At 39.2% G+C, this 108,857-nt stretch overlaps 10 protein-coding genes across 20 annotated transcripts; 5 read left to right on the top strand and 5 right to left on the bottom strand.

Moving 5' to 3' along the window:
* Positions 1 to 903: 903 nt before the first annotated feature.
* Positions 904 to 20,598, top strand: LOC137607997 (protein FAM222A-like). Of its 8 annotated transcripts, none has more exons than XM_068333941.1 (3): positions 904 to 1,193; positions 8,883 to 9,048; positions 18,032 to 20,598. In XM_068333941.1, exons 2-3 carry the CDS (start codon positions 8,919 to 8,921, stop codon positions 19,405 to 19,407), a joined length of 1,506 nt encoding a protein of 501 aa, XP_068190042.1. In that variant the 5' UTR covers positions 904 to 1,193; positions 8,883 to 8,918; the 3' UTR covers positions 19,408 to 20,598. The 8 variants fall into 8 exon arrangements, 7 of the variants coding, with proteins under 7 accessions (XP_068190042.1, XP_068190038.1, XP_068190039.1 ...); XM_068333937.1 differs by having other exon boundaries at positions 8,880 to 9,048; XM_068333938.1 differs by lacking the exon at positions 904 to 1,193 and adding an exon at positions 1,255 to 2,418 and having other exon boundaries at positions 8,880 to 9,048.
* A 1,285-nt stretch (positions 20,599 to 21,883) lies between these two features.
* On the bottom strand, positions 21,884 to 25,122 carry LOC137608659 (glycolipid transfer protein-like). Its single transcript, XM_068335181.1, has 5 exons — positions 24,739 to 25,122; positions 24,261 to 24,319; positions 23,926 to 24,059; positions 23,691 to 23,841; positions 21,884 to 22,849 (listed from the first exon to the last, which is right to left on the bottom strand). The coding sequence occupies exons 1-5, from the start codon at positions 24,839 to 24,841 to the stop codon at positions 22,667 to 22,669; spliced, it is 630 nt and encodes a 209-aa protein (XP_068191282.1). The 5' UTR covers positions 24,842 to 25,122; the 3' UTR covers positions 21,884 to 22,666.
* Positions 25,123 to 26,059: 937 nt separating this feature from the next.
* git2b (G protein-coupled receptor kinase interacting ArfGAP 2b) lies at positions 26,060 to 41,281 on the bottom strand. 3 transcript variants are annotated; one of them, XM_068334526.1, is made up of 20 exons: positions 41,083 to 41,281; positions 40,412 to 40,545; positions 39,347 to 39,459; positions 38,554 to 38,659; positions 35,726 to 35,812; positions 35,502 to 35,632; positions 34,326 to 34,420; positions 34,193 to 34,238; positions 33,865 to 33,916; positions 33,687 to 33,759; positions 33,418 to 33,515; positions 33,203 to 33,314; positions 32,109 to 32,260; positions 31,857 to 32,009; positions 30,100 to 30,309; positions 29,863 to 29,952; positions 29,206 to 29,285; positions 28,413 to 28,559; positions 27,831 to 27,894; positions 26,060 to 27,587 (listed from the first exon to the last, which is right to left on the bottom strand). In XM_068334526.1, the coding sequence occupies exons 1-20, from the start codon at positions 41,132 to 41,134 to the stop codon at positions 27,381 to 27,383; spliced, it is 2,202 nt and encodes a 733-aa protein (XP_068190627.1). In that variant the 5' UTR covers positions 41,135 to 41,281; the 3' UTR covers positions 26,060 to 27,380. The 3 variants fall into 3 exon arrangements, with proteins under 3 accessions (XP_068190627.1, XP_068190628.1, XP_068190629.1); XM_068334527.1 differs by having other exon boundaries at positions 33,865 to 33,913; XM_068334528.1 differs by lacking the exon at positions 29,863 to 29,952.
* A 2,763-nt stretch (positions 41,282 to 44,044) lies between these two features.
* On the top strand, positions 44,045 to 57,494 carry sgsm1b (small G protein signaling modulator 1b). The gene is made up of 24 exons (XM_068334525.1): positions 44,045 to 44,165; positions 44,267 to 44,310; positions 46,593 to 46,668; positions 48,038 to 48,200; positions 48,408 to 48,560; positions 48,798 to 48,865; positions 48,970 to 49,112; positions 49,205 to 49,336; positions 49,464 to 49,588; positions 49,668 to 49,735; positions 49,817 to 50,230; positions 50,611 to 50,737; positions 50,817 to 50,881; positions 50,953 to 51,098; positions 51,180 to 51,308; positions 51,375 to 51,548; positions 51,690 to 51,758; positions 52,539 to 53,720; positions 53,796 to 53,920; positions 53,995 to 54,077; positions 54,174 to 54,283; positions 54,372 to 54,468; positions 54,571 to 54,738; positions 54,969 to 57,494. The coding sequence occupies exons 1-24, from the start codon at positions 44,159 to 44,161 to the stop codon at positions 55,055 to 55,057; spliced, it is 3,957 nt and encodes a 1,318-aa protein (XP_068190626.1). The 5' UTR covers positions 44,045 to 44,158; the 3' UTR covers positions 55,058 to 57,494.
* A 514-nt stretch (positions 57,495 to 58,008) lies between these two features.
* srsf9 (serine and arginine rich splicing factor 9) lies at positions 58,009 to 64,541 on the bottom strand. The gene is made up of 5 exons (XM_068334533.1): positions 64,316 to 64,541; positions 63,032 to 63,330; positions 62,659 to 62,846; positions 59,322 to 59,494; positions 58,009 to 59,213 (listed from the first exon to the last, which is right to left on the bottom strand). Exons 2-5 carry the CDS (start codon positions 63,187 to 63,189, stop codon positions 58,995 to 58,997), a joined length of 738 nt encoding a protein of 245 aa, XP_068190634.1. The 5' UTR covers positions 63,190 to 63,330; positions 64,316 to 64,541; the 3' UTR covers positions 58,009 to 58,994.
* A 649-nt stretch (positions 64,542 to 65,190) lies between these two features.
* Positions 65,191 to 73,461, top strand: prodha (proline dehydrogenase (oxidase) 1a). Its single transcript, XM_068334529.1, has 14 exons — positions 65,191 to 65,583; positions 65,671 to 65,879; positions 67,177 to 67,211; positions 67,314 to 67,463; positions 67,582 to 67,646; positions 68,684 to 68,800; positions 68,890 to 68,969; positions 69,380 to 69,461; positions 70,025 to 70,117; positions 70,272 to 70,418; positions 70,532 to 70,707; positions 70,813 to 70,911; positions 71,170 to 71,258; positions 72,137 to 73,461. The coding sequence occupies exons 1-14, from the start codon at positions 65,263 to 65,265 to the stop codon at positions 72,325 to 72,327; spliced, it is 1,854 nt and encodes a 617-aa protein (XP_068190630.1). The 5' UTR covers positions 65,191 to 65,262; the 3' UTR covers positions 72,328 to 73,461.
* Positions 73,462 to 75,000: 1,539 nt separating this feature from the next.
* gal3st1b (galactose-3-O-sulfotransferase 1b) lies at positions 75,001 to 77,445 on the top strand. 2 transcript variants are annotated; one of them, XM_068334532.1, is made up of 3 exons: positions 75,001 to 75,031; positions 75,699 to 75,841; positions 75,918 to 77,445. In XM_068334532.1, the coding sequence occupies exons 2-3, from the start codon at positions 75,717 to 75,719 to the stop codon at positions 77,074 to 77,076; spliced, it is 1,284 nt and encodes a 427-aa protein (XP_068190633.1). In that variant the 5' UTR covers positions 75,001 to 75,031; positions 75,699 to 75,716; the 3' UTR covers positions 77,077 to 77,445. The 2 variants fall into 2 exon arrangements, with proteins under 2 accessions (XP_068190633.1, XP_068190632.1); XM_068334531.1 differs by lacking the exon at positions 75,001 to 75,031 and having other exon boundaries at positions 75,578 to 75,841.
* A 1,133-nt stretch (positions 77,446 to 78,578) lies between these two features.
* Positions 78,579 to 79,261, bottom strand: uqcr10 (ubiquinol-cytochrome c reductase, complex III subunit X). Its single transcript, XM_068334534.1, has 2 exons — positions 79,107 to 79,261; positions 78,579 to 78,910 (listed from the first exon to the last, which is right to left on the bottom strand). Exons 1-2 carry the CDS (start codon positions 79,245 to 79,247, stop codon positions 78,857 to 78,859), a joined length of 195 nt encoding a protein of 64 aa, XP_068190635.1. The 5' UTR covers positions 79,248 to 79,261; the 3' UTR covers positions 78,579 to 78,856.
* A 35-nt stretch (positions 79,262 to 79,296) lies between these two features.
* Positions 79,297 to 82,287, top strand: zmat5 (zinc finger, matrin-type 5). The gene is made up of 6 exons (XM_068335044.1): positions 79,297 to 79,371; positions 80,206 to 80,379; positions 80,594 to 80,656; positions 80,752 to 80,832; positions 80,930 to 81,038; positions 81,146 to 82,287. Exons 2-6 carry the CDS (start codon positions 80,253 to 80,255, stop codon positions 81,291 to 81,293), a joined length of 528 nt encoding a protein of 175 aa, XP_068191145.1. The 5' UTR covers positions 79,297 to 79,371; positions 80,206 to 80,252; the 3' UTR covers positions 81,294 to 82,287.
* A 4,709-nt stretch (positions 82,288 to 86,996) lies between these two features.
* cabp7b (calcium binding protein 7b) lies at positions 86,997 to 102,678 on the bottom strand. Its single transcript, XM_068335365.1, has 5 exons — positions 102,570 to 102,678; positions 88,004 to 88,147; positions 87,810 to 87,922; positions 87,223 to 87,370; positions 86,997 to 87,124 (listed from the first exon to the last, which is right to left on the bottom strand). The coding sequence occupies exons 1-5, from the start codon at positions 102,676 to 102,678 to the stop codon at positions 86,997 to 86,999; spliced, it is 642 nt and encodes a 213-aa protein (XP_068191466.1).
* Positions 102,679 to 108,857: the final 6,179 nt, after the last annotated feature.

Genomic DNA, 108,857 nt, shown 5'->3' with positions numbered 1-108,857 from the left:
TTTACCAGCATTTATCTGAAATACAAGTTGAAGTCCGCTTTTTGTATTTCCTTAGTTCTACTTAACATTTAAACTTTTGTACTATGTTCAGTGCAGAAATTTTACTACAATATGACCTTTATTTAAAGAGTAGCTGATTTTGTGTGTAAAATATTTAGTTTTACACACAAAATAAGACAAACTTGTCAAACACGATGAAATCCACAGATTGCACCCACTGATCATCTATTTTCTATACTGGGAGTTTCAGCCTTGAGGTGAGGTATGTCCCAGAAAGATTGCCGGTTCATCAAAGAGTAACATAAAGAGACAAACAGGCAGTCATGCTCACATTCACAGTTTCAAACAATTTATATGTCCCATATTACATGTCTCCAGGTTGAGAGAAAGCCAGAGCACCAATTCCCCTCACTACAGTTTAAATGACATTAAAATCTAATTTTAAAAAAAAGGTTCAACTTAACATATAACTTTGGATGAGTGTATAACAAATAGGTTCACTCATCCTCATTGTGCTTTGGATTTTTTTTTAATGGCAACCCTTTATTTGGATCAAGATATAAAGATATATTTTTCACTTCTGATCCAGCTGAAAACTTAAATCAAGCTGATTGGTTGAGAGATGCAAACATCTGCATTAATAATATCCCTCATCTAAATCAAAACAAACCACAAAACTGCATTTGTGTGCTTTTTTAGGTTGAAATTTCACGAGCTGTTCTCCTTTAATTTTTCTCCGCGAAGTAGCAACGTGCTTACTTATATGGGTTTGGCGTCACGGAAGCGACCGCCTCCTCCGTCCTCTGATTGGTCGAGCCGTGGGAATATTCAAATCCTATCCTGATTGACTGGCCAGGAGCCGGTTTCCACAGCGCAGGGGACTCATTTCCATTCCGACATCACTCTCCATGAGACACACTCACACACACTCACACAGCTTGTTCGGCTGCTGGGATGAGATGCGAGCGGCTGCTCGGAAAAAAACAATCATTGAAATTATCTTCCGCACAAGTGTTGAATATGTCGAGGAGTTAATGGAGCCACCTTCGTGAAATGGATTTATCTCCGGAGGAACATCGCTTAATCAGTGGCCAGATTGCTTTTTGCAGCGAAATACGCCTTCCGAGCAGAGAAACAACCAATCAGCCGTGGCGAACCAAAGATAAACAAGCCTTATGATAAGACCAAACTCTGTAAGACATTTATTATGCTTCTTCTGTCCATCCTGATGTTTATGGGACACTGCGTGGAATGTTTCTCAGTTAGAGGAAATGTTTGATTTGCTCTGCTGCTGCATCAACTAAATTGATTTCTGTTAACGATGAAACTAATATAAAGAGAAAAATATCTTTTCAGGTTGTGTAGTATTTAATACAGTCCTTCCATTGCTAACGTGCATTTGTATTGTACCATTCCATCTATTAAAGATGAGGTTTATACTCAGTAGAATATTTAATTTCAAGCCAGATTTTTCCCTAAAAGGCATAAGAAATGGGCGAAATTACTTATCATAATATATGTTGAGGACTAGACACATTTGTTAAAGAAACATGAGTAATTTTTAAAAAAAATTTCCTCCACTCAAAACAGTTCTGGTCTCATAATCTTCCTCCTCAGAAGGCATCTTTGTTTGATGGCTTTGCTCGCAGTGAAAGGCGCTTCATATGTCAGCATCTCAGTGGATGCAGGAAGTGCTTTGAAGTATATTATCGGTCATTCAGTGCAGAAGGTTTCCATTTCTATTGTCTAGAAGCCGGAGGTGGGATCATCGCACCTCACTGCACCGTTGGCAGCTGAGGTTGAAGGTTAGCCGCAGCAGAGGGGCCTATAGATTATTGGCCAGGTGTGAAATTCTACCCTGCATGCTTTCCTGCGTGTGCCAGATCCTTTATTACTCAGAGAGATGGGATGCCAGTGCTTCCCACCAGAGGCAGGGAAGAAAAAAAGCCAGCAATTTAGTGTTTTATTGTCCTTGTCTTCCTTTTTTTTCCTAGATGTTCTCAGACCAAATGAAAAAGAATATGCCAACCTCATTGCTTTATTTTTATTCTGAAGCATGCGACTTTTATGATTAAGCTTATCTTTTCTTCTTATGATTTCTTGTGAACATAAATCATGACATTGTGGATTAGATTTACTACTGTTCCATAAAAATAGTGACTCATTCTCTTTTCATCATGGATTATACTGGTTTGCTTCATTTCCTCTAGAGTTTGGATTGTGTTGCTCCTTGAATGTTTGTTGGGTGTTTCTCTTGACATAAACCTAAACACTGCCACATTGTTCAGTTGTAGATCACTAAATGTTGCCATTCTTCTCATATCATTTTTTCTTATTTGTTTGAATTGTGCTTTGCCTGCATGAGCCTGACGTTAGAGCCTTGTGAATGGCGTCATATTATGAGCAGTCAACATGCAGGTAGGTATCCCATGGGGGGGTTTCCTTCTTGATCTCACATCACAACCCAGCAGTAATTCCAACTCTGTGAAGAAAAGGGATTTGTCATTTGGCTGCCTGCTCCCCTTTGCTTTCTCATGAGGGAAGCTGAGCTCTGATTTATTGTGACGTTTCCCCAGGCTCGCTCAATCTCCATGCCTACCGAATTACTGAATAGAGGAAACAGCTCACCACAAGAATGACCTTTTCTTGGATGACTGTTACCCAGGCCAGTGCAAGGACTGATTAAGGTCACGTCTTTTTCTGCCGTGTCATCTGTAGCTTAACATTCAAGGCTAGTTAAGTGTGAGCTTTATGGTTAAGGGAATAAGTGATACTCTGATAGGAGATACCTTCAAAAACATGTTTGCTACCAGTTTATCTGGAATAATATTATTCGGTTTGTTGCAGAACAGTTTCTCTCATCCATCTATTGGAATCAGCATTTTATCCGCTGAGAGATGTCATGTGTAATTACAGGCAGCCTGCTATCTCATGAAATCTGTCTAATTGGTCTTTTCTAATAGAATGAAAGCGTGTGTTGGGGGTGTTGTGAGATGAGGGGTTAGGGGTGGAAGGTTAAGGACTGGACCTCCAGGGTCATTCAGGGAGAGCGACTGACTGCCAGGTTTATATAGAGCTCTTTTAATCTTTATTTTGTTTAAGTGATGGTCTCAGTCATTACTTCAAAATAATGATCAAAACAGCCAAATTGCAACCGATGCATAGTCAATTTCCCCGAATAAAAAGGCAGAGAGAGAGAGGATGACATCCTGAGTTGGTCCAGTGATCAAAAGGCTTTTTTTTTTTTTCCTGGAACATTTTGATGTTTCATGGTAGAGAGCATATCATTAGGTTATCTTCCACATTAGAGCCACACGGGCAGCATTTTCTCTGCACTTTCTAATGAGTTTTATGTTTGTTTGAAGACTTTAATGGCATGAAGGAATCGGTGACCCTGAGCAGTGGAGCAGTGGAACAGTAAACAGCCAGAGGGCATGGCTTGTGGTAACAGGGGGTTGGGAGGAACACTTGTGTAACATAAAGTCATTTTGTTTAAGAATCTTTCAAAAGAAATCAGGTTTTTTTTTTAAATTTTTAAAAGCACGTTTATTCACAAAAAACAAATTACAACAGAAGCCAGTAAGACAGGGGATTTTAAAATCATCCTGCCCATCGCCTGACCTCGCTTACTGATGTCAACAAACACTGTAGCTCACTCTTTGAAGTCAAGGTTTTGTAAAGGTTGGGACAGCATACCCATAGCTATTTGACAGCACGTTTCAGTGTGCATACAGAGATAAGGATAGGATAAAGTTCTGTTTACCATCTAACGATAACTTGGCATTGGACAGATATAAACTCTGTGCGGTGTGTTTCTTTTACCTTGGCACCATCTGTGGACTCGGGCAGATTTGAATCAGTCCAAGACTTTCTACTCCCTCTCAAGGCTGTTCTCCCTGATAAGGCTTAATTGTGCAGTTTTGGATTAGGAGCAAAAATGGGCTTTCATAATCTGTAGACACATAAAACATTTTTTTTACCAAAACAAAAAAGACCTTGTTTAGACAGTGGATTATAAATCCTTGTCTCATGTGTTCCTAATTCCTCTGATAAATCAAATTTTGATCTCGGATGGGTAGCATGTTGGAGCACTGGTCAGCGTCACAGCGAAGGACTTCTGGATCTGTCAGTGCAGGTTTCCTCCCACAAAAGTGGATGAATTAGTGTGGTGGTTTTTCTCTCTTTATGTCTGTGATTAGCCATCAACCTGACCAAGGTAAAACTAACCTCTTGCCCAACATCAACTGTTATACAATTGACTTGTATTCTTGAGCATTTTCAGTAGTTTATATTAAGCGTCTTTTGTAATGACTTCATGGAATCTTTCATGAGAAAATAAATGTTTTTCTTCGACAGCCCACATTTCCCGCAGCATGATTTACACCTCACTGAATGCTTGAGACATCTGTCTGAATATTCCCCAACTATCCCATTTACATACATTTAGTGCTTGCCAATGAATTCTATAGGAAATGTTCGTTAAAATTGTTGTAATACTTTTTATGGGAGCTAATCTTAATGGAAATGAGGCTCATTGTTATCAGCTTCAGGCCTCGAGTGTTCCGGCAGAGTGGCCCCGGGTTGTTTGGATATCCTGTATGTGAACCTTTGTGTCCTCTTCTTCCTTTTCTACAGAAAAGTAGATGAGAGAAATCTGGGTCTCTCTTGTGTGCTGCTCTGATACCAATTATGCAAACTATTATAGAATTTAACCAGGCCAGCTCTTATCGGCTAATCCAGAAGTAATAGATTCTATTAAAAATGTATGAGGGGGTTGGGAGGATCGGTGTGTGTGTTTGTGTGTGTGTGTGTGTGTGTGTGTGTGTGTGTGTGTGTGTGTGTATGCATGTGCGTGAATCCAGCAGCTGCAGCAGCATTGCTGTCTAATTCTGTCAGACTACTTGTCTGGTCTCCATTACTTAGACAGGTTCCTGCAGTGCCTGCCTTGAAGACGGTATCATAGCCATATGTAATATACAATTAATTACACACTAAGTGGATTGTTATGCATGGACCATGTCACGTTAATTCAAAGAGAGACTCTGTTCTCCTCTGTAATGACCGATTGCTCTTTATTAATCATGTATTTATTCCTAACTCAACCTTCCTCTCTCTTTTTGCTTTTGTGCTCCTTTTGCTCGTTCTGCAGTTTTTGGAGTAGAAGGAAGAAAAGTATTAGCATAGCACTCACATGCTAATCTATTCAGAGAGTGAAAAGGGTGCTCGTCTTAAAACCTTTTTTTATTATGATCTAATTATTAACTGAGGATTCTAAGAACTGCTAACAGGAACAGGGATGGCTCGAGTAGGAAGGGGTGTGTGTGTGTGTGTGTGTGTCGGTGTCGATGTGTGCATATGTGTTCCCAGCATATTTCATGTTTGTCAAGAGGGAGGCTCTTTTCAATTTGCTTCTATCTTCACTGCACTCCTTGATGCTACACAAAGTCATAAAAGTCTCCAGAAGGTCAGACAGATGCTGCTGTCTGAGTCCCTTTATAATTTAAAGGTGTTTTCCTGTGTTGATGGATCGTCTTGTGCCGACACTTTAATACAGCAAACAGTTAAAAGGCAAGGCGTGACACCTTTTAGTTGTTTTTTTTCTTCTTTTGTTCTGACACAGTTTTGTGTTTCCTGGTTAATCATGCATAGCCAGCTTTATTATCTCAAGCTATCTGTTTTACTGCCATTCAGCAGCCATTACAAAGTCTCTCTGTCTTTTTCCTTAGGGCTCATCTGCTGACCTTATCTTCTCAGAAGGTTCCCCATCCTCATTGAAGCTCAAACAACACGATAGAAAATGAAGCATTGTAAGCCTTGTCAATGATGAGGGGAGAGGCTTGAAAAATAGATCTATTGGCCAAGACATTCTTATCAGAAAACCATGGGGGACAGTTTGATGGACTGCAATGCACAAGGTCTTTATCTCTGGCAGGCCCTCAGAGGTCCACATCTTGCTGCTTATCTGCTACATGGATGTGACCTGACTGTGCCAAAGATTAGACATCCTCACAGCTCAAACTTTGTGCTTTTATTCTTTTATTAAGGATGTTAAAGTTCTTCAAAAAGTGACCTGAAATGGCATTGGATATGGTAAATTGTAGGCTTTGGATAACCCCTCTGACTGTGATATCAGTAGAAAGATTTTGGGCCTTTTATGTGAAGATTAAGTTGAACAATGCCTCTTTCTCACTGATAATTAATGCCAATGTTATACTCAATGCCTGCATTGTTTCATGCAAATTATAAGAAAAACTTTTTTGTGGAACAAAATGTTTTATTGAGGGCATGAAAATGAACAGTGGTTGAAAACCTGATTGTATTTTGCATTCTGAGATCCCTTTAATCTCTTATCTCTGTTCCCTTATTCTTTTAGGGTAATTCCACTCAAGAGCGAGAAGGCAATTTTAAAGCTCACATTTTCATAAAATCACTTTAAATTTAAAATTTTAGTAAGCAGGATGAAAGGAACCGTGATTACGTGTGCTTTATGCATCATTTCTAGTTCTCCTTTATGCTTTCAGCAAATTATTTTTTTTCTTGAAGTCAGTGCTGGCCTCTCTTTGAATTATAATGCCTTCCTTGATGTATTTTATCCCATCTGAAAATCATAGTAGCAATGGAAGGTATTCAAATTCATGTCTCATTTTCTGCTTGTGGGATATCCCTGAAGATATCTTTTCTCCTTTGTGTTGCCTCTGTTTTCAGCACCTCCCCCCTGACAAATGAGCAGTAATGGGAAGGGTTGTTGTGAAATTGCCATTATTTTCAAAATGGAATCTGACTTCACCAGGTTTTATAGCTCTTCATATGTGTGTGTTCAGATGAGACAGTATGTACTGAGCAGTTTCTAGTGGGCTTGTCACTGAGGGACAAATGTTGAGTGGAGGAGGTGCACATGAAAGAGTCAGCAAATCATATTTTTGGGAAACGTGAGTAAAATAAAAGTGACTCTCTCCTGTCCTTTTTGAGGGTAATGTAATCGTGTTTCTGCAGCTCATCACTGAATTTTCTTGACTCAAAGTATAAAGCAAAAAAACCACAGAACCTTAATGCCTCAAAAGGAAAGGTCAAGTTGATTTTATTCGCACAGCATCGTATCGTAATTAAAGTTATCTCATGGCGCATTCCAAAAGATCTCACCGGCTCCATACATTTATATATACTGCACACACTTTGACATTCTCCCATGAGCTAACACCCTGCTGACCAAGGTGTGGAAAATACAATTCACAGGAATGTACAAGACAAAAAAGCAGAAACTTGGGGATGAACTCAAGTTAGTAACATGAATTAATAAATGGAGAATTTATAGGCAAGGAGATGGTAAGGACAAAGAAGCTCACCATAGTATGAAAAGTCAAAGCCTGTAGCGACACATCCAGGGGTGAGTGTAAGACAGCATTAATTACAAGCTTTTTTAAAAAGGAAAGTGTCAGGGATACTGTACTTTTTAATGTTTAAACTGTCAAAAAAGGTTGAAACAGTTTAATTGTAATGAAAGCTCATTTTATTTTGCAATCACAGGATCGATTTTTTTCTTTAGCATCAATTGTCCTTAACTGGCCTGTTTCCAAGCTTTTGCATCCTTTTACAGTAGCCCCAGATTTATGTTATTTAGCTTTGAAGTGCTGCCTTTCAGATTTGACTATTTTTGGTAATCAAAGAAAAAGTCAGATTTGATTAGCACTTAAATGTGCTCTCAGTGCCTGGCTTCATCTTCATTCTGATTGCTTCAATCAGCACAGCTCAGGACAAACACCTTCTCTCTCTTTTATTTTATTTTTTTTTTCCAGACGTAGCCTTTCAAATCCTCTGACAATACTTAACTCTGCAAATCGCACAGACTATTTTTAGGGAGGTGATTGCTTTTGGCTTTCTCTTCCGATCAATACAGACAAATTTCTAAAAGAATGAACGCGGCGCTTTAAGAATGCTACAAATTGAAACACATCACCTTAGGATACTCTCAAATGATCTCTGCGGTTGCAGCCGACAAGTAGGAAAGAGCCATCATAACAAACAGAGCGGGCGAAGACAGAATCGTCATTTAGTGATATTACTTTTTGAATATGAAGCATCAGCAGTTCAGAGCGGGCCTCCTGAATTTTTAAAACAGTTAAAGGACCCATATGGTTAGAGTTTTAGATGTAAGCTATTGAAGTGTTATGAAAAATATACTTTAGAAAGAGGAGAGATTCCTGTGGGGTTTTAATATTCCCAACCAGCAACATTTCCACTTCACAAATCCAACTGATGTTCCATTAAAATGTTGAAATGCTTTATATGTGATATGCGATTTTGTAAAAAATTAATCTTTGGATCCACTTTCTTTTCAGTGATTCTTGCCATTATGCGACCTGATTTGATAATTTGCAAAATGTTGACTCACAACACATGCTGCACAGGAGAAGGATGGATCGATAGGAACTTCCAAAATCAAGTCCCACACACCGTCTAAGTCCCAGAATCCCAATTATTTCTAACATTGTGGTACAAGACTTTCATCAAGCAAAAACTTTGGTTGACGAAGTTCTAATTCTGAAAGGTTTTATAAAACAGAAAAGAATGGGACAAATGCTTCTTTTGTAAGTTCCTAAAGATCTGAAATAGAAATTTTGTGAAGAGATTAATTTGCTGTTGTGGTTAATTGAGTTGAAAAGTTGTTGCTACAACATAATTTTTGCTTAATCTGGTTTGATGAAGGGATATTGATGATTGATTCATATGATGGTTGTCTTGCTGTTTTGATTTAATGCCTGGAAGAGGAATGAAATTTTGATCGATACTAACTTTAGTTTGTGCTGTAGTATGTTCCTTTGCTAATGCTGAACATGCTGAACAAAAGCAACTTTAAAAGCAACTTTTCCTCTTTTTTCCAGCAGGTGTAACCAGGCTGTGTGCAGCCCTTGTGAACTATCATGCTAGCCTGTATCCAGAGGCAGCAAAATCTCTCCTCACGGTGTCTGGCCTGCACGCCCAAAAGCCTTGATGTTCCCCCGCCACCATTACTGCTGTCAGTTCCACCGCTGCAGCCATGTACTCACAAAGGTCAGTTTATGCAACCCAGGTGGACGTTTTTGGAAGACAGACAAGTCTTCTATAGATAGTTTGAGATGACAAACACCAGTTGTGATTGGTGTGACCTTGCCACCAAGTGCACATAAAGATCATGTATGGATTTTAGTAGGATTCAGCCGAGATTTCAGCTGAACTAAAATAATAGGCCTCCTGGTGATGACGATGATAATGATGATGATGATGATGATACTAATCAGACTGCTCCTGCAATAAAGCTTTGGGCAGGTCCAAGTAGACACTTAACTTACAGACTTAATCAACTTGCTCATACAGGGTTACCAACAGTGTTTGCATTTTATGAAGAACACGTTTCCATGTCAAGCTGTTTGACCTTCATATTGACTGATCGTGCTGCATTCACTGGAAGGTGGAGTGGGTGGGTTTGGGGCTAACGTGGACTGACGTGCATGATTAGATTTTATCCAATTAATTGATGGAACGGAAGATGTTTGCAGATTTAGCTCTCTGTCTGATGCTGCTTTCTTTGACGCAGGTTACATTGCATCCATTTTACTTGCAGTGGTCTCAAATGCATGGTCCTTTTTTTCCCTGAACAGTCTAGATTCACATAATGAGATCATAGGACCAAAAATGAAGTTATTCTGCTGCGGTTTCCTTTTCATCATTGCTTTAGAAATTTGGTTTGGTCTGGTTTGAAGCTGTATTGAAGCGCTACAGCTTCTTACAGTTGAATGATTCGGATTGATGTGTGTGACAGTCTTATGAATGCACTTAACTCCAAAACCATTAAACATATTAAATTATTTGGTTCTTTGAAGATGTGTCAGCTTTCTTTTTTGAAAATGCGGTGCCCTGTGTTGTCTTTATAATGTTTTGTGCCTGTGCTGTCATTCATTTATTTAATGTTTTTTTTTTTTTAGGATCCAGAGAAATTTAACTGCATTCTAGGAGAGGAACAAATCATTGACAATGAAATGAAACTGTATGGCTGTTGTTGGAGATATCATTGTGGAACTCTGGATTGTTTTAGGAAAGACTTGGTTTTTTGTAAATCAGTCATTACTTAATTTGGTTCAGAAATATATACATGCATTCCTACAAGGTACATAGGAGACGGGCAAGTTGAAAACAGTTTCCCAAAACATTGCCTAAGTTCTAAATTTAAAAATGACCTTTTTTGCAGTCTGTCAGTAGTAGACATTCATCAGGTAAATGGTTTGTGACGATGAGAAATCATCCAAAATAGGATGTGGCTGTATGTCTGCCCATCATCAAGACCTAGATTTGCAAAAACCGTGAAGCAGCAATCAGAACTATAACACAAAAATATACAGTAACATAAAAATTGCACCACATGTTTGGGTAAATTCTCTTCAAATAGGAATCATGACAAGAAACAGGCTGACCTGCATTCACAGACAGGTTACAAGGTTTTAGAAGCTGAGTTGATATGACATATAGAATGTGTCTGCTTAAGGAGGGGGTGGTGAGAGGATTAGCTGATGGCCCATGTTTCCAGTTGATTTGTATGAGTCTCTCATTAAGGATACCTTTGTTCACTGATCATCAAACGTACCCCAACCGAGGTGTGATCACTTATAGTACGCATTACATGGAAGTAGAAATCTAACAGGGACAGAGAATTATACTCACACGCTTTGGTGATGGAGTATCGAAACACCTGCATACACCCAGGTGTTCTCACCTATTATGGGTAATTAGACCTCAGGATAATGTTGGGTGGGGCTGTGCTTGTTGTTTTCTGAGATCACAAAACTCCATAAACTTAAAGGAACCATAAACATGATCAGGTGTATAAGCCTAAGTCGGCTGTGTATTGTCTATAAATATCCACATTATCCCGTGTTGAGGTGTAATCAGCCAAAATAAGTAATAAGATTGTGATGGACTGTATGTAATGGATTCAAAAGCATGTAGTGTTTTGTATTATCATCCCCCTCATATTTAATATGGGGAGAAGATAACTGATCAGACTTGAATTTTGAAATGCTGAATACTATATTTTAAGCACCTTTTTCCACATATAGTCCATCATTCCATTATTTGCTATTCAACATTAATTACAAATCAGTGGTGCACTTGTCTGCTAAACACTGGAAGACAAGGACACAGTTCGCCTTGAGGCAGGACCAGGGGTGCGTTTCTCATCCTGTTTACCTGCAGGGCCTTTTCCTCCTCTTTAAATTTTATGTACTGAGACTGAGCGTAGCGCAGCACCCTCCAGTTCTAGTCTGACATTTCGAGTAAAACCACAGGGAATAGGCTGCTGATGGGAGCTCAGTCTGTGTGGCCTGGGCTTCTTCATTAAACGACTCGTTGTTGGATTGAGTTAAATAGGGGCCGCCTTTGCTCGCTGCCATGCTTTTGAAAGTCATTTCCATTTTTAGCTATCATTAAATGGAAGGCACAGGATATGAGAGCTCTCATCCACACAAAACCCATGTGAAAGATTGAGTGTTAGGAATTATGTGATGGGAGTGAATGAGAGCTGTTCTCTCTTTTTTTTTCTTTTTTTTTCTTTTGCTATCTCAGCTTGAAGGCAGGGGCTGGAAATGCTTTTTCCCACGCTGCAGGCCTGTGCTCTGGTCGGCTTTGAGAGGGGAAACTTTGCCCAAGCTGGGCCAAGTGGTATAGAAACAAATAAAGAGTGACACTGGTGCAAAGGAGTATTCACCAGAGCCTCTTCAAGCACACATAACTAAGTGTTCAACCCTGAGGTTACTCTGTTCTGTGAGCACCCTTCATGCAGAGATTACTGACGCGGAAAGAGAGAGGGTTGTGAAAATGGGGTGAATGAATGTCTGTATTTTTATTTATTTTATTTTTTTGTGTGTGTTTACTGAAGAAGGCAGTGGATAAAGAGTTGAGTGTGAGTGAGATTTAAGATCATATGTTCTGGAATCAGCTGGCCCCGTGTTGACATTTTCCACCTCAAAAATTGATTCAAAAATCCTAATAAGAAAAAAGATCATTCAAAAATAAACCCTGGGAATTAGGAATTAACTCAGGATTTTCTTTTTTTTTTTAGCTTCTTTCAGCCATTGTTTTGATTTTTACATCCACCATATGGTCCATGTAACCAATTTCATTAACTCAGTTTAACCACAGCGGGCAGTCGTTTTGAGCACAAGCTCTTGTCAAGCCCCATATCTTACCTGCTCAGTATATATACTGTTTGTATATACAGTATATATATATATATATATATATAATTTAGTGCACCTTGAGTGGTGTTCTTAAAAGAATTTAGCGCTGTGACTCAAATTTGCTTTAAAAAATGACATTTTTACGTATTTTACGGGTCACAGCTGAACATAATTCACTAACATTGATATCAATGATGCCGAGTCAATAAACAATCTAATTTTATTTTCAAAGTTTGTCTTAATTAAGAGGGAGAACTTTGCTTGGTGTTGTTGCTCTGCCTAATTAGAGACTAAGAGCAGATAGTCGATCCGTGAAGCTAGTTTCAAAGAGAGATATAAAAGACAAAGACAATTAATTACATGGGTCTAATGACTGGGTTTATTGGGCCAACTGGGTGCCCAGATGAGATCGTCATGGTAACACAAGCATAGCTTTTAAATGCTTTGTGGTATGTGCTGAGCTCAGTCTGTAGTCATTGAAAAAATCTGGATTATTGTTTGGTAAACATGTATTTATGCCTGTTGGGAGCATTGTTCTATCATTAACTCAGTTTGTGGTGTCAGGTTCCTCCTGTGGATTTGACTGAAGTCATGTCCCACAAGTCTTTAGAAGGAATGGGTATTGTTGGGGTTTTGTTTTTTTGTTGTTGTTGTTGTTTGATACTGGTGCCAATACTGCTTGATTACAGTGATACTTATTGATATAGATACTTCCCTTAATTGTTTCGATTGAAAAGCAACATGAAAAGATGCAATTGGTTAGTGGATTTAAGGGTTGTGTCCCTCTACCTGTAAATTGAGTTTAAACCTAATACCTTTCAGAGCCATACACAGCTTGGCTAAGTCAGCTGCATTTGGTTTGTCGTGAGAGGAATTCTGCTGACGATTCAAAAAACAGAATGTGAAAATGATAATTTTTCCAAACAATGCCTCCATATTAAAAATGGCTTCTTTTATAAACATCACAAAGCCAAATAAGTCTCCTATATAAAATAGCAGGGTAACTAGCAGTTGATGTTAACGCTGAGCAAGCCGATGATTGATTTTTATAGACACACTCAAAATATGATAGCTTGTGTGTGTGTGTGTGTGTTTGTTACCTTAACTTGAGTTTGACCATGCCGAGACAGACTCATTTTAGTTTGGCAAGTCACATCTCTTTGTTATATAAAGTGCTGCCACAAAGACATCAAACTGTGTTCGCCATGACTCTATTTATTAGTTGCTGCCCTTCCAATCTCTCATTGAATCCATCTAGCACTATTCATTTGAAATTGCCCCTTATATTAGAGTGAATTAACAGACGTGAATACCGATAATGGCACCTTTTGTCCAGGAGCTCGTTGATATTTCAGTTTAGAACAGGAGCTGCTTTATTACCAGTTCCCAGCAGCCATCCTTACTCTTTAGCATGCCGTTAAAAGGCCTGTGGGGCTATTGAAAGGAAGTTCTGCCAACATGTATGGATAAAAACAACACATAACACATGAATTATTAGTTTTGTGTTGTGAATCATATGTGGTGGTCCTGTGGTTATGTGATGTAGGAAGGCTGTGGTTCTGGAAAAGCAATGAGATTTTCCAATTGCTGTTGTCAACCCTTCCTCTGAGGCTTGTTTTGCCCATAAATTAGTGATTAACTCAAACAGCTTCAAAACAAGAGGTCTCTGCTCTAATCTGAGGGGAAATGGCTTCAGTGTGACCACGGGGAAAAGATTAGCCAGTTTAAAGTGGCAGAAAGCTTGGAGTGGGAATGCATGGGGGTGGAATCGAGGTTATCAAAGATCAAATATATACAATCGTGTTATAACTAACCCCCTGAACTTACTAACCTCTAGATTTCCTTCAGGCTAAATAAACTGTTTTTTAAGTCACAAAGACACATGCTCACAAACACATAATAAATTAGGTGTAGTGGTGATTGAGAGTTTATAATTGGCCCCAACCCCCAACTGTTTTTCTCCATGCATGTCCCCTGCATGGAAGGAGGAAATAAGGATTAGGTGTTTCCTGTGAAAGTGTACCAGTTTAACTCAGCATGTTTCCACAACAGTTGAGCAAATCAGCATGATGCCACAACAGTTAAGCAGCACGTTTAATATCTGGAGCCCTTTCCGACCGAGAAAACATTCAAGCCTGACTCTCGAGGCCATTTAATCCATCAATCCATGCTTATAGATGCATCACGCATTAGTGCCGTTACGCTCATTTTTAAGGGAGATAAAAAACACAATAAATTTTTTAGTCCAATGCATACAGTTCCAGTAATTCCCAGCTGAAAGAAGGATGGGGCATATTAAGGGCTAGAGAATACAAAATTTGCAAGCACTTTCTGATACCATCAGCCAAGGTTGCTTGCAAAAAAAAAAAAGTGGCCGGTTTTATTTTCTTTCTTTGCTGTGCCTGTGCTCTGCGAGCCGGGGCGCAAAGCAGCATGCAGTCTGCAGGTTCAGGGTGATTAAGTGCTTAAGGTCAGACTGCTAATTATCTCTCTGCCATTCCTTACCTGACAGCACGCAGCTGCCATTTCCCCGTTGTCATGTGAACAACCTCATATTTGTGTTCAAGTTTTTATCTTTATTTTGCACTAATGAGGGTTTTTTTTATGTGACTGCCTGCAGTGTTGTTGTTTTTTCAATGAAAGAAGGAAAACTATTAAGAAATGTACAGTAATAGATAATCGAAAGCTTGTCTTTTTGTTCCTTTAGGTAAGATGACTTTTAGTAGCACATGTGCTCCCTGTGTACATAATAGAGTTAAAAGCATTAAGGTTCATGAGCTGTGAACAGTTCAGTCCAGCAGTGGGTAAAAATGGACAAACATAAAGACTCGAGTGAAATAAAAAAAAAAGGATTGCAGGATTATTTCCTCTTTTTCTTTTCTCTTATTAAATGTGTTGTTACTGCTCAAATGTATCTCATGACCTTGAGGGTATTCTTTTTCTTTCACGCAGACCATTTCTTCTGGCCGATGTGCTGATGATGTACCAGAACTTAGCCTGCATTAATGCAAAACTACGGGAAGAACAACATGAACAACCTGATAAACTAAACTCATTAAAGGCTGATTAGGAAGGAAACATGCACTTCTTCAGCTAAAACTATGAAGCTTTTTTGTGGCTCAGACATTTTAATCTGCTGTAGGTGAAAATACAGATGACTCAAACATTTCTGTGCCGTTCAAATGCTTGTTTTAAAAAGGACCTAATACTTGACTGAATAGCATTATTTTTGCAAAGCAATGAAGGTTAGGGAACAAATGGTGACTTTATTTTCTCGTTTCATCCTTTTTATTTTCTGGGTGAAGACCAAAATGTTTTGAAATGCACTAGCTAATTAAAATAGCAGATTGCACGCTAAAGTCCCTCACATAAACCTCTTTATTCACCTGTCGGGAACCAGTGAAGCGATACTTTATGCACAGTCTTAGTTATCACTTTCACTAGTATGCAGTAGCTCATACTGTATGTTGAGAGTCTGCACAAAACAGCACTGCGCTCTTACTGTTTTGGCACCTCGGCTCTCATAGAGTGCCTGATTTTAATTAATAACCCACACCTTCTATTTTGTTTTGTTTGACTTGGGTGTGTTTGCAGGAAGGTCCAGGATAATGAGCAAATATTGTGAAGAATGACTTCCAGATAACACTTAATCTTACCGCTACCGCTTGCTTAGGGAAAGCTACTGTTGAATGGTAAACATGAAGCGTTTCTCTGGTTGCAATTTAGAACAGTTTAGTGCTTGTCACAGTGTTTTAGTTCCATGCCATCCAGCATTGGAACTTATGCCACAATCAGCTATAAATGATATTTTTAAAGCACGTGTCACACAGTTAGTAGTCCTCAGATGATAGATCTGTGAATACTGAGCAGGGAAGGCCTGTTTGCTAAGGAGGTGTCCACAGTGCAATATTACGGCAGCCACAGTGGGAAGTGCAGCTGTGTTTTGTCTCCATGGCTCTGACAGGGCTGTAATCTCTGGACTAACAATATCAGACACCGTGTTGAGACGTGTCAGCATTCAAAGTGTTTGAAGTGATTGTGGAGCAGCGAGCCAACTGAAGCATGCTTGCTTTGACTCTGACATTCTGCTGAATAACAACTGAAATGCTAATCACACTCAATTATCTATCTTTGATAGATAATTGAGCTAAATTGTACATTTTTATTCTAAGGCAAAAAATAGGCAACTGCTGTGCCGATCCTGTTGTGTGTGTGTGTTGTCATGAGGGTTTAGGACATTTTAAACCATTTCTTCTCATCCTCTAAGCCCCCATCAGGTGGATATAAACCTCTTCTACTGATCATTTATGATCATGAATATTCAGCTTTCAGCCAAAGGCCAGAAATTTTTATTACAGATGCTTTTTTTTTTCTGCTCCTGTTACTCCGTTCTCTTTGAGCAGGCTTATGGGAAACCAGAAAGAGAGAGCTCACATTTTTATCTTGCATACTGTACCATTAAAACACCTCAGCGTCCCAGATGTTATGGTTTTCTATAGCAGTGCTACGCCGTGATACATAATAAGCAGTGTTTTGCTTTGTTGTATTTCTCTGTAGAATTCATTCATGCTTCAGGCACCATGGTGTGCCATTCCCTGTGCTCCGCTGGGAGATTGCTGGATGGATTGAACACTCCACCTTACCTCTTTCCTACATTTTAAACACCCAATTTATTTCTTTCATGAGATGGATCTTGTAGATTGAATCATTTTCACAGTCGGGAGGCTGACTGTAGACCCGAAATGAAATGAACTCCAAAATCAATTTCAAATGGGAACAACAAGTGAGCTCTCCCTGCATAGCTGGAATTGGTTTTGTTATTGAAAATGAAATGAAGTGTTTTGTTTGTATTTTTTGTCCTTCTTTTTATTGCAGATTATAGGCTTGTTCGTGTGCCTGCCATGATTTTCATCGACTTAAATTCTAATCTAGGTTAATTTCAGAGCCTTTTCTTTTTATGTCAGGAATTCCATAAAAGTGTCACTCTGAAAGGTGGTGGTAATTTCAACTAGATGATTTATTGTTTTTAAATGGGGCGCCTTTCCCACCTATCCTTTTGTTGCTGGGATTTAAGCAGCCATGAAATTGCCTGAATAATAGTGTTTAAATCCAATCTTAGTTTGTCCTGTCAGCTTCCCCACACACAATTCAATCAGCAGCGCTTTTGTGGTTGTTCTTTCCCAATCTGCATCCACTTTTCCGTGACAGTTTAAGGTCCAAGCTTTTACTGTAGAATCAATTCAGGTCTATAAAAGCATAAAATTGAACAAAATCTCTTTCATGGGAAGTGGCAATACTCAAATTACAAGATTTTTGAGAAATATCACAAAAAAAAATTAGGCATAGATCATCTACAAATGGTGAGAATTTGGACAAACTGTATTCACCTGTATTATTTTAATGATTTTAAACTACACTCGTGCTAATCACTTTGTTTTGAGTCTTTTATCACTGTAAGAGTCAGATTGTATTTGACTGCTCCAGTTGCCGTTTAGCTCCTCGATGTCATCCAGTGAATCTCTCTTAAGCCATTTAAATAAAATTAGGTCTTCTTCCTTCAGCTGATGCCACAGTCTGCCTTTTGATTTCCCAGTATAAGCTAATTTTGGGATGAACTGAAGTCCAAATTAATTTCATTAAACATTGCTCAAATAGTGCTGGAGGTGTTTCCCTCCTAAAAATTTGATTATACGACATTTGATGTCTTCCATTGTGGGTTTTTAGATCTGGAAGGGAGGGAAAAAAACAACAGTAAACAGGAGATACAGGGTTAATCTGAGGTGCTTGTAGACTAATGGTTGGTTTTCTGCCTGCTTCCTTCTCAGGCGAGCCATCCTCCATGAGTTCTCGGTACCCTTCACCTGCAGAATTGGATGCTTTTGCCCAGAAGACTGCCAATAATCCACTGTCCATCAAAATCTTTCCGACTGATGTCCGGGTGCCGCAGCACAAACAGCTCAACAAAACCGTCAATGGTTTAGACACCACTGGCCAGCGGTACAGCCCCTATTCACACCCATACTTAGGAGGCTACCAGGGCTTGTTGGCCATCGTCAAAGCCTCTGTGGTGGTCAAAGGTGTGGTGAAAAATTCTGATGGCAGGAGGACTAAACACACAAATAGTCAGACTTCTGTGGCACCGTATAATAACCCTCTGAATAATGGCTACGCAGTCAGACACAGACATAAGGCCTATCATATAAGCTCATGTAAGCTCCCTGATGTTCCCATTGAGACACTTTGTTCTAGCACAGGGATGGCCTCTGGAGATCAGAGCCAGGCCCCCCAGTCTGAGCTGGCTGATGTTCAAAGCCTGATGAGGCAGATGAGCAGAGTTCCCCACAGCCAAGCCCTGCAGCTGGGGGGGGAGGCTCGCACCAGCCCCTCTTTGCAGGCTGTGGCTGCAGTGGCACATTCAGACTCGGATTTTGTCCTGGGAGTGCCGCCCCAGAGCAGTCTGGCATTCACGGGGGCGATGATACCTAAACAGAGTGCAGAGATAGCCAAAGCCGGCTATCTGGAGAAAGGAGACTATAGCGTATGGCAGCAGAAACATCAAATCCAGCAGCAGCAGCAGCCCTATCAGCAGGGATCAGTGAGGATGTACAGCGTGAGCAACGGCGCTCAGAGGCACAGAGACGCAGAAGCTTGCCAGCCCCCTGAAACCTGCCTCCCTTTGAGGTGTTCCACACAGCTGCCATACAGGCCGCATCCTGCCAGCGTGGGTGCAGGGCAGGAGCAAACCAGAATCTCTTCTCTGAGTCACGTCACCATGCAGGGGGAGTTTTCTGTCGGACAGAACTTTGTCCCTTTCTGGGAAGGCCCTGATAGCGACTGTTATACCTCTCAGGTGCTGGCAACGGGTACATGCGCAGCCAGGCTTCGAGACCTGGGCATCTCCCATCCCCATCTCCACCCGAACGGCCACCAACATCCCCACCCACAGCGACACCAGCCACAGCTCCACCCTCCCCAGGCCTACAACACAGACCACAACCTCTGCTGTGGGCTGTCTAGTTCTAGTCTTTGCCACGCTGCAGTGCTAAGCAGCAGCCTGCAGTCTCTGGAGTGCCTCATCAGTGAGATCCACCCTCCCTGCATCAAAGAGTGCATGCTGGGCCGTGGGTACGAAGCCATGGGGATGCCTCAGCTACTGGAGCACCACCAGCAAAGCCACATCCAACTCCCCGTCCACAGATAAGACGCAGCTCCACCACCAAGACCAGACACAGGGGAAGAACCTTGTCTAGACGTTTGAAGTATGTCAGTTCAGACATCTATGAGAATGAGACACGCGTCCTTAGTTTGTGCATGTACTGTATTTATAGAAGGCTTTGTGTTGTAAGCCTGAAAAGATAACTGATAATCACAACTTATACACATACAGGTTTATCTTTGGACTTTTCATGTTTTATTTTTATATGTTTAAGTGGTCATCAAATACGCCTGCTGTTCCTCATTGATACTGATGCTGAGTACCTAATCAAACTGTAACATTTGAACTGTATATTTGCAGGTATTTCCTCTGTAGGCCTTTGAACTGAAAGAATCATCATTGCCCTTCTAGGAACATTCACTGAATCTGAGAAGGATTGCGGGTATCCATTGTGGTGATAATACTGTATATTTTTTACATGATGGACTCTCATTTCAGAGGGAACATTTCCTGATTATGAACTAATTCATTGTCTGCTGCTTTGTTGTGGATTTTGTCAATGCCACACTTGACATATGTCTCATCCCACCTTGTGCTTTATGATGCAGGTTTTCTGGCCACTGTTTGGGGAAACACTTTGCATACACATTTGCATATATATTGTTGTGTAGACATTCAACTTAGGTAATTGAACATGTTAATTAATTATAATGTTTTAATGCTCAGCACAATGTATTAGGACTGTTCCATATCCAAATCGACACTGTGGCAATTCAGGCCAAGCGAATCGTACCCTTTGGTTGCATTTTCGATAACATCTTTAAAGTTTGAAAGGATGGGTGACTATTTTTCTGTACCGAAATTGATTGGGTTTTTTTTGTTCTCTTCCTTTGGTTGGTTTTTACACAAAACCTGGGTATAATGGCGTGCCACCTGAATCATTTACAATATCTTCATTGTAGGGCTATATTATCGTTGATAGTGTGAGATGTATGACTGAGTAGTTCCTTGTTTGTCTGGTTTGGTTCTGTAATACTATTTATTTTTGAAAGCCTGTTGAGTTATATATGGCATACTGTCTCTATAATTATAAAGTGCAATTATTATATATGAATATGTGAGCGCTCTACATAAAGTATGTTGCTGAAATAATTACATTTTGCAATGTATGACCCTTATTCCTCACCCTTTTTTGCCTCTTCTTAATAAGGATTGTCAAGTAAATTAAATTTTCTAAACCCTGAAAGTACTTTGTGTTATTATGTATCATCATTTGTTATCTGCCAGACGTGCAACTTAGGAGATGGTTTTATTGTATTCATGAAAGATAAACCAGTTATGGAAAGATGAGACATTGTTCTGGTTTATCCACCAGGCTGCTACTTTCTTCAGTCATTGATCTATTTCTGAATATGACATGATCTATGTCAAACCTTAGATGAACATATTGGACTGATTTCTCTTTAAATGATGCAAGCTGATATATTAAATTTTCTTACTGTAGGTAGATGGTCAACACTTGAGGCAGAAGCCACTGAACACTTGAAAATACATGCATGTGAATAATTATATACAGGTTTTACTCCATGCAACATTTATGCATGAAAACACATGCTCCCAGATATAAGCACAGGAATATTATGTTTCCCATTATGTAGAAATGGCCTTGTCTTTACCCAGCTATTAAATTGCTAATCTTTGATGGAGTGCCTGCCTGCACCTCTCATTTTGCATCATTCGTCCGCCTAAATTGGATGCTACAGCAGTAATGTGGTTTAGGTCACCATAAACATAAAAAGCACATCCATTCTAAATAGTCCATTACAAAAACAAAAAAAACCCTAGATGTCATGAATAATGGCATTAGTTGCACTGCAGGGAATAAAACTGCAATATTCAATTGATTACCTCATAGCAGATCACAAATATTTCAGAGTTAAAGGTCAGTGGCTTTGTCATTGAAGCACTGTTGTAAATGATTTCCTGTCTTCAGCCATTGTGTCCTGCCTTCGCTTGGAGCTTTCCACCCTATCTATCAGCGAGGACAGGCCAGGCTGCTCTGCTGATAAACCAACAGGATTAGAGGCATGCTCTCCTTGCTCTCACTCACAGACGATTAGGTAAGGCAGGCTCCTCTGAGAGAGGAACCAGAGCCACTCCGGCCTCTGGGACTCACTTCAGATAAGACTGGACAGAAGACAAGCTGGGCTGATCTGCAGGATTACGAGAAATAAAAATTTGCCGTAGAAAAAAATAAATGTTCAAAACCAATCACCGGTACATAACTTACTCTACAATTTCTTAAAACATTCTCGCCAAAGAGATGAACATGTTAGTTCTTCAGAGGAGCTTTTCAAGGCGCATCAGCCTATTACAGAATTTTAAATTTAAATCAAAACAGGTTTTTCAAGTGATAGAAATTCTCATGCTGAAATGTAATTTTAACTCGGTTCTTACAACAGTAATGAAAACAGAACAAATATCGCCATCTAGAGTATAATTTATGAAACGCATATTTATTCGTAGAAGGCATTTTTAATTTATTCATAAAATATACATTATAATCTTGATAAGAATTTGTCAGATCCAGTGTCAAACAGCTTATGTAGAAGTTTAAATACAGAAATCTGATAGGTTATTGATAAAGGTGTGCAGCCCTCTTAAATAAAATAATCACATTTTAATCTTATTGATGAATATTAAAAAAAAGTCAAGAATTCATAAGGATATGACATCATTGGGAAAAAACTCGGTGACAGAAAAAACACAAACACACCACACAGGTAAAGCCCTCAAAAAAAATTTTCTAAACATCTAGCTCTGCAAACTTCTGTAGGTAATGTAGAATTACAAATATATTGAAGTGTATTTCTAAAATATTTAAAGGCCCGATGTGTAGTCCACTCATGTACTGTTTTGAAGGAGCAGCTAAAAAAAAAAATCACATGTCAATGCCATAAATATAGCAGCAACACCACCCAAAAGCACTTCTGTAGAAATGTGACAGCTGCACTGCTCCTACAGATACTTGAAATCAGAAATAAAAAAAATACAAATATACATTGATGGTTGAAATTTAAGGCATTTCAAAACACGCTATATAATGCTAACTGATCAAATTAAAGCCATACATGCCACACATCAACAAAAAACATCAGTTCAATGTAATCAAAGTAATAAATAGGACACTAAAATTTAACAACTAAAATAAAACTATTAAAAATTGTTAAAAACTGGACTAGTCTGACACTTGCAATGTATGTCAGACACTCCTGTACATCTAATCCCGACATGTCCTGGGATGTCAAACAGTGTAGTCCAGCTCTGCATTCAGATCGGTGTACATCTCATAGATGGCATCTACAGTGGGCGTGTAATTCACCAGGAACTGACGTATATTTGCCATACAGTCCTCCTCTGGCACCTCTTGCCCTTTAGACAAAGCCTTCAGGAAGTTCGACCTGTAGGGAGCTGCCAGTAAAGCTGCCTGTCATCAACAAAAAAAGAGGAAAATAAGACACAATCATGAGGTGGAAATGGGCTAACTGAAGCAATATTGAATCCAAAATAATTTAGGTCACAATGTTATAGAGAAAAAATATAGAATGTGGGCATAAGGATAACAGTAGCATTCAGTAGATATTGTGCTCCCAGCCTCAGGTTCATCTGAATCGACAGTGTGTCCTCCACAGATTTTAAGGTTGAGTTGAGCCTCTGAACAGATGAGGCTCATAAAAATTACCTCAATATAGCAATCCAATGCATTATTGAACAAATTCATATATATAATATTCAATTTTGAAGTTTTTATCTAAACATTAACTAATAAAATCAGCAGATATTTTCATTTTTTCCATGCTAAAATTATAAACATGGAACGAAAAATTGTGGGTTTATGCTCATTTTACTGAGAAGATTTTCAAAGTATTTTTCCAGCTCCTCTCATCTTTAATGATGCAAAAGTGAAAGTTCAACCACTGAGTAATTTGTTTGATGATAAGAGGGGGGGGGGGAATGAATTCCGGCTTTAAAAAATGCAGAACATTTTAAGACATATGAAACCTTCAAGTTTTTATCTAACAAAAGGCATGACTTCAGCATATTTTAGTCAAGTTCCCTGACAATATATCAGTTTTTCAGCTATGCTCTAGACAAAAATGTTTGCATGGACATACATACATGACATATACCTACATGCTGGAAGGAATATAGGTTGAATTGTTATGCAATAGAATAGGATACCTATTCTAATCTATTGACAGATCAGGTTTTATGTTACTTCTGTGATATTACAGCAAAGAAATTATGACAAGGGGCCTCTAACTCACGTTGAAAACGGTTCGAACCATCAAACCATGGTATTTCTTCAGTGCTTGTTCATAGGCTTTAATGACATTAACCCGAATATGGTTGGGGTTGTTCTCATCCCTGTCTCCATCTGCTAAACTCTGCAGGAGGACCTGTATGAAACGGAGACCTCTGCAGGAGAGGCCCAGAATAAAATGAATGAGCCTGTGGGTTTCAGTTCAGCAGCTGAAAGTTCAACAATCAGGGAGTGTTTACCTCTTAAGCCACATCAGAGCTAATGTCGCTCCAACTTTAGGCCATTCCGCTGCATTGGATTCTCGCTCTGCCACAACAATGTCCTGGAGGGTGACATACTTCATAGGATCCTTCAAGTAGACCGCTTTAATTTTCTGAAAGAAGTCACATTCAGGTTCAATTTGCTGATAGACATGGCACCACTGAGTTCAAATTCAAGTTTAGATTCCTGAATGAGATTTAAAAAAAAAAAAAAAAAAAACTTTAGTAGAAGCTAAAACACACACACACACACACACACACACACACACACACACACACACACACACACACACACACACAGATGTGGATCTTACCGTTATATTTCCATTAATATCTGATTTGATGATGGAAAATATTTTTGATCCCATGCAGTCTGAAAGAGAAACAGACATTTGAGAGCAAACCAATAAAATATGAATGAACGGAACGCACATGTGTCCGGCTCGGGAGGGGAGGATGAATACAAATGAGACAACAAATGAGACACGTTTGGGTGAAAAGAGAAAAGACAGACAACGCACAGTTAAGGCACAATGAGGCCAATGTGTGCTCTGTTGAATGAGTAAACAAAGACTTTCTGTACAGCCGTCCATCGTGACCCAGCAGACCCGATACTTCGGATGAAATAACAGCCTGTCGATATGTGACAGCAAGACATTTCAACTAACGCATCGTGATCGAAGTGTGAGCCGTGACAGTTCCCCGCACCGCCTCGACGGTGCCTCTCACGGATTTTACACGATCACGTTACGCGTTACGCGTTCCGAGGCGATCAGGTGGACGCGCACTCACCGAAGAACGAAGGAAGATGAGCGACAGTCTCCAGGAAAAACTTGGTGTCTATGGACTTGTCGGGAGGAAGCTCACTGAATTCGTTTTCCAGCAGAAGAGACATGGTCCAAACGTTCAAGCGTCCCGATGAAACGCAGCGGGTTTCGAGCGGAGCAGCTCTCGGCTGTGAAGAACCCGGAACTATTTTTCTTGTCGGATGGGCGGGGTAGAGCCGCCAGCTGCGAACGTCTGCTTTCTCCTCCAACAGGTGTGAAAGTTTACAGCGGTGTGAGAGAGCGTCTCTGGTGCTGCCCCGCACACTCTCTAATCATTATTAAGTCTTACATTTACTCCTACATTATTGTCTTGGACACAAATTATACTCCTACGCTTAGTCTACTTACTGACATCGTACTCTAACCATTGGATTATAAATGTGAGTATGAGGAAATAAAATGTATGACACATGCTTATAAAATCTGCATAAGAGAAATAGAGGTGTATATGACGATAGTCTATTATAAACCAGTGTGTGAATAAAGCAGTGCAAAATTGTGTACTAGTGCGTGTGAGAAAATACTGGTCTAGGTGAGAGAATGCTGAAATCAATGACAGTATACCAGTGTATTTTTAGGTGAGAGTATACCAGTGATAGTGGATACTAATATAGGTGAGAGCATACCAGTGGATGTATGTCAGGGAATACTAATATAGGTGAGAATGTGTGTCTGAATACTAATGTGAGAGTATACCAATGAATGGATGAGTACACCAGTCAAAGTGATAGCATGTTAATGCGGTTGAGTCTAACCTAGGGATGTAGAACAACTTAGTTTGAAGTATGAACAGAATATAACAGTATATGTGGAAATATACTTGATGGCAGCATACTACTGTAGCGTGTCATACAGTTGTCTAAGAGTTTAATAGTGCATGTGATAGCTTTCATTATAGAATGTATGACAAAGGATAATATATTCAATTGGATTCTCATGAAAACAGATGTTGAAAGAAAAGTCACCGTAAACAACAAAAAGATGAGGTATAAATGAAGCTTTATTATACCTAAAACTCAGACTGCTATTAACCACAGAGGCAGTGGTAGACAATAAGTTACAGAGGTCAATGTCAGGGTCAACACCAGTGGTGGAAGGTAACTGAATACACATACATGATCTGTGTAACAGTAATCAATTGATACAGATTTTAAAAAGTGGCAAATTACTTAAAATCTGTACTCTTACCTTATTTTGGAACTAGCCCAGTACATATTAAAATTTATCATTACTCAATTTGTTACACTCAAGGATGTTTCAAAAACGAATTTCGTAGATTCAATGCATTTTAACCACCATCAAAAAAAAAAGTTTTTTATTTCTCAATGAAAAAAGGCATTATTAAGTCTACTCAAGTAATAATTAACTCCACTCCATTTGTGTATCGTATTCCAGTTCTCTGACCACCTCTGGTTGAAACTTATTTGCCTTACAACAAGTGACACATTAGACCCAGATTCCACAACAGGTACTTTAACTCCCCTTAGGGCACATTTACTTTACAGGTGATTGTAAACCTTAGCCGTGACTAGAGGCAGCATCTAACACACTGGACGTAAAGCACCACACAAAATAAACAGAGATTAAAAAGGTGCCTCTAACTTTGTGCCAGCTGAGACCTCCCAAAACTCAGAACAAAAGTTAGTCTGTCAGGAACATCATGTTAAAACGAAAGCTTATGAAAATAAACATTGGCATTTTATCAGAGGTATGACACAGTTTATAAATAGCATTTGGGTTATTCTCGATAAAGAATTAAATGGATACATACATCTTATATATTTGCATTATGCGATTCGAAATGGGATTTCACACAGGCCATTGAGGTCATCTCTCGCTCATGCATGCACACACACCACATCAGAAGTATGGCTGTAACATTATAGCTCCAAAAATTAAAAGATACTTATAAACACATCTGAAATCAGTGCAGACGGAGTGAGCCGTTGAATCACCTGCTGCAGCTGCTGGATGGAATGCGAGTTTGGTTCTGCTGGTCTGACATGTTGCTCGATGCAGCGACACTATTTTTAGAAATCACAGTTTGCTTGCTAAATAAAACGTTTTATCTCTAAGCAAGTGGTATCACAATGATTCAAGATTAAAATACTGTTGTTGTTTCGTAATAGTACTTATGATAGCTTAAAAAATAAACAGGAGTCACGTGTGTCGATTAAAGTTCATCAGTTCTGATCCTTGATGGAGGCGTCTTCGCACACTTCTGTCCTCTCAATTTGGGCGGGGGGCAGTAAAAAGCTAATTATTTCACATCTACACACCACAATGCACTATTGGAAATTGTGTTGACACTGAATGAGTGGTAAATAATAGTAACATATTCTGACCCGCATCTTAAAAAACAAATGTTGAACGCACATCTCCATGATATTGTTTACTCCACGATACCAAAACAGCAAAAGATATCTGATTATCTGGATTTTGCATGAACATCTGTTTATTGTGTTTTTAAGATTTTCACACCTCAAACAACGTTTGTGAATGCTTACTGAGGGTATGGCCAAACAAAGAAGCGATGCCAACACTAAGTTCAATTCAACAGAATGGTTGATAAACCTATTTTAAGTGTGTCAGACATGTCTTTGGATTTTAGTTATTTTCTTTGGTCGTCACAGTGACAAGTTGCTTGGCAGCTTTGGCAATGTCATAAGCGCATTGAATGACCTGCTGGGTGACCAGCTGGATGTCCGACGGACAGGGGTTGTGCTCTGCCGCCTTCTGGCACTCTCCATGTAGCCGTGATGCACTAGAGGTAAGCAAACATAGAGACCCCCGCACAGTCTCCAAGGACGGCCTCTGCAGTGGGGAGGAGAAACAACGTCTCTAAATAAACCTTCATTGTGATCAGCAGGTTTCATATGTGTGGGTAAACATAAAACAAAGTAATTCAATAGAGTGTAAACAGAAAACCAAGTAGAGTCACAAGCAAGAGTATACCCAATATAGATAAACCTTTTTTTTTCTTTTAGCTGCTTTTTAAACAAACAATAAATCCCTTCATTGTTCAAGGAAAAGACATCAAGGTGGGACTCATCTTACTTTGGGAAACAGGGCAGCCATTTCTGTCACAGCCATGCAGATCTTTTCCGAACAAGGCAGGAAGCTACGGGATATGGACACAAGAGGGTGAATGGGTCATAAGAAAGATACTTTCGTTATCATAAAACTGAATAAGAGCAATCTGGACTTCCAGTAACGGGATCCTAATTCTACTGTTTTGGTTAAAGGCGCTCTTTTCAATTTTATGCAAAGTGTATGACATTTGATATAGTGCTCACGTTGTATATAAAGTCATCTAAAATATTACAGCCGTTTACATAAGTCAGCATGTCTCAACAACGTAAGAAATTACTGACATACTACCTACTGTGTTTACACAACTTGACATTTGCTTGGTAATGGTGTAACTTTCTAGAGCAGAGAAAACTAGAATGATATGGCAACAAAATAATCACACTGCAAAAGTCTACATTGTACCAGAAAGTCGATGCGTCTGTAGTTTAATACTAATTACAGTACTGTAAATCGGTGCCTCAAACAAACAAATGTACATCTGAAAGCTGTGTGACAATTCAGAACTACAAGATTGACCATGAACTTTCTGAATCTACAAACATCTACCTTTCATGTTTGGTCTCCTGCGCAGCTCTCAGAAGCTCCTGTATGTTCTTGGTGATCTGCTCCGTCTTAGAGATGACGTCCTCTGTGCATGGCAGTGTGGCATCTTCCTCCCCCTCTTCCACTGCATCAGAGGATGGAACAGAGCGGCTGCAAATAAAAACAAAACGATCCATTTCTGTGTGCACGGAATATAATGAAGAGAAACTACATTTCTTATCTGTTAAGCAGAGTTGTGTTTTTGTTTTGCGCAGGTGGGGGGAGATGTTTCACTCCTGAATATGTCTGGATTCATTTCAAATGATAATCTGATTACAATTGGCTGATGAAGTGAAATGTGATTCATTGGCTCATTCATTGAAGAAGAGATTAAAGCTAGATAAAATTTGTCACCAGTTAGTGAAAGAGTACGTAATCAAACACGTCAAGCCTGCTTCTAAAGATTTATTCACCATGGAAACTCATTTGGAAAAATGACAGAAAAAACTAACATAATGTGCAATCTAGTTTCACATCTTCAGCAAGGAAAACAATGAAAATCCAGGGACTACTGGGTAGGTGTATAATCATGATAAATAACTGTCAGGATACAGTTATTATGGGGAACCGGTAAGCTAGTTTTACTGAAGAAACTAAAGATTTCAGTTCACGTCAAATAAATATGGTTTTCATACCAGTTTTCAACAACCTCCACAAAGAGAACAATCAGAACGTCTGAAATGAGTCTTAAAATATAAAAAGATTTTGAAAGTAAACATCATTTTGCATCAGTAAATACAAAGTCAGATTTTCTTACACTTCTTCCAGTTCACTGTGGTTAGGCGTAGAGTCATAATCCCTCTCCAGCATGATATTCTGTCCTTCCAGACTGCAGCCCTACAGAGACACCAGGGGGTTACAGTCATATACACCCTACAACATAAATGATCGGTAGGAAAGAAACGGCTGGTAAGAACAGATCTGAATCATGCATTTGTGAACTCAATCCCAGGTTCACACAATCAGACAAATGGCTGGAAAGCAAACAAAGAGAAGACAGGAAATAACAAGGTTGTTGTGGTAACAGTGCAGTAGATGCAATTAGTGAATGCCAAGAATTCCTACTGAAAACTGAGAACGGCGGGTACAAATAATAACCAGCATACTGTCATGAGCCATTTTATACATCTTCCACAGGTGCTGGACTCTGCTGTCTGACCACTTGGCCAGACTTTCTCATGTTTCATCATCATCTTTGATGACTTGAGCATGAACAGGTCTTGCTAAAGGCTTGCTGCAGACAAAAAGCAGGAGTCTTTCAGACAGCTGAATATAAGCAGAGTCACTGTGGAGAAAGCAGGCAGGCAGAAACACAAGTCAAAGAGAGAGAAGATTGGAAAGTCAAGCAAAGGGACAATTTTCATTGTCCCCTGGGGGGGCTGCCTCTGAACCTCGGGAAACTTCAGTACTTAACCCTTCGAGATCTCTCATCCCACGACCAGGACAGGGAAGAGGGGAAGGTAGGGAGTGAGGAAGCAGCCGTCCCCAAAGGACCCCTTCCAATCTAGAAAGGGGTCAAACCAAGTTGAGCATACTCATGTTGAGATGCGATAAAAGAATGAATGAAAAACCAACACCTGCCACATGCCAAGCATCATTTTCTTGTCTTGTGAGTACAACCCAGCAGGAGCGGTGCAGCATCTGTTCTTACATTGGTGGGGAAGGGCTGTAAAACGACTCCATCCTCATGCCGGGCTGTTTCACCTCGGTGGGGGTACTGCTTCGGACTAGAGCCCGTCTCATACATGGACATGGCACGACATCCGCGGGGTGGGTGACGAGCAAAGGGTCCCTGGAGGGGTTGCTGTCCACTGGGGGTCTGCCATCTCAGTGTTGTGTTTTCAGTCTGCAGGGAGTTAAGCTGGAGAGAACAAAACATCTTTCAATTCAATTGCAGCTGGGGGGATGATCTGCTTACAAAAGTCCAACCGTATATCAATAATAGAGAGGAAAACACCTAAGCCTTTAAGAGCAAAGCAATTCCTCAATTTCAAGCTCACATTCACCTCTTCGTTTCTGGTCTCTTTCTCATAAGGAAGATGTTGGTTTCTGGCATGAAATGCTGACACTGTGTTGATAACAAACATTGAAGTGCTAACCTCAGTGACACCTTGAGAAACCTGCAGATGAAGCTGTTACCCTTATTTACATTTACACTTAAATACACTTAAAATGCATATAAACAATTTTCAGTTCCCTGTCTGAAAATATGGCACCCATATTATTTACATTTTTAGTATATGTTAGTAAAAAAATAAATTGTCAAGAAGAGCAACATTGAGGTCAGTACTAACAGTGATGCCTATAGTGTCCTTTAGTTTATGCATCAGGCTGTGACACAAAATTCCTAGCATGAAAAAACAACAAAGATTTTAGTCAGCAAAATCTTCCAAAACCTGAAAAAGTCTAAAATAATGTGTCATTAATAGAAATTTACCAAAGGCAGTGATGATACTACTGAAAACAGAGACTGTTGTTCTGTCTTTTTAAAATATTACTGGAATGGTGGCAGAAATCTTAAGAGAAAGAGAATCTGAGAAAAAAAAGTACATGTGACTAGCACAACAGCCGTGTTGGGCTTTACTGTATCACTTAGAAATAAACAACTCAGTGAGAGACATGCCTCAATCTTCAAATACACCCATCATTGGTATGTTGTTTGTGCATGCTTAATGCTTCCAGGAGTTCTGTAGTCGGGAAAGAACCTGGTGAGTGTTGGAATGAATCCAATTATAAGGTCTAGATTCATTGTAAGCATTACTGGACTATAATGAAACTGGAAGGTTGGGGCATGTGCCAAGATCAAATTTTGGAGTAGATCCAGATAAAGTGGCAGCTCCAGTTGTTTTTTCTTTCTCACTTTCCCTTCATGATATGGATGACTTTATTCGGTTGGATTAACAATTGGAAATTTAATTACAACGGTCTGCTGGGCCTTGGCAGAGGTGTATGATATAATAATTAGTATCTGATCCTCTTGTCATCCAATTCAAGACTACGAATCCTCCCCCTTTTTCTGACCACAAATACTCACATCTGATCCAGTTTAGTAGGTTCAACAACTTGAACAGCAGAGAATGGTGACTGTTTATAAACACCACAAAATTTCAGCACCATCGAGAAAACACCCTGGAATCTGACATTCCCTGCTGATATAAACGACAGAGTTTCAAGTAGGTATCATAAACATAATAACACACCCTTTTCTGCCATGGAAGAAGTCATTGCTGAAATTTTTCCATAATTAAAATAAGGGTATCAACCAGTCAAGCATTACAGAAGATATAAATACCAGACATCCAATAAAAGAGGATGTTTAATTATAGATCTGAATGTCATTGTGTATTTTGTCATACTACATAAATGTACAACCATACAAGTGTCAGGATTACAGGTGAATTTACGAACCTTTCCCTGCATCATTCGCAGCTCTTCACTAAGGTGACAGTTGACTTTAAGAAGCTGTTGTATTTTGGCTTCTGATGCAGTGAGGGCACTCTTCACCTCCATAAACTCCTGCACTGTGATTGGTCCGTCTGAGAGGTCAGATGACTCTGAACTCTGCAGAAGAACATGTTCCACAGGATGGGATCACAAGTTTTACATAAAGGTGTATTTAAATGTCTTGACTGCTGAACATAAAAAAAACAAAACACTAACCTTGGTTCTGCTGTCATTGCAGCTGTCCCCACAGGTGGCTTCTTGCGCTGGATCTTCATCTGATGCCACGCTGTCATAATCTGGCTGGTCATTGTCTTGGCTTTCGCTGTTACGTTGACCATCTATTCCCTGAAGGATCAGCTCCACACTGTCTGAAAGCAGTAGACCAGATCCAAGTATAAGAGATAAAATAGGCACTGCTGGCTGCAGATAGTTAAATCAAACAGCTGAGTGCACATGTCCATTTGTATTTATTCAAACCAAACATCAGAACTTTGTTTCGTTTCTTTAAATCTTTTAATGTGGTAATAGAGACAAATATCAAAAGTACCAAAAAACAGCCAAAATAGGTCGGGGCTGTAGGGGTTAACTCGCACAAGGATGAAACTGCACTATGATGTGGTTTCCTATCATTTACAGAATGCATACATTTCCAGAATAAAACAGCTGCAAATCCACAACAGCATTTCTGCATGATCGGAAGTATGTGGCCCACATTTTAGTGGCCTATAGCTGAGCCAATATGATTTACATTTACCAATTTTCTGCAAGATATTCTGAACTACTTTCAGATTTATTTACTGCTCAATTTTAGTTTTGTTGTTATGTACATAAAAATTCAGGCTGAGCAATAAAACAATCTCAGGAAGTTAGCGCTGATACCAATGAACTTTTTATAAGCTACGGATGGATGTTAAAACCAAAGAAAGCCTCACAGAGCAGAAACAACCAGATGCAAACCCACAGAGGAGAAAACGAAACACTTTTAATGTATAAATCAGTGCAGTCAACATCAATAATTATTATCTTAAGCATAACATAAAGGAGAGAATACAACTATATGAAACATTAATAGGCTTCAATAATTAAAATGATAGCCTGGAAACATTATCAAATTATGAACAGTGATAAAAACACTTCAATCAATACGGAAAAAGATACTGTAATTATTTTTTTCTTGGCATGCTGTCCAGCTTTGACACCAGCAAATAGATTTACTGCAACAGCATGGATAAAGGGGAAAACAAAATTATAGTACCAGATAAATTTAGTGTCTAAACCTAAAGAAAAAAAAAGAAAAAAAACCCATTTACCTTTGGGGCTTTCGCAGGAATTCCCCCACTGCCGCCGTTTAGCATCAGTTAGGATATCGATTACCAGGGTGGCAAATTCGTGCGCACTAAACCTGGCCAACTTTTGACGGCCCTGGTAGAACAAATGTTTTAAAACGTGACCAGAAAGGTATGTCAGGAATCACACCTTAAATTAAGGTTTAAACATCAAAAGCAATACTAATCTTTTAACTTGCCTGGTTTCTGGTGGAGGAGTACTCAGGATTCACAGGCAGAAAAGGAACAACTGTGGTGTCTGTCACAAGTGTGCTGTGGTTCTGTGTAGCCAGCCACACTGATAAAACACAACAGAAAATATGCACGCACGCGCGCGCACACACACACACAAACACACACACACACACACACACACAAATATGTACAGTACATATACATATGAGATACATTTTGGTTGGCACAAGCAAAAAGAAGACATTTTACACATTTTCTTATCTCAGAATTTCACCTGCATCTGTTTCTCTTCTGTCAACTTCATCATAAACATCCATGGCAAGCTCTTCAAACTGGTGGTTACTCAGCTGGAAGAAAAAACTCAAAAGTCTTGTCTCATATCATAAACACTGAGAAGCAACTGAGTAAGAGAAAATAACTTGGGGATGGAGTTGCATGTAAAAATGACTCACCGATTGGAGCTTCTTCTTTGCAGCTTTGGCAAACTCAGACAAATCCAGGCTGCTTTAGATGAAAATGTTTCACCAATTAATTTTATGCTGACTGCATTACAAACAAAGACATAGACTGGAAAAACTGACAAGACTACTTACTTATTTCTTATCCATCAAAAGAATGTGGCATAGGAAAAATAAGATCGTAATTATTTAATGAATGTTTTTGCACCTTTAAACAAAGCTAAATTAAAGCCTTGACCACGAGCTTGTCTTTTTTTCTTGTGCATATCAATAAAGGTTTTGCTGCCAATAGAGAGAAAACAGAATCCCCTCTAGTTATTACCTGTCTGCCATCTGTGGGATGATGAAGTGCTGCCCATTTCTGTGATCTATAACACAATAAGGACATGGAAAAGTGAGCAACTACATCAGCTCTCAGACAGCAAGCAGCACGTCCAATTGTTGTGTCTACTTACCTGGTCTTCTACCACAAAGGTAAAAGGTTAGGCGGTCAGTGAGTTCATACTGTATCTCCACAAGCCTTTCTGCCAGCTCCTGATGTCCCGCTTGTCTGCACAGATAAGAAAGCGAAGGTCATGTTACAGAAATTTGGCTCTGTACCAAAGCTAATAAGTCCATGTCTGCACAATTTACAGGACCAATACATCTGAATATGCGTACAAAAGTGGCTTGGGGACTCTATCGATGTAACAGGGGTAAAAGTGAAGTAGACTCATGTTGATACATCATGCTTAGGAACGTCCATGTCTATGCTCTAGAGGAAAAACTTAACAATATTGTTTGTACTTTGATTTTCTTTGGTAAACTAGGAAAGTTTCCTGTGACTCACATTTCTGTGTTCAGATAGAATATTTTTTTTCATTTTTAGCACATCATTTAACCTTTTCCCAAACAAGTCATGCTGAGTCAGGGAGCACACCAAGAAACAGACTTTTTCTGTCTGCTTCTGTCCCGTTTATTGTCTTATTCAGTTACCGGTAGCCAGACTGACATAATGTCTGTGGGTCAGAGCCTTATGTTCATTGTAGTGTGAGGCATGTTTTTGTTTCCCCTTCGTTCTGATGACATTTTCTCCAATGACATGGATCCAGCATTTAGGTCTTCTGATGCTGCCTCTGGTCACCATGTTGCAGTAGTTTGTACCAGTCAGTCTGACAGACTGTTCCACCAAAAGTGTGACAAAGTGCACTGCCTAGAGCACAATGTCTTTTTCCCACAACCCCACATGCCCGTCCGGCATCCCGCAAGGCCCCACAATGTGTCTCTAGATGACAGACCAAAGGCAGCTTAGCTCACATTACTCTAACTTCCTCAAATGTTTTGTAAAACTCTAGGGAAAATAGAACATGTGATCTTAAAATTCAATCAACAATTTATTGTTAAAAGATCCACTCTAAATACATCATTAAAATCTATTAGTAATTAAATTATTCATGGGTGACGGTGGTGGCCTGTGAACTTGCAATGCTCTTCAAAGCTGGACAACAATACATCAAATGGAATTTCTGAAATCATGTGTTGTAAAAAGTCAGTGGTAATGCTACAGATTTACTTTTAGCTTTTAGATAAAACTACATTTGAGCACAACAATTATTGTGAAAAAATAAATTAAAAACTTAGGTGATGTTTACCGAGCATAATCGATGGGGGTCTTTCCACTGGAGTCCAGCGCACCGGGGTCAGCTCCATAAACCGCCAACAGCTCTGCTTGTAAATTTTGTCCTGCTTTTGCTGCTATGTGTAACGCAGTGTTTCCTTTCTCCTGTTGTTCGACAACACAGCACAGTAACCAAGCCTCAAAATGTGTTATTTTTTTAATCTATATTTATTTGCCTTCTGCTTAAAAGATACTTACTGGATGGAAAAAGTTTGCCTGCGCTCCTAACGATAATAGTCTTAGACAGGTCTCTAGGTTTCCGGTCCGAACACTGGAATGAAGTTGCTGAAAGGAGATTAACAAGTAGTGTGTTTTACATTCATTGTGGAATGTATAAACAAAGTGCTAGCTTTACCAAATGCATGTACCCAACGCTGATTATTCTTCTATTCCTTTCAACTTGTCCCTTTAGGGGTCGCCACATCGTGTCATCCTTTCCATGTCAGCCTGTCTTCTGCATCTTCCTCTTTAACAACAACTGTCATCATGTCTTTCCTCCCTACATCCACTCAGTTTCTATTTGGTCTTCCTCCTGCCTGGTAGCTCCATCCTTAACACCATTTTACCAGTATACTCACAATCTCTCTTCTGGACGTGTCCAAACCATCCCGGACCCTCCTTTCCAGCACCTTGGGGTAAACTTTCCCAGGGAGGCTGAGGAGTGGGATGCCCCTGCAGTTGACACACACCCTCTGGTCCCCCTTTTTAAAAAGAGGAACCACCACCCCAGTCTGCCACTCTTTCGGCACTGTCCCAGACTTCCATGCAATGTTAAAGAGGCGTGTCATCCATGACAGCCCCTCAACACCCAGAGCCTTCAGCATTTCCGGGCGAATCTCATCAACAGCTGGGGCTTTGTCACCGTGAAGTTGTTTAACTACCTTGGTGACTTCGCCCAGAGAGATTGACTCTAATCCCCCATCATCCTCCAGCTCTGCCTCTGCAACAGAGGACGAGTCAGTTGGGGTAGTTGGATTCAGGAGTTCCTCAAAGTGTTCCTTCCACCGACCCTCAACCTCCTCAGTCGAAGTGAACAGTGTCCCATCTTTGCTGTATACAGCTTGGATGGTCCCCCGTTTCCCCCTCCTGAGGTGTCGGACAGTCCTCCAGAACAACTTTGGTGCCGTCAGATAGTTCTCCATGGCCTCTCCGAACTCCCACAACCTCTGTTTTCCCTCCATCACAGCCGAGGCTGCAGTCCTTTTGGCCTGTCGGTACCCTGCAACTGCTTCAGGAGTCTCCAGGGACAACATGCCCCTGAAGGCCTCCTTCTTCAGTCGGACGGCTTCCCTGACCACCGGGGTCCACCGGGGTTCGAGGGTTACCGCCCCTTGAGGCACCCAAGACCTTGAGACCACAGCTCTCAGCTGCAGCTTCAGCAATGGAAGCTTTGAACATCGACCATTCAGGTTCAATGCCCCCAGCCTCCACAGGGATGCACGAGAAGCTCCTTCGGAGGTGTGAATTGAAGGCCTCGCGGACCGAGTCCTCCTCCAGACATTCCCAGTTCACCCACACTACTCGTTTGGGCTTACTAGGTCTATCCAAAGGTTCCTCCACCAACGGACCCAACTCACCACCAGGTGGTGATCAGTTGACAGCTCTGCCCCTCTCTTCACCTGAGTGTCCAAAACAAACGGTCGGAGGTCAGATGATACGATGACAAGATCAATCATTGACCTCCGACCGAGGGTGCTCTGGTACCAGGTACACCTATGAGCATCCTTGTGTTCGAACATGGTGTTAGTTATGAACAATTACTCATTACATCAAAATTATTGAAGATATATGACCTTGTAAGCTATTCAAATCTGACTGTTCAAATCATGTATAAGGTGGCCAACAACTGTTCACCACAAAATATCCTCGCATATTTCCAGAATAGTGAGCCCAACTACCAATTGAGAGGAAACAGTATTTTTTACAGAAGAAACAAGAACGACATTAAAAACATTTTCTATTTCTTTTACTATTGTGAAACTATGGAACAATTTGGACAAAAAAAGTTAAGAGTCTAGGAACCCTGTCTGCCTTTAAAAAAGGGTATAAAGCAGTGGTTCTTAACCTGGGTTCGATCGAACCCTAGGGGTTCTGTGAGTCGGTCTCAGGGGTTCGGCGGAGACGGAGGTCAAGAAAAAACACCCGACACAATGTGTCTCTGAACACTTGCTCTGAACACTTGCTATGTCAACTTCTTGTCTTGATCATCAATAATTGTAACAAAACTTGTTCCTGTGAAAAATGTTATTGTGAGCAGGCTCAGGGTCACATCTGAGATGACGGCCGATATTTAGAATAATAGTTTGGTGGATGTAAGATGTTGTGACTACATTGATAGGGGGAATGAATGATAGAAACCAGTGATAGAAACTGAGTGATTCTTTGTGGCTGGGAACAACAGTGCATCAACATCCTCAAGGCAAATAATTCATCTGTGGTACTCCTCCTAGGCACGAAACCATATTGTCACCCCAAATACTCACTTCCATCTAGCATCTACTACTCTTTCCCACAACTTAATTTTGTAACTCATCAAATTTATCCCTCTATAGTTTCGACAACTATGCAAATCACCCTTGTTCTTAAAAATGGGCATGAAAACACTCTTCCTCCATTCCTCGGGCATCTTCTCACTCATTAAAATTCTGCTGAATAACCTGGTCAAAAACTCCACATCCACCTCTCCTAGATGCTTCCATATCTCCACAGAAATTAACATTACTTCAAGTAAGGGATACAATGAAGAAATCACTTTAAAAAAGTACACAAATAGGACAATCTAAATTTCCATGCCAACTAATTATATGTATGTTGCTAAAGTCAGACAGTCCTAGTATGACATGTGCACTGAAATGGGTGACAACTTATGGCTGTTCAGAAAACAGATGTTCTATTTTATTTCACTAAACCATCATCAGTTTAAAGATAGATTCATAAACACATAGGAGAATGTTTCAGTAAATTTTTACATCTAAAAAATCATGGCAAATTAAGTGAAATTAGAACAACAGAAAAAGATTAATTACCTTACTGAGGTCTTTTGCGGTTACACTGTCATCCTCACGACAAGGCATCCGATGAACATATGCAAGCATCTGATATTTGGCCTTGATGAACTCTGTCTTGTTGGGACTGGAAAAACCATCAACAGTGAAAATTTGTACCATATACTCAAAATAATGCCATTTTGGTAACGTTCAAAAACATTCAAAGTCTACTCTAACTTCAAATCTCCTGATGTTTAATACTGACATTAGAGATGAGAATCTCTCACCACCTCGTCATTTGATTTACATTTGGAGAGAATTCACAGATGTATAAAGCAAATGTCCATGCAGCTTGATGCTGCAAAAATTTGGATTTCTAGACATTGCTTTTTTTTTCTTTGTTACTGACTGCTACATCTGAAACACAAAAATATTTGTAAGAAACATAAATTTCATTTTCATTGTTACATGTCCTCATCTAAAAAGAAATCAACCATAAGGATGAAAAGCTTATTAATCAGGCAATCACTATGATGAGAATTAGATTTTTCACTTTAAAAAAAAAAAGCATCCAGAAAGAACTTTCTACATGGTCATTGAAATCAGACACAAAACTTTCCATATGGCAACTCCACAGCAGTTCATTTGCTGTATATTTTCACATTTGCAAGTACAGTCATTTAATTTGTTAAAGTTAATGAGACAAATTGGCTGTGATGCCTGCTCATTGCACAGATGGAATGTGATGTATGTCAATTTGGAAATAGCAGAATTTAAAAAAATAAAATTCTACATTCTATATAATGACATGGGAAATGTTATAGGCACTCACTGAACTCTGTCCTGGGGGTTTGCTTTGCGCTTGCCGCTCACTGAAGAGGAAGGGTCAAGGAGGCTGTGCTCCCAGATAGAATTAGCTCCATTGCCGTACAGCGTCTGGACCATCTGAAACATGAAGCCAAAGAATCACCTTCATTGCATATATACGTGATGTTCCTGAATGTGTAACTACTGTTTCCATTACTTAAATACAGTTCAAAATGAGACTATTAAACCTCCATTTCATAAAAGGCTTTTTCAAAAATTATTATTACTGCAATTGTATTTATCAGGGGCGGCACGGTGACAAATCGGATAACACTGTCACCACACAGCAAGGGGGTTCCCAGTTCCTGTTCCGCTCTGTGCGGAGTTTGCATGTTCTCCCTATGTCTGCGTGTGTTCTCTCCGGGGTTCCTCCCACCTCCAAAAACATGCGCTTCAGGCGAACTGGCCGGCTTCAAATTGCCCGTAGGTGTGACTTTGTGTGCGTGCATGCACACATGATACTCTTACTGATTGCTGTTTCAAAATTATTCAAACGCTTGATGAAATGCTTTAGCAGCGTGACCTTCTGCAAATGTGATGCATGAAGCGAGGCACAAGCTTCTGGCAGCATTCCTGAGGAATCTTAGGACATTCCTCGAAGACAAAGGACTCCAGTTCTGTAACATTTCTGAATTTACATGCAGGAAGTTCAAAATCAAACCCCTGATATTCTGAGAGGTTCAAGATCAGGAACTGTGATGTCAACTCCAGAATGTTCCTGGTCTTCAAAACAAATGCCTTTAAGGATAATGACATCTGTTTGATCAATGTTATTTTGAGTTTGAAAGAATGCACGAGATCCAGTTTCGTCATCCTTTTGAAATGGCAAAATATTTTCTACACTGGAATCCATCTCCCAGTTCCTGAAGAGACAAAACACTTACCCGTGTAAGATAGATTATATTCAGTTGGTCGTACAATTTCAATATTTCACTATTCTATAAATATCATTTTGTTATGTGGACAAAATAATAATATGCGCACATCTGGAGGTTTTGTGCATATTGGAGCTGCGTTCCGATCTCCTCACCTGTAACTGGGAGGATGGCCACGGAGAATGAGTCAGATGTCGAACTTGAGAGCTGTGTCGCCCCAAACCTCGATGGATGCTGCAGCACTCATCGCAGATCAACACGCCCCTGTTGACGGAGGCCCAGCGAGGCTCTACAATAAGATGCAGATGCTAGTAAAACCGGTTTGGTTCACGAAAAGCACCGACATACAATCACCCTTCAGTTGGAATTAAATGGCGATGGTTAGTCCAGACAAACAAGGCTTTTCGCTAGCGGACAGCTGATCACGCCTATAGAGTAGTTGCTTCTTTAGGATTTTAGACACATCACAAAATCACTTCCACAAACGCAGCATGGAGTGTGTTTGTGTTGCGACAATATTATCAACTAATAATCAATAAGTTTGTGAGCTTTAGCGGTCTAATTAAGCTAATTCATCTGATTAAGCTAACCTTAACGAAGAGAACTCAGGAGATTCTAACAAGTTAAAATGTAACGCACGACACGCATTTATTTATTTAATATATCCACCAAGAAAAATAGCATTTACAACCAATGCAACACATTTATTTCATAATAATTTTTGAGCGTTTGGTAAAGTTAACACGGTTGGCTAGCTGCTGCTCAGTTGTTTCTAGCGTTAGCTGTCTAGCTAGGCAGCTAAAGTTAGCTTGTTTGACATCATTACCCGTAGCGCTGCAATCAGCGCAGACCTCTCTGCTTCGGACTCGCTTTGACATCCCTTGATAAAAAACCTTGGAGTCCACGACAGACGAATGAGTGAAAGACGTCCGAGAGCACAGATAGATAAAGATAAGACAGGATTGTCCGACCAGAACAGAATATATGCAGCGATCTCAGCAAACAAACCAACTGTGCCTGTCTGCCCTCCCCTGCTGGTGAACAAAGCAGTGTCCCATTCCAACACTCAGATGGATTCCTCCGTGCTTCCTTGTTCACTTGTTTCCTTGTTTCCTTTGACGTCTATCTCAGTCAGCACACGTCAGACACTGATTTACTTATTTACACTTACTTAATTTGCTTGGATACTTTTTTGTTATGTGTAAGGTAAGGCAAGTTTATTTGTATAGCACAATTCATACACAGGCAATTGAAAGTGATTTACAAAGGCAAAAAAATACAAGAACATTTATAAGACTGAGGGGGATTGAAACAAGACAATAAAATATCAGTAAAAGAGCATCTGAAAGGAAAAAGGCAATTAAACAGAATAACATATTTGAAATGAAGCTAATGATTAGAATAGTGAAGATGATTAAAGAACAGATTCAGGTAAATGCTGCAGTGAACAAAAATGTTTTTAGCCCTCATTTAAATGAAGTGACTGTTTGAGCAGACCTCAGGTAGTCAGACAGTTTGTTCCACAAGTGAGGAGCATAATAACTAATGCTGCTTCACTTTGTGTGGTTCTGTCCCAGATGACCTGAAGGGTCTGAAGGCGTCATAGGGAACTAATAAAACTTGCATGTATTTTGGTCAAAGACCATTTAGAGATTTGTAGAGCAGCAATAAAATTTTAAGGATTTAGGGATTTAAGTACTGGTGCGATGTCTGGTTTTCTGGTGTTCATAAGGACTCTGGTGGCAGCATTTTGGATCAGCTGCAGCTGCCTGATTGATTTTTTTATGTAGACCTGTAAGGACACCATTACAGTAATCTATCCTACTGAAATTGAAAGCGTGAACAAGTTTTTCTGTGTCTTTTTGAGACAGAAAACCTTTAATTCGAGCTATGCTCTTCAGGTGGTAATAGGCAGATTTAGTAATAGCTTTTAAGTGGTAAAATTCAGGTCTGAGTCTATAATTTCACCAAGATTTCTGGCTTGATTTGTAGCTTTCAATGACATGGAGTCAAGGTGACCACTGACCTTTTGGGGCCAAAAACAATCACTTCTGTCTTGTCTGGATAGAGCTGGAGGAAATTATGGTTCATCCATTCATTGACTTGATGTATACAATTGCTTAATGAAAGTAAGGGACCGTAGTCTTGTGATGACGCTGAAATGTAAAGTTGCGTGTCATCTGCACAAGTATGATAGGAGATGTTGTGGTATTCCATGATCTGAGCAAGGGGCAGAATGTAGATATTAAATAGAAGTGCTCCCTTGTGGAACCCCGCATGTGATCTTCCTTCACTCAGACTCATGTCATTTAGCATTGTGGCATCTTCAGAGTTGTGACATAGCAGTGTAAGTTACCCAACATGAGTTGTTCATCTTTAAGTCATACAAGTCTAAACATATCCCTACCAATAAGTCATTTATATTTGTTATGAGTCTGGGAATAGATGGGGCAACCACAGACTTTAGATGAGTGTCTTTGAGAAAAGATGGCGACACAGAAGACCAGAGGTGAAAACAGAGACTCTCTGGAGGCCAGACAAGAAGCAGGTGGCAAAGGCAGAACCAAATGTTATCTTGCAACATGGTAGAAGGACTGGAAGTTGATGAGATGGAAACAGTAATGTAAGGCTCAGAATACAGGTCTCTTGTGTGTTCCTAAAGTAAAAAAGAAATCAGCTGGCCAGAGGGGCTTCTCTTATCGCGCCCTTTCCTGTGGAAAAATCTCCCTATCGATATTAAAAAGTCTGAATCCGTAGATATCTTTAAATCTAGACTCTAAACATATCTGTTCTCTCTCATAAATAACAAATTTTTTGGGGGGGTAGTCTCAATGTTTAGTTTCAGCCTAGTCCTGCCGACTCTTGTTCTCCCTCTCAGGCCTTTGTGTGGCGGATCATCAGCTATCGGTGACCTCTGTTTGCTTCCTTGTCTGGTGGTATCAAAAGCTACATCCACTTGGGGAGTCTGGTTCCATTTCATCTGGTTCAGCTTTGGTTGGGTTTTTGCAGGGGTAAACATACAATGTTTTTAAAGAACATTGACGTAGGCGTTAATTTGGTCTGTCCTCAGAGAGGTGGATCCTCGGCAATTGGTGACCTCTGTCTGCTTCATCGGCTGGTGGTGACACACTCCACTGGATGGATCAGCGTGATTTTGTCATACATTTATTATTGTTGTCGTTACTGTTATTATTATTGTTTTGTGGTTAATCTGTACATGCAATCTCGGAAGAGGGGTCCCTCCTCTGTAGTCTTCATGAGGTTTCTCCCATCCATTTTTTTCCCCTGTTAAAAGGATTTTGGGGGGAGTTGCTTCTTATCCGATGTAAGGGTCGTAGTGCTCGCAGTACACAAAAGTCAGAGGGATATTGTCCATGTGCAGTTTCTAAAGCCCTTTGAGACATTTTCTGTGAATCTGGTCTATATAAGAATAAAGGAACTTGAAACTTGAAATAACACTGTAGTCAGGTAAATACCAATTAAATCCAATTTTAATTATGACCTCCCTATCATGAGCTGGTTGTATATGAATGTTTAAGGTTTGTTTGTTTGCTTTACATTTTCTTTAGTTTCTATAGTTGTAATAATCAATTAATTAGTCCCAAAGTAAATTTATAAGTAACTATATTTGTTCCATTTTTTTTCTTATAAATTGCTTTTTTTTCTCTTTTGTGCATGCGTCAGAATGTAGAATGTGTATTTTTAGTATGCCTTAATGTATAGGCTACTGTGACTTTAAAGGGGTGTTGGTTAGCTGAGAGGTAACAGATGGGTTTAATATAGTCGCTACCAACACATCGTGCATCTCACAGCTCGTCTCTAGGAACCAGAGGTGCGTTTCTTTCAACACCTTCTCCAAAAAAGCGTGTGCGTGCCATCCGCTGCAGTCTGCCCTCGGAGCTATGGGAGGTACGGCCGCCGTTCTTATTTTCTTGTCGTGAGCCTATCATTATTTATTTCCGATGCAGACCTGGGATCAGAATATTCATCATGTTGTTTTTCCGTGACAGAGGCCGAGACCCGCCAGAAGCTGCTGCGCAATGTGAAGAAAGAGGTTCGGTGCTTTTTTTTTTAATTTTACTTCATCGCGGTTTATGTTTACTGGTAGTATAAACGATGTGTGTGTGTGTATGTGTGTGTGTGTGTGTGTGTGTGCGTGCGCGCCTGTGCGCGCACTTGCATCTTCATGGTTGGACCACGATTGCGCCACAGGCCTGTTAATCGTATCAAATTTTAATAATAGTAATAATATAATAATAGTGGATTCTCACTTCTGCCTGTATTATTAATAATATTTTAATAATCATAATTATTGATAATAATATTGGCATGAATTCGACTGCTGCTACGCTGAGGTTAAGATGATGATGACGACGATGGTGATGATGATGGTGACGATGATGATGAAGACGACGATGATGATTTTAGGGGTGTGGGGGGGGCGTACGCTCTTGTATGCTTGAACTTGGAACAGTTAAACCCAAGCAGGTGTCTTTTTGAGGAAGTCTGAGTCATGAGGATGTTAGACTAAATACAAATCAAAGAGCACACCCCTGAAACCTTCCAAACAGACCAGACTCACTGCACGGGGAGAAAACGGAATGTATTATTCATTGTTGAGACAGACAGGTACCCCCAGGATCATCGTGTGTCCGTGCTCCCCCCTCACCTGTGACTCATTGCCTTTCCAACATCCACATTCTGAGGCTCGATCCTCCCTCCTGCAGTAAAGGAGGGGCTTGTCTGCATTTTGATTTTTGGTAATAAATTAGGCTTATTTGTTGGGCTGTGTTTGCAAAGCAGACTTTCCAGGTTAGATACATATTTACCTGGAAACAAGAACAAAAACAAAGTGTGTATCAACAGACATTTCATCCATGAATTGTGGTCCTTTCACATGTTTGCCCTGTGAAACTTTCATCTGTAAATTGACAGTGTTATTGCACAGCAGCCTAATCTTAAACTTTCAATATACAATGGGGAACAAATATACATTTATTTACCGTACATTTGTAAATTTGCAACACTACTGGAACAGTTTTAGTAACTTATTTGAATTTGTGCGTGTCCTGTATTGAATAATAATTAAAGATAGATACTCAAAAGATGTTACAAGACACATTAGTATTCACCACAATGTGTTATTATTACTATAGAACCTTGTATTGCTCTATCTGGATGTTACCTAATCAATGCAGCTCTGTATGCCTGTGACAAAAGGCAAGGCTGTCTGCTCATTTTAAAACTTTGGTTTACTTACTTTTATTATACCTTCCTGTGACACATGAAGGCCTTCTTTTTACAGTTGTTAGTTCCTTTGTGCTAATTCAAATACACATTTAAAGAGAAGAAAATCAGTTTTGGCAGGGAGGCTACACTTTTACATCCCACGAAGGGGATGTATTGTAATTGTCAGTGTTTGTGTGTCTGTCCATCTGTCCGTCCATTAGTCCGCCAAATATCTTTGCAGCTGTTGCAGATAGAAAGATGAAACAAAAAGCACATTACTTGGGTGGCAAAGGGGATGAAAATCAGATGATGACCTTGACCTTGAGAAAACCAAATTTCAACTTTTGTACACTCAGGAACTGGATAAGTTAGAAGGATGAGGGAGAAGGCCAGTGTGAGCAAGACCATAGATCAAAGCTAGTGCTTTGATCTACCTATGCTTTTATTTACCTTGACCTTTGAAAGTAGGTCAGGGTAAAATTTTGAATTCAGGGGTGTCGCAGGATGTTGCAGTCTCTGACTGCCTTGGTTCTAGTTAATCCTGTCATGATGTGGCTATTAAGTATGTCATGTTGAATTTTGCCAGTGTTACAATCAAATGTCTCAATGCATTACTCGCAAAATGCATCTGAATCTTGATTCATTGATGATGTTTTTTGATGATAGGGGATGCATTTGAGGTTAATTCAATCTGCACATTTAAATGAACTCCTACTTATAAAGAAAACTTCTCAACTCCTTTCTAAGAGTTATCGAATGTCCTCTGTGTCTCCAGAGAAGCTGCAGTATGTCTGTAGCTTCTCATAAAGCCATTTCTAAGTGGCTTTATGAGAAATGTAGGCTGCATGTCTGTTTCTTTCATGTTCTCCAAATCTAAGTACATTTCTAAATTGTATTGTGAGAAGGCAAAAAGAAAACTCTATTGAGAGATTACATAGTGAGTCACATAATATAACAAAGTTGGCCTGTTTGTTTTCCCTGTGTGTGTTGTGTGGCCATGGCACATTTTTACAGCTCTTCATTACCTTGTGTCTGGTATACCCCTATGCTCACCCTTTGTTTCTTCTTATGACACCTTTTAATTCTCACTGTACCTCTCTCTCTTAGGTGAAACAAATTATGGAAGAGGCGGTAACAAGAAAATTTGTGCATGCGGATAGCAGCCACATCGTATCCTTCTGTGGTAATTTTTTATTTTTACCTCCATCTAGTTAGCTACTTTAGTTTGTTTTTACATTTTCAGGATTGAAGAACTAATGAACTCATTTCCATTTGGTGAAATTAATTTGTTGGAAATTTTCGCATACAATAGCTGAAGACTGGGGTTGAGAGTGTGAGTGGTTGTGGGCAAGATAAATGTCTTTATCTGCATGTGTAGTGTATGTTTGTTTTGTAGTGCGTCATTGTTTGCATGGATATATGCGTCAGTTGGACCCTCTCAGTAATGATAGGCCACATCTCACAGAGCTAGAGATACATGGGGTATATTTGAATTGAGTATTGGAATTAGCAATGAGAGATTTAAAAAGAAAAAAGTTTTCCCCAATTATGACAAAAATCTATGATTGATAAGTGTTTTTTGCTTAGAGGGACATCATGCAAAGCAGGCAAAATGCAGTTAATTTTAGTACAGGTGAAACATTTCTATTTAGTTTCTTAAAATAAATGTTCTCACAGTTTCTCCTTTTGCTTGGAAATCATTTGAATTAAACACAATCCTTTATAATCTTTTTTTTATTTGTTGCTATTTAACAAATAAGAGAATATACCATCATGTTACATATGTCTGTCATGTCTAATATTTATGAATTACTAGGTCATTACTAGGTTAGGGGCAAATCATTTTTATTATTCTACCACATCCCTCTTTCATTTACTTTTTTATTGAACTAGAGAGACACGTTCATCACTGTTTATACTTGATTGGGTGAAGTATGTACTCAAACGTTGGTGCCCTAATACTTTGTATATAAATATTTGCCTGGAATCAACTGCAGTTCATATTATAGCACAAAATATTGTGTAAATGATAATGACTCACACTGTTGGTAACATGAATGTCTACAGTCCAAAGTGATGTCGACATGTGTCAGGATGTTACCTCCTACGAGTTATTTCTCACAGCACAGCGATGTGAATATCTTCAAGCAATGTAAAGCCTCAACTTCTTTTCTGATTGCACCTAGCCATGTCTATTTATATTTACTAATAAGGTGTATAGATGGATGTACAGTATATTTAAGTAGACCAACACTCTTCAAACGTGTTGATACTAAACAGGAATGAGGTAAGTGTGATTCACTTCCTTCATATCCTAGCAACAGTTGTCTGAGCGGTCTGTTTCACCTTCACTATTTTTTAAAAATATATTCTTATTTTAAATCATTAAAGCTTGATGCTTTCACCAGCACCACGTTATATTGTTTGATATATGACATGAAAATAAAATTTAAAAGGCAAATAAAAGGTCAAAAAACATGCAAAAAATTGTATAGAAATTAAACTTAAAATTTTTAAAAATTAAATCAAATAAATTTTGTGTTTTTGTGTAGCTATCGTAGAGGCCTGTTTGCTTCACGGACTGAAGCGTCGTATTGCAGGTCTGCTGTGTAGTAACAAGGTTGCAGCACTTTTTATGAAAGTGGCCAAAAGCTACTCACCTGCCGAGGAACTCTGCCACAAGGTCCAGGAACTGGAACAGCTTATTGAAAACAGGTGAAAACAGCATTTCATTCCTTTGTACCTGTGACACGTGCAATGACAATAAAACTGAATCTAATCTAATCTAATCTCAACCTGTGTTTGTATGATACCTTTATGTGCTGCGATGCATCTTGGTGCATAATCCTGTACTACCCATAGGTTGTATTGTAATAACCTGTTCAGACATGTGATGTGTCCAAGTTCTTCTCTGTTCTCCAGCAAGCAAAACAACTTATCGCAGAGTAATGACCGCAGTCGGCAATCGAAGCTGGCAAACCTCCCTCCTCAGGCACTCAAACATCTGTGGATCCGAACTGCACTGATGGAGAAGCTCCTAGACAAGATTGTCCTGTACTTGGTGGAGAACAGCAGGTAATAGTTTACATTATTACATGCCATCATGAGTAACTGTAATTTTGAATACCGTTACTTTTCTATAAGAATCCTTACTAATCTGAAGGACTATAGAGTGTATTTTTCTGTACATTTCTGCATTACATTTGAACCTTCTGTAATTTTGTCGAAATTAGTTATTTTAACAGCTAAGGTGTACTCTATACACAGGAAGTTGGGAATAATTTCCAAATATCTTCTTAATATTGCTCATAGTGCCTTCTATGAGAAAGAAGCCATGCTAATGGATCCTGTGGACGGACCAATTCTTGCATCTCTCTTGGGTATTTTCAAACAGCGCTAACCTAACCTATTTAGCTGAGAACTGTTAATTTACATTATTAATCATCCAGCTCTTGAAAATCACTGCTTCACATTATTTTCACAGTTGGCCCTTGTGCTTTGGAGTACACCAAAGTTAAGACAGCAGATCACTTCTGGACGGACCCTTCAGCTGATGAGCTCGTACAGCGGCATCGCATCCACAGCGGCCACTGCCGACAGGATTCGCCCTCCAGACGGCCTGCCCTGGTTAGATAGTGAAGGAATTCACTGATTTAAAACACATATTTTACAATAATCGCTTGTATGTGATACCATATGTTCAATCATTTATGCATCAGATCCAGAAGAGACAGTCCAGTGGTAGCATGGATGACCGCCCTCTCATGTGGGTGAAGGACTATGTTGAATCACTCCATCAAAACTCCAGAGCTACACTTCTGTTTGGAAAGAACAACGTCCTGGTACAGCCGGTGTGTTTTCCGTGGAACTTTTTTTAATATAATCCTAGCAGCTGGTCTAAGAGAGGGAATATCCGATGCATCTGTTGCTAATTCAGTCAAACTTACAAGTGATGTCATGTATATGTCATGCATGCAGAGAGATGACATGGAAGCAATCCCAGGCTACCTTTCACTACATCAGACTGCAGACCTCATGACACTGAAATGGACGCCCAATCAGCTGATGAATGGAAATGTTGGGGAGTTAGATTCTGAAAAAAGGTGAGGTCGACAGGACACAAACCAGTAAGAACAAATCTGTCTTTTTAGTCCTGTCACTCCTATTCTACCTCTCCTTTAGCGTCTATTGGGATTACGCGATGACAATTCGTTTGGAGGAGATTGTTTATCTCCATTGTCACCAGCAAGGTAATTTCCTTAAGATAATTTATGCACTTGCAGGTGTATCAGCTTTATTTATCTTGACATTCATTATATAAATTTCCTCAGTAAACAGCGGTGGGACAGTGGTTTTAGTGAGCCAAGATGGGATCCAGAGACCTCCCTTACATTTCCCTAAAGGTGGTCACCTCCTCCAGTTCCTAACTTGCCTGGAGACGGGCCTGTTGCCTCATGGACAGTTGGACCCCCCACTCTGGAATCAACGAGGAAAAGTCAGCCTGATTGAGGATATTTTTTTAGCCTACTGCATTTACACGAAACTATTCCTGCTGTGTCAGTTGTTCTGCATCATATGTTGTATTGTGTTAGCACAGTTGCTTTTCCATTCACAGGGAAAGGTTTTCCCCAAGCTGCGAAAGAGGAGTCCACACAGCTCATGTGATTCTGTATCAGACAAGGAGGAAGAAGAAGCGACCGATTATGTGTTTCGAATCCTTTTTCCTGGAAATCAGATGGAGTTCAGTAAGTATATTTAATCTTCCTGCTCTCCCTCCCTGAGTTAAATTGATAAAGCATCACTGAAGATTAGATCTAAGATTGCATTGTCTCCACCATCATCGGCTTGAATAATGATTTATACTAATGAGGCTAATTCTCTTTAGATTAATCTGTTTTTCCTAGGCGTACACTAAGAATATATCTTCATAAATAATTTCTCTCTAATGTGAAACTGTTATATGCAGCGTTCTGTCTGTCCAGTCATTTTATAATCTTGTTATACAAGATACACAGTATTTTATCTGCCACTTCTCCATCCTCTCTTATGTTTCCCTTTGTTTTACTTGGTTATGATGATGATGATGATGTAACAATGGTCATACACTGACTACTATGCTATGCAGTGGCCCTGGAGCTGATGGACCAGGGCATGAACATGTGGCAGCCGACGCCCAGAAAGTCCTCCTGCTCCTCATGCTCACAGAATGGCTCTTCTGATGGCTCGCTGCCTAATGGCTGTAATCAGGAAAGGTATCTCTCAGGGATTGGCTCTAATTTACATTAAGATTAAATCAATTTGAATGATTTAAACATTTCCCTTTCCTACAAGGGCTCCCCTAAAGCTCCTCTGTGACACCATGAAGTACCAAATAATCTCCCGTGCTTTCTACGGATGTGAGTAGAATATTAATCAGGGATTAATGTCTTTTTATTGTCGGTATGAAAAATTTTATCTTTTCCTTCAGGGCTTGCATACTGCCGTCATCTGTCTACAGTTCGGACCCACCTCTCAGCGCTAGTCAACACAACCATAGTTGATCCCAATGTGCCCTGTGTTGCCCAAGAAGGCCTCTCTGTTGAGGTCTGGGATCGGGTCCTCAAGGACAGCTCGGTGAGGTTTATTTTAGTTATATTTAAAGGCTGCATTAACTTTTTCTTTAAGTTCTATATGACCAAACTTAATGTTCTTCAGGCCTACGAGGAGAGAGAAATACACAGGCTTGTGTATTTTGGTGGTGTGGCTCCATCACTGCGTAAAGAGGTCTGGCCTTTCCTGTTGGGACACTACCAATTCACCATGACTGAAAAATGCAGACTAGAGGTATTTTCACATCCTGTTGAACTGTAGGCATTTAACAGTATTGCTATTAACAGGTTGCTATTTCAGATTGATGAGCAAATGCGAACCACATATGGGCAGACTATGAAGGAGTGGCAGGGTTGTGAGGCCATTGTTCGTCAGAAGGAGAGAGAGAAACACGCTGAGGCCCTGGCCAGATGTTTGTCTGGAGCCAGTGTGGAAAGGGGACCGGTGCAGCGGGACTCCACCATCAGCACAGATGCAAGTTTGACCTTTTCACTTTAAATGTGCTGGATTATATAACCAATATCTCTGTGGAGAGAACATGAACTGTTTATTCTTTTGTGGGGATCATTTTAATCTGGTTGGTTGACAGTTCTGCTTTGCTTTTCCTTTCTCCAGTCTTCTCTAAGTAGCAACTCAGATCAGCAGAATACCCACTCACAGAGTGACTCCAGCAGTAATGCTCAGGTAGGTCCAAACAACAAGAGTCTAATAGAAGACCAATCCAGTCACTTATTTGTTCAGTTATTTGTGTTACTACACTGAAGTACAGATTGATTCCCTGCCTTTCTTTTAAAATTACAGCTGTGAAATTAAAAAAACTAAAAAAACTAAGAAAGAATAGCTCAAAGTAAACATCTTTGCTCGCCTCACTCTAAATTATAATAAAACCAGAACAAAAGCGCTGCTTTCAAGAGCGTCATACAAATGACAAGTTTATCCATTCAAAAGTTGGAGACATTTCAATGATACATGTCTAAGGTAAACCTTCAGAGTAAAAGTCAATGCATCATCAAAATCATTTGGGTTCAACATCTGGTAATTATGTAAAACTCCACCTGTTAATCAAGTATTTGTTGAAATATTTCTCAAATAAGACATAGCCTACTTTTAAATCTATGATGTACCATTGAATTCAATAAGAGGTTGAAATGCAAAGCAATGCATTGCAATTATGGCCCTAATCATTAGGTAAAATGTTAATTATCATTAATCATATATGATGTCTCACACATGCTTTGCATATCAAGTAGATTTTCATAGATTGATGGAATAAATGGAAAGCACAGGAAGATTATAAGTCAGTCCAAGAATTTACAAACTATGGAACACTTTCAGCAGTTATGTAAACTAATTTCGATTTGTGGCTATTGGGAAAACACATGCTACATCACTGTTCTAACCCCTTATTAATTGTCTGTTATATCAAAATATATCATTTTATCCCTGCGCTCCTTTTATTACCAGGTATTTGGGTCGGTTGAGGCAGTAGATCAACTTGAGTCTGAGCCAATCACTGAAGAAAAGCACAGTAGTCCACTGAAGGACACCACAAGTGGTGCTGAAGATGTCCAGCCACATCTCTGCTGCAATTCCTCATCCCCAGGTCTATCAGATCAATGTCTAGAGTCAGAAAACAGCCCTCTTGTAAAAGAATTATCTCTTGGACTTACAAGCTCTCAACAGTCAGAGGAAAGATCTGAAGTAAGGGAGGTAACAAAACCCGGGACGCAGCCGGGAGGGGAGAATATAAAGGAGTCAGTAACCAGGGATCAGGTCTCAGAGTCAAAGATGGAGATGGAGGATTCACAAAGTGAGGTGGCTCAAAAAAAGACAACAGACACATCCAAAAAAGAAGACAAGCTTGAAGGAGAAGAAGAAAATAAAACAGCAAATGATCAGTTTGAAAGTTTAAAATTAGCTGAAACAAATGTGACCTTAAGGTGTGTCCCAGAGAAAACAGACGTTCTTAAGCTGGAAACAGAGATCCGTAACGAGTATTTCCAAGCACCACCCCTTGGGCAGACTTTGACATTTCTTGCCCAGACAAGTAAATCTGATCTAGAGCCTACAGCAGAAAAAGATTTTGATCCACCAAGTGAAATTGAAATTGAAACTACCTCTGACAAAAGCCAGTCACAAAAGCCAAAGGCCTGTACCGCCGAGTCAGCAGAGCAGGATGTTGGAGCAATTGTTTGTGACGCGGCTGAAATCAAAAAAGCTACTGAAATCCCATCTGAGAAGCCTGATTCAAATTCACCTGTCAGACAAGTACTGAATGTTCTTCAGTCATTATCCTCCCACTCCTGGCAGTCACCAGAAACAGCGGATTCTGACGACTCACCCTCCGCCCTGGAAATGGAAGATATTCCTGCAGGGATAACGTGCGTTACCTCTGAGGATATCAACATCAGGCCTTTGGCGTCCCTTGCTGCTCCCCCTGTCTCTTTTGCTCAAAGAGAGAAAATGGCATCGGAGGATCTTGTCCTCAATCACCACCTGGACACAGCCTGTAACACCAGTCCTGAAGGCACCGACTTGGGGCTTTCTGAAGAGGAACTCGAGATGGAAAATGTGCTCATGGAAGCAGAGTCTGCAGAGATACGAGGTGCCAAACATGATGAATCCTCTGAAGAGCACACCTATTCTGTAAGTGCTACACATGACACACAAATCCTTTTATTCATTAGCGTGCACTGAGAGAATCAAACTTTATTTTTGCAGCAAGAAACTCTGGACATGTATTCGATAAATTTACACCGCATCGACAAAGATGTCAGACGCTGCGACAGAGCATATTGGTACTTCACATCAGAGAACCTGGACAAGTTGCGAAACATTATGTGCAGGTCAGTGAGTCAGCTTGTTTAATATCTCAAGAGTTCATTTCAACCCAAAACATAACATCTGGTTGCGTTTGTAGCTATGTGTGGCAGCATCTGGACACGGGATACGTCCAGGGCATGTGCGATCTGCTGGCTCCCCTTCTTGTCATTCTGGATGATGGTCTGTGAAGCCTAACGGCAGACTCTACTACAAATTCTCTAAATACACATAAAGGCTACATAACCAACTTTAAAATATTCTTCTCGTGCTTCCCAGAGGTCATGGCCTTCAGCTGCTTCACTGAGCTGATGAAGAGGATGAATCAGAATTTTCCTCACGGAGGGGCAATGGACTCTCACTTCGCCAATATGCGTTCTCTTATCCAGGTTTGCACACACGTGTGAACAAATACACGAATGTGTAACTTTTTGTATATAAAAGCTGTGGTGTAATCGTGTTTTTTTTTAACAACAGATCCTGGATTCTGAGCTCTTTGAACTTATGCAACAGAATGGAGACTACACTCACTTCTACTTCTGCTATCGTTGGTTTCTGCTTGACTTCAAAAGAGGTGATGGGAGAAAAAGACATTGTGGTTTTTACTTGAATTATCTCTTAAGGAGATCATAACATTTTAAATATTACTAAATGTGATTTTTTTTTTTTTGCATAGAAATGGTGTATGATGATGTTTTTTCATTGTGGGAAACCATCTGGGCAGCTAAGTACACATCTTCTGAGCATTTTGTACTTTTCGTTGCTCTGGCACTTGTGGAGATGTACAGAGACATAATTCTAGAGAATAACATGGACTTCACAGACATTATCAAGTTCTTCAATGGTAAGATAAAAGTAATACAAACAGATGTATTGGAAAAAGCATGAAAAACCATTACTAATGACTGCTATTTATTATAATGAAAGGATACTTTTAAGTTACTGGTAGTTACAAAATTACATTAATTCAAATTATACTGTCAACTGAATGCAATATCTGTTAATATCTGAGCAATATCTATTAACAATATCTATTACCTCTTCTCAGTCGTGATTTTTAAATTTTCTTCTCAGAAATGGCAGAGCGGCACAACGTCCCACAGGTCCTGATGATGGCTCGAGAATTGGTCCACAAAGTGCAGACACTTATTGAGAACAAGTGATGCTGACTGCTGCTGCTGCAGTGTTGTGCTGAATAGTTTCACAACACTAACACAACCATATAATGGTTATGTTTCCAAGATGAAAGGAATCAATGCGAATGAAATCAGTACTGGCAAAGCTATTGGTTAGCAAATGAGCAGTTCATCAAAAAAATGAAAATTGAATGATTTTTTTCATTTCACAAAACATTTTTGGAGCTTCACAGAAAAACACAACTGCAGCATTCTCACAAACAATTAAAGAAGATGGGGACTTGTTTCAAAAACACATATAAAACCACCCACTTGTAAACAAGTGGAGGTTTTTATAATCTGCTATACAAACTGTGCTGTGTAATCCAAATTTCGAGATGTCCTGAGAATCCAATCAATTTAAAATGTGCTACTTTTGCATTTTTAAGATGAAATCTTTACTTCAGCCTGTAAACTAAAAGTTTGCTTAAAAACACATCCGTAATACCCTTTTTGATAAATATTGAATTCCGACTTAGATTATGCAGTATGATTGTGTGTGTTTTCATTTATCTTGCTTTGTACGTTTTTAAATAAGCCCCTTTGGAGAATTTTTCAGTGCTGTTTTTGTGGGAACTCCAGAAACTTCATAGAACTTTCCATCGATGCTGGGTGAGAAGATATGGAATTTTCATTCTTCAGGTGAACTGTTTTTGTCAGACTACTTGCTACTCTACAATAGATGTGTAACGACGTCTCTCTATTTGCTCCTCTCTATAATCAGGGATGGAACCGGTAAATTGTTCTTGTTCACCCAGTGAATGTACCCTTGTTGAAACTGCTTCAGGATGTGATTTATTTTGCCTTAAATTGAGTGATTTTCCAGGTATAAAGCAACCAAGTTCTTGTTTGTTTTCAGTTACACCTACCAAATGATAGATAATGATACTGTATCTGGTATTATTAGATGATTTGGTCGTGTAAGCATTAGAGATACTGTACATTAGAGGAGGTTGTGTTCGAGTAGCATGTGTGGTTTTCCTGTCATAAGCCATTTTCAGGACTTCAGCCTGTGGTCCTCTTCCCTTTGTTTGCCACTGATGCACACAAGCATTCAGAATATTCAGACTGAACCATGTTTGCATATACAATATCACCCTCCTTCTGCTGTGTGCTACTATCTCTGACAACCTCTATGCATTAAGGTGTGATTCAGCTTGCTTTACTTCACTATTTGACCCCTCCGCCATCGTTTACATGCACATTAATGCTTCTCTGGAATCGACTCATTCAAATAATTACCGCACTGCATTCATCTCATCATTAACTGCTTATTCTCATGACATCAAGACTGCTTCCTTCCTCTCGTGATGATTCATTGCAACTGAAAAGGGTGTGCAGTGGAGGCGGAATGCTCACTTTGTGCTTTGATTTCCCTCTTTTTATTTTCAATGTCATCAGTTTGGAGGTGTCTGCTCTGCTGGCCCTGGTTTCCTTGTCTTTCATGCACAAACTTCAGGCATGAGGCTCATAGCTGGTGTTGATTGCTAACCAGTAACATTCATGGGTTCACGTTAGGTTGTACCATTTTAATTTAATACCTTTCCTTAGTTCTATTTTTTTAAACCCAGTGATTGTCGTCACATTGTGCTCAGCCTGCTGAATTTCAGCTGGTACCCTGGGAGTGGACTTATTTAACATTCTTTGTCAAAGTCAACAATCATACTACTGAACACCTCTTTGCTCAGAGATTCTATTCATTGTACTGTAATATAAAGCTGGTCCAACTGACACAACTTGAGCATGCTAACTTTTTTTTGAGGACCTCATTTGGGTTTCATAGCCTTGGAAGAAACAGGTTAATTTGTTAACAGGTTAACTAAGAGTCAGTTCAGTAGTAGCTAGTAGTGTGCAGCCATGCAGACATTTTTGGTTTTAAGTGTCAGTTTTGTGAAATGTAAATCTGAAACTAATTTTGCTTATCTTATACAGAAATGGTGAATGGAATTTCATTTTTCAGCTAAAATGTAACAGCTGGAGTGTGTTTCCAGTTGTTAAACCTAGTAAAGCCAAAAAAAAAATATTCCAGATATCTCAAAATCTCAGTAGCCTCACTATAAAACTATCTACTGTACATGAATAGATACCAGAACAGGTGTGAGGAGCTACGATTGATCAGTTATCAGAAGTCATGGTTGCAGAATAGCCCAAATATTTTTGTCTTAAATTCTATAAATCTGAAGCTACTGCAAATGTCTCCATTTGAGCTTCTAAAACATGCCTGAGTATTGCTGTTTGTGTATTGCTGTATTTGTGGTCAGTTTTATTGTGCACAATATGTTAAAAAGAAATCGACTAGAGCATATTTATTAAATGCAATACAATGTCTGTATATGGGCTTTATCTGATCATAATTAACAGAAAGGTAAAAGTATGCCACTGGAAATATATTTTTTTCTGTCTTCTCAAATGGTCACTAGTATAATTTATTGCGTATTAAAAATATTTTTTGTATCCCTTGTACTTTTGTGTATTTTCACATTTGATACTGTTGAAATACATAGCTTACACCTACAGTGAAGACGTTTGATGAAGTCCACATCAGCGCATTTTAGAGATGCTGCATTCACAACACTAAAATTAAGGTTTCTGATCAGTTTTTTTATTCTAATACTTTAGATGAACGAATTCCTTGCCCACGTGATGTTCATGGAGGACTAAATTCGCTCTTTGTGTAAAATGACACTTTACACTTTGGCTGAGTCTGATGTAAAGCTTAATACCTGTATGTTAAGAGTGTTGGTGAATATTAGACAACTTTATTCTAAAGTTAGTGTAGCACTTGCCTTTATTTAAATTACAATGAAATATTTTAAAAAAAAAGTTTTTTCACAGAACATTTTAATATTCTCTAGGATGCCACAGGATAAATTTGACAATTTTCTTCTTTCTCCTTTTTAAAGTTACATAAAATGATGTAATCAATTTAAGAAATCAAACACAGGAAAAGTCTGCAGTTTATTGTTCAAGAAAAAAAACAAGTATAGTGATGTACATGAATCATAGTGCACCTACAGGCCACTTCAGTTTGAGGTTTTCACATTAACAAATTTTGACAACTCAGACTGGAAGCAGACAGCTTTCATGTTGAAGACCAACCAGGAACTGCTATGGGATATGTTATTCCATACAACTATTGTGGTGTTTTATATATGAAACATGAGGACCCTGCACAAATACGATGGCTATATGGTTGGGGTTCTACTTATAGGCAACAAAAATGCTCTAACAGGGGGTTGATATAAAGCTGGGAAAGTGGTTTCTTCAGCAAAAATGGATGACTTGGATAAAACATGTCAGAAAGCAACTGAATTGTATTGGAATAGGTTAAAATGAGAAAGTATATATGAGTGAAATACAACAGACAATTGCTTTTGTTGCATTTGTCCAAAATTTTACAATGTGGTGAGGTTTCCTGTGGATGCTCATGCTGTTCTATCCAAAGCTGAAAACAAAAAAATACAGCTGAGATTCACAGTTAGCATATGTCACTACTCTACTAATAATATTCCGTTTTGAATGTTGGGAAGGCATTTATTAACTTCACAGGTTCTTAGCTTGAAAAAAATGTTCATATGTCACAAAACAAGACTTCACTCACAGGAGGTAAAATTTTGTCAAAAAATTAGGTAGCATTACAGTTAATGACTGCAAAAGAATGTTAAGTTAATTTTGGCCAATACAGCATTATGCGTGTCACTGATTGTTGATGTCACAACATGATCAAATGATTAACTTGCTGTGGGAAAACAATAAAAAGAAAATATTTTAAGGCTTAAAGAGGAACAAGGGGTGTTCTGGCAATCTTGACCATGGAATGTATTTTAGTAAAAAATAAGGATGATAGATCCTGGGTTTAAAAAACGAAAAACAAAACAGAATTACAAAACATTTTCTTCAATTCACCTACAGATGACCAACATGTCTACCGATAGTGACGTGGCGGTGGGCTATGCTGAAGAGGGTGCCTCCTAGGGGGTGGACTATGACGAGACATAGCATGGTGTGGAGGTGACTGAAAGCGGGGTGGGGGAGAGCCTCGGTACGGCGGTGAGTAGCGACCTCTGGATCTTGAACGGGAACGAGAGCGACTCCAGTTAGGAGCGCCCCTTTCTTCATAGACACGGATGTAAGCAGTCTCACCCTACAAAAAAACAAATAGTATTTAAAAAAAGGGGGGGGGCGTGGGGATGTATTTGTTTGTTCACATAATTGGCAGCAGACATTTAAATCTCAACAGCACTGAACTCACCTGATGTGAACGAAACTCAGTTCGATCCAATCGGCGCAATGCGTACTCCATGTCCTCTCGACGGAGAAATTCGACCACACCTTCACCATCACGCTGCACATCTGCAAAGCAAACATCTCCCGCCTCACGCATGTGATCCTTCAGATCTTGCCAGCTCCCAGTTTGTGGTAATCCTGGAATGAAATAGTCAAGCCAATCCTTTTTATATAGCGCCAAAAGTTTCTCTTCATCGTATTGCTGAGCTGTTCAGAAATGTTTACGAATAATCATATATTTAAAAGAGAACAACAAAAGAAGAAAACTTATAAGTGTTTCAAAGCTAAGACTACAGTATTTTCTGCACCATAAGGCGCACTGGATTATAAGGCGCACCTTTAATGAATTATTTTATTATTTTATTCCATACATAAGGCGCACCGGACTATAAGGCACATATAATAAAAAAATTAAAATAGATTAAAAAAACTAGTGGCTGTAGTTGCGCTATTTACTGGCAAATGTGATGCTGTTTTACTCAGAACTGACTTTAATGTCGGTGTCTCACCAAGCCTAAATGCGCCCCTCCGCCGCCCGCCCAGAGCTATCAACTACATTTCAATGTAAATCAATGCAGTACACCAGGCGCCTTTGTCTTGCAGTGACTGCTCTTGAAATTTCAGAAGAGGCTGGAAGTTCAGCTTTGAGGGTCTGTCATTCACCGTTATGCCAGTTTTTCCGTGTGTTTCCGCAAACTAATAGAATGGACCGTCACTAGAATCCAGATTACAGCCCAATGGAATTTTTTAGACCAATTAAGTTTAAAGTGGGTTATTTCCAGCGCCACAGTGGTTGGGAAATACTGAAATCAGTCAGTCAATCAAACTTTATTAATAGAATTGTTTAAAGTTCCTTATGTTTTGCTACGTTATCGTAGGCAGTCACCGAGGCTCTAGCCTCCGCCGCTGCTCTGCCGTCAGACGAGCAGGTCAGTGAGAGCAGCCACTTCGGCGTCGCCTCTTGACTACCGTTGTTAGGGGGTGTAGGCCCAAATACCATGTGAGGGTGTCCCTGGTGGCGTAGCGCAGCACGACTGCCAGCCAGACTGTCGACTTTTTTTCAGCGAACTTGTTTTTAATCAATATTAATATTAATATTAATCCGTATAGAAGGCGCATGGGATTATAAGGCGCACCACGGGATTCTGAGAAAATTATAGGCTTTTACGTTCGGTTTATAGTGCGGAAAATACTGTACTTTCTTCGTAATTGCTACTACTTTTTCTTCTTGGTAACATTAAGTGAAAATACAGTGTGCCCTTGTTCCTCGCGGTTAACGCTTTCCAGGAACCACATGCGATTAACGAATTACGCGATAGAGCGACAATCTTAATATTTATGGTAATTTAAATGTTTATGAACCCTCCCCATACTGATATTAAACCATATTTTATCTGTATTACCTTTTCCCACTCTCTTATCCACTATTTAAAGCACTGTTGTGTCTAACGTAAGTCCAAGACTTACGGAACGGAGCGCACTTTCAGATGCCGTCAGCCAATAGAATTCAGGTACGTCATCACGTGACTGCCTACCAAAAATCTGGGATGAGGTGAAGTCACGAGCGTTGATGCGCGAAGGCACACTACTGTGGAATCTTATGCTTCTCTTTCAGAATGTTTAACTTGAGAAGTGATTCAGTGCCTGGACTTGGAATGTTTACATTCACCAAGAAGACACTTTTCAACATCATCTGCTAGTGTTAAGCTGTAAACGGATTATGTGAAAAATAGTAGATGGATGCTTGTCAAACTTGTTACACGGAAGAATAAATTTGGCTATGGATTGGATATGAATTAAGTGCAGATTCAAGAATTTTAAATTTCACAAAAAGTTTTTTGTTTTTTTTTAACCATTTTTTCCAATTAAATAGATTTTGCAAAGGTGGGGGAGTGGTGCATGATTGCATTTTGGAGTAGATGTAGATAAAGGGATGGATGCATAATGTTTTCCACGGTCTTCAACACTGAGAACCCTGAGGATGCCTATTTTGAAAAAGCAAATATCTTTTTAGAATTTGGAATAGCATGTAACTTAATTAAGGACGACTTCTGGGCTGGGGTGGATGTAAGGGCTGTTCATTACTGACTGGTGTTAAGGGTATTTCTCAAGAAAATAAAAATTGATTCTTTAATACAAGTCCTTCTAAGATGTCCCAGCTACAGCTATTGTATGCATAATATATGTTTAGCCTTTACTAGTGGCTCCATGTCCATGTAAATGCTTAAAATGGTCCACCATAATTGCATTTATTATATGAATTTTTGAGGGGTTGGTCTTCAATAAGCAGTTCGAATCTAGCAGTCTCTGTGAACATCCTTGAATGAACATGTGGATAATAAATCACACAAGAAATAATATGCAAAGACAAAATTACACCTACCAGTCACCGTAGCCGGTGTTTGGGATTATGCAGCCAACTTGACCAGTTTCAGTCTACCGTTTTTGTGTTCATGCTTTAAGGAGCTGATTTGACCTCATCCACTTAGTCCCCTTGACATCCAGTCCGCCATGAGAAAGAGAGAACGATATCTGCCTATGTCTCACGACATCCTCTATTAGTCCCTTTGTCCTCCAGTCCGCCATGAGAAAGAACGATATCTGCCTATGTCTCACGACATCCTCTATTAGTCCCTTTGTCCTCCAGTCCGCCATGAGTGAGAGAGAAACGTGTCTATGACTCATGACATTCTCTACTAATCCCCTTGATCTCCAGTCCGCCTTGACAGAGAACCACGATTGCCTGACTCATGAGGTTCTCAACTAGGCCCTTGTACTCCAGTCCACCATGAGAAATATTACCTGTTAAGACTCATGATTTCCTCTACTAGTCCCCTTGTCTTCCAGTCCGCCATGACAGAGAAAGATAATTGCCTATGACTCATGACGTCCTCTTCTAGTCCCCTTGTCCTCCAGTCTGCCAGAAGATATCTGTTTTTGACTCATGACATCCTCTTCTAGTTTGTCCTCCATTCCATCATGAGAAACATATTTGCCTATTACCCATGACATTCTTTACTAGTTTCCTTTACCTTTTTTCCGCCAAGAGAGAAACCTATCTGTCAATGACTTGTGACATGCTCTACTAGTCCCCTTGTCCTCCAGTTGATAATGACAAGAGAGAAACATCATTGCCTATGACTGAGGATATCTTCTACTAGTCCCTTTGTCCTCCAGTCCGCCATGAGAGAGGGTGTAACAAATCTGCCTATGCCTCTCCTATTCACCACCCTGTCTTATTCCCTTGACCTCCAGAAGGGTGTGAAAATATTTAGTGGCTATGACTCATACCGTCCACCTACCAGTCACCGTGACACGGAATTCAGATCTTCGAGTTGGGGGTCCAAACCTTCCTCTGGGTCCTCCTCCTCCACCAAAACCACCTCCTGGAGCACCAAATTTAGCGCCAGAGGATCGTGGATACTCAACACGCAGCTTGGAGTCTCCATATGCATACCCATTCCTTCCATAAACAGCATCATCCGCATCCCTAGGGAGAGAGCAAAGAACGCCTTACCAAAGTACGCCTTTTTCACTCGGGGTCAAAGACCTGGAAATGCCGTCTCCATCCAATCCTTGTGGTCAGTCACTGGCGCTGATACTACACCATCATACTCAAGGAATCCAAGAAGGGAAGAGCGACTCGACTTGTCAGAGCCCATCCCTACAACTCACCGTGGATCTTCAAATCGAATGAAGGCAAAGGGGATAGTGCCTCTATTGACCTTCAATTCGATATCACGAATTTTTCCATATTTGTAGAAGAGGTCTTCAATGTCTCTCTCTTGGACATCCATGGGAAGATTCCCCACATAGATCCGGCCGTCTGACATTGTGATAGATTAAGTAGTACCACTGATACAGAATGGGGGCACCTGGAGGTTTTTCACTTCTTGTTTTCACAAAATAGCTGTGACGGGGTCCTTATCCTTTCTTAGTCCCAATCCAATATTTAGTCCATCCACTTCCAACTCCTTAATTCAGACAAAAAATAAAGCAAATAAAGCAAAGATCCAGCCATTATTGCAATACATGTTAAAAAACAAGCTAAAGAACCACAGATCTGAGCCTATCTACATATTTCAGATTAACACAGTTCATGGCAACCTGTTGTATGATTAAAATGGTTGCAATGGGTGTGTTTGTGTCTGTGTCTGTGTGATGTAAATGATTAATGTCGTTTTCACAATCATTAAACAAGTCTAAACAAATGGTTATTCTTTCTCTTGGACTTTCTTAAAGTCCAGTGGATTGACTTAAACTACTTTGGATTACCAGAATCTAGATAAATGAATACCTACACAGAGAAGTGGTTAGGCCCAATTGATGTGGCGCAGTCTGGTGTATTTTTTCATTTTCAACAACCAATATACCTACATTCAAAACACAATAGCAGCTAAAAGTTCTTTTCCATTCAAAGCTTGGGTTTTACTTGTCGATTGGCAAAATTGAAAATGACCGTATATTACGTTCATGGGACGCTAAGAGTCGAATATTATGGATGATAGATATGTCGACTACGTTTGAATGTTTCCAGTTTAACAATGATGATGCGTTGATGAACTTCATCCCTCGTTTTTAACGATGTCAAGAGGCTGCGTCTCGTTAGCTACCGCGAGGCTAACGCTAAAGCTGGTCGTGGCTACATTCGAGTTTTCTCGTCTCACAAGCAGATTCTTCCACTATGTATGAAAAAAATCAGTGTAGTGTCTTACATCAGTCTATACCATTGGAATTTATAGCTTTAACGTAAACGCCAAGTTCCGAAACACTAAAGCAAGACTTGTGCAATCACGACTGTCGATTTCTTTGTTAATAATGAAAGCTTAGCTAGACAGGCTAACGAGGGTCGTCTATATCTAACATTCTTAATATTAATATTAACACTACACGACCAAAGACAGAAATAGGCAGCGCATATTAAATTCACGCAAAGACCAATTGACAATAATCATTTACCTTTCAAGCAAAACAAGGGCACGGTCCCCTTATTTTCCACATTCGACGTTAGCGGTTGTTGCGGTTCAACCTGCTTTTCTCCGCAGCTAGCTAGCGGCTCTGTGGCTACTTCTACTTCTGATTTGAGGTTGACCGGAATGAAAGCCTGTGAACTGCTGCCCCCAACTGGAAAGGAGGGGATATTTCAAGCCATAATAATAATGATGCAACGTATTTGAAAAATACAGTGTCCAGTATTCAACCTCCCCAGCTGGTCTGGTTGTTTAACCAGACCAGCTGCTTAAACAAAACCTGTTCCTGATTACACCACACAGTCTTACTCCCCTCTGTGTTGAGGTCTCTGGAAGAGTTGTTACACAACCAGTTACATAATTCTTTCTGAAACCATTACCATTCTGTGACAAGTATGCAGATGTGCCAAGATCTAAACCTGCTCAACTAGCTGGTATTTATAATATTAATAAGAATAATCTTTTTCTTCTTCTCCTTACGCCTTTTCCCTTCAGGGTTCACCAAAGCGAATCAGTTTCCTCCATCTAACCCTGTCTTCTGCATCCTCTTCTCTCACACCAACTACCTTCATGTCTTCTTTCACAACATCCATAAGACTCCTCTTTGGTCTTCCTCTAGGCCTCCTGCCTTATAAAAATAAGAATAATATATTAATAACCTTCACAAATTTTTCAGATCTAAAAAGTGTTTTTAAAAAAAAAAAAAAATCTATGTTTATTTTTCTATGTAAATGTTGCTCTTGGAGGAAAAGGAAACAATCGTTTTGGAGGAGTTAATGAGGGTCACACGCGAGACTGAAACGTGACGTCACTGAGGTACCGCCCACCGCCGGGAGACGTCTTACATAAAGGACGCGCTGAGCATCATCAGACACTGAACAGTGAGAGAGACGTAAGAACAAGCTAGAAGCCGTTGAGTCATTATCACGAGAAAACATGTACACCAAATTTGTTCCAGGCGTTGTGCGGACAAATATAAAGAATATACGCGTTTCTCCTGGAAGATGGCGGTCAACGGTGGCATCCCCCAAAAGTCAGGAGAAAGATAATTTGGAGTCCTGTCCAGTCGTCGAGGCTGCGCCAGTTGAACTCATTTGTCAGAAGAAAACTGCGTCCACACCGCAGTTACACCACATCCACATTGACTTCGACAACACACAGGAAGCCTACAAAAGTAAGGGAAATATCGATTTGCTTCGAAGTCTGCTGGTCTTCAAGCTTTGCACGATTGATGTGCTCGTTGACAAGAATAAGGAGGTGAGTTGAGTCGATGAAAGACCTTTCAGACTTTCCCCCAAATAGTATGACTCTGGTGAAATGCTTCCGCTTTGTTTGGTTTCCCAGTTGATGGAGCTGAGTAAGAAGATCCTTGGTCAGCGACTGTTCGAGAAGATGATGAAGATGACCTTCTATGGTCAGTTCGTGGCGGGGGAAGACCACAACGCCATCAAACCTCTAATTCGGAAGAATGAGGCGTTCGGTGTGGGGGCAGTTTTGGACTACAGCGTGGAAGAGGATTTGACCCAAGAGGAGGCAGAGAAGAAAGAAATGGAGTAAGTTTGACAATTTTATATATACAGTACGTTCCGAGCGGGAGATTACTGAAGGTTAGTTTAGTCTTGTTCAGTTTTGTACGAGTAACTTGAAGGATCTACTCAAAAAAACAAAACAAAACATCCACATCTCTTTAACTTTCACAAGGCAAAAGAACACAACGTCCCTCATTTCCACGCACTCTGAAACCTGAAGTCAAACTAACGTGACTGTTGTTTTTAAGGTAACTTTTTAAAATAGTTATTACGAAAGTAAACCTCATTCACTGAAATGGAAAACAGTAAATAAGTTTAAACTCCAGAACTGTAAAAAAAAAAGTTAAAAAAAAAAAAAGTACATTATCAGGAGCGTTTACGTTTTTGGAGTTACATAACTAAGGGAAACGAGTAGGTGGAACAAACTGGAAGAATGCAACCAGCTGCAAAAACAAACTTGCACTTCGATTATATAAATTGATTTTTTTAAAAGTTAATATCAGCGTTTTTAGATGATGATGTTCTTTGACTTGACTTTGTTTTTACAATGGCTTATGTTTCACAACGTGTTTTTGATAATATGTTGTTTATGTTATTCTAATCACTTAGTCTTCAGCTTATCTTGTACTGTTTGTTATATTACTCTGACTCACACTGTCAATAGTATATTTCCAGCACAATGACAGATTGTAATAGAACTCTCAAGCAGGAAGACTTTGTCTGTCTTCTATTTGCTGAGTAGAATTGACCCCTCTTTACTGATTGGTTGATTTGGTTGTGAAATGGGGTGGTATTCCTGATGTCAAACTTTTAGTGTAATGTAATGCCGGCATGGAACACACGCAGAAAGAGTTGTGTAATGTTCTGAGGAGATAATGTGCTTTTTTTTTTTTTTTAGCAGAGGATCACATTTCTGAACTCAAACATGCACACACACTGAACAAAATTCAAGCATATTTTAAAATTCCAAGTCAGATTTTTTTTCAGAAATGATCACACTACATTTAAGTGTGACTAAATCCAGTGTTTCTTTTCGCAAATCTAATTTTATTCCCCCTATCTGTTCAAATTCCTCCTCTGTAAGTGACCTGAACATGACAGAGCAGGTCTTTATGACCAGTCAAGAAGCAGACAAGAAGCATGCTGATGAGTATCTGAAATTTGATTGGAATCCCAGGTCATAATCAACAATAGCATCATGTTCTGCATTTCTCAAATGGATTGTGAAATATTTACTGTGTCTTTTTGATATTTTGTGTCATAGATCAGTGAAGCAAAACTGATTTACAATAATTTTTGTTAACAAATTCTTCTTTTTCAGTTCCTGTGTTTCTGAAGCTGAGAAAGAAAGTCCAGGTTTGTAAATTGATTAAAATATGATTGAAACGTTTAACTTTTAGTGATCTCCTAATTCAGAAGCACTAATATTCAACCACTGTTACCTTTGTCTCACTTCAGATGCTGCCCACCGTGAGGAGAAGTACAAAGCCCATCGTCAGTTTGGGGACAGGCGTGGAGGGGTTACCAGTGCTCGTACTTACTTTTATGCAGATGAGTCTAAATGTGACAACCAATTGGAGACATTCATAAATTGCATTAAAGCATCTGGTGAGACCAAAGTTTTTGTTTTCTTTAATTAAATATATGTTATAGAAACCCCTTTGTACCATTGTATAAAAAGATCATTGACTCTATTTGAATTTAAAAATTAATCAATCAATTTCAGGAGGAGCTTCCGCAGACGGATTTTCTGCCATCAAAATGACAGCTCTGGGACGCCCACAATTCCTTGTAAGTTTATTCATAAAGGTGCACATGCTTTTTGTAAAAAGGCACGAAAAACTATTTGTCTTTCCTGTATGAATACAGACATAAAACAAGAGTCAAACATCAGCCAGAAGGAACCAAAAACCACGTTGATAACGAAACAAAATAGGCTGATCAAAATGAACAAAAGAAAATGATCTACTCATTTTCGGACAACTATAGTTCCTTAAGACTGGAAACTAATCCATCACAAAAAGACAGAAGGGATAACTTGTGTATGAGGAAAGAACCCAGGAAAGTAAGTCATGATGGCAAAACCGCCATCTAACCAGAGGGAGAGAACATGTACGCCTTTTCATGGCATACTAATGTTTTTTTTTTAATTACAAGCAAGATGATTTGCTCACAAGCCGCCAGCATTCTAATAATGATTGCTGATAAGTCAGTGAAGGATATACTACTGAATGTGACCCAACTCCCTTCCACAAAGTTGCCCAGGGTTTACAGATATTTTGAAATTAAATTGAATATCTAGAGGAGGACCTTTGGGCTTGACAGCCTAATGTAGATCTTGCTAATTTATCATCAGATAAATAAAGCCATAAAGTGACTTGTGGTGCTATGACTGAGTGCTACAAATTACAATATTTTAACAGTGGTATGAATAATTAATGTTGCAAAAAAAATTAACATACCTGTTTTATTGACCAACTAATGACAAGAAACATTTTTTCCCAAAATGTTTAGGGATTCCATGGAGTCCCATTCATTATAGATTACAATGCAAATGTCCCTTACATTTTTATTGACATATCTCTACCGTTGTAACATCTCTTCTTCCAGTCCTTTGTGGATTGTCGCCTTTGTGGAAGCTGGTTGCTGCTACTATTCTGATCTTAATGTTTTTGGTCCCACACATCATGCATGGTCAATGTATCACATAACTATCCCATCATTCCTCCTCACCGGGTCGCTCCTTTTATGCAGGTGTGGTCAGTGACTGTTCTTATTCAAATTCAATATTTTATTGTAATCCTGAATATATATTTGTGTTTGAACAGCTCCAGTTTTCAGAGGTCCTGGTCAAATGGAGGCGGTTCTTTAACTTTCTGGCAGCACAACAGGGAAAGTCTGAAATGCTGGTTTTGGAACAAAAACTTGAGCTTGAACAACTCAAGGTATGTCTCTATTCCAGCAAGTGAAAGGCATGATTATGCATGTTCACACAGGCCTTCTCTGATACTGATCACTGAATGTTTTGTTGTAGGAAAGCTTGGCCAAAATGGGCGTGGGAGCCAAAGAAGACATTGAGAACTGGCTTACTGGAGAGAAACTGGGTTTGTCTGGGTAAGATCTTCCGTTGACAAAAATGTCACAGTGATTCCGGTTTTATTTCATACACTGAGGTAGGCAAGTCTGGGAAAAAAAAGTAAATAATAATGGATTAGATTAGTGCTTTTCACCGGTATATTCACACACATTCACACACCAGTGAGTCCCTCATTGTGGGCAAGGAGGGTAAAGTGTCTTCTCCAAAGACGCAACAACAAATGACTAGGGGAGCTGGATTCGAACCACCAATTCTATGATCATTGGAGAACCTGTTCTACCACCTGAGCCACTGCCAATATCCAAAAGCAAACATTAGTTACTTGCATAACAACTTACTTGATTCAGTTAATACTTATAAGACTGTTAAAAGTGTTTTTTGGAATTTCAAAAACTAAAATGTACATTTTCTCACATTTTAATTCCAGAGCCATAGATATGCTGGACTGGAACAGTTTAATAAATGACACAACAAACATCTCCAATCTTCTTATGGTGCCAAACCTTGAGGTAAGTCGTTTAAAAATAGTAATACAGCATTTGAGAACAGAATTTTTGATAATTTTTAAGGAGCAGGGGACCTCTAAATGATAGATGCATTTTATTACAGTCTAATTAAGCAATATTTATAGAGATTTTGTGAAATAGATATTGATAAGAAATAGTTTCTGTTAAAACTATTTTCTTAATGTCCTAACAGATTGATAGAGGTCATGTTGGTACAAGACTTATCTTTCTTTACGATTGTAACTCTGCCACTAGTGAACATTTGATAGGGTGAACACACACTCAGGACCACTTATGGAATTTGTTCAGCAGCTAGGAACATAGCTATCATTCTGTACACTGCGTGCTGTGCGTTTCTGCAGTGTTGCAATGAGTTGAGGGGTTTTGCAGATGCAGTGCCAGGAGAGACAAGATTGAAAGGCCCACGGCACTCATACTCGCTCCTCTTATTCCTACAGCACAACTCTGAATCTTGCTCCACTTGACAAATATCGACAGTTTGTTGGTTTTTCCTGTACAAAAGAAATAAAAGACTAATGAGTTGATGTTGTGTGTTGTTCCTGCAGACAGGCCAGCTGGAACCTTTGTTGAACAAGTTTACAGCTGAGGAGGAGAGGCAGATGAAGAGAATGTTACAGAGAGTTGACGTTCTGGCTAACGTAAGGATACCAAAGCAAACAATTGTGCATTTATTGTAATAAAATAGTTTTATGATGTAGAATAAATGTGAAGTAAATTAGAGATGAAATATGTTCAAAATAAATCTCTCTTGAAACCATTACATTATAAATGCTGTTTGTGCGTGCACCCCAGCATGCCGTGGAGAATGGGGTCAGACTGATGGTGGATGCAGAGCAGACATACTTCCAGCCAGCGATAAGTCGACTGACCCTGGAGATGCAGAGGAGGTTCAACAGAGAGAAACCGATCATTTTTAACACTTACCAATGTTACCTCAAGGTGAGGCCAAAGTTTTCTGATAGTAGCAAATTATGTTCAGTTTATTCATTGGTACAAATACATTCCTGCTAGTCTATGTTGTTACATCATGTGTGTTTTTTTAATACTTGAAGGAAGCTTACGACAATGTCACATTGGACATTGAGCTATCGCGAAGAGAAGGGTGGTACTTTGGTGCCAAGCTGGTTCGTGGAGCCTACATGTACCAAGAGCGAGACAGGGCCAAGGCTATTGGCTATGAAGACCCAATAAACCCAGACTACGAAGCCACGAACAGGATGTATCATAAGTAAGTGTTGAATTATCATCTAAGTATTTGTGGCACAGCTGGAAAATGCCTGAAATCCACAAGTGTCACCTGTTATTTTGGGTTTTTTTTTGTTTTTTTGTTCAGGTGTTTGGAGTATGTGATGGAGGAGATAGTATACAGCAGGAAGTCAAACGTTATGGTTGCAACGCACAACGAGGACACCGTGAAATTTACCCTGGAAAAGTACGTTCTCCAGCCTACGTGACAAATTCAAGGACTAGAAAATTTGACAGAGTGCAGATATTCTTTGGACATACACTAAAACCATAAGTCTCTTTCATTAAGGATTTATCATAATGGTTTAAAAGTAAAGTGTAGACCATTACACTTAGTAAAATGCACTCTTTGTTAACTTCAAGGCAGTTGTAGGATTTATAGATTATTATGCAATACATGGTAAAGTTCTTATGATGTAATAGTGTTTTTGTTCTATTTTTTCAGGATGAATGAAATGGGTCTGTCACCCAGTGAGAATAAGGTTTATTTTGGACAGCTGCTAGGAATGTGTGACCAGATCAGCTTCCCACTGGGTATGTTAACACTCAGCTCATATTCTCAACATACTGTAAGCACTAAGATATGTATCGTGGAGGTTTACATCACATGTCGTACTAGAAAGGAACCCTCCTTACTACCCAGTTTATGGAAAGAAAGAAATCAACTTAATTAAACCTCGGTAGTGGTCAGGATATGAACTGGCACCTCCCACAGCCACGAGGCAAGAAGAACAAACACCACAATGAAAAATGTAGCTGAGTTAGCGATAAAGAAGGAGCCAGCAGCTAAAATTGACCATGAAAATGTAGGAACTAAAACATAAATGGTTTGTGTGTTGTGAACCTTGCAGTACATTAGCCTATGTAACAGCTGCAGCCTCTCGACAAGAAAAGCCTTAAGTGAAAGAGTCCCCTGAGGTTCCCAAAACCCTTTCTAAATTTATAAGACCCGTATACAGTATAGGGTTTCTGAGCGTCTGAACACTCTGGTAAAACAAGGCTGTGAGGTACGAGTCTCGAAATCTCTGATTCTCAACACTGAGGGCCTGTCACCTGTCTGTCTCATGTGTAAGCCATTATTACTTAAGAGACTCGACCCAACTCGTGGTTTCTACAGCGAACAAGCCGACGGCAGCATAATTCCTCTCCAGAATGTGATTCTTAACATAGTGACAGCGTTTAGGGACGTTTTTCCACACACATCAGCCATCTACGTTACATAACTCATGTTACAGTCTGCCTTCTGATGTAATTTCTTCTGATGTCTGGTTAGATATCTGCTGAGAAAACCTTGTGTTATCTATTTATTCACTGCACGTTCATTTCTTGGTTATTAATCACATGAAATGTAATGGAATTCACAAACAGGAGTTATTGGAGAACAATATGAGTCATGTCTTTCTTTGCAACAGGCCAAGCAGGGTTCCCTGTCTACAAGTATGTCCCGTATGGCCCAGTCAACGAGGTGATTCCTTATCTGTCTCGGCGTGCTCAAGAGAATCGTGGGTTCATGAAGGGGTCCCAGACAGAGCGCAGCCTGCTGTGGAGGGAGCTGAAACGCAGGATCCTGAGTGGTCAAATTTTTTATAAGCCTGTCTACTGAGTGAAAAAACAGCTGTTTGGTAACTGCAGTGTAAGCATTCCATAATCTTTACACTACCTCTACCTGCTAGCTGATCTTTGTAGAGGAACCCTAAGGCACTTCCTTGCCTGGTAAGGCTGCAGTGTTTGGGAGAGGATTGAAAGTCTACTGATGGCAGTGAAGTGTTGTATTGCTTATGATAGAGATTATCTTTTTATTCTCTTCATAAGTTATTTGGAACCTACAGAAGAACGTCTTTGTTCAGGCACATTCCTTCTGAGGAGACTGTATGTTGTGGTAGCATGTATAGTGCTGTGTGTTATTATATTCATCCATTACAACCAACAAAGTTATTTGTTAATGACAGCGCAAAAGATTACCTTAATTTCAAAGCTTCCGTATTCATATTTTTGATGTGTGGAAAGAAAATGCTTGAACTCACACTCTTTCTGCTTTCCTTAAAAGATGGATGTGCAGTTTAAAAAAATTAGACAGCAGTTTCTGTGTGTAAATTGTCCAGGTTTATGTACTGTGAATATGTTCTAACAACTTAACTACCTGTTAGTTTGAAGTGATTGCTGCAGCAAACATTTTATCTCTTCAAAACAATCTTATTGTCGACTTAGTGATATGTAGCTGAGGAGCAACTAATGGTGTCATAGAATCTTTGACAGCTAGTTCAGTCCAAAGCACACAAATGAAAAGATTTTCATAGAAAAGATTATGTAAACTGCGCTGGAGGCGACACTGGATTTTCACGGTTTTAGGGTCTATGGAGATGATATATTTAAAAATGGTTTGATAGCCTTATTGGATTTTTGCATTTTACATGATGTAGAGAATGTTATGGACATAAATATATAAATTTTCAGTGCCAATATTTTAAGATAATGCTAGCAATACACAAGATTCTGTTATTAATGTTGACAGTTGAGGAATATTGATTTTAGAAGGAAGACTTTTATATTTCAATGTTTTGTCATTGTAATTAAAATTTGTTATTTGTTAGTTTGGTTTTATTGGACATGTTTCCTTCTATATTTATAATTATTATTTTTGGTTTCCTCAACCTGTATCTACTGTATGTGTACCATATTTTGTAGAAGTTGTAAAATAAGTGAAAATTCATTCAAAACAATAAAATAATTATGTGAAGAGTACCCTGTCTGTTTGAGGTATGGATGGTACAAATTCATTTTAGCAACACTGTTGAATACACATTCGTTTTTCCTTTCACCATGAGACAGATTCTTTTTTTGTCTCAGTGGGAACATTGTATTTGGGGTCCCAAAAATAAACAAAACAGTATATTAAGGAGTGAGTGATTAAATTATGTTTTTCAGTTTAATTTAAAGCAATATTATTGGGGGAGGATCTGTGGTGCTTAACAACTCAAAGGTTACATGACTGGAACGTTGCTCTATGTTACACAAGTTCAGCTTCCTTTCTGTCACTTTAGGCAGGCATTACTCAAGCACCTCAGGACAGACCCGACATTATGTCACTACAACGTGACCTGTATGTTTCTGATGACGTCTTCTGATGTCCCACTCATGAAAAGTAGGTGGGTCATTACTAGAATTTGGTGCCATAAAATACACATAACATAACAGGACGTGTGACATATAAAAATAAGATTGATAATATTTTTTTAACTTGTTTTACAAAGTAGAAAACTTGCAGTATTAATAGTAAAAAAGTCCAACAACTTCATGTGCCCAATGCGATCAAAGTAATGAATTAATTAGAGTAAAAAACAAGTGAATCAATTCTTTTGTTATTGTTCTTGCACATACTTATTTTTTAAGATGATTTCAGTAGTCACATGCAGACACCACCAAACAGAACCAGGACTAGACATACTCTCACATTTGTCATTTAATTTTGGAGCAAATTGTCAGCAGCTTTGAACTTAAATTGAAAATGAAATTTTTGGTTTTGTGTGTTTAATGAATGCATGATAAAAGAGTATTTCGTCAGTAAAAACTAATGTCACAAACGAGACATGTCAGTCAGTCAAGGTGTGACTGACAGTTATAATGGCAGGAAAAGATTCATTGAGTGGTGCGTTTGAAATAACAGGACAGGTGAGAGGGAAAATAAACATGGATACCGTTAGGATATTTGCTCAATCAGATAATGAATTTATGTACTGTACATTGCATACAAGACATAATTATTCATATTATCAGTTGTGGTGTTTGCTTAGATATGATTCAGTGTTTTCCATCTGGTTATTATTTAAATCTCAGTCTTTTTGGAGCTGGACCAGCACCAATATTTTTCCCTCACATTATCGGTCGTACATGGATACAGACAACTCAAACATCCACTTGTTTTAATAACAGAACACCCATCTGCTCCAACTGTTAATAAGAAGAATGGTAACCACTGATGCAGCACAAAGGCTGTGTGTGCTGCATCGGTGGTTACCAGGACAGCAGCCATTACTGCTCATAAAAAAAAGAATTACTTCATTCGATCTACTGTTGGGACAATAATTGTGATGGCAGTACAATCTGTTTCAACCATACAGGTATGCGATTTTGCGATACTAACCTGCTGTGCAACTCTGCGGCTGTAGGAGGAGAATTTATTTTTGAACTCTCTCAGCCCTCACAGCCAATCAGGTCAGACCTCAGGGAGTGTGTAAACGATGAACAGAAGAGGGTTTCTGTCACTTGCTTGAAAATCATTGTGACACTGCTAATGCCGTTGCCTGCAGGTAAAGAAAGCTCTGACTTTTATATATATTTATTACTTTATACCTCATCTATACCACTATTCTTCTTTGAGTTACTTCTTTGTAATTTGACCATCCTTACAATCAAAAAAAGTTTTTAATCTGTTTTGGAAATATTAGCTGACATAATTATATGAAACTGGGACGTCTTACATTACATGAAGTAGGACGACTGTCCTCTGAGAAATACAGTTTAGATCTTGTAATTAAATGTAATGTCTACAGGTAAATGTCAAATATACGAACGGAATACAGCTTTAAAAATTTCTCTTGATTTAACAGGATTGAATTATACGAGAGTATACAGTGTAGGAACCTGTTCTGACATTAAAAGACAGTAAAAGAGTTTAGGTAACTCTTACATTTTGTGACTTTTTTCTCCTTCCATTGCTTCTGTTCTTTGCGAAGACCATGCAGGCGTCATGTTTGTAGTAAAAACACAGGGCCTCTGTGTTTGTTTGACAAGACGGCTGATGTAGCGCTTTTCTTGCTTGCGTGTTTTCCTTGCCTTTGTTTCTCACTTTGCATCTTATAACCCTTTTTCTCCAAACCACACTACAAAACCCAGCAAGGTTTGTATCAAGAACTTCATCCAAAAGTCCGTAGTATCTTTCTTTTACCCTGTATGATCTCTGATGTCACTTTTCAGGTTCCACCTGGAGTTTTAATGATGTCTGGCATGAAAGGACTTAAATGCACACTTGTGACACAAGGCCTGGTTCTTTGGTGTGTATTCACCAACATCTTGCTGGCGCTATATTGCCTAACACACCCAACTCCCAGGACGTTTAGGTAAACTTTTGTTGTTGTTTATTCTTCTGATGTAATTCAATCATCCGTTGACTTACCTAAAATTCTTTATGTATAGTGGCTCTCAAGAAGACACATGTCCTCTCAATGTGATGAAACAATTAAAGACAAACGGGACCGCAGCAGCTCAACAGACGAAAGCCCAGAATAAGGAGTGCTCCCCCATTGTGAACATCATGTTCATGAAGACACATAAAACCGCCAGTAGCACCATACTCAACATCCTCTTCAGATTTGGCGAAAAGCACAAGCTTAAATTTGCTTTCCCTGACGGGCGCAACGACTTCTACTACCCATCACCTTTCCTGTGCTCCCAAGTTAAAGACTACAGACCTGGAGACTGTTTCAACATAATCTGTAACCACCTCCGTTTTGACCGTCAAGAAGTTGCCAAACTCCTGCCTCCAGATACCGTGTACGTCACCATCCTGCGTGATCCAGTGGATCTCTTTGAGTCCTCCTTCCACTATTATCGCAGAGTAATTCCTCTCACGTGGCGCATCACTGGAGAGAACAAACTGGCAGAATTTCTGAACAGTCCTCTAGCTTTCTATAAGCCAGATGCGTTCAACGCATTCTATCTTAGAAATTTACTCTTTTTTGACTTTGGTTTGGACAACAACCAAGAATCTGATGATCCTGGTGTGATGAATGATATTAAAAACCTATCAACACACTTTGATCTGGTTCTCATTGCAGAATATTTTGAGGAGTCTCTTATCCTGCTTAAGGAAACACTCTGTTGGACTATGGAGGACATCCTGCATTTTAAACTCAATGCTCGCAAGACCTCATCTGTACCTCGACTGACCCCTGAGATGAGAGTCAAAGCTTTGCAGTGGAACGGAGCCGACTGGAAACTATATCAGCACTTCAATACCACCTTCTGGGCCAGAGTAGAAGCATTTGGGAGAGAGAGGATGAATCAAGAGGTGAAGGATCTAAGGAGAAGAAATGCTGAGATGATGGCCATGTGCCTCCAAGGTGGTGAGGCAGTTGAAGCTAGAAAGATTCAGGATAGTCGTTTCCTGCCCTGGCAGCCGGTTGGAGAGTCTTCCATCCTGGGGTACAACATGAAGAAAAGCATCGATCCTAAATTCAGAACCATCTGTGAAAAAATGGTCACACCTGAAATACAATATCTATCAGAGCTGGGTGTCAGCCTTTGGCTTACAAGACTATGGGGCTGGCTAAAAGACACTCTTCTTGTAGTTTAAGTTTGATTACGTTTCTCCTGTAATGTATTTGATATTTAAACCAGATGTTCTTAAACCACAAGTTTTTCTTCTGAATAATGCATTTTTAAGATTTTATTTTTTGACTTCGTAACCAAATTCCAAGTGCAGATATGTGGCTAAAGGAAATACTTCCTCAGCAGAGAGGTTAGTCTGCCCCCAGCAGACCCCACTAGCTCATGGTTTAGGCATTGACAGAAATGAAAAGCAAAACATTCTCCATATTTTCAGTTCAGTTTGGAGTTTGTTTGAGCAATGCCTATTTGGTTCTACATAATCAGGAAAGTGATCATTTTTGACAGACACAGGTTGTTAGTCCTGTTTTTATAATGCTGTAAACTGTTGTATTATTTATTTTTTTGTACTTAATTCACACGATTTTTTGTAGAATGACAATAAACTTTTTAATGTGTTCCTTACATGATTGTGACATTTTAGTATGTAATTTTCAAGCATTAGCTTGATGTGTTTGCTGCCTGCTCTCAACCCCTTCTCTTCTACAAAGTATACAAAAAATAATACCGCAGGAGTAGAATGTCAGCCATGCATCCTTTCAGATGTGTCCGTTTTCTTGGCATTGCTTGCAAAAAAAAATCATACCCTTTGTAGGTTCTGCAAATGAAATAGACTTCTGTTAATATTTCCATTCCTTTTTGAGATTTTCATAGTAGTGGTACTATCATTTCAAAATTCAATCTTTGAAATGATATAGGATACAAATCAATCTATTTTAGAATATTTTGATGAAAGGACACAGGTAACCATTCGTTATGTGGGAATTTTACAAGCCAATGACTTTTACCTGCCAACCCTTTTTTTTCCCATTTCGAATGTAATGTGTCTAGAAAGAAAAAAAGTAACTGAATATGAAAATAGAAGACAATTATTACACAAAACTATATCCATGTCACTCCAAGTCATTTAACTTGTAGGTGAAATACTTTCTGTTGAAGGTGGTTTGGATTTACACCTCTAAAAAAACAATTTAGTTAAAAAAAAAAAGACAAAACTGATGGGAGAATCTAAAAATAAATTGACAGTAATTTAATTGACACAGGCGGCCGAAATGAGTTTCCTCCGTAGGGCGTCCGGGCTCTCCCTTGGAGATAGGGTGAGAAGTTCGGTCATCCGGGAGGGACTCAGTCGAGCCGCTGCTCCTCCGCATCGAGACGAGCCAGATGAGGTGGCTCTGGCATCTGGTTAGGATGCCTCCTGGACGCCTCCCTGGTGAGGTGTTCCGGGCACGTCCTACCGGGAGGAGGCCCCGGGGACGACCCAGGACACGCTGGAAAGACTATGCCTCCCGGCTGGCCTGGGAATGCCTTGGGATTCTCCCAAGGTGGACAAAGTGGCTAGTGAGAGGGAAGTCTGGGCTTCCCTGCTTAAGCTGATGCCCCCGCGACCCGACCCCAGATAAGCAGAAGAAAATGGATGGATGGACGAGTTCCACACTCAATATAATAAAAGCACTTTACCACCTGTAAGACATTAACATATGTTTAATTTATTCATTTACAATCTATGAGGAATATGAATCCGTTACAAATCACAACAGGGTTGAGGACGGGACAAGGCGACAGGAACATTGCTCCAGCTTCAGTCAGCTCCCACAGGTCGTCTGGTGGCCGCTGCCAGTCTAGGTCTGACTTCAAGCACAATGTTTGTGATGAATATTGACTTGACTCAGGGATGGAGTCCATGAAGAATGTCAGAAGTGTGACGACAGTGTGTCTGTAGCCTTCGGTGACCCCGGTGCCGTGTCCTAAGCCTCATCATCTTCGCTCTCGTAATTATGTTTGATGTGTTTCCATAGTTTCTAAAATGATTAAAAACACATATTAGGCAAAACCACACGATTTGAATGCACATAGTAGTCGATTTAAAAAAAACAAATCCCGAAACAGTTGATATTTCAATTTGTGGACAAGCTAGCTTAGCTAATGTTAGCTCCACCTCCCCTTACAAGGTCAGGGAAGGAACAGCCCTAATACGCAAAAACAGAAAACACTTACACCGCGATTCAGTTCCTCAAAAAGCGCGTCGGAACCTTGATCGAATACTCGCTCGAAGATCACCGCTCCAACTAGAATGCCTACAGCAAATGTAGACGTTCTCCTGAAGAGCGAACGGTACACGGTCTTCACAAACGACATCTTGGTTGGGTAGTGCGCATGACCGGAAACGACAGGAAGCGATTGGGCAGCGGAAAGCGGAAGAAGCTTCCTGACCCTGCAAAGACACCGTACACAAACATTTGGCCACAGGCTCACAGCACAGGTAGGGTGTTTCACATGATTTAATCAGTTCGAACGATTTCAAAATACAGTATAATTATATATATTTTAGTAGACACCACGACGTACTTGACTGTTTCGTCAATGGATTTGTGCTATTAATAGTTTAGATTCAGTGTAGACTGCTTGAGTGAACACGAGTGTTCTTTAGTGTGACATTTACAAGCTAACGTTGTTAAACATCTAGCCAAACCAACTCTATACGGAAGTATTGTTGTTGTTATTGATCAAGTTGGCTCGACATGTGTCTCAAAGGCTTTGTAACCACAAACATCCGGATGATTGTATCTGTGATCAGACTAAATTCAACATCCTTCGTTTAAAGTAATTTTCATTATTTAATCAGTAGGTGGCAGCATAACGACGATTTTAATACTTCTGTTTCGTCCTTTTAAAAAAAAAATGTAGATCGTCTTTATTGTGGAAGTAGTAATGATTTCAGTTTCATCTTCGTCTTAATGTTTGCAGATCAGATGCAGCTTCTTACAAGATGAGATTTTGCTTTCTTAATTGTCAATTACAAAGAGTTGATTTTCAGATTGTACGGACAAAACAAGCAATAAGTAATCATAACCATGAGAATTATAATAGGCTAATTAGCAATACACATTTTTCCAAACAGTGTTGTGACGATGAGTCTATTAATCAGACTAAACACAAAATCCATTGCAATATCCATATTAAGTCTCTCTCTCAGCTTGTGTATAATAATATTGAATGGTATGATGCTCATGTTTGATGTGTATAACAGATGCACACCATGTATTGACAGAGCAATAATGCAAACCTGCCTGCTTTTCATTTCACTTTCTCCCAGAGATTCAAAACGTGACATAGGGCTGCATTGAGGACAGAACCTGCATCATGGGCAGGAGATATTACTGTGACTACTGTGATCGATCCTTTCAGGACAACATGCATAACAGGAAGAAACATCTGAATGGTGTGCAGCATCACAGAGCTAGGAAGGCCTGGTTTGACCATTTTAGAGGTGGGACTAACAGTTGGTCATTAGACTTCATAGATGCAATCAGTAGATTTTATATTTTAGAGCAGTGGTGCTTTAGTGTCAATGCATCATTTAACTCAGCAGCAACTCAATGCAAATTAAAAGAGTTTTTTTCTGATTGGAGAATGCTCACATTTTATTTTGCCATCTTGGTTATTCAAAAACAACAATGGCCCACCACTATTTCTTTTTACAGACTCTTCAGCCATTCTGCATGATGAGCAAACAAAGAAACCCTGCAGGAAATTTCTTCAAAAAGGTAACAGGGTAGTTTCACCATAAAACCTCTGAGATTTTGTGATATTACTAACCTTGCTAATAAAATGTTTTTTTGTGTGTCTTTTTTTTTTTTAGGAATTTGTGATTTTGGCTCTAACTGTAGATTTTCTCACATGTCTGAAGAGGATATTTTTAACTTGCGGAGACAAATAGAAGGTAAGTTTTTGAAAACAAATTTATTCATTAATTTTACTGAGATGCCTCAGAATCTTTGTAGTGTTGGTATGAGTGAAATTTTCTTTCTTTCCTTCAGAGGAGAGGAGGCTCAGAGAAGACTCTATCAACAAAATTATGCCTCAGCGAAATATAGAGGAGTGGCTCTCTAGAAGGGCAAAGAAACAGACTGCCCTCAGCACCAAAGGGTATGTATGTTAATTTTTGTGTGTACTGCCAAGTCAAAAAGGTTAGCATGGCTGATGGTCATACTGTTTAATTTGGAATTCAGCTGTTAAATTATTTATCTTTGCAGAGATCTAAAAACTGCAGAAAACAGTGAAGCGGGGCAAGATGAAAGTTACATACCGCAGCAGCTCCTCTCCATTCCTGATCTCCCACCCTCTCTTCTGCCTCCCCCTCCTGATGGGTGGAAAGTCAATGTGGACACAGAATGGGGTTGAAAGAGTTCAAATTGTTGCTAAGTGGATATGTGACATTATTATAAGGAGAAATAGAACAGAATGTCTTTGTTACTGAGAGACCTGCCAGATTTGTACTTGAAGAGGTTTGACAGTGGGTTGTTCAGTTAATATGAAGAATCTCTGTTGCCGTTTTCCAGTTTTAAAAATAGAAAAAGCAGTCATACTTTGTTTGATATACAATAGACATCATGTAAGAAGACATACTAATTTATTACATTTGCCTGAAGTTTTAGCATTCCTGTTTAACAATTTTATTTTTTTGCAGTTGAAAAGTTATTTTGAAATAAGTAAAAGTTTGTATTGACATAAAACACAGTAAATCTGTGATTACCAACTCCATCTAAGAAAGCAAACTACTGGTACCTTCCGTGTCTCCCTTTTTCCACATGCTAAAATGGATATTTGTCACTCTGTGTGACGACCTTGTGATGAACTCATGCCTTGTCCACGGTGCAACCTGTCTTTTGCACAAAGTCAGCTAGCCTGGGCTCCAACCGCACGGTCCTTCACAGGAAGCAGTAATAGAAAGTGGATAGATGTAGATAACATTTTGCCTTTAAGCCGAGACTCTTCTGAGGAGCTCGTTTTGACATCGCTCAATCCCAAATGGACCATAGGGTTGCTCAGCAGCTGGGAGTAATTTTTAGTTTTATTTTAATCCTGTGCAGTGTTACTAGGGGAATCACTGATCCAACTAAATTTTATTTGCAATCCAGTTGCTGGGAAATGCGTTATACATTTTAAATAGTGAAACTGCCTATCCAATGATCTGGATCTGGAACTTTCACAATGCATGTTTTCAAGTTGTCAATGCTTTCTTAAAGTAGATCATTAACCTTTTGAAGTACTCTGTTATGTTCTTTCTTTGGACTGGTGTGTATTTCAAATGCGTACTGTATCCTTTGAATCTCTTTTTCATCTTCTGCATACCCAAAGCAATATTTCCAGCTGAATTCTCATTAAAGGTTTCACTACCAGATAATCTAAGTCTTGTCCTGCTGTCTTGGTCAGGTCTTCTGTGTTAAGGATTCTCCCACTTCAATGAGACATTGCCAAACTACGTGCTGACTCTCACTGAGGGTATCCTGTGGTGTTTTTTTTATACCAGTAATGGCACCATGGAGCAGTGTTTTTCATATAGGTCCAATTTTGTTTATATCACTCACAAGGGTTAGGCTTCCCAGCGTTGACAGAAAGGAAAAACACATTTAAAATGTGAAGTAGAGATTTCCAAATGCAACAAGCAACAAATCTACACAATATTTTTGTTTGACCTTAAGGATAAGCTTACATTCACACTACATTTACTGAAAACCTGTTACAAAAATGAAAGGTTAGGCTTCAAAATGCCAATCCAATAACTGATATTCAGTGATATTTTAGTTCAGAGCTCAATGCTTTATTTATAGGTTTATTAATAGCTCGGTGCTCCATATGACCCTGTAATCCCCCTTTGTATCATTCCCCCAACCCTAACCCCCCTGGACTGTATAGGAATTCGATCAAGCCTCAACCCCCCCCCCCCACACACACACACATACCCATAGTACCTATTTGTAAATCTCCAATTAATTGTATCCATGCTCTTTAACACTACATCATACACTCTAAACTCAACTGGTTCATTTCTTGATTAAAATCATTAAGGAATCAAACACAGATACAAAAATATCTTTTATTGTGTTTTTCTACTTGTATCTCACTGCTATTGTCTCATCTTAGTCTTTACAACTGCTGAAGTTCTCCACTACATAGCTAGAGGGTAAGTCTTTGGTTTGTCACTAATGTCTTCTTAATATGGTGGATACTGCACCGTCAGGTCCGTCACATCTCTGTGTTGTATAATGAGGAATACATTAAGACTTTTATCCTCCCCCATCTGCTATACCCCCTTTTTTGTCACCCTCTGCAGTTGATGATAGCATCAGCTGTATGGTCTAAATGCACACTAGGATATGTAGAATCCTTCGCTGAATTATAACCACTAAAAAGGAAATCAACAAATACTCAAGCTCATTTATATTCATTTGATTTTATTGGACTACATGCATCTAGACACCACTTTACATTAGTGTATAACTGATGCAGTAAACTCATGTGCAGGAACACAACAGAAATAACAAGCGCTGGACATTCCCTGTGGAAACATTGAGTGGGGGGAGCACAACAAATATCACCTGGAAAGTTAGAGAAACTTTTTAACAAGGACATTGTAGACAGAAAGATAACACATGACAACCCATTAATTCTGACGAGTCATTTCAATTCAAGAATACATCGAGCATTTAATTCACTTTTCTCAGATGGTGGTTTTGTTAAATGTGTTTTCCATCTTTCTAAAAGTATGCCAAAGTAAGGTAAAAGGCATGAGAGTGCAGTTTCACTTCAAATGACAAAGGCACAGACCAGAAGACGTCTACAGTTAAATCAAATCTAGAAGAACAATTGAGACAATGTGTACACACATTTGCTCATTGAAACATTGTAACACACAGACAGGACACGATACTCCTTTATTTGACACAATAGCTATATTTTACTTTCACACACAGCTCACGTGATATGTTCACATGAAGAGATAATTTCCTATAAATAGTTCATACATAAACAGCAACTGTACAGAAGATAAAATCTTTATTTTATTGCAGTTATTCTCACTGTTTCACCCTTTTCGTGTTGTGATATAGCTTTGATACATTTTAAGATAAAAAGAGCAGGAAAAAATATATAGCATTTTGTAAAACTCGTCGAAAAAATTAATCTTAACAGATCAGTACAGGTAATGTAAGTGCATGGCCTTCATACACATGAACTTGTATTGAATATGTCCAGTCAGCCTGGAAATTATAGTTCAAAAATCTTATATTTTTGGTATTGTTTTGTTTTGTACAAAATATTACGCTTACATTCATAATAAAATCACAAAAATTTAATGTATCACTCTCAAGTAAGAAAATATAACAATGTTATACTTAAAACAATATTCTGTTTCGGTGGTCCATGTTAAAGCCAAAAAATAACATTTTTCATGATATATTAGATTACAGTTCACAGCATAATGCAGAGTACTTGGTATTGTGTTATTGTCCGCACACCCACAAAATTTGACATTTCAGGGAAAAATGCGAAATACTGAGATTTTTTTTGCAACGATCTCTTTACAAATTGCATAATTATGTGGATACTTACATCACATAAAAATTTGATCTCACACACATAGGACAAATGTTTATTTCTAGTTTAATGTGCATGCAAGTGTAGTGTGTTAAATGAATATCCATCTATTTCTTTTCTCATTTGTATAAATGACAGTTAACACTAACAAAGATGAACACGGTTGAATTTGTTCCTGGCTTATAGCTCAATTTTGTCAACAATACAGTTGTCTCTCACTATGATCAGTACTATTTGTTTTAGTGGCTGTTGGAGATGCACAGATTTGAAATATGCCACATTGTGCATATGTAACAGCAAACTGTGAGTATGAACAGATAACCAATGATACAGAGATAAATATTTGTCTAAAATCTGTAAATTTTGCATAAATACCCATACATACATTATATCTGACAGAGATTTTGGCTTAATTAAAATTTTAGGATGACAAAATAAAAAAAAGCCAATTGATTTACAAATCATTCCCAATCTGCTCAAACAACAGTTCTCACTCAGAGCTTCAAACAGGCAGCTCAATTTTCAGAAAACTGACATTCTCAGAAATGGACCAAGTGATTTCAACTGACAGTTCTGTGATTTAGGGTCACTATCTGTGTCTGAGTTATCCAATCCTCTCTTTTCCATTTTACTCTGCTGTCCACTGCTTTCCTGTGCTTGTTCACCAGTTTATTCCAATTGTTGGACTTTTTGTACTTCTCTTTGTCTTGGTGGAAAAGGTTATCAAAATGACTTTTCTTCTTTCTGTGTTTAAGCTTCTGGTCCATATCATGCACCTTTACTTCCATTAAGCTGACTTGGATCATACTGTAGATCAGAGATCATGAATCCTGTCGTATGTGAAATACTGTCGTTTGTTTGTAGTATTTAACTGCAGTAGATGCATCTACAGAGTAATTTTATGACAGCCTTTGCCAGTTGCATTTAGTTTCACTGTAGTCGAATGACAGTAGAGACTACAGTCCTGATAGATGTTTGCTATCTTACGTACCCTTGCTATAGCGCTAAACACAAAGTACATCTGCAATCGCAAGTCAATCACCAATCAACCAAAGTATTGAAGCAGTTATTGTAACCATTCCGACTTCCTGTCAAAAACATAGATGTGAACCTCTTGTAATGCTAGATGAGTAATGCAATTGTGTCAGTCTATTAAATAAATGTTGATCTGCTTGTTTTATTAGAAGTAAGGGACTCAGAGATCAATACAATTCTGTCGGTGGAAACAATTGTGAAATATTTCATTGTGGAGAACGGAAGAATTCACACGGCTACCTTTGCTATAGCACAGCTACTTAGGACACGAATCCACCACGTGCTTATGAGTTGTTTAGTGTTTGGACTTATTGGAGCTTCCCCTGTGTAAAGAATTTACATTATATTGGTTTTTCAGTATTTTAAATGAGCTGGAAAAGTTTGCACTAAAATAAAGAATGTAGTAATGATATATATCCTCTGTCTCCTTACAATACGCAGAGACAAACTGAAATAAAGGAGACACATTATGTAGTCGATATTACATCCCGCTTCAAAGCGAAGATGTATTGTAATTGTCAGTGTTTGTGTGTTCGTCTGTCCGTCCGTTCGTCTGTCTGTTAGTCCATCAAATATCTTTGCAACCGTTGCAGATAGAAAGATGAAACAAAAAACAAATTACTGTACTCGGGGAAAGGGGATGAAAATTAGATGATGACCTCGACCTTCAGAAAACTAGGTCAAAGTCAAATTTCAAATGTACACTCAGGAACCAGATAAGATAGACAGAAGAGGGAGAAGGCCAGTGTGACTAAGACCATAGATCATAGCTAGCTAGTGCTTTGATCTATGGTCAAAGCTAGTGGGAATGTGAGATGATAGTTTTCATGGCTGTAGAGCTGAAGGTTTGACTTTTCCTGAACAGAAAAGATCTCTCACTGTTAATTTACATAATTGCCTGACTTATTGAAGTAGATCAGGATAAAATTTTGAATTCAGGGGTGTTGCAGTCTCTGACTGTCTTATTTGTCATGTTTTCTAAGTGAAAATATGTAACCCATCAACACCTTTTTATTGCTTAATTACTATCACAAGCGCTATCATTACTCCGAACAGTAGCCTTCTAATCAGTAACATTCAGTATTTTGATATGCTGTATTAGACACAGTACAGCTATTACAACAGTAAATGCTGTACAGTGAAATATTTATATCATCTTTATTCTGCTTTGTAATGGAACTTCTCGATTAATAATAAGAAATTTCAATTTTTCTACTGTTTAAGGAAAACAATCAACCCTCAAAACACAGTGTATTTCTTTCTGTCTGTCTTTGATTGACAATGGTATGCTGTAATTAGTGGCTATACAAAGCAATTGTTTGACATCATTTCATCTATTTGAGAGGCAAAATGTAACCATCACCACGGGCATTGAAGACATTGAACAAAACAAGAAACCATGAAGTAATTTGGTTAATGTTGTTATTTGCATGCTGTCCTTCAGTCTCTTTGTAACCAGCTGGAATTGGGAATTTATTTCATTCCTCTGCGAAGCATTTGATTTGCTGCAATGAGCATAACGCTGATCATGAATGCAATGGCGAAGGCACAAATCAGGCTTTTACGCACGCACGTGTGTTTTTCCTGTTGCGTTGGACTTGCTGTTGAGAGATTACAGAAGGTCATTAATAAATCTGAGTGAGTTTTAAAGCTTTAGAAGTTCCTGAACAAAGTGTGAAAATGAAAAAAAGTGACATACTGTCAATGTCCACATGGGACTCCGGACTGTTCAGATGGTTCTCCTCTGTCATGATGATGTTCTCGATGTCTTTCATGGTGAGGTGGTCACTGAAGGTATCATAAAGAAGTCTCTTCAGTTCATCCACAGTCAGTTTCTGCATGTCACACTGGGAAGACAGAAAAACTCAAAGGAAAAATTGTATCACATCATCGGTGGGCCGATAAAAGAGGAAATAAAGGGGAAGCTCCAAGCTGTGATTGGTTATGAGATTAATGATTGGACCATTTAATAAAAGCAGCATATGCTTTCAGTTCTATTAAGAATGACATATTTGATGAGGTAAATGTATTTTGTAATTATTACCTGTGGCAATTATCTCTATGATACTTTATCAGGTATATTTTAAATCTGTTTGTTTGCACAGGAAGAGAGACACATTGGACAGTAATGTAATAACCATAAGTACATTTCACCAGTAAATCTTATCGAACAAGCTTTTAGTCAGAAAAATCAGAAAAAGTTCAAGGGAAAACAGTTGTAAGAAGACAGAGAATGCATTAACCACTAATAACATAACTTGACTGATGACACTGATTAACAATTACCTTCCAAAACACAGAATCAAAGTCTGCTCCATGAAATTTATCAGGCATTCCAGCAGAGGAGAGTTTAGGACCAAGCAATGTGACAAACTCCTCAAAACCTACTTGACCATCACCTAATGAAAAACACAGAAATACAAAGATGACTGTTTACATCCGACATAACCTGTGCAAGTTTCAACTTACACTTTAAATACCATCTATATCCAGCCTCTGGATGATGACCTCCAGCTCCACCTCGTTTGGCATGTAGCCCAGTGAACGCATGGCCATCCCCAATTCCTGCTTTGAGATAAATCCGTTCCCATCTCTGTCAAAAACTTTGAATGCCTCCCGAATCTCTGTTGGAAAAAAGATGGCAGTAATTATGTTAAAAGTAGAGAGAAAGGAGTAGTAAGACAACAAACATGTTTATATAGATTTATCACAGCCGACTGGCTCAGTGTAATCTCTGTTTTTTGGGTGTTTATGGTTTGAGAAGAAAGGCGTGCTGAATACTTAATGTTTGAGAAGTGAAAATAGCAGAAGTGAGAGCAGTTTAAAAATACACCAGAAGCATCAAGGATATGTCTGAGGATATTTTTCTAATGATAAATAATTGCCATTAAAAGACCCAAAACAATAATGAGCCTAAATCCTGATACATCGTTATTTCTCCTATATATGAAAGAGCGGGTTTGTTCCAAAATCTATTAAAAACAAGTCAATTACCCATTTGTCTCCATTACAATGAAAGTCTTGGTTTATTCCTCAGAATCCCATGTACTCTGAGTTCTTCTGAAAAATGCCCGACGCAAATACACCTTTTATTCCCTTATGAGTTGGATTTTAGACATTCAGGTCAAACAAAAGCACTTGGACTTAAAGGTAACAGACAAGTTTAGAAAGTTATGAAGTTAACATTATACTACTCCCTCACCTAGAATCACCATGGGGATTTCTTATTCACTATACACTTGACAAATATTTAATAAATGTTTTATAGTAAACCATAATGTAATTAAAGAGATTAATGATGGCATTCCAAGGGTTTATTTAACTACAGCAGTTGCATCTCACATGAAGGCTCACTTTATGATAATGCTATTCATAATTTATATGTGCATTACCCTCACTTGCGGGATGCTCGCTGTCAGAAGTTATGACACACCAATCTTCATCAGGAGCAGAGACAAGGTCAAATACTTCAGCACAATGGACAGACAGAGGGAGATGCTGCATTTGAATGTTTCAGGCCAAGGACAGTGATGGAGAATATTTCAGTCTGTGGTTGGAGAATGAGTCTGGTTGAATACTTCAGCCGCCTGGGTGGTGTTTGAGTGGATGTCGTTAAATGATTCACTGAGACTGTGCATCAGCTGGATATACTGTGTGTGTGTGTGTGTGTGTGTGTGTGTGTGTGTGTGTGTGTGTGTGTGTGTGTGTGTGTGTGTGTGTGTGTGTATGTGTGTGTGTGTGTGTGTGTGTGTGTGTGTGTGTGTGTAGTGCACAGAAGTGATATTTTTCAAGGCTACATAAAAATAGATAAATATAGTGGCTGAATTAATTAATTAAATTTTCATTTCAGATGTAATGAAAGTAAATAAACAAATCTCCCCAACAAAACTACATTTAATTATGCAAATTAAATGGATTAGCACATTATAATAAAAGCAAACTAACAAACAGTCATATTTCCTTAAGCTTCCATGTTTAAATCACAACGTAAAGAAAATAAATAGTAAAACCTCATAGAATAAATATATATAAACACATGCAATATAAAATATGTCACCATACACATAACAATACATGAGGTTTATAACCAAATACCTTGCAAAATATAAATTAATTTATAATGAATTAAGTAAGTGGGCTGTCCCCATGCAAATTCTACTATATTATATTACAAATAGATAATTTGTTTATTCAAATCAACACAATGAGTCAGTTTATAAAATGTGACAGTGAACACATGAGTGCAGTATCCCATAATAACTAACTGGCCTAATATTTATCCATCTTAAAAGCACTTTGTTCGCCTGGTGAAAATTTTTTGTTTGCTGTTAATATATATTAAGACACCTATGCAGCCAAAATTTGCCTATGTTGCATAATTGGTTGTTACTGTAGCTGTTTCAAATGTTCATAATTAACTACAACATTTGTCAAATAATCCATAAACATTAGGCCATTAGGCTCCTGTTCTTATCCTGTTTCATTACAGTATTCTATTTGAAGTGGTAAAGAGAGCGGTTGCACATCAAAGATACAGAACCTCTGCCATTCTTTTTGATTTAAATCCTCAAATATACAAGATTATTTAATGCTAGCCAGTGGTCACATGTTGTTCTGCAAAACAAGACATGCAATTAAAGAAATCTCACCTGTAGGATATAAATGTACAGGTGAACAATGCTAGCTTGATACTAGAAGCAGAAAAGAACAAGTGACGAAAAGGAAAAGTAACTGAGTAGTGGAGTTATGTGTAACTGATGGACGAATCCCACGAAGGGCTTTGACCTTTCAGGGTAGGTCAAAGCTAAGCACTAGCTTCGACCTAGCGAGCCTTCTCCCTCATCTTTCTTTCTATCTTATTCCTGAGTGTACAAAAGTTGAAATTTGACATTGACCTAGTTTTCTGAAGGTCAAGGTCATCATCTAATTGTCATCTCTTTTGCCGCCCGAGTAATCTGCTTTTTGTTTGTTGGTGGACAGACGAATGATCGGACGAACGACCGAACGGATGAACACGAGAACACTGACATTACATCACCACTTTGAAGCGGGATGTAACAAGTGAAGAAAAGGAAAGGTAACTGAGCAGTAGAGTTATGTGTAACTGATGGATCCATCTAAACCCAGGTACCACAGGTTCATCTGTGCGTTTAGTGTGTTTTTAGTAATAGGTGTGGAACTTGTTTTAATTTCTCATGGATGGTGATGATATTCAGTGCTTCTACAGCAGGAAAAAACTCATTTGCAGGCAACTATGTGATTGAGCAAGCACTACCTGTAATTTGCATTCAAATCCACCAGTGGATAAGCAATGACCATCCATCCTGTGTACATGAATGACTGCAGTTTACGAGCAGGAACCCAAATGGCAGACTATAGCCTTGTGGGAAAATAGAAGAATCTGTTGCACAAGGCCAGACTTTTGGCTTTCATTGAGGTCCTTTGAACAAGTGACACTGTCTCTCCCAAACCTTGACATATGAGACACAACATATTTGTCTAAATTTCAGCTTGCACTGCTGCTTGAGTTTTGTTATCTTCCTTCAACACCACCTTAGATTCAGTGTCATAACCCCCGGTGTCAGTGACAAATAATTTATTCACCGACGTAGCTGGGAAATGGCCAGACTACTGATCATTTCACACAATGTGGAATGAATATTTAGAAAATGTGAAGACAAAACCACAAGAAACGTGACTCAGTTTTAACTCCTCTAAAATCACAATATTTGTTCTGATCTAATCTTTCTAATGCAATGGGTATGGAAGACCTTTTTGTTTTTATACAAAAATATGTCCATATCATCTACAAATCAATTAAGATTCAACCCTAAAATAATTTTTTTAAGTTATAGTTTAGATAAGAAATTACAGAAATAATTTTGAGACTTTCATTTCAAACCTATATGAGCTTATCCATGCAGCACAAATAATACTATAGCTCTCTGTCATTCGTTAAATCAGTAAAAAGTGAGTTTATAGAAAAGACAGTCACTGAAGACAGTCACTTTTATGCTACTACAAGTTCTAAATTTGAGAATTTAAATTAATCCTTCACTGTTCTGAGTGGACAACAGTTTTCATATCTAAATCATTTTACATTGTAAATGGTATTTACAGTATCATTTTTGACACACATCACTAAACGTAGCGTTATTAACATTGCAGTGTTATGAGTCATTGCTAAAGTCAATCCTGAAAAAATGCTGCAAAATATTCTGACAAATTGTGATAAATGTTTCACAATTTGTTTTTGCTACTGTGTCACTGAAGAAGTCTTTGACTTAATGGCCCTACTGGTGATGTCATTGGGGGTAAAACTAAAATATCAGTTATATATGCAATGACAAGTATACTGTAGCCAACAAACATGACTGAAATAAAGATGACTGGTTATTGTAGCAGTCAAAATGTGAGTCTGTAGGAACATATTTGGGATTCAAGATATATCCTCCCTTAGAGTCTAGAATCTGGTGATGGTGGTGGTGGATGACTCTGCTGAGACTGACTGGTGAAATAAAGTTGGTGAATCTGCAAAGACTGGATGGTCATGTGGAGGTGGAAGACACCCATAACAGAGGCGTTGTTGGGAACCTTATTTGTTTCGTGTTTGTTTTCCGTTCCCTCTCTCTTTTTTCTGTTTTCCTTCCTGCAGGAAGGAAAACCGTCACCCTGTGTGCGTGACAAGGTGGCGGGGTGCATCTCGGACAGGCACACCTGTGTTTCATTCGTCATCGATTCCTCCATATAAGGCCAGTCACTCCTATGATTCTCAGCTAGATAATTCCATCAAGTTCAGTAGACCTGTTCCCTCTTTGTGTCCTGGCATTCTAATTCCCAGCGATCCTTATGAAGAATTAATTTTTGACCCACATAACCCTGGTGTATTTTTCCTTCTTTTCCAGATTACCTGGTTGTTTCTCAGCTGCCTGAGACTGCCTATGCTTTTGAGATCTACTCCCTCATGTCAGATCCTCACCTCGTTCGAGGTGCTCTTTGCGTGCTCCGTTGCCACCAGCTTAATCATTTGCTTACATGCTTTTTACTGGAGCAATAAACTGTTAACTTTTTATTCATAACTTGGTTTCTGCTTTTCGGGCCAGTATAGTTTTCACAAAAGAGAATTATCGGTCAAAAATGGACCCCGCAGATTCTGATTTGCCAGGCACTCTCCTCCCAGGGGTACTTACTGGAACAACACGAACAAGCCCTTCGACAAATTAAGGACAGTCTGCACAGTCTAACCTCCAGCTTATCTCAACTAGGAAACCATTTAGATCGACTTTCTTCGAGCTTATCATTATTAACGTCACCTGCCACCACTCAAGCCTCTTCAGATGCCATACCTGCTCCACCCAGTGTTAATCAGACCCTGGCTCTCCTGCTGCAGTCTTTCTGGAGGCCCTCCATGTCCGGAGATACAACAACATATGTCTCTACCTGCTCCATCTGTGCCCGCAGCAAATCATCTCCCCTTGCTCCTGCTGGACTACTTCAGCCTCTTCCCATCCCTCAATGTCTATGGTCCCACATCCCTGTGGATTTTGTTCCTGGAGTCCCTTATTCAGAAGCTAACACCTTCATTCTCACGATTGTTGATTGCTTCTCAGTGTTCATTTTGTTAATATCCTATAATTGTGTGCTGCCCTGGAGACTGCGTCCGTCCTGGTCTGACGTGTCTAGGATCCATGGGATTCCACTGGACATAGTATCAGAAAGTTAAAAATAGTTCTCACCACAGGTGTGGAAGGTGTTTTAACCAGGCTCTGGGACCATCGGTCAGTCTCTCTTCTGTGTACCATCTGCAATCCAATGACAAGAGGGAGCATACAAACCAGGTTTGGAGAGCGCCCTGCGGTGTGTTACCTCTAATCCTGGCTCACCCACCTGCCTTGGTCCACCCACATCCCACATTCACCGTTTGACAGATTTTGGATATACAGCACAGGGGTTGAGGTTACCAGTACTTGGTGGATTTGGAGGGTTATGGGCCTGAGGGGTGTTCTTGGGTCTCCTGGTCACTTATTTTGGACCCTGACTTTTGACTTTTACGCCCAGTACCCGGGAAGCCTGGCAGGCCGCAACTTGGGACGGGGGGTATTGTTAGGATCCTGTTTTTTGTATTTGCCCCCCCCCCCCATGTGTGTGTACTGTATGTGTGTGACAAGAAGGCGGGGCGCATTTCAGGCAGGCAGCTGGTGAGACATCTGTATTGCATTCATCATCAACTCTTCCATATAAGGCCGGTCACTCCTCCACTTCTCTACTAGAAAATTCAATCACGTTCGTTACAGTCAGTCCTGAAAAAATCCTGCAAAATATTCTTACAAATCATGATGTTTCACAATATGGTTTTCCTACTGTGTCATTGAAGAAGTCTTTGACTTAAGGGCGCTAATGGTTGTGTCATCAGCGTTGACTCAAGTCAAGGATAAAAACAAAATATCAATTGTGTCTGCAAGAACAAGAGTACTGTTGCCAACAAACATGACTAAAATAAAGATGACTCTTTATGGTACCAGTCAAAATGTGAGTTGGTCTGTAAGAACATCTTTGGGATTCAAGGCAGCAAGATAAGTCCTCTCTTGGATTTTAGATTCTGGTGATGGTGGTTGATGACTCTACTGAAACTGACAAGGCTGATGAATCTGCAAAGACTAGATGGTAATGTGAAGGTGGAAGACACTCATAACAGAGTCATTGTTGGGAACCTACTTTGTTTCGTGTTTGTTTTCTGTTCCCTCTCTCTTTTTTCTATTATCCTTCCTGCAGGAAGGAACCTCGCCACCTTGAGTGAGTGACAAGGTTGCGGGGTGCATCTCGGACAGGCAGCTGATAGGACACACCTGTGTTCCACTCGTCATCCACTCCTCAATGTAAGGCCAGTCACCCCTCCACTTCTCCACCAGATAATTCCATCATGTTCGGTAGACCTGTTCCACCCTTGAGTCCTTACATCCTTATTCCCAGCGTTCCTTACGGAGAAGTAGTTTTAATCTCACGTAACTGCTTTTTCCTTCTTTGCCTGAGACTGATTATGCGTTTAAGAGTGTGTTCATCCCTTGTGTCAGATCCTCACCTTGTTTGAGGTCCTTTTGGCCTGCTCTGCTGCCACCAGCAGCTCACTGGCTTTTTACATGAGCAATAAACTGTTGACTTTTTCTTTATAACTGTCAGTTTTTACATTTTTGGGGTCCAGGCGTTTTGCCAATAATTTTCACAATAGGAATGAATGAACTAGAAGTAGAGGGAGAACTGTGCTTCAAATATACTGCAGCAGACTTACAATGTGAGGTTGTACCACTGCACTAGTGAGTAGATGTGACCAGCTAATGGGAAGAAGCATCTATTATTAACAATATGTATTCTTCACATCCTTGTGCTGGGAACTTTATCTTCATAAAAATGAGTTTGTTTTTGTAGCTTTATTCTCTACTTTTGTTGAAAAATATTTTTGATGCCCTCCAGTGTATACTATATTACAAATGTAGGAGAGCTGAGTTACTTTAGGTGAAAGGGGATAGAACAATATATGTTAAACTGCTTTTTGAGATCAAAACAAAAATATCTTTCATTACATTGCGCCATGAAAAAAGAAGATGAAATATTGACTGACAATTTCATGGCAGGTTAAGCTCCCACTAGAATCATGATGCTGGTTCCTTCTTGCAGAGTGAACAGGATATGTATTCTTCAACTTACACCTGTTAGTTTTAGGGTATTGCTCTGGGTTTTCAATTACTGTATACTAATAAAAACACAATATTCATTATATGCAGTTTACCATATGAAGTCCATAACAAGCTAAAAAAAATTTTTCCAAACAAAAAATGTCAGCAGTTTTGCCAACTCAGACATCTAAATACACTTTAATACATAATATGAAGACCAGCAGTCCTGCTGACCTTTCTGACTGACTACCAGAGTGAGTGTTATTTGCTGGTGCATGAAAAGGTCCATCATGAAGGCCGATGCCAAGAGAACCACTGCTGCACACTGGCAGAGTGTCAGAGCCTTGGGCACAAGCAGACGCATAGCCATTGAAGATCTCTCACCTGAATAATTGGGGAAATCCCAAATAAAGGCTTTGTGCCAGAAGAATGGTTGGGGAGACAACATGGCATTTGGAGAAAGACGGAATAATATTTTGTACCACACTGATCAACAAGCCTTTTGTCTTCTAGAAGAAACAAACAGATATTCATGAAATGAGTTAATATGCATAGCAGCAGAAAAAAAGACTATGAAAGGAGCTAACTTTTAATTAAAAGATACTACAATAGGTCAATCCATGCTCAGCAAAAATGCTTACCCAGGATTAAGTGTGAAATCTGTAATTAAACCATAATTTTCACATTTATGCTTGCAGGGAAATTGAAAACACAGGTAAACAAATCAAATCAACAAAAGGCTTCCAAAGTGAGGGAAGCAAACTGGCTAAAAACAGGCACAAGGGTCCATAGCAAGCAATGTTTATCTGTGTCTGTCTGTCTGTCTGTCTGTCTGTCTGTCTGTCTGTCAGTCTGTTTGTCTGCCTGTCTGTCTGTCTGTTTGTCCGTCCATCCGCCTTCCCTCCCACCCACCCAGGGGATGCATGTGTTTGCTCTTGAACAAGGAATAAAACATGTCCTGTACCGCTGCAGAGTGAGCCCTACAGTGATTGCCCAGCTCACTACAAAAGTCCCTCTTCACCTTCAGTGAATGATCAGTACACTGCACAAGAAACAGTAATGGAAGTAATACAGCGGGAGGCAGATGAAAAGGTCTCTTCACTGCAGAGGAACTGGGGAGAATAACAACAGGCAGTCTTCAAACCAACAACGTCATTGTATATGCAGCACTTATCAAGGAAGATTTCACATCAAAACAGTTCGTCTTATTAATAAAGCTCATTTTCAGATCAATCTTTTCATTGTATGTCTTTCAGCAGATTCTCCGATTCAGAGACAGTACATCGGTTTATAGGTACATGAAAGACTCTGTTTTTTCCACTAATTGCACGCAATTAGTTGTTTGATGTTATTCATTTTCTACAGCAGCTTCGTTTTTCAGGATTCGAATATTAGCAAGAGTTTCTTAAAGTAAAGACAAATTAAATATAAATGTACGTTTCTTCAAGCAGGAAGTGTGTTCTGTATGTAAATATGTTCAAAATGAAATTACAAGATAAATTAAAATGTGCCTTGCTGTTCACGACACATTGTAAGTTATAGACAAATGCTTTTGCCACTATGAATTTTCTAACACTCTGTCTACTGCAACGTGGGAAACAACCCTGGAGCAGTAACGGCTCCAAAGGTTGCGTTGAGGGATATGACCCTGAATACATCATATTTGGATTAAAAATAACACTGGTGTGTGACGAGCTGAAAGTACATTGTATTAAAAACAGTGAAGTCCCGACATAATCCAGATTAAGTCATTTCTCCTTTTTCCCACATATGTTTTCATAATGTTGTTTGGAGGTGGACCTTGGAAAAGTTTAAACACTCATAAGAGATAAAGTCGCAGAGGGTTGAGTTCCCTTGCTGTATCTCAAGAACATGATTTTATTATCCAAAGGCCACTTATTACAGTAGTTAGTAAACACGGTTAGAGCATAGACTTATTTCCTGGGAGATGAATTGGAGTTTTTCTTATCACTAAATAGAACATTTCTATATATAAAAATGGGCTCTTAAAGCAATCCCTTTAATTATGTAGCAGTTGCTATCATGATGCAAAGTGGAAATATGTTGCTGACTATCCTATGTGACAACAGGTGGTGCATAGATTCAGGCAACCTAATTAAATCTTTACATATTAAAACCCACAATTTGACTTCACTCCACTCCTTTGCCATGTGTGTAGAGTCTCCTAATCACACAAACACATAGAAAAATAAATATAAATCAAGGCCATCAATACAAGAGGGACACATTTACAATTTCTCTACTACTACTGATGAATACCATCTTCCCATTATTATATTCACATAAATAAATGCAACACCCACAACCAGTAGAAATTGGCAAAAACATGCTCCCAAAGCCTGGAGCAAAAACAACTCATGCTGTCAAAAAGTACTTAAAATTACAGCTCATAGCCCTTGGCAAGATTGGTTAAAACTACGTGATCTGAGCTGTTTTTGGGAGAGGAGCTTCTTTTCTAAAAGAGCAAACCAGATAAGCAATGATTCCTATATAGATATTACACATTTGAATTTAGCTTCATTCTTTGGTTAAGAGATGCAATTGTTGGTGGTCAGCTGTTAAATGGTATTCATTATGAAATTAAAGTGAGAACTAGAGGTGTACCTGTGTGAGCCAGACCCATCAGGCTATGTTATGTGAACTGTATTTGCTCGACTTCATTTAGATGTTTGTACTTGACATGCAGCTCTTCTCATCCGTCACTTATGCCAAAGGACAATGTCATCGATTTTTCATTTCAACCCAACAGACAGTTAAGTTTTCACTACACATTTATTGTGCATATGAAGTATCTCTCAAATCAGTATGATGGTGTGAATGAAACGTGGCAGTTGTTGACTATCAGGCAAGGGGAGAGTAAGGACACAGTCTCATAATTAACGTTGTACGACACTGCTAAATGATGTTTCAAACCGCAAATCTCTCTAGACAGCGACGACAGCAATAACCAAATATTGGTCTCTGACTGCAGAACATTCTGTGTCCTGTCTGTAGCTTTTTCTTTTTTAACTTCTTTTTTTGTTTGCATCCATGCTGTTATTCAAAAACAAGAGTGGACTTTCATTATTACGTATATAATAATTAACACCATGACATACTCATTTACACATCAACCTTACGAACTGTGACTCCGTCTGCCCAACATTACAATTCCTGAAGTGAAGGGGCTTCTTATGCTGACTGCGGTCTGAAAATACTGTTCACATCCTCTGTTAGTTATGCACTGAGGAGTGAAACAAGCTCAAAGAGACCTTCAGGAGTGTCACTGCAGGGGACAGCTGACTGATCATCCATAAAACAAGAGTCTTACCGGTTTCAACATATGTCTGTCAATTTACCAGAAGTTACGGTGTGGATTTCAGGAAAATTAATATTTTTTTGTCATATAATAGTTGATACATCAAGATGTAAGTTCATATATATTTAGGTAAGTATTTGTTTAAATGTCTGTGCAATTATCTGATGTAGGAAAGAAATTTACTATATGTTAGTAGAAATCGCATAGCTATTATCTAAATCGGTCTGACCTAGGCACTTTAATATTGTGCTCATTAAATGTGGATACACTTGGCACAGCCTTATGTCCACAAGACATTTGCTGGATGGTGCCCAGCAGGTGTAGATTTTTCACACAGGTTAAACCACCCACAAATTTGAATAAATGTTGATTCCTGCAACAACTACATACATACATTTCTCCATACATACATAAGCACTATATAGAATAAAATGTTTGCATAATAATTACGTAAATACATAAAATGGCTTATGACTCACGAGGAAAGAAAAGGGCAGGGAGCTGATCTGTCAGAAAAACATCCCATGGAAACTACATTACGTATTTGCCATGATTATAAGCAGTTTTCCCTTATTTTATTAATAAATATTACAGATGCAATTATAATCCAAATAAAACAATCACAACAGCCTTGGAGATTAAGGGATGATTGTTATCCAGTTGCGACTGTGCCACTGTATTATTCATCCAAGTTCTATTCATTTAATCTTAATCATTCAATCAATTGGCAGGATTTACCGATTAATCAACTGTTGAATGGATTGCTTGGTGGGAGGACGAGTATTGGGACAGAATAGACACCATTAGATATTGTCATGGATATTCATACAGGGGCATATTTTTTGAATTTGGTTTTTGGATATGGCTAAAGTAAAGGCCTAATTGGCTTAACTGAATAAAATGGGACTGGTGGGGATAAGTGCTTTACTGCGTGCCAAAGTTGTTTAAAAATGCTACAAAGACACAGGTCATCAATGTCCTAGAAACAAAGACGGGTATAGAGATGGTGCTGCCACAGATATCTGTTTGAGATTATGTCAATTTGGAAATGATTCTGAGGATGATAGATTAGGAAAAATCAAATTCTAGTACCAACTACCATAAATGGTAACCTTCCCCTTCAAATTTCTGCTGGTTCACTGGTGCAATGTTGTGCACCCCAAATTCGAATAGCACTGATAGAACTTAGCTCTATTCTGTTTATTCAGGGAATATCGATGTGTTTCAAGCAGCATCCATGTGACATGAACTGTCTCTTTGCACAGGATCCAAGATGCTTCTGTCCTTCTGTAGTGTGTTTCTGGATGGGGGTTCGATAAAATGTGTGGCTCTCTGCAATAATATTACAAAGACAACTTTCACGGTGTCTACTTGCACAAAGTAATGTGTCTTTATCATTATTGCTATATTCGAAGTCTCACATTGTATTCATAAGATGCTGTGCAGGTGATTAAGGATGAAGTAAATATAACACCGAATGTATTATAAAGAAAGTTACCAGCAGGGTATAGTGACTGGATAATGATAAAGCCTTTTAATCATAAATCGCTTCCTGAACGGCAGTCCTCTGGATTTAATCATTTTGGTTTTAAGGCTGCGATATAAAAAGATGTAGCAGGAGTGGCAGAGGGAATGAAAATGAAAGTATTCTATGCTGCTTCGAGTCTTTCTTGCATTTTTCTTTCAATATTTTAAACTTTGCAAATGAAAAATAACCATTACCCCTCTCATTTTTTATCTTTGGTTGAATGATACGTAATTTATAGTAATTTATTTGTGTTATCCCATTCATATCAAGTTATACTGGTCATGCACATACACACACTGTGGTAAGACAACACATTATACATGTACAGTCTATGTATATATATATGTATGTATAATGTCATTATTGGCATAATTGGCTATCAGAACTTGTTCATCATTCTCATTAAATTTCTTGTGGCCCATGATTCAGGAACGAGGGACTAAAGCACTTTTCAGAAAGTCACAAAGCAGCTCCCATACTGTATTAAGATGTAGTGACTGCAGTGTAAAGAAGTGGTCCCCAACCCACGGCCCGTGGACTGGTCCTGGCTCGTGAGTCAGTTGGTACAGGGTCGCACAGAACGAATACAGAGCTCACTTTATTTCTGTTTTTGTTTATTATTGATTCTGAATTGTTTTGTTTTGGAAAATTACTGGATTTTCTACATCACATCTGTCTATGAGTCACCCTTAATGATTGTAAAGATGCTTGCCTCGGTCACATGACTACCTTCTTAAACGGCCTGCTCTGGCTGGTAACACAAAATAAGCTAAACTGAAACTCCCAAGCTAGCAAAACCAACAAAAAAACCAAAGCTTCTTTGAACCAGTGAGGAGACAGAAGAACCTACAACTTCAAAGAAAAAGAAAGCTGCAAAATACCAGTTTTTATGCTTTTATTTTATTTATTTTATTTTATTTTATTTTTGTCTTAAAGGCCAGTCTGTGAAAATATTGTCTGATGTTCATGATATAAAAAGGTTGGGGACTGCTGGTGTAAAGGGCAGTTGACCAGTGTGTGGGAGGCTGCTGATTCAAATGCTCTGATCTGAAACTCACCTCCCTCTTCAGCTGCAAACAAAGTGTTTTTTTCGTACACTTTACCTGTTTGTGGAACTGCTCAATGACGAAGGATAGGGCACTGCTTGCCCCGGGCACCGCTGAGGTGTAAGGCCATATAAGTGTACCAGTGCATGATGTATCAGTGAATCATCCAAAGGTAAATATGCTCATGATTGAAAGATCTATCTTATAATATTGAATATTTCATAGTTCCTTATTGGGAAGCTACAGTTTGGAAAGACTTCATCTCCATTATCTTAAATTTGGTTTTGTCATTGTCCTAATAGTTTGTCTTGCAGGACACAGCACTTGCCATTCTACTGTTGTTCCAAATCTTGCATTCCCATCGCCAACCTTTTAATTAAATTTATGTTGTCACTGCAGACAGAGGACTTTCAATGTCAAACAAGTCGTTCAAAGCAAGGGCAAGCATCCACTTGTGGGCCCGGACGACCTCCACACAGAAGGGGAAATAGAATTCCCTTTGCATAAAAAGACTTTGAGATATCAAATCTTATCTGTCTCGTTTCTTTATTGTAGTCTGCCTGGCTTTGCTCCAAATCACTGACAGCTGTGCTCTCTCATTGTCAGGACCATTTGCAGAGGGGAAAAACCTTCGCTCGTAACAGCTATGGTTACTATGGCAAGAGCGCTAATGAATCTTATGTAGCCCACGTACAGAATTGGGCTATTGATGATCATTCTCCATGAATTAATGAGAACAATACATCAAACAAACCCAAAAGAGAGGAGATAATGTCATTTAAAGTCTCAAAGTGAATCAATCTGCCATCCTGTTTATGGCTTTAATCTACAATGGATTTTCTAGAGATTGTGCGGGAGCATAAATCACATTTTAATAGTTTCAAATTTGCTATTCACCACAACCCCTTTCTTCTCCTTTCTCTATTTCTGCTGTTTGAATTTTAAGCCTCCCCTCAAATACTCATCTCTCTTTCCTCTCATGCTCAATCAATAGAATCAGTCACAAATAACTCCCAAATTAGTTGTAGGAGATATTACCGAGATGTGCCATTGCGCATGCAGATGTTGCTCATTCCAACTGTCCTCATGTCATGTCTGGAGAACTTGAGATGTGTGAAAAAAGCATGAAGGTTGCCAGTTTGCTGCATCAATAAAGGATGGGATGGAATTGAATTAATGTAAAAATCATAGACAGCAATACACCAAAAAAAAAAAAAAGACATGAAGACATCTGCATCTAAACCCAAACCACAATATATATAATATCAGTCCTACTGAACCTTTAGACGACCAGATCTTCACTTTAGTGTGCAGAAGTCATGAAGAGAGGCGCGCACACACACACACGCACACGCATACACACACACACACACCCCGGCTGGAGCTCTCCGGGGTCCTGAATTAGTTTGTTACGCGAGTGATGCGTTCGCGTGTCTTTTAACATCCCAATGACAACTTGAAAAACACGATCCAGAGACTCACCTTCCACTTCATCCTCAGGTAGGACAACAGGGCTCCGTAAGGAGAGGACATCTGGAATAGTGCAAAGCCCCTTGTACATGAACCTGGTGGTCACAGCACGCACTGGCATTTCTGCGAGGGGGAACCAACAACTGTGTGGCGATCTTCATATAGTCCAGCTCTCCGGAGTTTTTTGGAGACAGACCCTTTGCTTCTATCTTCGATATCTTCGGACGACGCCGAGGAATTTTTTTTTTTTTTTGCAAAGTTCGACCCTCGTTGTGTTTTTCTGTTCTTTTATAATTATTTCGATGAGTTAAGGATGGAGTGGATTTGGCTCGAACCGGCTTCGCGTTTTCATCCACGAATGTCGGGGTTGTTTTTTCCCCCTGACAGCCTATCAAAAGACACGGAAACAAACGTGAAATGCTCTTTCAGGAAAAATAAATAAATATAGAAAACTTTTAATTCACAACCTCAGGTGCAAAAATCGAAGGCTGTCTGGCAGGATTTAGGTATTTAATGCGCTCACATTTAGGTTTAGATAGCGCCCAATTTTTTTTGATGCAGGCAAATAATAAGCGGGCTACTTTTTAAAAAATTTTTTACAATCAATTGAATTTGAAAAAAAGAAGATATATTCAGTTTGAGAAAAAAAAACCACTGAATCGACCTTTTCGCTTATTTATTTGGGTGCTTCCTACAACGCATCTTTCAAACTGTCCATTCCCGACACAGTCTGCCTCACTTTTCCTCCTCGTATCGGCATCTTCTTCTAAAAAAAGAGACAGGAATCGATGTTGTGAGATAATAACAACGGCGGCGGCGAGCTGATCCTATCCATTCAACGAGGCTCAAACAAAATCTTGTAACATTTCTTTTCCTGGAGAGCAGCTTCAAGGGATTCCTGGGTGACCCCCCTCCTCACTCCCTCCCCCCTACCCACCTCCTCCCCCTCATCTGATATAGACTGTATGAGGCAGAGATGCTCTCTCTCTCTCTCTCTCTCTCTCTCTCTCTCTCTCTCTCTCTCTCTCTCTCTCTCTCTCTCTCTCTCTCTCTCTCTCTCTCTCTCTCTCCAGCTGTCTGATCTGGTGACACAAATCAACACACACACACACACACACACACACACACACACACACACACACACACACACACACACACACACACACACACACACACACAAGCCTCCTACTGTAATAAGATTTTCTGCACCCACTAGACAGTATATCAAATGTTTACACAAGGTAAAGTACATTCATGGAATAAATAAATAAATAAAGACCAGCCAAATAGTTGCAATAAGAATTGAGCGACAGGTAGGTCCTTGAACTCATCAGCCACTTATTTCACATTTTGGCTCCTCTATTGTTTCACGTGTCAGATGTCAAAGCAGGCTGTGAGCTGTATGAAGTTGGAGAACTGAATCCTGGATGAACTCCTTCTACACTCCCTGTTCAAGGCGGGACCGCCGCTCCGTCGGATTGCCTAGGCCCTGTGTATAAAAGCTATGTGGGGGGGCATGTGACATCGGCATCTATGTGGTCCCCTATGAGGAGGTAGTACAGGATGGAGGGTGTGGTGTTTTGATGATGTATGAGCATGTGCTGGCAGCTACCTCAAAGAAATCTGCTTGAAATATCGTCAAATAGCAGACAGTTCAAGGTCTAGGTACTCCATAGCTTCGAGCATCCGTTTCACAACGGTGATGTGTAATTATTCTTACTGTCATGTTATTGGAGTGTTTACAAAGTGCTGCTTCAACACAAAACATCACCTCCAATGCAGATGGTGCAGTATTACACATTACACCTCACCTGCTTAAAGAATGCTTGAATGCTAATTTAAAAAAGAAAAAACTCTGAAACAGCAATGCCCCACCATGGTGTTGTTTAGGATAAACAAACAAACAAACAAAAACCAGTGCTGCAGAGTCTTCATTAAGGCGCTGATAAATAGCCACAGTGATTTAGAGTCACCAATACACCTGCAGTGTGTCGCATGACTGTGGACTTTGGGAGGAAAACAGGGCACCTGAAAGGAACCCGAGCAGAACCAGAGGGATAATAAAAACTCTACACATTCTCTAATGTAATACCAAAAATAATAACAAAAAAAAAAAACAATCAAGGAAACAAAAATCTGCTTTCTTCAAGAGTTGGATGAGAAGTGGATGCAACGCTTACATGTGTATGCAAATAAGACACAAGTGCAAGCAACTGGTTCACATGATTTAGCATAAGCTGAAAGCTGAGCAAACAGCAAGGCTGTCATTTTTTAATGGTAATGAAATGCACTTGAGTACAATTACAATGGAACAATAATACAACGGAAACACATGTCAGTGAGTTTTGGAAGTGCTTGTAGCTTCATAGTTACCGTCCTGACATGACCGTAGTCTTTATATTTTCTCAGCAAAAACACAATGGAGGGTAATTTTCCCCCCAAAATGTCAAACACTGATTTGTAGCTATTAAGTCTACAAAAATATATATTGATATAGATGTATTTGATCACAGACACTCAAAGAAATTAATGTGTCACTTCCTTGTCAATGCAGACATTTCTGTTATGAGGACCTTTTTATAAGAATCTAGGAAGGGTAGAGATTTATGGAGGTATGACCATCCTCATATCATTTGAAAAAAATGATGATAGATTACCGCAGAAATATTTTACTCCTTTCCCCAATAATGGAAAAATCCACAATGAGGGTTATAGACAACAGACAAATCTATTCTGAGATCCATGTTATTGTGAATCAGCTGTATGAACCACTAAAATATAACGAATGTTAAGTGTGGTGCATTCCATCAACACTGTTTATGTTTACACTGTATCTATGCACTTTTTCACCAATCCTGCTCTATGTTCTTGTATGATTCTCGCATTAGTTTTTCACGCTCCTGTAGAAAACTGTCATGTGTGCTTAGAGAGCCACGTATGGTTCCACTGGTTGGTTCTTCAAGGGCTTCCTGGGTTGACAGGTCTATTCCCACCACTAAATGTGAAGGAATTGTCTCTCTCTGCTGCACCTGAGGTTCCTGCTGGCTTCATACTCAAACAAGAAAACTTCTTTAAACCTGTAAAAACAGGCATTGTTCTCTCAGTTTCCATCAACATGGTTGATGTTTCAGAGATCCTTTTTTGAGGCTTTAATCATTTTTTCACCTGCTTTAAAATCGTGAAACTAAATGGTGAAAAATAAGCTCGACATCCATAATTTTATTCCTTCTGCAGTCATTTTTCCCGCTACGAAATGAATTGTTGATGGAAATGATGTTTTCAAAATGTCCTTATTCAGCTTGTTATATGTAAAACCTTGTTTTAAATAAGCATTCAACATATATTGCTAAATGCACCATTTCTGATGTTTTGAACATTAAAAAAGAAAAATTCATACAGGTAGAAAATAAACTTGCGAAATAATTTAACAGAAAAGTTTTACACTTATTACAGATATATTGATATTATAACCAAACTGAAATGTTTCCTGTCCTTTGGAGAATTGAAGAAATTGTGTCTGAGAAGGTCATTCACGTTACATCTCCTCAAACCCAAACAACATTAATGTTTCATGAATCAGGAGAGCTAGAGTCACCAGGTTGTGTCAGTAGCTATTTTGTAGCAACTTTAAGTTGAAGGTTAATATAAGCCTCTCAGGAAAGGAAGGCAGCCATAGTTATCATCTAGTGTAGGGGAGCTCATCCTAACCAGAGGGCGTCTACTGGTTGAGAGCACTTCAGTTCTGAAATCCATCTTATCATCCTCAAATTAAGCCTCGAGGGAGGGCAAAGGGTTGCCTGATGGGGAAACAGACCTGAAAGCAATGAGGTAAGAGATATCACAACCACAGCTGCCGATGTCCAGGTAGTCCAGATTTTAATATTCAGAGCTGGGTGAAGAAAAATCTTCCAAATTCAAGGTGAGACAAACATCAGAAAGATACACGATCACCTACCACCCCAGAACTACCGAAGCAGTCGTCTCTTCTTTCCTATAAGGGTTCAAAAATGGATAAGAGTCGTATAAATACAAAGATGATATTTGTCTGATATTTTATACAGTTAAATTAGGCTTAATGTGTGTCTTTGATAATACCAATCCAAGTTAAATCATTTCAAAAACCAAAGACTGTAAGTCCTGTAAATCACGTTAGCCACCTTTGACCCCAGGGCAAGAACCATGTTTCCATGGTAACACTTACTGACCAGAAAAAAGGAAAAATAAGAGGAAAACTGGCTCATAAACTATGTTGAGCCTGACTGATGAGTGTGTGTGGGTACTAAAACCTGTCACATTCAAAAGCTACAGTCTCTCATGTGTGTTACAGATCTGCTTTGTGTTTAGGCTTAACTGTTGTGAATTATTCCTGTGACATTTCTGGTTATTATTTTCTGTGGATATCCAACAGTAAAGCAACACAATCATCTTCCCATTGTTTTTCAGACTCGACGTGACATCCATATAAAGTTGGAGTTCTCCTTAATTTTGTTTACCTCTGTCAATCCACTTGTAATGAGAATCATATTCATCTTAAGCAAGCACAGGTCATTGTTAAATTAAACGAACTGGAACAGGTTTTTCCCTGTATGGCAATCTATAAAACCAACAGTGCAGAAATAAATTCCAAGGAAAGATATTTCATCAGTGATACCAGGATCAAAATAGGTTGCTGTCAGAATTTGAGATTATTGATTGCTTTATCAAATGAAGAAAATTTACTTTCAATTCACAACATGGCCAGGGCACCAAAAGTACAAGAGACACCTACGTGTCTTACTCATTGTGGGTTCCTGAGAGATTTGACATGAAATGAAATCCAGACACTGGTGGTGGTGGTGGAAGATGATTCTAAGTCCGATGGCGCTAGTGTCATGAAATGATAAAACTGGCCGATCAGCGAAGACTGTATGGCACTGGGGAAGTAGACAGCATACATAATAGCAGCATATTATAAATAAAAAAAACCTGCAACATGATGATAGGCTAATAATGAGGATGTGTCAATGTGCTATTGGATATATGTTAAGCTTATATCTTATTTGACATCCATGGATAGTGACAGCAGGCAATTTAGACTGAGGATGCATGAGAAATGTGAATGACAGGATGCCATGAGAATACATTATCGTCCTCACTGAGTTTGTCTAGAGCTTCATTGAAATTATCCAAAATCAAATGTATGAATAAAGAAACAGCGAGAGGAACAGAGGAGGCAGAGGCAACATACAAAAATCAGAATAGAAATAAAACAGCAAATTACATTACAATGATAAGAAATGATGATACTTATGATTTAAACCAGTAAAGTACATGACCTAAACAACATCACTAACAAAAAACAAGGGTAAGTAATAATTATGTTAGAATTGCATTCATGGGATAGGACAGAGAGAATACGGGAAAACACCAGCATTGAAAGCAAAGGATGGGTGTTTTTTTGATCTATCACCATTAAACAGGCTTTTAAGATGTCAGTATAGATGACACATTTAATAATCTCCACTAATGGTGTTTTTTTCCCAGACTGTCCTTCAAGGTGCATTTGTGAAGATGTTTACTATTTATATGGTTTAAGATGAGAAATATATTAAGAAATTACTTGACAAATGAATTTCAGCCTTCCCTTTATTATTGTCAGACTCACTATCATTTTCACCATCATGGTCTGTGAGCTGCAGGTGTAATTGGCAATTATACATTAGCGTACAACGTCGGCCTCAATTCATGAATATTTGATAATAAAATTCATTATTGCAATTCATATTCATTGTGAGCACCTGCTCCGGCACAGACAACCTTCCTGACACTAATTTGTCCTTGGTTTCGATCAGATTGTACCATACTCCAGTTCATAAGAGAACCACGGCCTGTTTGAGAGCATTTTTTTTTATGTCATCATGCTGCAATTAAATTGGAAATAAGCAGTCCCTGAATGCATTCGTCATTGCTTTTAATACCCTTTAATGTATTTTCCTTGCATTGCTACGAGACGTGACACCAAGCTGCAACATACTGATCTCAAGACGCAAACTTATTTCTTGTATATTCTAAAACAGACAACCAGACGTTTGGGTATTGGCTGCAGCCTATTTGCAGTGTTACTATATCATTGTCTGTTCATGTCTGTGACAATAGATTATGATGGATCCCCTGAATTACCTGTTGCCGTGGCAGATGGTGCACTTTGTCATTTGCAGCAATAGTGAGAATTCACTGGCATGCTGATGAAATATTCATAATGAATCCTTAAAACTTATACAGCTGTAATTCATTTCTTCCTGTACCCTGTGTGGCCTGAGG

Source organism: Antennarius striatus, chromosome 15 (assembly GCF_040054535.1).
Source record: "Antennarius striatus isolate MH-2024 chromosome 15, ASM4005453v1, whole genome shotgun sequence".
NCBI classification, from domain to species: Eukaryota; Metazoa; Chordata; class Actinopteri; order Lophiiformes; family Antennariidae; genus Antennarius; species Antennarius striatus.
This window is presented reverse-complemented; position numbering and strand designations above follow the sequence as displayed.

What these genes read in the sequence shown, in the direction of transcription:
- uqcr10 (XM_068334534.1), bottom strand. Translation starts at nt 79,247, where the DNA reads ATGTCGTTTGTGAAGACCGTGTACCGTTCGCTCTTCAGGAGAACGTCT. An exon ending in TTGAGGAACTGAATCGCGGT is followed by an intron (nt 78,911 to 79,106) that starts GTAAGTGTTTTC and finishes TAATCATTTTAG; the next exon opens with AAACTATGGAAACACATCAA.
- prodha (XM_068334529.1), top strand. Translation starts at nt 65,263, where the DNA reads ATGTACACCAAATTTGTTCCAGGCGTTGTGCGGACAAATATAAAGAAT. An exon ending in GCAGAGAAGAAAGAAATGGA is followed by an intron (nt 65,880 to 67,176) that starts GTAAGTTTGACA and finishes CTTCTTTTTCAG; the next exon opens with TTCCTGTGTTTCTGAAGCTG. An exon ending in GAGTTGACGTTCTGGCTAAC is followed by an intron (nt 70,118 to 70,271) that starts GTAAGGATACCA and finishes CGTGCACCCCAG; the next exon opens with CATGCCGTGGAGAATGGGGT.
- srsf9 (XM_068334533.1), bottom strand. Translation starts at nt 63,189, where the DNA reads ATGTCAGACGGCCGGATCTATGTGGGGAATCTTCCCATGGATGTCCAA. An exon ending in ATTCGATTTGAAGATCCACG is followed by an intron (nt 62,847 to 63,031) that starts GTGAGTTGTAGG and finishes CTCTCTCCCTAG; the next exon opens with GGATGCGGATGATGCTGTTT. An exon ending in CTGAGTTTCGTTCACATCAG is followed by an intron (nt 59,214 to 59,321) that starts GTGAGTTCAGTG and finishes GTTTTTTTGTAG; the next exon opens with GGTGAGACTGCTTACATCCG.
- LOC137607997 (XM_068333941.1), top strand. Translation starts at nt 8,919, where the DNA reads ATGCTAGCCTGTATCCAGAGGCAGCAAAATCTCTCCTCACGGTGTCTG. An exon ending in GCAGCCATGTACTCACAAAG is followed by an intron (nt 9,049 to 18,031) that starts GTCAGTTTATGC and finishes CTTCCTTCTCAG; the next exon opens with GCGAGCCATCCTCCATGAGT.
- LOC137608659 (XM_068335181.1), bottom strand. Translation starts at nt 24,841, where the DNA reads ATGTCTCTTCTGCTGGAAAACGAATTCAGTGAGCTTCCTCCCGACAAG. An exon ending in TCATCTTCCTTCGTTCTTCG is followed by an intron (nt 24,320 to 24,738) that starts GTGAGTGCGCGT and finishes TTTCTCTTTCAG; the next exon opens with ACTGCATGGGATCAAAAATA. An exon ending in ATATTAATGGAAATATAACG is followed by an intron (nt 24,060 to 24,260) that starts GTAAGATCCACA and finishes GACTTCTTTCAG; the next exon opens with AAAATTAAAGCGGTCTACTT.
- sgsm1b (XM_068334525.1), top strand. An exon ending in AATTCTTGCATCTCTCTTGG is followed by an intron (nt 48,866 to 48,969) that starts GTATTTTCAAAC and finishes TTATTTTCACAG; the next exon opens with TTGGCCCTTGTGCTTTGGAG. An exon ending in CCTCCAGACGGCCTGCCCTG is followed by an intron (nt 49,113 to 49,204) that starts GTTAGATAGTGA and finishes TTTATGCATCAG; the next exon opens with ATCCAGAAGAGACAGTCCAG.
- zmat5 (XM_068335044.1), top strand. Translation starts at nt 80,253, where the DNA reads ATGGGCAGGAGATATTACTGTGACTACTGTGATCGATCCTTTCAGGAC. An exon ending in CAGGAAATTTCTTCAAAAAG is followed by an intron (nt 80,657 to 80,751) that starts GTAACAGGGTAG and finishes TTTTTTTTTTAG; the next exon opens with GAATTTGTGATTTTGGCTCT. An exon ending in ACTGCCCTCAGCACCAAAGG is followed by an intron (nt 81,039 to 81,145) that starts GTATGTATGTTA and finishes TTATCTTTGCAG; the next exon opens with AGATCTAAAAACTGCAGAAA.
- cabp7b (XM_068335365.1), bottom strand. Translation starts at nt 102,678, where the DNA reads ATGCCAGTGCGTGCTGTGACCACCAGGTTCATGTACAAGGGGCTTTGC. An exon ending in ACCTGAGGATGAAGTGGAAG is followed by an intron (nt 88,148 to 102,569) that starts GTGAGTCTCTGG and finishes TTTTTCCAACAG; the next exon opens with AGATTCGGGAGGCATTCAAA. An exon ending in CCAGAGGCTGGATATAGATG is followed by an intron (nt 87,923 to 88,003) that starts GTATTTAAAGTG and finishes GTTTTTCATTAG; the next exon opens with GTGATGGTCAAGTAGGTTTT.
- git2b (XM_068334526.1), bottom strand. Translation starts at nt 41,134, where the DNA reads ATGTCAAAGCGAGTCCGAAGCAGAGAGGTCTGCGCTGATTGCAGCGCT. An exon ending in CCGCAAAAGACCTCAGTAAG is followed by an intron (nt 35,813 to 38,553) that starts GTAATTAATCTT and finishes ATCTCCTTTCAG; the next exon opens with CAACTTCATTCCAGTGTTCG. An exon ending in ACTCCTCCACCAGAAACCAG is followed by an intron (nt 33,315 to 33,417) that starts GCAAGTTAAAAG and finishes TTGTTCTACCAG; the next exon opens with GGCCGTCAAAAGTTGGCCAG.
- gal3st1b (XM_068334531.1), top strand. Translation starts at nt 75,675, where the DNA reads ATGATCTCTGATGTCACTTTTCAGGTTCCACCTGGAGTTTTAATGATG. An exon ending in CCAACTCCCAGGACGTTTAG is followed by an intron (nt 75,842 to 75,917) that starts GTAAACTTTTGT and finishes CTTTATGTATAG; the next exon opens with TGGCTCTCAAGAAGACACAT.